Source organism: Mustela putorius, unplaced genomic scaffold (genome assembly GCF_011764305.1).
Source record: "Mustela putorius furo isolate JIRA1106 unplaced genomic scaffold, ASM1176430v1.1 tig00000430_pilon_pilon_pilon, whole genome shotgun sequence".
Lineage (NCBI taxonomy): Eukaryota > Metazoa > Chordata > Mammalia > Carnivora > Mustelidae > Mustela > Mustela putorius.
Genome location: NW_025421377.1, coordinates 8,642,878 through 8,765,919, shown reverse-complemented (window position 1 = coordinate 8,765,919; position 123,042 = coordinate 8,642,878). Strand labels below are relative to the sequence as shown.

Genomic DNA, 123,042 nt, shown 5'->3' with positions numbered 1-123,042 from the left:
CACCTTTGAAATAAGTATCCAGGAACTTATATATACCCCCAACTACCTTAGAAAATCTAAAGAAGAGATAGAATCAGAGTTCGGGGCTGGAAGTAATCTGCATTTGATTTAATCCTTTTCCGGAGTGAACACCAAGACACAATATAGTTAAAGGATTTGTCCAAAGGGCAGTATTTGGCAATCTTTAGGGCTGAGACTGAAATCCAGGGTTTCTGACAATCCTGAATCACTGGGCGATCCAGCTTCCATAGGACAGATAAAGGAAGGTCTGACTGACCTTAGAAACCCAAGTGGCTGTTGTGATGTAATACTATTCAACATTATTCTGCAACTCTGAAGGTGAGAAAGTCAGTAACCTTAAAGTATCACTCTAATGTCTCATCTCTCAGAGGGCAATTATATTTTACACATATATGCCTAAGTTCAAGTATGTTTTATTTCAATCCAATACTTGATAGTGGAGGTTATGTGCTAATATTCAAAGGGGTAATCATCTTCACTAAATTTGTTTTTTATTTTGCCACAAATCCCAAATTTTAAAAGGAAGCATTTGCAGAACAAATTCTTTTATCAGGGGCACCTGGGTACCTCAGTCAGTTAGGCATCTGAGGTCTGCTCAGGTCGTGATCCAGTAGTCCTGGGATCTATCCCGGTGTCGGGTTCCCTGCTCAGCAGGGAGTCTGCTTCTCTCTCTGCCCCTCCCCATCTCCATGCTCAATATCTTTCTCAAATAAATAAATATTTAAAAATAAAAAAGAAATAGGGGCACTGGATGGCTCAGTCAGTTAAGTGTCTGCCTTCGGCTCAGGTCACGATCCCAGAATCCTGGGATCAAGCCCCACATTGGGATCCCTGCTCAGCAGAGAGCCTGCTTCTGGCTCTCCCTCTGTCTGCCACTCCCCCTGCTTATGCTCTCTCTCTCTATGCCAAATACATAAATAAAATATTTTTAAAAAGAATTAAAAATAGAAGTTTTAATTTTACCTTCACTTATTTCTTTTCCAGTACTCTTCCTTTAATTAAGTAGATGTGAAATTCTGACCTCTATTGTTTTCCTTCTCTCTGAATAACTTCTTTTAAACATTTCTTACAAGGCAGGTCTATTGGCAACAAATTCCCTTGATTTTTTTTTCATTTGAGAAAGACTTCTTTAATTTTGAGGATAATTTCACAAAGTATAGAATTCTAGGTTGGTGGGCTTTCTCTCTCAACACATTAAATGTTTCACTCACTCTCTTCTTACTTGCATAGTTTCTGAGAAGAAGTACAATGTAATTCTTATCTTTATTTCTCTATAGATGGCGTTTTATCCTCTGACTTCTTTCATGATTATTTTTTCTTATCTTTAATTTTCTGCAGTTTAAAAATGATACGTCTATGTGTAATTTGGGGGCATTTATCCTGACTGGTGTTCTGGACCTTCTGGGATCTGTGGTTTGATGCATAACATTAATTTGGGGGAAATCTGCACACTCATTATTGCTTCAAATGTTTCTTCTATTTCTTTTTTTTCTTTTTGCTCCCTCTGGTATTCCCATTACATGCATTTTACATCTTTCGTAGTTGTCCTACATTTCCTGGTTATTCTGTTCTGAGTTGTTTTTTGTTTTTTCCCCCTGATGTTGCATATGGTTCTGTTGTCTCTTCTGTGTGGTTGTTTTTTGCTTTGTTTTGTTTTTTATTAAATAGGCTCCACCTCCAGCACAGAGCCCAATGCAAGGTTTGAGTTCATAACCCTGAGATCAAGACCCAAGCTGAGATCAAGAGTCAGACAGTCAACCAACCAACCCATTGGCTTTATGTGAGTTTTATAATTTTTCCTTGATAGCCAAGAATGATGTCCTAAGTAAAAGAAACTGCCATAAACAGACCTTCAGTAATGTGGTGGTGAGGTGTGGGAGGGAGAAGTGTTCTGCAGTCCTGTGATTGGTCTTAGTCTTTTAGTGAGCCTGTGCCTCTGGACTGTGAACTTCACATATCTGCCTTTGTCGTCTTCTTTGCTTATGTGGGACAAAATGCCTAGAATGGGCTGGAGTTGGGTATTTCTCTTCCTCAGGTTAGGGTTTGATAATACCTCAGGAAGTTAGGTTCTGGTTAACTAGTTTTCAGTGAAGACAGGCCTTGTTGATAAAGAAAGAGTGCTTTGGAATATTTTTCTTCCCTCTTCTGGAAGCACCAGGGGATTTTTCTCTGATATTTGCTGTGGGAACCTCATCAAGCTCCTGGAGCTGAGACTCACAAAATTGTAGGGACCCCACTATGCCTGGATCCCCTGGAGTTTTTACTCATAGTCATCCATCTGAACCTCCAGCAATTCGTCAATCACAGTTCTGGTTTTCCCACCCTGGCACCAGCACCGGTTCCCACAGTTGGTTTCCACTCATGAAGCTTTGCTTCAGTAAATTGTTACTCTCCGTATTCTCGTATTGGTTTCTTCAGTCTCAGGGGCAGGAGTTTGCCTTGTGTCCTCATCTCTCTTATGGATCTTAGAAGAGTTGTTGATTTTTAGTCTATTTAGCTTTTTACTTGTTAGAATGGAGGGGCAGCTTCCGAGCTTCTTACATACTGACTAGAAACTGAAGTCCTTTTGTTTGTTTTTTAAAGATATTTATTTATTTATTTGACAGAGACACAATGAGAGAGGGAACACAAGCAGGGCAAGTGGGAGAGGGAGAAGCAGGCTCCCCGCTGAGCAGAAAGCCTGATGTGGGACTCCACCCCAGGACACTGGGATCAAGACCGGAGCCAAAGACAGATGCTTAAACACCTGAGCCACCCAGGCGCTCTTTGTTTGTTTATTTTTTTAAATCAAAACAAGACACTAAATTTAAAAATTGGATTTATATCATGTTTGTAGATGAACAGAGTTATCATAAAATATTTCTAGTGAAGAAAGCTTATCTATGTATAAGAGCAAAATTCAAGTATTTAAAAATCAAATCCTCAGTGTTCCCTCCTATTCTACTTTATATCAGGCTCTTGAAAGAGAAGCCTTTTCTAAATCTTTCTAAATGCTATTAATTTCTATTTCTATGTATATCTGATAGTGCTTACTTTTCTCATTGCTTTATCCTGATATTTCTTTCCTTACAGTATTAAGTGAATCTACTTAAGGAAAGACACCTGGATTTTTACTTGAAAAGAGGTAGGTAGTTTATTAAAATATTTTACTATAAATCTCATGCCATCGAAAAACTACAAATGGTTTGAATGCTTACTAATGTTCACTTTAATTTTGTTGCTGAAAATCCAAATCCCCCCAAATATATTATTTTACTGATATTTTTAAAGTTTAAAATCTAAACACAGAGAGGCTCTTAATCAATTAACATTATCTTTGTATATATGTCATGCATTAAGAAAATAGGAAATGGCTTATTTTTTTATTTGACAGAGGAAACCTTCGGCTTCAAACCTGTCACTCAACAGTCCCCAGTGAGATTTAGATTGACAGCTGCACAGTGGGTCTGGGCGTGGTCACTGCATATCTGCAGCCAGGTGTGCAATCAAGTCTTTGGCATCTTGCATAACGGAGGGTATTTCTGAGCCGTTCTCAGTCACTTGGGTTCCAAACAAGAACATCTTCCTGTCATTTCCCACCTCAGACAATGCCAAAGCTTCATGGATATCTGTAATACGATAGGCTGCTTCAAGATCCTTCAACCCAGAATAGAAAAAGCATAGGAAAGAGCTGGTTATTTTGCAATCCTTTTGGATAGATACATTTATTATTCTCATTTATTGCTCTCAATGATCTCACCTTCATTTTAATGTAAAGGATATTGTTACCCCATTATTATGATCCCAGTGGTTGTCTGAATATAAATATTTTAATCAGAATTATACCAACAGTGGGGCATCTATCTGGCTTAGTTGGTAGAGCATGCAACTTCTGATCTTGGGGTTTTGAGTGTGAGCCCCCTATTGGGGGGTAAGATTACTTACCAAAAAAATGAGAGAGAGAAAAATAAAGGGCAGCAGAATTGTATCAGCAGTTATGAGCTATCATCAAGAAAGAATTTCTGGAATGAAGTTAAACCATTCTAATACTTTAATCAATTTTCCAAACACTGTAGTCAATATGCTCCTATTTTTTTCCATTTCTTTTTTATTTATCCAAATCATTTTCAATAGGATCAATTTTTTTATTGAAGTATAGTTGACACACAGTTACATTAGTTTTCGGTGTACAACATAATAATTTGACAACCCCGTATGTTATTCTACGTTCACCGTAATTGTAGTTACCATCCCTCACCATACAATGCTATTATGATTCCACTGACTATATTCAGCATATGCCATTGTATATGCTGTACCTTTCATCTCAGTGACCTATTTATTCCATAACTGGAAGCCTGTACCTCCCATTCTCTTTCACTCCTTTTTTTTTTTTTTTTAATTTTTATTTGTTTGACAGAGAGATCACAAGTAGGTAGAGAGACAGGCAGAGAGAGAGGGAGAACCAGGCTACCTGCTGAGCAGAGAGCTCAATGTGGGGCTCAATCCCAGGACCCCGAGATCATGACCTGAGCCAAGGGCAGAGGCCCAATCCACTGAGCCACCCACTTTCACTCCTTTTTGCCCATCCCCCTACCGCTTTTCCCCCGGCACCCACCAATTTGTTCTCTGTACTTATTGGTCTATTTCTCCTTCTTGTTTTGTTTGTTCCTTTGTTGTCTAGATTCCACAAATAAGTGAAAGCATATGGTATTTTTCTCATTTCACTTAGCATAATAATCTCTAGGTCCACCCCTATTCTCACAAATGGCAAGATCTCATTCTTTTTATGGTGAGTAATGCTCCAGTATGTGTATATATGCTACATCTTCTTTATCCATTTACCTGTTGATGGACACTTGAGTTACTTCCTTATCTTACCTACTGTAAATGATGCTCCAATAAACACAGAGATGCATATACCTTTTTGAAATGGTATTTAAGTTTTTGGGGGGGTAAATACTCAGTAGTGGAATTATTGGATCATAATGGTATTTCTGTTTTCAATTTTGTGAGGACCCATAATCCTGTTTTCCACAGTGCCTGTACCAATTTACTTTCTTGTCAACAATGGACAGAAGTCCTTTTTTCACATCCTTAACAACACTTGCTATTTCTTGTCTTTTTGATTCTAGCCATTCTGACAGGTATAAAGTGATATCTCATTGTGGTTTCAATTTACATTTTTCTGATGATTAATGGTGTTGGGCATCTTTCTCATGTGTCTGTTGAACATCTGTATATCTTCTTTGGAGAAATGTCTGTTCATTGTATCTCCTACATATTTTTTAATTGGGTTATTTGCTTTTTGAATATTGAGTTGGGTAAGTTCTCTACATATCTTGCATATTAAGTCCTTATCAGATACATCATTTGCAAATATTTATTCCCAGTTAGTATTTGCCTTCTTTATTATTTATTTTTTTTTAATTTTATTTATTTATTTGACAGAGGGAGAGGGAGGGAGAGAGTGAGAGACAGTGCACATGAGCAGGGGCAGAGGGAGAGGGAGAAGCAGGCTCCCCACTGAGCAAGGAGCCTGATGTGGGACTCAATCCCAGGACCCCAGGATTATGACCTGAGCTGAAGGTAGCCACTTTTAACTGACTGAACCACCCAGGTGTCCCAGTATTTCCCTTTTTAAAAAGATTTTACTTGTTTATTTGAGAGAGAGATAGAGAGACCACGAGCAAGGGGAAGCAGCAGAGGAGAAGAAGTAGGCTCCCCACTGAGCAGGAAGCCAACGTGGGGCTCCATTCCAAAACTGGACCTAGGATCAAGGCCTGAGCCAAAGGCAGCCACTTAACTGCTTAACCCACTGAACCACCCAGGTGCCCCTTGCCTTTTTGTTTTGTTGATGGATTCCTTTGGTGTGCAGAAGCTTTTTATTTTAATGTAGTCCCAACAGTTTATTTTTGCTTTTATTTCCCTTGCCTCAGGAGACATATCTAGAAAAATGTTTCTGGTGGCATCTGGTTGCAGTTGATTACATTTCTAGATATTGGTCATCCCAATATATTGCCTGTCTGAGATCAGAATTTACTTATTCTTAGAGCCTGTAGTGACATTTGAACAGTGTTAAAATAGATCCAGTAAACCTGTGTGCAATGTCTCAAGGTAGTAAATTAATGATGGAATTGGAGAGGAAGAAAATATGAGGAAAATGTTGGATTAAAAAGAGGGTTCCTTGTAGTCATAAAAGCACATTATGGATAGGGTGCCTGGGTAGGTCAGTCAGTAGAGCATGGAGCTCTTCATCACAGGGTCATAAGTTGGAGCCCCACATTGGATGTAAAGTTTACTTTAGAAGAAGAAGGAGAAGGAGGTGGAGGAGGAAGAGGAGAAGGAGAAGGAGGAGGAAGGGGTGCCTGTATGGCTCAGTCAGTTAAACATCAGCCTTTGGCTCAGGTCATGATCCTGGAGTCCCAGGGAGCCAGCCCCAAGCCTGGCTCCCTGCTCAGCAGGAGTCTGTTTCTCCCTCTGCCCCTCCCCCCAACTCACTGAATGCACTCTTTCTCTCTCTTTCACTCACTTACCATGCATTCTTTCCTGATCACAATGTTATGACACTAGTTATCAATCACAAGAAAAATCTGGAAAGAGCACAAATAGATGGAGGCTGAATAACATGCTCCTAAACAATGAGTGGGTCAACCAAGAAATCAAAAATTACATGAAGAAAGACGAAAATGGAAATACAAGGTACAAAATCTTTGGGACATAGCAAAGGCAGTTCTAAGAGGGAAGTTTATAGCAAAACAAGCCTACCTCAAAAAGCAAGAAAAATCTCAGATAAACAACCTACCCATACACATTCAGGTGCTACAAAAAGAAGAACAAACAAAACCACAAACTAGCAGAAGGAAGGAAATAATAAAGATTGGCGCAGAAGTAAATGACATGGATACTAAAAAAATAAATAAATAAATTCCTAGAAACATATGACCTGACAAAACTGAATTAGGAGGAAATAAAATTTGAACAGACCAATTACCAGCAACAAAGTTGAATTAGTAATCAAAAAATTCCCAACAAACATAAGTCCACACCACATGGCTTTACAAATGAATTCTACCAAATATTTAAAGAAGAGTTAATACCTATTCTTCTCAAAATATTTCAAAAAAGAGGAAGGAAATCTTCCAGATTCATTCTATGAGACCAGCATTACACTGATACCATAACCAGAGAAAGACACCACAAAAAAAGAGCACTACAAGCCAATACTTCTGATGAACGTAGATGCAAAGATTCTCAACAAAATATTAGCAAACCAAATCCAACAATACATTAAAAAAACATTCATCATGATCAAGTGGGATTTATTCCAGGGATGCTAGATTGGTTCAATAATTGCAAATCAAGCAACATGATACATCACATCGATAAAAGAAAGGATAAAAACCATATGATCATTTCAACAGTTGCAGAAAAATATTTGACAAGGTAATTAATCCTTTCATGATAAAAACCCTCCACAAAGTAGGTTTAGAGAGAGCATACTTCAGCATAATAAAAGCCATATATAAAAAACCCACAGCTAACATCATACTTAATGGGGGAAAACTGAGAGTTCTTCCCTAAGGTAAGGAACAACACAAGGATGTCCACTCTCACCACTTTTATTCAACATAGTACTGGACGTCCTAGCCACAGCAATCAGCCAAGAAAAAGAAATAAAGGCATCCAAATGAGTAAGCAAGAAGTCAAACTTCCAGTATTTGCAGATGTCATGACACTATAGAAAACCCTGAAGACTCCACCAAAAAACTATTACAACTGATAAATGAATTCAGCAAAGTTGCAAGATACAAAATCAATGTACAGAAATCTTTGCATTTCTATACATTAATAATGAAGGAGCAGAAAGAGAAATTAAGGGGGAAAATATCTCATTTATAACTGCACCAAAAATAATAAAATACCCAAGAATAAACCTAACCAAGGAGCCAAAAGACCTGTATTCTGAAAAGTATAAAACTTTGTTGAAAGAAACTGAAGACAATACAAAGAAATGGAAAGACATCACATGCTCATGGATTAGAAGAACAAATATTGTTAAAATATCTATACAACCCAAAGCGGTATACAGATTTAATGCGATAGCTACCAAATACCAACAGCATTTTCCACAGAACTAGAACAATTATAGAATTTGTATTGAACTACAAGACCCCCCAAAAGCCAAAGCAATCTTGAAAAAGATAAAACTGGAGGTAGCACAATTCTAGACTTGAAGTTATACTACAAAGCTGTAGTAATCAAAACAGTATGGTACTGGCACAAAAACAGACACAGATCAACAGAACAGAGTACAAAGCCCAGAAATAAACTCAAAATTACATGATCAATTAATCTAGGATAAAGGAGGCAAGAATATGCAATGGGAAAAACAAATAGTGTTGGGAAAACTAGAGAGCAACATGCAAAAGAATGAAACTGGACCATTTTCTTTTTTTTTTTTTTTTTTTTTCTTTTTAGGTTTTAATTTTTTTATTTTTATAAACATATATTTTTATCCCCAGGGGTACAGGTCTGTGAATCACCAGGTTTATACAATACACAAAAGCCAACTAAAAATGGATTAAGGACCTAAATGTGAGACCTGAAACCATAAAAATCCTAGAAGATAGCACAGGCAGCACTTACTCTGAAACTGGCCATAGCAATATCTTTCTAGATACATCTGCCAAGGTAAGGCAAACAAAAGCAAAAATAAATTATTGGAACTACACAAAAATAAAAAGCTCCTCCACAGCAAAAACAACACACAACAAAATTAAAAGATAACCTACTGAATGGAAGAAGATATTCACAAATGACATATCCCATAAAGAATTAGTATCCAAAATATATAAAGAACTTACACAACTTAAAACACAAAAAAACGAATAATCCAATTAAAAAATGGACAGAAGACATTAACGAATGTTTTCTAAAAAAGACATACAAATGGCCAAGAGACACATGAAAAGATGCTCTCAACACATTCACTCATCATCAGAGAAATGCAAATCAAAACCACAATGAGTTATCACCTCACACCTTTCAGAATGGCTAAAGTCAAAACCACAAGAAATAACAAGTATTGGCAAGAATGGGGAAAGAAAGAAGCCTCATGCACTGTTGGTGGGAATATAAACTGGTGCAGCCATTGTGGAAAATAGTATGGAGTTCCTCAAAAGAGTAAAAATAGGGACACCTGGGTGGCTCAGTGGGTTAAAACCTCTGCCTTTGGCTCGGGTCATGATCCCAGGGTCCTGGGATTGAGCTCCACATCGGACTCTTTGCTCAGCAGGGAGCCTGCTTCCTCCTTCTCTCTGCCTACTTGTGATCTTGTCAAATAAATAATTTAAAAACCTTTAAAAAAAAAAAGGAGTAAAAATAGAACTATCCTGGGATGCCTGGCTGGCTCAGTCAGTAGAGCAAATGACCCTTGAGCTCAAAGTCATGAGTTTGAGCCCCACACTGGGTATAGAGTTTACTTTAAATAAGAAAATAGAACTACCCTATAATCCAGTAATCACACTACTGGAATACCCAAAGAATAAGGAAACACTAATTCAAAGGGATATACGCACCCCTATGTATACTGAAGCATAATTTACAACTGTCAAAGTATGGAAGCAATCCAAGTATCCATCAATAGATGGCTAAACAAGATGTAACACACACACACACACATGTACACACACACAGAGGAATATTACTCAGCCATAAAAAAGAAGGAGATCTTGCCATTTGCAACAACATGGATGGATCTACAGAGTACAATGCTAAGTGAAATAAGCCAGTGAGAGAAAGAAAAATATCATATGAAATTTAAGATACAAGAGAAACAAAGGAAAGAAAAAGAGACACCCCAAAAAACATACTCTTAACTATAGAGAACAGTTTCCAGACAGGAGGTGAGTGGGGGGCTGGGTGAAATAGGTGAAGACAATTAAGATTATACCTACCTTGATGCACACTGAGTAATATTTGAAACTACTGAATTACCGCATCATACACCTGAAAGTAATATCTATTGCTCTATGTTCACTGGAATGAAAATACATTTTTTAAAATGTCATTTAAAAAAACAAATGGAAAGCTATGTATAAAGAAGATAACCATAAGCAAAGTAAAATAATAGTCAACAAGTTGCTGAGGAAGACACACAGAACGCCTACAAGTAATAAAGGATTATTTTTCTGAAAGATAGGAAAGATTTCTACAACTCAAATAAGAAAAGATAAACAACCTAATAGAAATTTGGGAAGAGATATTAAAAGAAAATTCACAGGGGTGCCTGGGTAGCTCAGTCAGTAGAGTGACCAACTCTTCACGTCCACTCAGGTCATGATCTTGGGGTCGTGGGATCAAGCCCCATGTTGGGTTCTGCACCGGGCATGGAGCTTGCTTGAGATTCTTTTTCTGCCTCTCCTTCTGCCCCTCCCCTCTCTCTCACTTGCTCTCTGTCTCTAAAAATAAATAAATAAAAGACAATCCACAGATGTGGAAATGAGTTTCAAAGAATGAAACAATTTTGAAACTAATAACCAATGTACATCTGAAAAGATGTTGAAGCTGAACTAGTAATTAGGGAAATGCAAATTAGAATAATAGGATAAAATTTCAGCTCCATCAGACTGGCAAAAATGAAAAAGGTTGACAATACCAAGTACTGAAATGGATGTGGAGCTGCTAAAATCTGTCATATTCTGCTCTCTAGAGAGTAAATTGGTGCAATATCTTTGGAAAGCAGCTTGGTAAGATCTAGTAAAGCTGATTATGTACAAATCTGAAAACCCAGCAATTTCTCTTTTAGATGTATGCACTAGAGAAATGTTGATACATATCTACAAGGAGACACATACATGAAGATTCACTGTAACACTGTTTATAATAATAAACCATTAGAAATAACCCAAACACCCAGAATGAAATGTGTAAAAATGTGGTATATTCATGCAATGGAATACTATAGAGCTCACTTGCATGTGCCATGGCCTTTGTAGTTTATGGTATGTAAGATGCTCCCGTTTAAAACAAAACAAAACAAAACAAAACAAAACAAAAGCTCCTCTTTTAAATAAAATCTGCAGGACTAGCTTCTGTGCTGGACTGGAACATAGATTCCTTTAGGTGGTCGTTTGTAATTACTTAGTTTACTGCCATTAAGACATTCACCCTCAGAAGTGGCGGGACAGTTAAGTTCCCTAATGACTGGCTATCTTAAAGCAATTGAAAGAGGGGCTTTACAAAAATAATGAATACTGTTATGCTGAAAATAAAACATAAAAAAAAGAAGAAAGAGGGGCTTTACTATTACAATGCTGTCGATGTTTAGTATTTTTAACTTTTTTTATTGTGGTAAAATACACATAACAAAATTTATTGTCTTAACCATGCATGAGAGCACAGTTCAGTACATTCACTGTGCAAAGGTCCACCTCCAGAAGTCTCTTCATCTTGCAAAACTGCAACTCTGTACCCACAAAGCAGTAACTCCCATTTCTCCCTCCCCAAACCCAAGGCAACCATCGTTAATATAAACCCTGTACCCGTTAAACAATGACTCTTCCTTCTCCTCTCCTCCCATTCCCTTGTAACCTCTCATTTATTTTCTGTCTCTATGAACTTGACTACTCCAGGTACCTCATGAAAGTGGGATCATATGATATTTGTTGTTTTCTTGCTGGGTTATTTCTCTTAGCATAAGGTCCTCAAGGTTTATCCATATCACAGCATGTGTCAGAATTTCCTTTTCTAAGGCTGAATTGTCTGTATGTATCATGTTTTATTTATCCATTCACCCACGGAGGGACACTTGGGTTGCTTCTACCTTTTGACTATTGTGAATAATTCTGTTGTGAATATGGATGGATGAGTATCTGTTCATGTTCCTGCTTTCAATTCTTTTGAGTATACACCCAGACGTGGAATTGCTGGATATGCAAATTCTATTTTTAATGTATTTTTTTTAAGGAACTGCCATACTGTTTTCTAAAGTGGCTGCACCATTTTACATTCCCAATGACACTGTAAGGGTTCCAGTTTCTCCAGGGTTGTTTGTTTAATATTTTTTATGTGTGTGTAATAAATTCAGGTCAGGCTAATTGATCTAAAGCAAACTATTCCTTTATGTATTGTAGATGCTCAAATATTTTGTTGAAATCAATTCAACCACCAGTAAATGTTTACTGAATTAAATTCAACGCATATTTGTTGCATTTCTACTATGCTTGTCCAGTATAAGGGAATAATGGTTTTTATTTTCAAGGAGTTTATAATCCAATAGATCTTATAAGTGTAAACTAAACTGCATATATAGCATATTGTTAAATATCTAGCTATTAAAAGTAGACATTTCTATTTCTTTAAGTAATAATAAAACTATTAAGTGAAACTTAGAGCTGCCCAGATTTTTACCTGTTTGTTTGCAAACACAACCAAAGGAAGGATTGGGTTTGTTTCAATTAATTGATGAAGGTGTTTCTTGGCTTCAGGTAATCTGTTGTGATCAGCTGAATCCACCACAAAGATCAGCAGCAATCCTCTGGATAGGTACATTTCCCAATAGGAACGGAAAGGTTCACTGCCACCAACTACAGAGAACAGCAGAGAAAAAAATATGACAAAAACATAGCAGAAGCAGCTGCTGAGAAGGCAGGAAAGACCCTCTTAGATAATTTCCAAACACTGGACAGGTGTTCTGATAAAATGCCACTGTGTCAGAGTGTATCCAATTCTGAGAATGACCAGAGGCATGTTACTAGGGAAGTGGCTGGTGGAAATATTTACCCTCCATAAGTGGTTCAATCATTCTGGGACACAAAGACTCAGCATAAAGACTAGATACTACCATGAATACAGTGGATGCCCCCTGCCCTGTAACACAGAGCGGCCATGGGGGCCACCGCCTAACAGTTGAGCTCAGAAAATGGGAGTACGTCACTAAAATAATTCAGGGTGGTAGGTTAAAACACACCTTTCTCCAAAATAAGTTTCAAATAGACGAATTCCCTGGCCAGACTCACTTGCACAGTCTTTTTCCTTTATCAAAATCCCAGAACTAATTTCTCCTCTTAACACTGCACTAAGATTTAATAGGATCCTGTGGGCATTAAAGAAAGAAAATGCCTTTGGATTATTTCATTCCACTGATTCTTCCCAGAAGAAAGTTTCTGGCAATTATAATAATATATACACAATGGATTTAGTTTTTATTTTTCTCCTAGAGCAGAGGCTGGCAAACTATGGCCCGCAGTCTAAATCTGGCCCACGGCCTATTTTTGGTAGCACAGGAACAGAGAATGGATTTTACATCTTTAAATGCTGCGGGGGGAGAGAAAGAATAACATTTCATGACATGTAAAAGTATCATATTTGGATTTCAGTGTCTACAAATAAAAGTTTATCGGAACACAATCGTGGACTTGCCACGTATTGTCTGTATTGTCTGTGGCTGCTTCCACAGTACAACAGAGTTTAGTGGCTGCCTAGAGACCATGTGGCCCCCAAAGCCTAAATTATTTACTACCTAGCCCTTTACAGAAAAAGTTTGAAGACCCTTGTTTTAGAAACTTAACAAAAACATTTAAAATACTTCTGGGAAAGGGCCTTGATTTGTCTGTTCTTTGTTTGAATTAGCTAGGCTAATTCCCTAAATAAAGCATTTTGTGTTACTAACTTTTAAAAAGAATATTGTGTAATCTTCTAAGTAATTCATATGGTTTCAACATATTTAGTTTAAGCATGAATGAACATTTGGGTTGTTCCTCATTTTTATGTGTCTGTGTGTGATACCATCACATTTCACCTATATTGGGATTTTCATCTTTTTGTTATTAACTTCTAACTTAATTGCAATGTATTCAAAGAACATGGTTTTTATGATGTCCCTTCTCTGAAAAATTTATTAACACCTGTTGTATGGTCTACCAGGTGGTCAATTTTGATAAATGTTACATGAATCTTTGAGAGGAATATGTATTTCAGCTTTGGGATGTAGCTAAAATTGTCTAATTGAACAATCTTATATTGTCCATTGGATGAAACTTGTTGGTTGTGTTCACATTCTCTGGATCCTTGTTGATTTTTTTCCTCCTTGATTTTAATAATTTGACAATACGTTGAAAATCCCTCACTCCAATGGTAGATATGTCCATTTCTTCCCCTAATTAGATTCTCCCTTTCTTTTCATTCCTTTGTTCCTTCCTTCCTTTCTTTTCACTTTTTGTATTTTGAGACTATTTTCCTAGCTATCTATTTGGTTAAAATTATTATCTCTTCTATAGCTTCTGAACGAATTAAAACTTGTATTCCAGATAATGTTGTTAGCTGAAGGATTTGCCTACACGTTGACCAGTTTCTCTGCCCATACTTTCTTTCTGTGACTGAAAGGAAAAATTAAAAGGTGATTACAGTAATCTAAGGGAGAGACGGTGTAGGTTCCAGCTGACATAAGTGCAGTAGGAAAAGATGTAACTGATGAACTGATGAATTCCAGCTTTGTTTAGAGGTAGAAAACTCATAGTGTTTTATTTGTGGACTAGAGTTGGGGGTACAAAAGGAGACATCAAGGGTGACTCCTATTGTTTCTGGCTGGTAACACGATAGCTAAGGAACCATTTACGGACCAGTAGATTATAGGGAAAGGAACAGTAATGGAGATAAAGCAAGCACTTTGTCTCGACCATTTTAGGCTGGATTGGATTTATGGTTGGGTTGGATAGATAAATCTGGGATAGATAAATCTGGGTGTCATTAACACAGAGATGGTATTTTTTAAGGCCAATAGGATGGATAAATCATCCAAGGAGAAAATGTAAAGAACTGAATATAATGCAACTTTGGGGAACAACACGATTTCGAGAGGGGGTGACCCCAGAATTACTTTAGCATAGAGACTTCTGGGCTGCCCTCTGGTTACAAAAAGAGATTTGGGGCTTTTTCAGAGAAGGAAGTATGTGTATTTGCTGTATTTACTTAGATTGAATGTTTCTTGGGGTAGTGAGGGAATTGAGAGCGTATTATCGGAGGGGGTGCTGTAGCCTTCCTTGCCACTCCCTCTCATACACCAGCACTGAAAAAAGGAGGAAACAAGGAAAGGAAGTGATTTCCTCCACAATTAACTATTAAACTACATACGCATTCTAAAACCGTAGGCAAACCTGACCCAGTGTGACTTTTCATAAGGGTACAATGATGCTAACAATAGGTCTGGCTTAAGGTATAACAAGATAAGCCTATCTTGTTACTAATGAGAAAGCAGGCTTACTCTCCAGAAACTCCATCTGGCTATCCTCGGTGTTGATGCATACTGCATTGAAACCTTGGGTGGGTGCCACGCTGTGCTGGACTCTGTTTAAAGCCAGAGAGTGCAGAACGCTGGTCTTTCCTGCTCCATCCAGGCCCAACACAAGGATCTGCTTATTTTTCTCCTGTGAAAACAAAAGACCAATCAATAAACTCATGCAACCAGGGGCTTGTTTCCTTGGCTCCTGGCAGTGTGCCTGCCTGTGGTAGGACCCAATAATAATTGTGGAATTGTAAACCAGAACAAAAATTCATGAAACATTAATATGTCTAGGAGCACCTGGCTGGCTCTGTTGGTAGAGCATGGGACTCTTGGTCTTGGGGTCGTGATTTCAAGCCCCATGTTGGGTATAGAGTTTACTTAAAAAAAAAATTAATAGAACTAGGACAAGCCGTACCAGTCTGTATTTTATAATCAGCCATTAGTTATGTGGTATTAATCACACCCCCCACCTAGAATGGTGGTGATCAATCTATTAAATATAGACTGCATAATATAACAGGATTTATAGGCGGTGCCATAGATCACAGGATGCGATCTTCACTTTGCTGTTTGAGTTCATGTCCACTGCGGATTGAAACAGAATTCAGTTTGTTGTTTGGGATCTTGGGATATCTGTGGTTCATGCACTCACTTACATGCCATTCAGCATGTAAGCACCCGAAGTCTCATAGTATTGATCTGTTTTCTTTTCCCAATTGGATCACTAACTAGATAAAAGACTAGGGGAAGTTTCCCCTCTTATACTTTTTAATAGAAGTATCATGATTAAATGAAAAGGCTAAGGTTATAGAAACTGTTAAACAGGTTCCAATCACAAATGAACATTTATTTTACAATCAGATGTTAAAACCTGTTGAACTTGACATAAACTTCAGAAAGAAGCAGACTTAGAAATTTTTATAACAAGTGATTGAGAGACAAGAAGGGCAGGTTGGTATGAAAAGTTCAGAGTGCTCAGAAAAGTGACTTTTAGGGTACAAAATTTAATGTGAACAGTAATAAATGACTAACAATACAAATTGCCCACAGGAACTCAATTCTATTTCCCAAACTGCCTACTGAAGAAGTTTCTCATGCACAAAAACACCAGTAATTGTCTTCAATTACATTGGTTTAGAAGTAACAATAATCTTTTGTATTTATACTTGAACACTAAATGTTGATGTTAGATTTAGACTGGTTTTCTAGTAAAAAGTGAATTTTTTTCACTATCCCACTTTTTCTTCTTTTGAAAATAAGATCTATGTGAAAGTGAGATGTTTGAAGATCTGGTCTAGTAGGGTCTTGTATAGACAGCATAATTTATTAAAACTGTCTTGTGAATAAAAGAATTAGAAAAAGTACATGTTTGTTTTGGAATTCTTTTTTTTTTTTTTTTAAGATTTTATCTATTTATTTGACAGAGAAAAATCACAAGTAGACAGAGAGGCAGGCAGGGGTGGAGGGAAGCAGGCTCCCCGCCGAGCAGAGAGCCTGACGCGGGGCTCTATCCCAGGACCCTGAGCTGAAGGCAGAGGCTTAACCCCCTGAACCACTCAGGCGCCCTGTTTTTGGAATTCTTGATGGCTCTTAAAGCAAATGGTATTTCCATAGTTATTTTCTATCTTCATCTCCATTTTCCTCTCATCTGCATCTAAGCATGAGAGTATCATTCTGGAAGTGTGGTGGTGAGGAAGAAGGACTTCATGGATAGAGAATATCTCACAGGATGATTTAAACTGCATGCTCTGAAGCAGATTTGGGCCCAAGAAATTGCTGTAGGGTGTGAATTGTGTCCCCCTTACTGTCTCCACCAACGGCCACTCAAGATGACCCCAACATACTTTATCAATTCCAACAAGCAATCCTCCCTCCATTTTTAACATCTCCAAAACGAGGGTTTTACAATTCATGGTGTGTCTTTTTTTTTTTTTTGAGAGAGAGAAATAGAGATGGGGGGGGGCTTGGGGGAAGGGGCAAAGGAAAAGGGAGAATCTTAAGACTCCTAGCTGAGCACGGAACCCCACGGCGGGCTTGATCTCAAGACACTGAGATCATGACCTGAGCTGACATCAAGAGTTGGATTCTTGGGATGCCTGGGTGGCTCAGTTGGTTAAGCAGCTGCCTTCGGCTCAGGTCATGATCCCAGCGTCCTGGGATCGGGTCCTGGGATCGAGTCCCACATCGGACTCCTTGCTCGGCAGGGAGCCTGCTTCTCCCTCTGTCTCTGCCTGCCGTTCTGTCTGCCTGTGCTTGCTCTCTCTCCCTCTCTCTTTCTCTGACAAATAAAAATAAAATCTTTAAAAAAAAAAAAAAAGAGTTGGATTCTTAATCAACTAAGCCACCCAAGTGTCTGGGTATGTCATATTTTGATTGGCAGCATTTTTTTTTTTCTTTCTCAGTGGTGCCAAAATAATGGTATCTGAGATCCTAGGAAATATTGTGAGTAAAAATGGTTCCCTACTCTCCTTCCAACCACATGGCTGTCCTACTCTATCCTGTCTAGAAATTCTGCAGTCACTGCTCACATTTTACTTTATTTATTTATTTTTTTGGCAAAACACATGCTAAAATACATGCTTTCTCATGTTGATCATCTCTTAAGGAAAGCTAGGATTATTGTTAAACCAAAAGTTCTGACATAATTTGTGATTTTGAGCGCCACTGTTCCCTGTCAATAGTCATTATTTTAACCATATATGGGTCTATAACAGTTTGTGTTTTACCAGAGATCAAATCGCCGTTAATAATTCAAATTGTTTAGAACCAGAAAGCACCTGTGAGCTCAGGAACTCCAGGAGCAAGAAGCTTATTAAGCTGATCCAAACAGTGCCAGTTTTTTCTTTCTTTTTATCCTACACCCCCTCAATTTTTTCACTGTGGTAAAATACACATAAATTTAATATAAATAAAATATAATATAAAACATACCGTCTTACCCATTATTAAGGATACGATTCGGTAGTATTAAAATACATTCAGAATGCTGAGACAGTCTCCCTCCCCTCAGAACCTCAGGCAACCACCAGTTCTACTCTACGACTTTGACTCCCCTAGGTACCTCATATAAGTAGTCATAGTATTTCTTTTTTTTTTTTTTTTTTAAGATTTTATTTATTTGACAGAGATCACAAGCGGGCAGAGCGGCAGGCGGATGGGGAGGGGGCGGAGGGGGGAAGCAGGCTCCGCGCTAAGCCGGGAGCCCGATGTGGGGCTCGATCCCAGGAACCTGGCACCATGACCCGAGCCGAAGGCAGAGGCCTCAACCCACTGAGCCACCCAGGCGCCCCCATAGCACTTCTTTTTGCGATTGCAGTGCCTGGGTCCTGGGACCTTTCCGTTAAAACTTTGCGACCACCCCCGTGGGCGCTGGTGGTGCGAAAACAATGGAAGCAGTAACCACGGAGAAGGTCCAGCCCTCGGACGCACGTGCACGAATTCGCGAACCCCGCACCACGGAGAGCAGCCGGACCGAGTCCGAGGGCCGCGAGGGCTCGGGGCTGGTGTCGGTGCGGGAGGCGGCCGGAGATGCGGCGCGAGAAGGGCCGCTTCCGCCCGGGGCGGACCAACCGCGCCCTCCTCTTCCTCACCGCGGCACCACCCGCGGGGGGTGGGCGGGGGGACGCAGGGGCGGGGTTAGGGCTGAGGGTAAGGCAGGTGACCGGGAGAAGCGGCCAGCGACGGGCTTGGGAAGCTTGGCACACCCGCTTCCATCCACAGAGTAAAATGCCCTCAAACCCAGACCCGATTCCCTCCCGCGCGGGTCGGGGCCTCGGACGTAACAGAGCCGGCGGCGCTCGGGCCTGACCGTCCACGATGGCCTTGGAGAGCCGGGCGAGGCCCCGGTCCCTTACCGGCGGCTCCAGCGGGGGCTTTGTCAAGGCGCTGTTGTCCTTCTCTTTCTCTTCTTTTCCCTTGAGCTGGTCCTTCTCTTTCTCGGTCTCGCGCTCTTTCCTCTTCTCCTCCTCCTTACAGTTACTCTTCTCCTCCTTTCCTTTCTCTTTCCCCTTAATTTTCTCCTTCTCCACCTCCGTCTTTTTCTCTTCTTTTCCCTTTTCCCGAATTTTCTCTTTCTCTGGCTCCTTCCCCTTCTTCATCACCTTCCCCTTATCATTCACCTTCGCCTTCTCTATCACCTTCGCCTTCTCTATCACCTTCCCCTTCTCTATCACCTTCCCCTTCTCCACCGCCTTCCCCTTCTCCATCACCTTCCCCTTCTCCATCACCTTTCCCTTCTCCATCCCCACCGCCCTAATTTCCTCTATCCGCGCGCCCGCGCGCTGGATCCTGTGTCCTGTGTCCTGGCAGGTGTGGCCCCCGTGGCGGACGCAAGGTGGAGACGTAGGTCCACGCGGCGTAGACAACACCCGCGGTCACCGCGCGGCCGAGGCCAGTACCCCGGCGCGCTGGCTGCCGCCGCGCATCTGACGCCCACTAGCGGGGGTCTGCGGCGCCGCGGATTCGCCGAACCCGGGGCGGGGGAGAGGATAGAGGGGGAGAGCCAGAGGGAGCGTTGAACATAGGGAGGTGGGGAGGCCCAGCTTCGAGAGTTGGGAGAGGCCCGTGGGACTTATCTTCAGGGTAGGAAAATCGCCCCAGGCGACCCAGGAGGTCGCACAATGCCCCCGATTCCCTAGTACTGAGCGCAGTGTCTCAGAAAGGCCTTCCAAGTCGGCCCAGTTCCTGGTGTGTCACCTCCCCCACATCATCCTAGGGCCGCCCGGCCCACGTGTCTCCCATCCGAAGAACGCTTTGGAAGCCAGAGCCCAAGAGCGTCCCGGAGGTTTCCCGGCCAGTTATCACAAGTCTGAAAGTGAAATCCGTTATCTTCCCGCCCTCCGACCCGTGTTAATTCCACAAGGAAGGTCTAGAGGCCGATATCCAGGATGCTTAAGAGAAACATGCACAGTTCCTTTATTTTAAATTCCGGCTACACGTCGCTTAAATAAAATTACCTGGAGATTAAATTAGTAAATCTGCCAGGAAATAGATACTAATAATGATGGGTAATAAAACTACAACTAAACAAAATGGTCATCCCCAGTGATCCTGTATGTGGCAAATTAGGTAACCACGGGACTTTTCAAAGGTGGTGTTAAGATTTCTTAAATTGTTTGAAGGGTGCCTGGGTGGTTCAGTGGGTTAAAGCCTCTGCCTTCGGCTCAGGTCATGATCCCAGGTCCCGAAATGGAGCCTTGCAATCGGGCTCTCTGCTCAACCGGGAGCCTGCTTCCCACGCTCTGTCTGCCTGCCTACTTGTGATCTCTGTCAAATAAATAAAACCTTAAAAAAAAAAGTATAAAAGTATACTTGAAAAGTATACAGATTTTTTTTGTTGTTGTTAAATTGCTCTCCATATACTTCACAATCTAAATTATCTTAACGCAATAAACTGGCTTTCTTTCATCAGGATCTACTGTTCAGATAGGCTTGTAAACAACAGTGAATGACAGGCTGTTTCCAGGTTTGAGTGAGTAATATGTTTTTAAGGTGAACAGTTTACAAGCAGCCTTGAAGATGCTGTGCTTAGTAACTTTAAAAATGTTTACTCCTCAGTTTGTTTATAAACACATATGAACATGAAGTTACATTGTAACACATATGAATCCAAAGTTGTCACTGAAGTTACAACTGGGTTCTCTCAGTTCCAGCAGATTAGTTTTGAAGCTTTCTGGGAAGGGCAAGAAAGAATTCTAGATAGTCAGCTCAAAATATTCTTAGATATACCAATCAGAAAGTCCTTTATAAAATGCCAAAACCCCAAACACCTTAATCTATACACACTGAGAGAATATTTTATTTTAAAATGTACCACAGTGAATCGATGTATCCATACTGGTTTTTATAAATGTACACACACACACACTTACACACAAAGTATATGTCCTTGATTAAAGACCTGTCCAAAAGAAATAATTACTAGAAAATTAATGTAGATGTTTATACTTCATTTGACAATTATGACTTATTTAAATTGAGGTTTCAGTTGCTTAGTAATGACTGGTAATAACAATGGCTAGTAATTCCAATGACTAACGAAATACAAATTTCACTGTTGGTGCCTTACTTGGGTCAAAATTTTTAACAATGGATAACTTTCACCAAAATTCTGGCTCAATTAACCTAAAAATGATTATCCTTCACCACAGAAATTTAATGGAATCCTAAATAACAGCTTACAAACAATTACTCCTGCGATGGGGTATATATTCAGAAGGAATAAGTCATCACTCTTACCAAAATATTCTTTAAGCTCAAAAAGTATTAGGTCATAATAAATCATTCATATATAAGAGGGTCTCTTGTTTAGATGTTACCTCAGATTCTGATTAGGCAGCACCACATTTCTTACTCTTGTAAAGGAGGAACGCCTTTTAAAAAACACCTCTGAAGAAGTTTCAATAGATATGTTCAGAGTCAAACACAGCAGCACTTTATTAACAAGGATGAAGTAATATCACAAGGAAATACTCAAAGTCTAAATTCAATGCTATCTTGGGCAGCACAAAATGAATACTAACAAGGGTGGCATCCCAGTGTGCCTGTCTCACAGCTGTTCAGTGGGAAAGTGGCCTATAAGCAAGGAAGACCAGAGCAACACCGACACCACACTGACTGTACAATACTTCATTACTTTGAGAAGGGTAATGAATACCTTACCCCAAATGACAAAGGCAAATCATTTTAGGATCTATTAACTGGGCCAAAAAGTTCTGTTAAGTTGCCTACTACGGAACTCTGGAAGATTTCCTCTCTACCTAGAAGTCACTGTTCATGCTCCTGACAGGACCATTAAATCTCTCTATCTGAGACACTCCAACCCATCTAACCTCAGAACGCTGGGTCTAGGGTTCAACTTCCTGCAACACTGATATATTTTCCTTGAGTTCTTTAATGGGGCTAATGTCAGCATAATATCATCATAATCTGGAAACAATATGGGGTGCAAAAGAGTCCTAATTTATATGTGTGTGTGTGTGTATGTACATACACACACATTTCATTACTATGTATTTAGTATGTATATATAGTTTCCCATACTCCAGGATCACATGACAGAGAATTTACTGTCAAAACTGATCACGACATTTACTTCAGTTTTTCAGTGGTCATTCATGTAATGAAGTGAAAAACACCAGTGTATTAGTAAGGTCCCTTTTTATCACATGATATTTCTAAGCAGATATATGGAATGCTCAGAAGATTCCACTTTCAGTCTCCTAAGGCCTCCTAAGACATAATTTAAAGTGGGATTTGATAGGAAAAAGTATCTTCAGGCTCCAGTTGAAACAGAAATAGGTTCTGTTTAAATCCTAGGAAACTCTGGATAACATGCCTTGTTTGTGAACCTGAAAAAACACCAGATCACAGCGCACAAAGAGAAAGAATGCAACAGAGATCAAGGTAGGAAAATGCCCAATTATTCTGAGTCCTTATCATCTGTGCAAAGCTAGGTGGTACAAGTAGGCCACGTCTGCCTAGGCAGAGTTTGAGCAAGGTATTTTTCTGTGTGATACCCAAGAAAATCATTTCATGAAAATGTGGGGATGGGAGAGGGAGTAGCTCTGTGCTTCTTGCTGTGTTACCTTTATTATGTTCCTAGTGTCAGTGAGACTAAAAATAGCCTGCAAAGAATGTTCTCATCACCAGCCACCTTTTCCACCTTTCTTCTTTTTCTGTTGCTGTTTCTTTTTTGTTGCTGGAGCCCCTGCAGGTTTCTGGTGTCTTGGGGGTATGATATTACTTGTAGATGCTGATGCTGTTGCTGCGCTGCCAGGTCTTGGGGAGGTTGGTGGGCTGCTCACAGTTTTACTGGCGTCCCTGAAATCATCAGATCAGGAGAGTGCTGGTCATTCATATATTCAACGAAGGAAAGGACTACAAAAACATATGTATGGGATTTCACTTTCTACTTCTAACAACCTCTCACACATATTCTATTTATTTTAAAGAGGGCTCCCAACTTCCCATCCATTTTTCTTTGGAATACAATATTTACTGCTTTAGAGTTACAGTAATATAAGGTACATGCCAATTTTTAGAAAGCATAGGAAAAAGAAAAAAAATTTAAATGACTTATAAACTTACAATGTAAGAATAACTTGTTTAGTAACATTTTTAATATTTCTAGTCATCTTATTTATAGTATCTGTTGTTCTTTATACTCAATTAGTTGAAGGATTCAGTGAAGTAAGCTTCCTTTTGAAGATACTGGAATCCTAACATTTACGATACAATTCTATAATCCTATATTCACTATATAATCAAACCAGAAACACCACCTTTTCTTTCCTTTACATACGCGTACTGGCAAAACACTTATTAAAGATAATTGATTGTATTCCTTATACTTAAAATATATCTTAAAAATTCTTACTAATGATACTGAGTCCATCTGAGAAAGAATCAACCTATGCTCTGAGTGACTTCAGCTGAGGAGCAATGACTTACAGTTCAGATGAAGCTCCTGCAGTTGCTCCCTGGGTCCCTTTTCCAATCTGATCCTTCTTTTTACCCTTCTTTCTTCCCCGGTAGTAAGAACGTTCTCGCATTGGTAGCCATCTTTCTGGGTCTGGGGTCACCTTTGGGTCATAATTCTTAGGCAATTTTCCTGTGTAATAAGTGATAAAGAAACAAGGTATGTCCACAATGTTTTCAAAATAGTTTGCTTAAAGAATGTGTCCAGGCCTGGGAATAAATAACATTAAAACTGAAATAAGTTCATCTGAGAAAGTTTTATTTGTATAATCTAGCCAGGGAAAAGACCTTATTAAGCATGACACAAAATTTTCCATCAAGGAAAAGACTTTACATATGTATCTATTAAAAAAATTTTTTTTAAGTTTCATTTATTTTTAAATAACTTCTATATCTAATGTGAGGCCCAAACTCACAACCCTAAGATCAAGAGTTCTGACTGAGCCAGACAAGTGCCCCTATATAAAAAATATTTAATTTCATTTGATAAGAGATACATTTTTAACGGAAATAACAAAAAAATTGCATATTATATAAGATAGTAGTCTGACATTCTTAATACAGAAAGAGGTCTTAATAATTAATAATTAATATTAATTAATAGAAAGAGTTATTAATAATTATTAATAATTAATTAATAATTAATTTCTTTTGCAAAGAAAAACGGGCACTGCTGTAATTTGGGTAAGCCAGGAGAAACTGAAATCCGTAATCATGTGAAAAACTACTACCTCACGGGGCGCCTGGGTGGCTCAGTGGATTAAAAGCCTCTGCCTTCAGCTCAGGTCATTATCTCAGAGTCCTGGAATCGAGCCCCACATCGGGCTCTCTGCTCAGCAGGGAGCCTGCTTCCCCCTCTCTCTCTGCCTGCCTCTCTGCCTACTTGTAATCTCTGTCTGTCAAATAAATAAATAAAATCTTAAAAAAAAATACTATCTCACTAATTATAAATGAAAAAGGTAGCAAAATTCTATCAAACTAACAAATATTAAAAGCAGTAACAATACCCAGTGTTGATGAGACAGTAAAAAATACTCAACACTACGGCAAAAGCATACAATGGTATAGCCTTTGTAGAGAGCAATTTAATTTGGCAGTACTAGTCAAAATTTATACTTCTAGAAATTTATCCTGCAGCTACCCATTAGACACAAAGTTATGTGCAAGAATATGGGGGCACCTTGGTGACTCAGTCAGTTGAGCATCCAACTCTTGATGTTGGCTCAGGTCATGATCTCAGGATCGTGGGACTGAACCTGTTGGGCTCCACGCAGAGTGGGGAGTCTCCTTTTCTCCTCCACCCCCGCTTGCACTCTCTCTAAAATAAATAAATCAATCTAAAAAAAGGAATATTCTCTATGGTATTCTTTAAAATAATAAACTAACTTGGGGCACCTGGGTGGCTCAGTTGTTAAGTATCTGCCCTTGGCTCAGGTCATTATTTCCAGGTCCTGGGATCAAGTTCCGTCTCTGGATCCTTGCTCAGCAGGGAGCCTGCTTCTCCCTCTCCCACTCCCCCTGCTTGTGTTCCCTCTCTCACTGTGTCTCTCTCTGTCAAATAAATAAATAAAATCTTAAAATAAATTAGTTAATTAAGTGTCTATCAATAGGAGAATTATTAAATAAACTGCAGTATGCCCATACTCAAAGCAGCTACAGCTATGGGGACACCTGGGTGGATCAGATGGTTAAGCATCTGCCTTCGGCTCAGGTCACTATCCCAGGGTCCTAGGACTGAATCCCACATCAGGCTCCTGGCTCTGATGGGGTCTTGCTTCTCCCTTTGCCTGCTGCTCCCACTGCTTGCGCATGCTCTCTCTCACCTTCCCTGTCCCCAACAAATAAAAAAATCTTAAAAAAAAAAAAATTAGAAGCTATAGCTATGGGTTAAAAAGTACATTTACATTTAATAATTTGGAGAAATGTCTGCACAATACACTCTAAAGTAGAAGATTAAAACAAATTATCCTGATGACATTGTTCATATCAATTTTGTAAAAACTTTTAGTGACTGAGCATGTAAATGTATAATAATATATGTTTCTATACACAAAAAAGTTAAATTGTAATTATCTCTGGCAGTATGAATTTTGGGGGAATTTTTCATGCTTTACTGCCATTGTTTGTTTGTTTTTAAGATTTTATTTATTTATTTGACAGAGAAAGAGATCAGAAGTAGTCAAAGAGGCAGGCAGAGAGAGGGGGAAGCAGGCTCCCTGCTGAGCAAACAGCCCGATGTGGGGCTCAGTCCCAGGACCCTGAGATCATGACCCGGGCCAAAGGCAGAGGCTTAACCACTGAGTCACCCAGGTGCCCCGCTTTATTGCCATTGTATAATGATGGAAGTTTTATTTGTTTTTAGAATGAGCATATATCGCTTTTAAGTTTTAAAAAATACCCAACTGGAAACCACAAAAATAGAAAAAACGTAAAATTGCAGGCTATTACTACCTGTAGTTATCAGTTGTTCCCTTGCAATATTACTAATACATAAAACAAATACTTAGCATTCGACTCAATCTCGGGTTTGTTGAGTTTAAGCCCCATATTGGGCATGGAGCCTAATTAAAAATAAGCTAAAGAAAGAAGGAAAGACAGAATGAATCTGATTTAGAGCAGAGATTTCCCAGACTCAGGAACAGGTAGATGGCTCCAGGCATAACTTCTGACTAGTTGAAGCCAAACATGATAATTCTACCTACTCTTGCCAGGAATTAAAAACACGGCCTAAACCAATCAATGCATGCCATTCCCCTGGTTAATGGTTCTGGCTTGGACACTGACCTATGTTGGCCCATGGCATTAATCAGAAAGACATGACAACTGCAGAAAGGCCCTCTCTGAACTGCTGGATGTAAGTGAAAAGCCCTGGGGGTGCCTGGGTGGCGCAGTCAGTTGAGCATCCAACTTTTGGTTTCGATCTTAGGGTCATGAGACTGAGCCTTGTGTTGCGCTCCACGCTCATCATGGAGTCTGCCTGTGACTCTCTTTCCCTCGCCCTCTGCCCCTGCCCTCTCCCACCCCCGCATCACTCTCTAAAATAAAAAAAAAAAAAAAAAGACAAGCCCCTACTGTTGCTAACAAATATATGACTCTAATGGGATTTGGTTTTGTATACAGACGAATAAAGAGATACAACTTCTAGATCAGTAAAGCTTTCCTATACACAGCAATTTTCATAAATATCCAGTCTGATGAGAGTTCAGTTTGTAGCTGAAAGCAGCCTAAAGAATAAAGGGCTTACTATGTACAAAGCATCATTCTGAGATCTTTACACATGTGGTATCTCATTTAATCCCATGAGGTATAAAATTGTCACATTCCATTTTATAGATGAAAAATTCGGGCAAGAACATTAAGTAATTCGTTTAGTCACAACAAAAGAGCAATGTTAACTACAGCAACAATCTGAATTCAGGCAATCAAACTCTCTAGAGCTGTAGTTTTTTTAAAAAATTAAATATTAGATATAGTCAAGATAAGCACCACTGTTCAAAGACAGTAGAGAGAATGGTATTTTTGTCCAAAGACTTTTATACTGGGCTAAACTCAAGCTTTTATCTTGTAAAAGCTAAAGATAAAAAAAGAAAAAATCCTTACCCTTCTTTTTTTTCTTCTTCTTTTTCAAATCTCCCTGTCTACAAAGAGAAGAAAAATCATTACCATCGTCATGATAAAATGTTTACACAGCATTAAACATGTGCAGAAGAGTGAGCTGGGTACTTTATCCTTAGGCATTTAAGATTTGGCTCTGTCTCACCAAAGTTAATGTTAACTAGCTGGGATACTAACACTGGTTAAGTTTATTTTATTTATTTATTTATAAAAAGATTTTATTTATTTGACAGAGACAGAGACAGTAAGAGAGGGAACACAAGCAGGGGGAGTAGGAGAGGCAAAAGCAGGCTTCCCACTGAGTAGGGAGCCCAATACCAGGCTCGATCCCAGGACCCTGAGATTATCACCTGAGTGGAAGGCAGATGCTTAACAACTAAGCCACTCAGACACCCCAATACTGGTTAAGTTTAATCAAGCTTCACACACTGTAGTTTTTGGGAAATGGTTTAGAGGAGTAGCAATGTTTTCAGAAAACAGGTATCATTTATACTGCCATACATTAAGTCTATATAAAAAAAGAAGAAATCTGCATAAGCATGAAAATCTATACTAATTTAAGTTACATGTTTGGCAAAACTAGAGAATAAATAACTAAACTCTTCGGCAAAAGAACATGTATGGTATCATACACGCAGAGACTATCCCTGGGAGGGTATGTAAGACAAGTAACATTGGTTGTGATCTTGGAGAGAGGAGAGCACACAGGGATGGGAAAAAGCTTTTACTTTCTGTTTTTATCTTCCAAATCTTAAACCTGGTGAGTTTGCTGAATCTTTAAAAATCTTTATTAGGGGAGCGCCTGGGTGGCTCAGTGGGTTAAAGCCTCTGCCTTCGGGTCAGGTCAGGATCCCAGAGTCTTTGGATCGAGCAGGAAGCCTGCTTCCCTCCCTTGACTCTCTCTCTGCCTACTTGTGATCTCTGTCTGTCAAATAAATAAAATCTTTAAAAAAAAAAACAAAAAACTTTATTAGGTACACTTAAAAAAGGGGGAGGCGCCTGGGTGGCTCAGTCATTAGGTGTCTGCCTTAGGCTCAGGTCATGATCTCATGGGATGGAGCCCATCAGACTCCCTGCTGGGCGGGAAGCCTGCTTCTCCCTCTCCCGCTCCCACTGCCTGTATTCCCTCTCTCGACGAGCTCTCTCTTTCTCTCTGTCAAATAATAAAATAAATAAAAATCTAAATAAAAAAAAAAAAAGGGAAGGCATGCTGAAAGGAGCATGAGAAATTTAAAAAAAAAACCAACCATTTCAGAAAAATTAAGTACTCTGACAGCTATAAGAGGAAGACATAAAAATATCTCTGTACATAATCATACGTGATATGCCTCTATGGTCTATGGGAACTATGAAACAGTGAACTAAAAAGATGAGACAGCAACGATTTCTGCCGAGAATTCATTCTAACAAGCCATTCAATTGTGGAAATTCTTTCAGGGTATCCTGAAGAATAAGAAATCGAACACACAGTGTTGCACTTTAAAAAGACCTTCATCTCTCACCCGGACTATGTAACAGCCTCCTAAACTGTCTCTCTACAAATCACTCTCCAGCCATACCTGCAATTTCCCAAAGGTTCTCTGCCATTTGTTACTTATTTGCCTTTGCTCACACTTGGCCTAATTCATCCTCCTCAAGAGTCAACACAATCATCTCTTCTATGAGATGATTTCCTAACCCCCAACCGTCCCCAGGAAGGACTATACCATCCCCTCCCCACGCCCCAGGGTACTCCTCTATGCCCTGCACAATCACAGAACATAAACCTTTATTGCAATTACTGCAATATTTTCTTCTGCTAGACTCAGGTTCTTTTAAGGGCAAGGACCATAACTTATTTTTTGTCAACAACATAATGTATCTTCAAAAGAAACTAAACCTCTGGGGTACCTGGCTGGCTCAATCAGTAGAGCACATAACACGATCTCAGGGTTGTGAGTTCAAGCCCCATGTGGGATATAGAGATTACTTAAAAATAAAATCCTAAAAAGAAAAACAAAACAAAACTAAACTCTTATATCGAAAAGTTAGCATAGAAGCCTTTAATAATACCTAATGAAAATAATGTGAAATAATGTGAAATTAAAAAGCCTTAATAATTATCTAAGGAAAAGGAGAGGATTAAAGGACTAGAAAAGAACTATATTCTAATTATTCAACTCTGAAAGAGGAAAAATAAATACTGAAATTAAATCGGGGCACCGGCTGGCTCAGTCAGTTAGGCAACCACCTGAGCACGGATGGATGGGGGGAGGGAGGGGGAGAGAGAGAGAAAGGGTGAAAGAGAGAGAGAGAGATAGAAGGAGGGAAGAGGAGGAGGGAGGAAGAAAACGTTTAAATAGGCATTATTTGAAAATTCCCTTAAGATTTGGCTTGAATTTTTCATTTTGGGGTTCTTTATAAAGTTTGAGATGGGACTCATATGATGAAATGGAATTTGGGAAAAGGTAGTATTTCTGAGCCAACAGTTCCTAATCTTAGTTTTAAAAATTAAGAGTAGGATGCCTGGGTGGCTCAGTAGTTAAGCATCTGCCTTCGCCTTGGGTTGTGATCCTGAGGTCCTGGGACCAAGTCCGGCTCCTTACTCAGCAGGAAGCCTGCTTCTCCCTCTGCCTGCAGCCACCCCTGCTTGTGCCTGCTAGTCCTCTCTCTGATTATAAAAAAAATTTTTTTGTTCTATTATGAGGATGAAAATGCTTTTTTACCAGAGTTCATAATGAAGTTACTCATATAGTGTTGCTGACATATTTTTAAGTTAGGAAAAAATTTACATTTCAAACGGCAGTCAGAAAAGGAGAAAACAGGGATGACTGAGTGGCTGTCATTAACCATCTGCCTTCAGCTCAGGTTAGGGTTAGATCTCAGTGTCCTGGGATCAAGCCCCACATCAGGCTCCCTGCTCAGCAGGGAGTCTGCTTCTCCCTCACACTCTGAGATCCTCCACCACCATTTGTGCTCTCTCTAGCTCCCTCTCTCTCAATAAATTAAAAAAAAAAAAAAAGTTTTTTTAAAACGGAGAAAACTGAAAAACCATGAAAGCCACAAATTTGGGGAAGGGTTAGATCTCTTCCATTCTCTATTCATTCCAAGTCTCTATTCATGGAATCTTAAACATTTCACTATAGGCCTCACTGTGTTTCTGAGATGGCCAGTGGAAGAATAAAAAGATTTGACTTCGTAAAAGTTAATGAAGCTAGCTAATCTTTCCTCCAAATCAGCAAAATAAACCTCATCTGAATTGAGTATAGAATGACTAAATGATGTGCTAAATATACATAAAAAATTTACAGGTAAATAAAGTAGGGGACAACCAGCTAATGGAATACTATGTATAAAAAAACGAAATATGTCTATATTAAGAATACAGAGAAGGGACACCTGTGTGGCTCAGTTAAATGTCTGACCTGGGCTCAGGTCATTATCTCAGGTCCAAGGACTGAGCCCCGCCTTGGGGCTCCCTGCTTCTCCCTCTGCTCCTCACCTCTGCTCATGCTCTCTTTTCTCTCAAGCAAATAAATAAAATCTTATAAAAAAAGAAAAAAAGAACATGGAGGAATCTCCACAACTTAGTAAATGAAAGCAAGGTAGAGAACATTATCCCCTTCTGTAAAAAAATGATAAGTAAATCAAAAAACCCAAGGAAAATATTTCTAAATCACCTTTGTGTGTAAACACAAAGAAGATCCTGAAGGATATACACTCAATACAAAAGGTTCATTTGGGGGTGTGATGGGGGGAAGTGGTAAACAGAACGAGGACTAAGAATTGGGTATAGCAAAAAAGAGGGTACAAAGAAACAAGAGGGACTTAACCTTTATTCGGGAGGAATTTCAGAGAATGCATTTTTCATTCCTTATGTAATTTAAAGTCCACATTAGTGAAGGTTACAACGAAAATATTACCCTTGCTCCTTTGGTTGACTATCTCCAGCAACTTTTCCACCCTTTTTCCGAATGTAAGTAGCACCAGGAGAATTTTCAAGAGCCTCCACATCTACTTTTAGAGACATGCTATCTGATGAGGGCAGGTGTTTACTAAGGCTGAAATCGAACAGGAGTTCAGGAACACAATGTATACACATATATATGTCTGCCAAAAGAAAAGTCTTTTTTTAAAATATCCTTTCTCAAAAGTGAAAAAAAAAAAGTTCTCAAATCTTCTATAGAATAACAAATTAGGGGCGCCTGGGCGGCTCAGTCCATTAAGAATCTGCCTTCGGTTCAGGTCATGGTCCCAAAGTTATGAACTGGAACCCTTAATTGGGCTCCCTGTTCAGCAGGGAGTCTGCTTCTCCCTGTCCCTCACCTCCGCTCATGCTGTCTCTCTCTCAAATAAAATTAAAAAAATAAATAACAAATCAGTTGATAAGTTCAATTATATATTACATACCCTGAAAAAATAAATCATAATCTAATCATCTATTCGTTAACTCAGTGCTGTACTTCAAGATGGGGTTTAATCTCTATTCCAAAACAACTACCAAACATAGATTTGCTCGCCACAAAGGTCTGACTTGTGGCTACTTCCATGACTCCACCTTGGGTTTGGGAGCACACCCTGATGAGGCTATGATCCAAACTCAGCCAATCAGGGCACTGAATCTCTTATCTTCAGTAACTGTTAGGCATGTGATTTAAGGCAGTTCAGTGAGAATGACATTTCAGAATCTTTCACAACTACCCAAATAAAATATGCTTTTTCTTTTTCTTTCTTTCTTTTTTTTTTTTTTGTGGCTGGACTTGAACCTGAAGAGATATAAACTGCATCTTGACTTCATTTTTGCTTCTGGATCAAACCGTACCCCAAGTTGGATCTATCACTGTATTTTTCAGTCATGTTGATCAATAAATTCTCATTTTTACTCTTACTAGTTAGAAGAGTGCTCCGTTTGTTTGCTGAAATTTACAACAGAAAAAGCCATGGTCAAAATAGGTATTGGAAGGGATCTAGCATGCTACTTGGGAACTGTCTGGAATAATAAAAAGCTCAAAAGGATACGCTTTTGCCTTCTCAGGATCTACAAGTGAGTAAGCAGAAATAAGTTGCGCCAGGGTGTGAATATCTTTTGGATTTTGTCTAAAAAAAAAAAGAAAGAAAGAAAGAAAGAAAGTTAGTGAACAGTTTATGAACCTGGAAAAAATAAACAAGCAAAATAACCTCCTTGTATCAAATAACAGCAATAAAATTTGCATTTTTACATCTTCAGCTTTCAGAACTTACTTCCATAGCTGTTCTAGGTCACTAATTGCCTCTTTCTTCCGCCCATATTTGAGTTTGAAGTTTGCAGCTTCTCTTATCAAGGACAAATGAGCAGAAGATTTGGGCTAAAGGTTCAATAAAAAAGGGAAAAAATTTTAACTTAGACATCTACCAAGCACATGAAGTTACTATATTCATTAGACCCTTAAGATGGACCTATCTATTAAATTCCTCAAAGTTTGATTGAATGAACTAAACAACAACAACAACAACAACAAAATCACACAAACATACAGGGAGGGAGGTAGACAAATTATACAAGTGATGGCCAATTTTTCAGTGTATGAATTTGGATCACAGCCTATCTTGTTTTAGATTGTTCACAATTAGAAATATTTCCTTATATGGGACGCCTGGGTGGCTCAATTGGTTAGGCAGCTGCCTTCGGCTCGGGTCATGATCCCAGCGTCCTGGGATCGAGTCCCGCATCAGGCTCCTTGCTCAGCAGGGAGCCTGCCTCTCCCTCAGCCTCTGCCTGCCATTCTGTCTGCCTGTGCTCGCTCTCTCTCCCTCTCTCTCTGAAGAATAAATAAAATCTTAAAAAAAAAAAAAAAAGAAATATTATAATCAAATCTTAAAGATATGTCACCACAGTTCTCAAGCATTAATGCAGTATTTCCCAGAACACTGCTATCCCTCTACTGTCAATAGCGCCAACAGTATAAATGCCACCTGTGTGCATGTGTATTTATAAGCTGGATACTGCCTATGCAGAGACTCATGCTGGAAAAAAATGAAGATGTTCCTGTTCCATGTAAATATGAGATACAATTATTTTTTCTTTTTTAAAAAGATTTTATTTATTTATTTGACAGAGAGATAGAGCACAAGAAGGCAGAATGGCAGGCAGAAGGAGAGGGAGAAGCAGGCTCCCCGCTGAGCATGGAGCCAGATGCGGGGCTCAATCTCAGGGCCCTGGGATCAGGAGCTGAGCCAAAGGGAGACGCTTAATGATTGAGCCACCCAGGCGCCCCATGAGATAGAATAATCGCACATATTGATGTTCCACCACTTACTACCATCCACAAGCTCTCTAGCCACTAAAGATGAGCACTCCCATATGTGCTCATGTATTATCTTTTGAGATTATACACAAATACACATAATGAACCAGAAAGGACTTCAAAACCGTAACTGAGCTTTTTTTTTCATTTTGAAATAATTCTTATTTCTAGTAGCTTTGTTTGGATCTGGTATACTTAAAAAAATTAATTTGACAATCTAACAGTATAGTGACTTGGAATATTTCAATTCTCGTAACTTGAGCTCACTCCTACACCTTTTTAGTTTTAGACAGAAACATGGCCTCAAAACAATTTACTTACCTGATGATTTTGATACCACTGGATAGCTTGCGTGAAGACCTCAATGGCACTATCAATATCCTCCTCGTGGCTGTACATAGTCACTAATGCAGATACCTACCCAGACAAAAGTATAAATTAATGAATAAAATTTCCCTTTCTCTCCCAGAATAAGCTTTTTGAGAATGAAAAAATTAGGAAAAAATAGCAAATAAAAGTTGTTAGGCTCCCTGCCTATACCAAATTCATCATAAAAATTATTATATTTCTGGGCCATAATAACTAGAAATATCATACACAACCATGGTTCCTAAATACAAAGGTAGTTATCTATAAAATATAACTTTTCTCTTAAACCAGTGTCAGTTCACACTTTGTTACTAGTGCATAGCAAGGTAAGTGTAACAGTTGAGAATAAGTGCTCAGAAAATTAGTTTATATAATAAAACACTGCTGGGACATCCAATGTGTGATCAGTGAGCTACACACCAGTGTGGCTAAATTTCCATGGTAAGTTCTATCTGGCCTGAGCTACAAAAGGCCAGTGAAAAGCTTGCCGGTGTGTTGGAGGGACAGCAAGGAGACCCATGTGGCTAGAGCAGAGCGAGAGTAGGAGGAGCAGCATGAGATGAGGACAGAAAGGAAACAGAAACAAGAAGCTGGATTGTTGAGAAAATCATTAAAACTGATGAATCCCCAGCTAAATTGATCAGAAAACAAAAAAGAAGCCCTGAATAGCCAGTACCAGGAATGGGAGAGGGTCTTTAGATATTAAAGGGATAAACAGGAAATACCTGAACAACTTTTATGCCAGTAAGTTCCCCAATGATGAAATGGACAAATTTCTTGAAAGGTAATAGAAGGCCGGATATGAAATTTTAGGAATTTGTATTTGATTCTAATATAGAATAATTATAGTCCAGTCTTGAAAATGTTAATCTTCAAAGGAGAAAACATTATCATAATAGTATTATATATTTAGAGTGCCAACTGTAAACGAGCTGTATTAGAGGATACAGACATGAATAAAAGTGTCTAATCAATAAATGTACATACCACCACCAACAGCGTTAGTCTCTATTTTGAAACAGATGCTTTCAAAGCTATATTGGTGATTTCAATCTGTGATGACTGAATCAACAGAACTAAAAACTACATTTATTAGCCACTATCACTAAATTTTTTAACTCAAAATATCACACTGAAGACATGATAAAATAATTTAGGCTAAGAAATTCCCTATACGGGTCTTAGGTTGTTTAAGGTTGGCTTTTAGTGATAATATAAGGCTTAAATAGTGCCTGGCATATTTGCCTGAATAATAAATCAATCCAAAGCAGAACACAAAATGACATTAAATGCAGACCAGATAAGTAACTTATTTTCACCACTACTCCTACGAATAAACTACTACTCCTATGAATAAACAGAAATTAAATACAAAGAAACACCAAACATACCAATAGACTATATAATCCCACTGCTTTTATGGTCTTATTTTAGTTATAAACTCACCATGCCTGGTTTATGCTTTAACTCTTCTATGCTTCTCAATATTAGACATGCTTTGGATATATTACCTTAAGAAATTAAAAACATCATCATCATTATCATACTGAAGTAAGCTTATTATTAAAAACAACAACAAATTTAAGTCCTATTTTGTAGAATCTCAAAAAAAAATTTTTTGCCCAATTTTTAAAACCACATAGTTCACAACTACTTCAGAAACAATTCAACCATGTTTCCATTAAAATATTTTAGTCATGATGAAATAATTATTAATACCTTGGGAAATTTTCAGCTGTGCCATGGTCAGCTTAATTTCAGCTGCATTTTCTGGATGCTGATCTGAAAACTCCTAAAACATTTTTAGTTGGAGAAAAAAACAAACAAACCACAATTTACACAACTAACAACACACAGTTCAATTATCACTTCTACACAGAACTTAAAATCCAATGTTTTGTTTTTTTTAAAGATTTTGTTTATTTATTTGACACTGAGAGAGATCACAAGTAGGCAGAGGCAGGCAGAGAGAGAGAGGGGGAAGCAGGCTCCCCATTCAGGAGAGGGCCCGATGTGGGGCTCGATCCCAGGACCCTCAGACAGGACATGAGCCGAAGGCTGAGGCACAACCGACTGAGCCACCCACCTTTAAAATATTAAAGTCTGGTTTCAGGTCAAAATTTTAATTCTGGAAAAATTTAAAATTATGCTCTGAAAGTGTAATAATACCAAGTTCCAGGAAATCACAATTAGAGAAATAATAAGATTACTACATAGTTTTGTTTTGTTTAATAAAGTAAAATACTCAAATAGATGCTGCCTCCTTACTGAGGATACCAGCTAGGTAATTTTGCCCTTCAGGATGGTCCTAATTTTACCCTGTTCAACTTTCCAGGATATTGAACCCTCAGGAATTTCAAACATGTAATCTAATAGCTGATTTAGGATGATGAAAACCAAGTTAGTATCTCTGTATTGTTTGAGGTTTTGGACTGGGACTCATTGGAAAATACATTACTGGAAAAAAGAGGTTAAGCAAATTCTGGCATCATAAACCTAAAACAAACCTTTAACTCATGCTAAATTGATCTTCAAATGAAAACCATTCTTCAGGTTTATGGTAAACAACCACTAATACAAATGTTTTAAAAAATTTTTTTTAAAGTAGGCTCCCGACCCAATGTGGAGCCCAGCACAGGGCCCGAACTTACCCACCCTGAGATCAAGACCTGAGCTGAGATCAAAAGTCCAACACTCAACCAACTGAGGCACCCTGGTGCCCCAAAATGTATATTAATGTACGTAAAATGTACGTTAAACATAAAACATAAAATGTACATAAAACAAAGCTGTAGCTCAAGAATTCACTACAGTGACACTTTGGAATTTGTCTAGTGGTATGTTACCTATTAGTTTTCCCACTACATTTGCAAGTTTGCAGACTACTATAATGAAAATGAAAGAATGATGCAACTACATGACAACTTATTAAAAATTCAAATAATTCCTTTACCTGAAGCAGCTCTATCGCTTTTGCATGTTGCTTTTCACGGCAGAGCTGGGCAGCTTGGATTAATACAGGCAGGAGATGCTCAGGACTTTGGGACTGTAAACTGGCAGATATTTTGCGGCACTGTTCTGCCTAAAAAACAGCATTTCCCCCCCAAAAATAAGCTGGTTAATGAAAAGTGACCAAAAAGAGAAAAGGAGGGATGGGGATGGAAGGGAAAGGAGCTCAGCTGAAAGACAATAGTGAAGAACTCTCTGGATAAAGAAGTGGTTTATAGTGTCTATTCTCAATTTTTTCCTGTAAGAAGATTTCCATTTATTGAATTTAAGCTATGAGTTGCAAAAGGATTTAGGAAAGGACTAGTTCTTTGGGTGGCGGTGGTGGGCAAAAGGAGAAAGAGAGAATCTTAAACAGGTTCCACGCCCAGCTTAGATCCCAACACCCAACAAGGGCTTGGTCTCACAACCCTGAGATCATGACCTGAACCAAAATCAAGAGCTGGATGTGTAACCCACTGAGGCACCCACGCATCCGAGAAAGGACTAGTTCTAAATATTAATTTGGATGCTTAAGTTCCAGAGTTTTGTTTAAAAAAAAAAATACAAGTATCACCCTTTACTTAAAGCAACAAAATGTATAGGTATTTCTTGCCGAAGTATTCAAGAATAATCTGGCTCAGTTCTACATAATAAAAATGTTACTGCCTCTCACTCTCCCACTGAAAACCTCTGCTATGGAAGAATATGAAATCTTTAGAATTAATTCGGATTAGAATTAAAATTGATCTCCTCAGCATTTGCAACTTGAATAATTATGCACAAACTATAATGAAAGACAGATCTTAAACCTATAATCAAAGTTGACATCTCTGATGATTTCTACTTTAATTCAGAGAAATCAGAAATAAGATGAGAACAGTACCTCACTTACAAGTGTGGAAAGTGCTCTCTTCCTTTTAAAAGGTAGCTATAGACCTTTGCAAATAATTGGGAAAATCACTTGTTTAACAAAATCTATGAAATATAACATTCTGAAACATACACTGGTGTAAGACAAAAAATATACACAGATTGGACTGTTACATCCATTATGCCTCATATGCCATACTCCAAAAGGGTTAGCTAGAGCAATGAGAGATTTGTTACTTACCTGATTTGTGTACATAGCAAGTAAAGCTTTGTTAAATTCTATAGCTTGCAGCTGTTTCTTAGAAAGCTTAAACTCTACTCCTTCTGCATTGGTTAATTTCACCTTCTTCTTGGAGTCAAAGACATTTTGGTCCTGACAAAGAAAAGTTCATCTGCCATTAACAGCAATCTCAGACTTTAACCCTTTAACACTTCAAGATTTTACTCCTCTTCCATTTAGTTATTTTATACACAAGAGAGCTTGAAAGATAATACATCTACCTGGTTAGGTTGTTTAAACCCCTAAAAAATCTGTCTTGGGTTCTTGGTTTTCTTTTGATTTATCCTTCCACTATTAACTGCTTGTTTTGAGCTTCTTGAAGAAAAGTGGACAGAACAAATCTGACACTGGAAATCAGGACTACAAAGGTACAAAGAAAGCTACAATCTACAAACTATGAATGAGGAAAGTAATTCTTTCCTCTTTGAAAGTCACTGTGTAAGCAAATCATTAAAATTCACAAATAGATTCACACCCCTTTTGAAACCATTTTTAGCAAAAAAAGCTAATGTAACATAGCTACTATTTTTCTTTTCCTTAAGGCCCTTCTCACCTAGGCAGTAGCTCAAAGAAGCTCAAATTCCCAAACTTCTATGTGCAGCACACACAGTGTAATCTGCCTTTTAAAAATCCTGTTAAGAATTACACAATGTCCGGGCGCCTGGATGGCTCAGTGGGTTAAAGCCTCTGCCTTTGGCTTAGGTCATGATCTCAGGGTTCTGGGATCAAGCCCTGCATCAGGCTCTCTGCTCTGCTCTCTGCTCTGTGGAGAGCCTGCTTCCCCCACACCTGCCTGCCTCTATGCCTACTTGTGATTTCTCTCTCTCTGTGTCAAATAAATAAATATCATCTTTTAAAAAATATATATTCACAAATAAGTGATAAACTATGTTTTTTTTCTTTTTTTTATTTTTTATTTTTTATAAACATATATTTTTATCCCCAGGGGTACAGGTCTGTGAATCACCAGGTTTACACACTTCACAGCACTCACCAAAGCACACACCCTCCCCAATGTCCATAATCCCACCCCCTTCCCCCAAACCCCCTCCCCCCAGCAACCCTCAGTTTGTTTTGTGAGATTAAGAGTCACTTATGGTTTGTCTCCCTCCCAATTCCATCTTTAAACTATGTTTTTCAAACCAGGTCTTCTACTAGTTTGAAGACTAAAAGGAGACAAAGAAGAAATCTAAAATAAATACCACTTATTCTGAGTTTGAAGCTTCAAACCACTGTAAAATTATTTTAACGTACAGCAAAAAACTTTCATATATATCAATTTTTTTTTTTTTAAAGATTTTATTTACTTGAGATAGAGAGAGAAAGCACAAGCTGGGAAGAAGGACAGAGGGAGAGGGAGAAGCAGACTCCCTGCTGAGCAGGGAGCCCAACGCAGAACTAGATTCCAGGACCCCAAGACCATGACCCAAGCCAAAGGCAGACAGTTAACCGACTGGGCCACCCCGCTGCCCCACACATAAATCAATTAAGAAACCAGATTTCTGGGCGCCTGGGTGGCTCAGTGGTTAAGCCACTGCCTTCGGCTCAGGTCATGATCTCAGGGTCCTGGGATCGAGTCCCGCATTGGGCTCTCTGCTCAGCAGGGAGCCTGCTTCCTCCTCTCTCTCTCTCTCTGCCTGCCTCTCTGCCTACTTGTGATTTCTCTCTGTCAAATAAATAAATAAAATCTTAAAAAAAAAAAAGAAAAGAAAAAAGAAACCAGATTTCTAGTTGGTTCTCCTCTGTACTCTTTTAATACTTCAATTCATCATGCATACCACTGCCAGACTTCTCTTAAACTTTGTTATCATGGCACTTACTAAAAAATTTGATTTTCAAGGCCTTCTATACCATACGGTTCAATCTAAACTTTTAAAAATTTTGGGGGCACCTGGGTGGCTCAGTGGGTTAAAAGCCTCTGCCTTCAGCTTGGGTCATGATCCCAGGGTCCTGAGATCAAGCCCCACATCGGGCTCTCTGCTGAGTAGGGAGCCTGCTTCCCCCCCTCTCTCTGCCTGCCTCTGCCTACTTGTGATCTCTGTCAAATAAATAAATAAAATCTTAAAAAAATTTTTTTTTAAATTTTAGCTAGCATGTATGTATCCTTTAATTTCTGTTTTCTCACTTTCTTCCCCTAACTCATAAGTATTTCTCCGTATTCATTTGCTTATGCTGTTGTTTAACCTTCAAACCATAACTCTCTTTATCAAGGGTCAGCTACAAATTTGCCAGCTCAGAGATCTTTTCTTTCACCAATACTGTAGTTAAAAGTAAAAAATTTAAACATGCACAATTTTTTTTCAATATCAGAATGAGACTTTTAAATGATGTAATGATTGAGACTGACTTTCATTATTTCTTTTGCATTATCTATTGAATTCAGCACTATTTTGAATAAAAAGTCTGTTGACTCAAGAAAGTTAGGGTGGTATATCCTTCTCCCTCTGTGATCTCTCTTGCTCTCACTCTCTCTCAAATAAATACATTTCTTAAAATCTTAAAAAAAAAAAAAAATAGAGATGGGTGCCTGGGTGGTTCAGTCTTTTTAAGCATCTGCCTTCAGCTCAGGTCACGATCTCAAGGTCCCAGGATCGAGCCTCCCATTGGGCTGCCTGTTCAGCATCGAGTCTGATTCTCCCTCTCTCTGTGATCTCTCTCTCACTCTCTCTCAAATAAAGTTTTAAAAAATATATTTTTAAAAAAGTTTGGTATATACTTAACAACAAGATTAAGATATCTAGTGTTTCACACACTCTCCTTCCCGTAATTATAACAGGTAAAATGAAATCATCCTCACAGCATTTCAAATAATTCACACACACAGGCAAGTATATAATGTTGCTAAGATTCAAATGCCAGAATCAATTTTTGAAAACCTAAACCATGCCAAAGGCCTGCAACATGTTCTCTCTACTACTCTCTCTAATGCCATCATCTCAGCTCTGGAGCCCTCTGAATTTCTGCTATTGGAGGAGGGAAGTACCATGAAGGACTTTGTGGAGTCGAGACACTAGAATGTGAATCCAAGTTCTACCTCTAACAGGCTGTGACCTTATACAAATTACTTAACTCCTTTTAGCCTCAGATTATATTCCTACAAATTGGAGGCAAGTACTGCCACCTAAAAATATAAGAAGATAGCACTTGAAAAATCACAATTTATCAAAAGAAATCAAATGTTACTTTTCTTTTTTAAGATTTATTTATTTATTTGACACAGAGAGAGGTCACAAGTAGGCAGAGAGGCAGGCATCGAGGCAGGTAGAGAGAGATGGGGAAGCAGGCTCCCTGATGAGCAGAGACACTGATGCAGGGTTTGATCCCAGGACCCTGAGACCATGACCCAAGCCAAAGGCAGAGGCTTAACCCAGTGAGCCACCCAGGTGCCCCAAACGTTACGTATTTTCTACAGACTTTAATTTCAACTCTGAAATGTTCTTCCATTAAAACAATGTTCTAGGGGTGCCTGGGTGGATCAGTGGGTTAAAGCCTCTGCCTTCGGCTCAGGTCATGATCCCAGGGTCCTGGGATCGAGCCCTGCATCGGGCTCTCTGCTCAGCGGGGAGCCTGCTTCCTCATCTCTCTCTGCCTGCCTCTCTGCCGACTTGTGTTCTCTGTCAAATAAATAAATAAAATCTTTTAAAAAAATGTTCTAAATGGTGGTTAATTTTACTAGTACAGTACTCTTTAGGATCATTTATATTCATAATTTTTTTTAATAATTTTTATTTTTTTATTTGACAGACAGAGATCACAAGTAGGCAGAGAGGCAGGCAGAGAGGAGGAAGCAGGCTCTCCGCCGAGCAGAGAGCCCGATGCGGGGCTCGATCCACGACCTGAGCCGAAGGCAGAGGCTTTAACCCACTGAGCCACCCAGGCGCCCCCATATTTGTAATATTTTATATGTGGCTTTGGGGTGGGCATGTCTCCCTTTCCCCAAGATAAAAACCACCAGAAAGAAAAAAATTGTATAACGAAAACTTGTCCTCAGACTCACTAGATGAAAATGACACATAAAATACACACATGCTTAGTTTAAAACTCCGAACAATTTATTTTTCAATATATAGATTCTCCACATTATTATAAACTGGGAAAAGGGTAAGACTGTCCAGAGATTGTAACTGCAAAAAAGTTTTATTAGCTGAATATAGCATGCAGAATCCTCATCATAAAAGTTAAGCTGTGATTGTGATTTTGCTACAACCAGACTGTGCTACAGAAAAAAGAAGTTAACCTAGGATGAAGCAGATAATATGTTTTCAATGTAAAATACAAGTTTAAGAAAGCCATGGATAAGCCATACCTTGTTAATAGTAATGATGTTGTTTGCAATCACAGCTAGCAATCCCACATCTGTTGGCCTGTGAACAATAAGCAACAGTCAAAAAGAAACAAACTTTTAAAAGAGGCTTCACCCCTATAAAAGGTACTTCATTTTAATAACTTACTTACTTTAGTTTTATTATCTGATTGTAAAGTTGCAACGCTTCCTCTGTACGACCCTGCAGCTGCAGAATATAGGCCATCTGCCCATGAATGATGGCCAGTTCTGCCTGTGGGTCTTCCTCAGTCCCATCCTAAGGAGAAAAAGAAATCCCCCCCACCCTGTAAATTCTCCAAATTCATCTCCATATTTACGAAGTATTCCAAACACTAAAAAGGTACACAATCTTAAAGAGAACTTATGATTTTCAGAAAACTTTCCTTAGAATCAGTTTGCTTAAATTTAGGAATTTGATAAAGGTGATTTCAAAGGCAAATTACTGTGTAAACAGGTGAGCACCAGAAAACAATAAAAGACTGGTGAAAAGGCTAACAACTGTTAAGGACCCTATAATGAAACTACTTCATGACTGTCTTTAAGACAACTGGAAATCATGACGGTTGGATTATTTGTGGTTCATTTAAGAAATATGCATGGGATCCCTATGAAAAGACCCACATGCAAAGATCTGAGCCTTACCTCTAAAACAAGAGAATGAATTTATATTAATATAAATTTAAAATAAAATGGATATGGCATATGAAAATTCTGGTATTGTAATTTCCCAGCCTAAGACTCCAATCAAATAATTGATCAAGAGGATTTTTTACTATGATTTATATTTAATAAATCACCACCTATTCTAACAAGTCAATAAATACTACAATGAAGCGCCCTACAAATTTATATTAGTCAGAAGTGTAAAATTTGGGTTTAATAACAGTGGAATACTTACAGAATCTTCTGATAATGAGCGGCGGCAAAGATCTATAGGAAAAAATGATTTTAAAATTAATATTGCAGGGTAACTCTCATTCCTTTCACCATTCTGAAGAGTAAGAATTAAATTCTTAGGCAGAAGATTTCAAGATAATTTTAATAACAAGCAAATTCGTAATTTATTATTAGCATCAACATAAATAATAATAAACATTACATAAATACTATCAGTCCTGGACTATTCTAGCTCTCTGGCATTTTTCTTTCATTTGTAATCTCTAGGTTAAAAAAAAAATTAAGGGCATTGAAAAAATATAAATGCAACAAATGTTCATCGCAAAAAAATCAATGACAAAAATGTAGTAAAGACAATAATCCCACCACCAAGAGACAACCACTATTAGCATTTTCATTACTATTTTTAAAATGAGGGCCCCTGGGTGGCTCAGTGGGTTAAGCTGCTGCCTTCGGCTCAGGTCATGATCTCAGGGTCCTGGGATCGAGTCCCACATCAGGCTCTCTGCTCGGCAGGGAGCCTGCTTCCTCCTCTCTCTCTCTCTGCCAGCCTCTCTGCCTACTTGTGATCTCTCTCTGTCAAATAAATAAAATCTTTAAAAAAAAAAAAATTTTTTTTTTAAATATTTAAAATGCAAAGGCACAGCTGCTTTTAAAATGAAAGTGTGATATTCCATATACTATTTTGAAACCTCCCTTTCCCATTTATTATATTCTGGACATCTTTATAATAAAGATCTACATTATTACTATTTTTTTAAATCAAGGCTTTTTTAAAAAAAGAGATTTATTTATTTATTTATTTTAGGGGGGGGGGAGAGGGAGGGATGGAGGGGAGAAGCAGACTCCCCGCTGGGCACGGAGCCTGATGTGGAGTTAGATCCCAGGACCCATGAGATCATGATCTGAGCCAAAAACCAGAGTAGGACCTTTAATGGACTAAGCCACCCAGGTACCCCTAGATTTACATTTTTATTTTAAATGACTGCACGATGTGTTTATGTCAGATGTTTATGTTATGTTTATGTTAGATGTTTACCTCAAAAATAAGGTCTGGTATGGATGAAAATGGACAAGTACTCTGGCTTAGGGATTAGACACAAATAGGGAAGATATGCTAAACTGCCAAGAGAAAGGCTAGATGAACTTTGAGAAATTCCCACTGCATCATATAATTTCCAATTATATAGTTTCCAATTATAAATCTCACAAAAATCAAATTCAATTTTTGGAAATAATGTTTTAAGTTATACGCACATTACAATTACACATAATTTTAATAAACTTCCAACCTTCAGCTTTTTGCAGGATTTTCATTGCTTGGCTCAGCTGGCCTTGTCCTATCAGAGCACATGCAGCATTGTAGCATAGTTCGTGTGTGCCTTCTTGGAGGCCCAAGTTCTCCTGTCAAGGAGCAAAATACCAGTCAAACACTAGACAGGAATCTCATTTCATAGCTGTGTGGGTACACGGGGATACTCACTGGAACCACTTTTTCCCAATTGCTTTGAGCTGCAACTACTGCTGAAAGGTTTGTTTTTCTCTCTTCATCATAATCATCTTGGGAGTTTCGGACGAGATCTCTATACACCACTAAGCATTCATCATAGCGTTCTAATCGGTATAACTACGGGGACAAATACCAAGTAAAAGATCAGAGGGGAAGACAGATGTAGTATTATGCCTCAAACATCATATAAACCCTTTTTTGAATCACTAAGTAGGAAAGCTTATTCAGCATGATACAGGCAGTCAACAGTCTTTCCTTTACAATTTTTCAATTAGTTCTGGGTGCTATTAACTCTTCCAAAAACTTGGAATGAATGACTCTCTACTATACTGTAGATCTACAGCCATGACTCAAATAGAAGTCATTGTATTACCTCCTTCCTGAGGTTAGGAAAGTGCCTAAGTAGGTTGTGAAACAAAACCTGTCCAAAGAAATCACCCTGCTATCTAAATCTAACTTATAATGAAAATATTTTCCCACCCACAAAACGATTGTTAAGCCCCAGTGAACAGGAACAAAATTAGATGTTAACAAAAGGACTTAACATTTCTTAGGAGTTCAGTATATTTAATCTTCATTTCCTTTTCCCAGATGGGGAAAAGCTAGGATAGGGTTAATATCAAGTACATAAAATATTATTCTTGTTTATTTCATTCAAGTTGTTCTCAAAGGGCAATAACAACTGCCACTCTGGGTAAATTAAGTCAACTATAAATGACCAGGACTCATGCCCTTCATCAAACTCAGAATGTTGGCATTTACCCTAAATTTGCCCAGCTTACCTTAAAAGTTCTTTATAAACCTACAATCCATGAACTTGTCCAAATCTTTCTCCAACCTGTATGTATTATTTAACTCTTACTATCTCTTGGAGACAATACATATATTACATCATTTGCCCTGACATTTTAAAAATCTTTAAGAGGCTTTAGTTACTTCTAAAACATTCCTGTCCTCTCATCATTAATAGCTCTTTTTTTACATTAAGCTTAATGAAGTCTCTCAAGCCCTTTCAGAATAAGATAGTTTTGAGGAATTCATAAACTAGTTAAATTCACCCAAATTCTTATCTATCATGATTCACTTTATTTTAACCTTAGAACAAAATGTGTTTAAAGCTAGAAAGAAATACATTTTCAAAACTGTATTAGTATATCCCTGGACTTCATCTTCCCAACTAAAAAAGTCAAAGTTTCATAGGATAGTTTTTAATTCTAATTTTCTAATTACCCTGGAGAAATAATTCATTCACAATTATAGATGCAACTGTTTGTGTGAAGATCAAGAGGAGAGAATATGTTCAAACCTCAAGAATTGGTTTGGTGGCAAGTTTTGTGGAGCATCAGGATGGGCTGATGTTCCTCATCCCTGCTCCTCCCTACAGGTACAGTCATGCCCACTCAGGAAGATTCTCTACATGTACTTTAAAGCAGTAATTACCACTTGTCCATAAAGCTCCTTTAATTTGTCTGTCTGCTGATTGGCACTCTCTATTGTCTTCAAGGCATTCTCAATTCTGTTCAGCCTATATTCACAATATGCCTTCTCAAAGGAAAGAGAGTTACTGAAAAAGAAAAACAAAACAAAACACAAAAAAGGATCTGATCATTAGTTAACACTGCAGAGCATCCACTATATGCCACACACTGCTGTAAGGACCTGATCTATAGTAAGTCATTTAATCTCCATTAACAATAGATGAGGAAGGGGCACCTGGGTGGCTCTGTCAGTTAAGTGTCTGCCTTCGGCTCAGATCATGATCCCAGGGTCCTGGGATTCAGTATCATATCAGACTCCCTGCCTAGCAGGGAGCCTACTTCTCCCTCTTTCTGCTGCTCCCCCTGCTTGTGCGCTCTCTTTCTCTCTCTGTCAAGTAAATAAAGAAAATCTCAAAAACAAACGAACAAACAAACAATAGATGAGGAAACCAACAAAGTTTAGTTACAGCCTGAAAATCAGTTCCCAAGTGGCAGAAAACATTACATCCATTTCCCTTGCCTCTCTGGCTTTCATGGACAATCTCAGAATTAACGGACCTTTGAAACAAACATTTAAGAATGAAATCATGAAATCAAGTAACTAAATACAACCTGAACACTATTTTATTTTTTCCAAGATTTTTTTTTCAGTAATCTTCACACCCAACATGGGACTAACTCACAACCCTGAGGTCAAGTGTCATGTGCTCCACCAACTGAGCCACCCAGGTGCCCCTGAACACTATTCTAAATGAGTTATTACAGAAGTATCTTAGCTCTACTTATCAAATAAGCTATATAAATGTGTTCAAAAGGCAAATAAATAGCAAATAAAAGGTAACTAGAATCTTAAAAGAACATAGTACTTGTAACCAAACAACTGATAAACACACAACAATAAAAACATTGCCTATCTACACTGACAACTCATCTACATTAATGTGACACTTGAAACTCATTTTGGAGTTTCACTTACTTATTTTTATTTTTTATTTTTAAAAATATTTTATTTATTTATTTGACAGAGGGAGACACAGCAAGAGAGGGAACACAAGTAGGGGGAGTGGGAGAAGCAGGCTTCCCGCCAAGAAGGGAGCCCAAGCAGGGAGCCTGATACGGGGCTCGATACCAGAACTCTGGAATCATGACCTGAGCTGAAGGCAGACGCTTAATGACTGAGCCACCCAGGCTCCCCTGTTTGCTTATTTTTAAAGATTTTATTCATTTATTTGACAGAGGGAGAGAGAGCACAAGTGCGGGGAGTAGCAGGGAGAGGGAGAAGCAGGCTCCTGGATGTGGTGCTCAATCCCAGGATCTGGGAACATGACCTGAGCTGAAGTCATTAAAAACTGAGGCACCCAGGCACCCCTATAAGTGACTTTTTTTTTTTTTAAGATTTTTTATTTATTTATTTGACAGAGAGAGATCACAAGTAGGCATAGAGGCAGGCAGAGAGAGAGAGGAGGAAGCAGACTCCCTGCTGAGCAGAGAGCCTGATGCGGGACTTGATCCCAGGACCCTGAGGTCATGACCTGAGCCGAAGGCAGCGGCTTAACCCACTGAGCCACCCAGGTGCCCCTATAAGTGACTTTTATTCACGGTTTCTCTATCTAGTGTTTGTTTCTGCAAGTAGAGGAAAATACATATATAAATTCTTATAACCTCCTTTTCTTATACAAAAAGTATACTATATAGTTGTTGCCATTTGAATATGGGTTTGAACTGCCTAAGTCCACTGATTTGTGGATTTTTTCGAATAAATATAGTATAGCACCTTAGATATATTTTCTCTTATGATTTTAATATCATTTTCTTTCCTCTAGCTTACTTTAACCTAAAAATATAGTATGTAATACATATAACATAAAAATACACGTTAATCAACTATTTATGTCATCTGTTAGGCCTCTAGTCAATAGTAGGCTATCAGTACAGTTTTTGGGGAGTCTAAAGTCATACAAAGATTTTCAACTGTGTAGAAGGTTGGTACCCCAATCCCTGAGATGCTCGTGTCAACTTTATAACCCAGTATTTCACTAAAGAGTAAATATGTTGCCAAAAACTTTATTTTTTTTAAGATTTTATTTATTTTTTTCTCCCAAAGATTTTATTTATTCACTTGACAGAGAGAGATCACAAGTAGGCAGAGAGGCATGCAGAGAGAGAGAGGGAGAAGCAGGCTCCCCACTGAGCAGAGCCCAACCTGGGACTCGATCCTAGGACCCTGGGATCATGACCTGAGAGGAAGGCAGAGGCCCAACCCACTGAGCCACCCAGGTGCCCAAGATTTTATTTATTTATTTGACAGAAACAGATCACAAGTAGGCAGAGACTCAGGCAGAACAGGGGAAGGGAAGCAGGCACCCCAGCGAGCAGAGAGCCTGATGCGGGGCTCAATCTCAGGACCCTGGGATCATGACCTGAGCTGAAGGTAGAGGCTTTAAACCACTGAGCCACCCAGGCACCCCCCAGAACTTTATTTTATACATATTTCTTTTGGGGAATTAGACATAACTGTAAATAAAAATCAAATTACAGTAAAAATTTAGAATATAAGTTTACATTTCATGAAATGAGAAATTAAATAAATAAAAAAGATTAACAACAGCAAATCTGAGATATTCTAAAGACTGCTAAAGAACCCTGACACATGGGGCGCCTGGGTGGCTCAGTGGGTTAAGCCGCTGCCTTTGGCTCAGGTCATGATCTCAGGGTCCTGGGATCGAGTCCCGCATCGGGTTCTCTGCTCAGCGGGGAGCCTGCTTCCCTCTCTCTCTGCCTGCCTCTATGCCTACTTGTGATCTCTCTCTGTCAAATAAATAAATGAAATCTTAAAAAAAAAAAAAAAAGAACTCTGACACCAAACGATTTTGACCTAAAATCATAGTCACCTCAATAATTCTCAAAGGAGGTAAGCACAAAGGTCAGGCTATACCTGACTTATATACTGATAAATGTATGTGTGTATGTATATATACATATATATATATATTATATACATATATAAGTGTATATGTGTATATGTATATATATATACACTTATATACTGCCATACCATTCTAAAGGCCTCTACTTACACATCCTACCCTACATGTTCCACCCTGACTTTTTTTTTTTTTTAAGATTTTATTTATTTATTTGTCAGAGAGAGAGAGGGAGAGAGAGTGAGTGAGCACGGGCAGACAGAGTGGCAGGCAGAGGCAGAGGGAGAAGCAGGCTCCCTGCCGAGCAAGGAGCCCTATGTGGGACTCGATCCCACGCCGCTGGGATCATGACCTGAGCTAAAGGCAGCTGCTTAACCAACTGAGCCACCCAGGCATCCCCCTTTCTGACTTTTTAATTAAACTTCTGAATTGTTCTCCTTATATCCTTCAAAAATTCATTACATTTCTGACCCATATCCTTCAGCAGTTTACTTGCTTCTTAGTGGTTCAAAGGGAAGACAGAGATAAAGAAAAAGGCTCCCTAAAGCAGAAAAGAAGATACTACTGCTCCTTCCAGATTCAGAAATACTTCTACCAAGCAAAAAAGGAATGAAAAATCACTGAATAGTGAGGAAAAAAGAAATAACATGGAAATGGTTATAGCTATGGTAACCATATTTCTAATAACTGCACAAACAACTAACTGAATCACTTACTTGGCTAACACTTTAGTGTGAGTATTGATGACATTCAAGGCTTCCTTGAAACTTCCATTTTGGATAAGGCATACCACTTTACAGTGTAGGGCAGTTACATCATCCTTGTTGATCTGCAGTACTAGAAAAAAATTTTAGGAAAACAATTTTAAAATCCATTTCCTTCTCACAGTTTTACTAAAATTTCCCACCCACTACCTCAAGAAGCTACATTTCTAATTGTATAGCAGCAACAACAATTAGTTGCAGCATTAAAGAAAATGACCCATCTTCATTTTTAACTTAGGAAGTGGCAAAAGGGCCGTTATAATTTAGTAAGATTTCCAATGAGATAGATTCCCAAGATGCATGTAGCAAAAAGAAAATTTTAAATAATGACATAAAGAACTAAGAACCTATTTTTCTCCAGTTTTTTCACCTTAGGACACATGCTACATCCCATACATTTCACCAATCGAAAGAAGTAAGTTCACCAAGAAAGAAAAAAGTTCATGTAGAATTTGGAAGCAAAAATGACTCAGTTTTGAATACAAGCTTGTTATTAGTGTCTTTAAGTCATGGGCAAATCATTTCACTGCCAAATGTTAGTTTTCTGTTCTACAAAACGAGTATGAAAGTTTATTAACAAGATTAAATGAAAATACTTTAGTAAAAATTTTTAAGTTGTAAAGTATACAAATGCCACTTATTTTGCTGGCAGTACTTCCAAAAACCTTTCAAAATTTCCCTTTTCACATAAGACGACAGACCAAAAGAAGACAAGGAAAGACTCAGGTTGCAAAGTTTCAAAGCTAAACAGCTGTTTAGTGTCAAAATGACCCCAATCACCCTCCTTGCCCCTGGACAATGTTAGAAACCCAATTCTGTGTAAGAATCATAAAAATTTTCACCGATTAAGAGAATTATTGATCAACAAACTGAAAAAACAAAACAAAACCGTGATTAAATAATTTCTGCAAAATACTCACTACACTGCTACTCAATAGTACTGGTTGCAGGTTTAGCCAAAGGCTAAAGCTAATTCAAAACAAGTTTAGGAATCAAATTAACTCTAATCAGTTCCTTAATCAGTTTCCTTACTGTCTGAAATCATCGAAAGTGCACTGTGGCACAATCACTTCTTTTTACATTAATAGGACACTGAAAATTATACAATCATGTATGCTACTGACATACTTTGTATGTTACTGCTTTAAAGAGCCAAACCCTGTCTTTGTAATCACTTTTTCAAATCTACCAAACACAGGCTGCATCTTCAGTAAAGAATTTACCATGGCAGAGAGCATTAAAAAGCACGGCCTTACTGCAATTACACAGTAAAGGATACATGAATATCATAAGTAAATCTCACATCAAAGGCAGCTGACTTAAGATTATTAGTTACAGGGCAAAAACAAACAATCAAAAAACAAAAACCCAAAACGGAAAAACAAACCAGAAAACAGGCCAAACTTTTCTTCCGACGTTACTTCGAATGTTAATGCTTTCACTCACACATCCTCTGACCTAATGACACCGGGGAGAGATTTTATCTAGGAGAGTGGCAGGCCCAACATCCATATCCAGCCCTCTCCCCTCTCCCCTCAATCTGTACAGCTCCCACCTTGTCAGCTCCAGCTTCAAAACTACGTGTCCCTAGCCGATTCCTCCCTGCGATGCGGCCCTAGAGAACAAGCTCCCTCAGCAATACTGTCTTGATCGCTCTTCTAAAAGGATGGAGAAAAGGTGGTGATGTGACATATTTGCGAATTAAGGAGTAAAAACGGAGGAGTCGAGTAAGAAAACAGTTTCAAAAAAGGCGCATGGAGTTGCGGTCTCTTTAAATTCCACCCTCGCTACCCCGCGAAGGGTGAAGAGGGAAGTACACGTGGCTCTAAGCAACCCTGGGTCCGGGGCTGATGAGGTGGAGCAGAGGGGCCGCAACCCGCGCCCGCCAGGTGTTCGGACCCCCGCGCCGCCGCCGACGGGATCTCCGATCCCCGCGTCTGCTCCGAGGTGGTCGCGTCCGCCGGAAGGAGGCCGCAACCTCCCTGCGGCCTGGGCCCGCCCCAGCACTTACTCTTGTTGACGGTCTTAAGAGCGCGCGTGAAGTCACCGTTCTGGCCATAACGGTTTACTTCACCCCAAAGCGCAGACACCGAAACCCCCCCGCCGCTGCCGCTCGCCATCTTGGAGGAGACGCGGGGAGGGGCGGGGCGGGGCGACCTCTGCCCCGGAAGAGGACCTCGGAGGCGGCCAAGCGGAGGAGGAAGCCGGTGGTTGCTAAGCGTCTTGGATTCGGAAGCGTTGCTATCCCTGAGTAAGTGTTGGAGATCGGAATCTTAGCCGTCTTCGCTAGAAATGTGCGTGGATAGAAAGAATTGAAACACCTTACCTGAAGCTGGTAGGAAGGAACGAGGTGTCGGACCCCGGAAGGGGTTGAGAGGGGGTTCACCAGACAGTTTTGGCTCAAAGCAGCCTGCGTTTCTGGGGCTACAGCAGCTGGCGAGGCAGCGTCCGTATCCCACGAGGCGGACGCAGCCGAATGACGATCTAGGGAAGAGAATAAGCGGTCTATCGGGTGGTACAAGTACTAGCTAGAAACCTTAGGGAGTCCTTTGAAGGAGAGTGGGGAGAGAAACGGCTTCTCTTTGCTGCTGGAGAAATTCCTTCAAAGAGGAATTATATTTGAAAAGGATCGTTAAAAGGCGGTTTAGGAAAACCTAGGGTAGGGTCTGAATAAAATTCTAGCAGAGAAGCGAATATGAGGAAAGGCACAGAAGAAGAAAAAGAACGAACAAGTGCAAAGCACCTTTGACGAAACCCCCTTGGCTGCGCTGTGAGCTCCAGTTCAGGAACAGTCGGCAGTAAGGCCAAAGGATGATGTGTAAGGGATGAGAATGCCAGGGCTCAGTTTCTGGCTCTGCGACTCTTGTGAGCAAGTTACTTATCCAAGAGTCCCAGTTTTCCCGACTGTAGAATAGGGAAAATATTATTATTGTTCTGGGCATAACATATACCTCATGCATCCTAGCATGTGCTGGCACTCAAGACAAAGACATAGGAGTTTTAGGGTTTTTGTAAGCGCTTAAATATCAAGATATATTTGAGTGTCGGAACCGAGTTTGTTCCGTTTGAGTTTGTTCTGTTGAGTGCTCTTAAAAACGAGAGGGCATTTTATTGAATGCCCCTGCGGACCCAAATACTGTCAAAATCCACTAACTCCTGCCACTTGCTCTCTCTTTCCCAGCATCCTATTCTTTTTATCCTTCAGTATTTCTGTACCTGCTTCCAGATTTTAAAAAGTACTTCTTTGATCTTGCAAACTAGGCAACATTCCCCGTCATTCTCTGATACAGCTCTGTACTTCTGAGCACTCATCGTTTGAAGCCTATATCTTTATATGGATATCATTTTCATGAGGACAGGAACCACATTTACCTTTACCACAGTATCTTTGGGATCTAGTACACTGCCTGGCACATAGTTGGTACTCAACTTTTTTTTTTTATACTTTATTTATTTATTTGTTAGAGAGAGCGCGCGAGCACAGGTAGACAGTGGTAGGCAGAGGCAGAGGGAGAAGCAGGCTCCCTGCAGGGCAAGGAGCCTGATGTGGGACTCCATCCCAGGACTCTGACATCATGACCTGAGCCGAAGGCAGCTGCTTAACCAGCTGAGCCACCCAGGCGTCCAGGTACTCAACTTTTTAACAGGAGTTTTTGCTTATTTCTTCCCTAATCTGAGTTCCTTCAGGGTAGAAAGTATGTCCAGCTCCTAGTTGTGTCCAGTGGTACCTGGTACGTTTCATGTCTAATCGATACAGTATAATGTAAAGCACTGCTGGTCTAATGAACTCTGTCTCAGGAGAAAATAATCTCTGTGAATTAGTAAAAATCATGGAAAGAGTTGTGAACTTTCATTGTGGAACTGTCAGAGATTTTAAGCTAATTATGCCCAGATTTCAGGAGGGCAAGGAAGTTCACAAAATGTGTAATTTTTTCTGAGGAACAGTTCTATAGTTTTCACTGGATTCTTCAAAGGTGTTTTTATGCAACAGCCCCACTCCACCCGAGATTAAAAACCACAACCTTAGTGGTTATCCTGTTCTCAGAAGACTGACTTTATAAAAGAATTCAGTTTTAGTTTCTGCTTCAGGCTTGATCCCATACTGTATGTAGCTTCCAAAAATTCCTCAGAATTCTGGTATGGACTCCTATGGTTGTATTGCTTATGTCATTTTCATCAGGTTTTGTTGCAAACAGGATATAAGTATATGGATTTTATCTCTCTCTTTTTTTTTAATCTGCCATTTTTGAGACGAGTCTTCCTGAGTGGTCTTTTAAAGAATTTATCTGGGGCACCTGGGTGGCTCAGTTGGTTAAGTGGCTGCCTTAGGCTCAGGTTATGATCCCAGGGTCCTGGGATTAAGTCCCACATCGGGCTCCCTGCTTAGTGAAAAGTCTGCTTCTCCCTCTCCCTCTTCCTGCTGCTCTGCCTACTTGTGCTTTATATCTCTGTCAAATAAATAAATAAAATCTTTAAAACAAATAGTTTATCTGATGCCATTCTTCTACCCTCAAGATATCTAAAAGCCTATCATGTAACATCCTTTGTGGCTTGGCCTCTACTTTTTTTTTTTTTTTTTTAAGATATTTATTTATTTATTTGACAGACAGATCACAAATAGGCAGAGAAACAGAGAGAGAGGAGGAAGTGGGCTCCCGGCTGAACAGAGAGCCCAACGCAGAGCTCGATCCCAGAACCCTGGGATCAATGACCTGAGCCGAAGGCTTTAACCCACTGAGCCAGCCTGGTGCCCCTGGCCTCTACTTTCTATCTCCCCAACCCACATAGGTCTTCTGTTACTCCCTAGTCCCCTTGCATGTAATACTCCTTTGACATTTAGTTATGTGTGGGTACCTATGGGAATTTGCACATTTATTCACTCAACAAATACTTACTAAATACTTCATATGTGTTGGCATCTGGAATATATTGGTGGCTAGGGATACAATTAAAAAGATAAGACAACTCTGTATACAAAGAGTACATTCATTCACAATATATATTTGTTTTTTATTTTTTTTTTTTAAGATTTTATTTATTTATTTGACAGAGAGAAATCACAAGTAGATGGATAGGCAGGCAGAGAGAGAGAGAGAGGGAAGCAGGCTCCCTGCTGAGCAGAGAGCCCGATGCGGGACTCGATCCCAGGACCCTGAGATCATGACCTGAGCCGAAGGCAGTGGCTTAACCCACTGAGCCACCCAGGCGCCCCTATATTTGTTTTTTAAATTCCTCCCTTCTTTGTGTACTCAGAATCCCTGACCATTACTCCATATTAAGACAATGTAGTGTTTTGAAATTGTCTGCCCCTGAAAGACTCCAAAATTGAGGGCAGAAATTGGATCTCGTTCATTGCTGCATCCCCAGGATCTTGCACATAACTGGTACTCAAATCCTTACTTTTTTGCACCATAGATTTAGCTACTTTTGATTTCTGAGAAGCTTCCGTGTACAGTATCTTGTCATTTTATCCACTCTGTGAAGCAGGCAGAAAACATATTTAGTTGTACCTTACAAATGAAGCTCACAGTAATGTGCCCAGTGGAATCTTTTCATTTCCATTCTACTGCTGTTTTCACTGTACCACAATGCTAAGTGAACAACTCCATGCCAAGTATTTTGAGGTCATGGAGTTGGTGGAAAAAGCACCATTAAGTATTTTCACTCCTGGGGCACCTGGGTGGCTCAGTTGGTTAAGCAACTGCCTTCAGCTCAGGTCATGATCCCAGGGTCCTGGGATTAGGCCCGTGTCAGGCTCCTTACTCAGCAGGGAGCCTTCTTCTTCCTCTCCCTCTGCCTGCTATTCCACCTTTGTGCTGTCAAATAAAAAAAAAAAAAAAAAAAATTCACTCTGACTTCCCAAGAACTGTTGGGCTGAAGATGTGTGGATAAGCCATATTATGCTGATTTTGTCCTTTTTTCCAGTTTAGAAATGAAATCAACTGAAGAGAATATTAAATTCAAGGTGATTTTCATGGCAAATCAGTTCCACTCATACCATCTTCTACAGTTTACCGAACAGGATATTACATAACATATTCATGTGTCAGGATATACTTTACATATGTTGACTCATTTAGTTCTCGTAACAGTATGAGGGAGGGAGTATTCTTAGTCTTATTTTACACTTGGAAGTAGAGGCATAAAAAAAAAAAAAAGTAATTTACTGAAGGTCACATCATCCTCCACCTGGACTTGTAATAGATCCTTAACCAATCTCCTTGCTTGTCCACACAATAGCCAGGAACTTTAAAAACATGTTAAATAGGGGCCCCTGGGTGGCTCAGTGGGTTGAGCCTCTGCCTTCGGCTCAGGTCCTGATCCCAGGGTCCTGGAATCGAGACCCGCATCAGGCTCTCTGCTCAGCGGGGAGCCTGCTTCCTTCTCTCTCTGCCTACTTGTGATCTCTGTCAGATAAATAAATAAAATCTTAAAAAATAAAAAATAAAAAAATAAAAACATGTTAAATAGGTCATGTCATACCCCTACTCAAACTTTCCAGTGGTTTTTCTTTCTTTCACGCTTCAGTGTGGCCTGTAGGTCCTAAGTGATCTAGCCTTTGCTTACATCCTCTTCCATTCTTACCTTTGCTCACCAGAGCTCCAGCAATAGTGGCATGTTGTGAGAACCTCAAAAAGGCAGAGCTGTTTTCCTTCCCGCACCTAGTCTGCGAACTTTGCCACATTTTTGCATGGCTTGCTTTTACATCATTGCTCTATTCTTTGCAAAAACCTTCCTCATCCCCATAACTCTTAATGACAGAGAAAAAACTGAGGGTTGATGGAGGACCTGGGTTAGGGATGGGCTAAATGGGTGATAGGTATTACGGAGGACACTTGTTATCTTGTGCACTGGGTGTCGTATTTAAGTAATGAATGACTGAATTCTGCTCCCAAAACCAATAGCGCACTCCATGTGAACTAACTAGAATTTATAAACTAAAACTAAAAATTAAGGAAAAGGAAAAAAAAAAGATTAAAAGTACAGATAAGTGATAGTCCAAAAATTATAAGGAAATCATGTTCGCTTGATGGGTTGCACCAATGGTTCTTTTTTATTTTTTTTTAAAGATTTTATTTATTTTATTTGACAGACACAAGTAGGCAGAGAGAGAGAAGAGAAGCAGGCTTCCCACTGAGCAGAAAGCCCGACACGGAACTCAATCCCAGGAGCCTGGGATCAAGACCTGAGCCGAAGGCAGAGGCTTTAACCCACTGAGCCACCCAGGTGCCCCTGCACCAATGATTCTTAAACTACAAACCATGGATAGGCTTCAAGGGAATGCAGAAACTAATGGAATCTGTTAGTAAATTTTGAGTGCAATTCTCTAGGGAGAGTGTCAAGGGCATTCATATCTCCAAAGCAGTCTGTGTTGCAAAAGAAATGTTAACAGTTTATGTTGTAGGTCCCTGGACAACTTCAAAATGTTGAAAATGCAGACCACCTAGATCGGTCCTATAATGTAGAATTTGACCCCCACTTGAGGCTTTTGTACAGAGGATGGGTAAACTGGATAAATTCAGAACTCTGTAGTAAGTGAGATGTGAGATGTCAGAGAGAAACATTAGGATGAAATAACACTTCTGGTTTGGGACAGAGTATATAGCCAGTTAACAGGCTGGATGGCAGATGAAGTAAGTTTGGAGCATTCAAACAGAGAGAGAAATGTACAGTTCAAAATACCAGTCTACAAACACAGACTCAGGAGTCAGTAATGCTAGTTTTAGCTGAAGGAGTTACTCCAACGATTACTTCCAAGTAATGTAGAGACTCAACAGAAGAAACATCAGTACTTAAAGGGAAAGGATAATATAAGAAAAATACCAGTATTAGGGCTGGAATATCTTGGTGTCTAGTCCAAGAAGCAAATGGTTTGAACAATCATACCCAGCCCCACGAGATGAGGTAAAAGAAGTAATAAAAGAGGTAGTAGCTTGTTAACAGTTCAGAGGAAGGTGAAAAGGTGTGGACAGTGTAAGACAGTGGCAAGGATCTTGTCAAAATTTCATCAGCAGAGTTTTTTTTTCACACAACCACAGTGTTTTGTTTTTTTTTTTTTTTAAAGATTTTATTTATTTGTCAGAGAAAAAGAGGCAGAGTGAGCACAAGCAGGGGGAGCAGCAGGCCGAGGGAGAAGCGGTTTCCCTGCTGAGCAAGGAGCCTGATACAGGACTCAATGCCAGGACGCTGGGATCACTGCCTGAGCTGAAGGCAGACACTTAACCAAATTAACCACCCAGGCATCCCTACAGCACAGATTCTTAACATTTTTAATCCCTTGGATAAAGACCATGATTGCCCCCTTTCCACAAAAGCAAACACATACATAAAATTCTACATGGTAGTTTAAGGGGTTCATAGACATTCAGATTAGAGTTTAGTGATCTATAAAAAAAGTCCTCAGTGATTTCCAAACATGATTTATAGATTGATGATGAACTATTAACACCTCTTGGTAACAATCGCTCTTTTAGAGGTGAATCTTACTGGGTACCCTGCCCACACTTACGCTGTTATAAGAAAGAAACTAGTATGGTTATCAACTAGGAGATTCCAATTTTGGAAAATTGTGGTAGGCTGAGGACTGTTAGTTTTGCTAAAACATGTATTATCAGAATTAAAAGAATTTTATGATCCACAGAGGTACCCATTATAGCTAAGTAAGATTTACCAATTCTTTCATCTGGAATGACAAAGATGACTGTACCTTTTTTTTTTCTCCGTGGGAAATTGCCCTGACATCCATCAGAGAAGCTCTCGGAAAAGGCTCCTATTTATCGTTTCCACAGTATCCCTTCATCTTATTTCATGTGTCTTCTCTACTCCCAATACCCATATCAACTCTAAACAAACAAATAAATGCAGAACAAAACAGCATCTTGGTCTATAGGTGGGGATAAATACACATCTATTTTGAGATACTGACTGCAAATAAAACACCACACCCTTAGGATTTTGTAAAGATCATAATGTAAAAGAGGACTATATTGCTCTTATCTCTCTAAGATACAAACATTTTAACTTTTTAGAACTTACGGGTTGAGATACAGATGGTCAAATAGTAGTTTAGAGCTCTATAATAGGACATTATTAGCAATTAAGAAATGTATTGGTTAACTACTTGTGACCATACAGTAGCTAAGAGATTTTAAAAGTGTCCTTATAGTAATTTCACTTCCTATAAAGAAATATTAATATGTCCATAGAGTCTACTGATCCATCAATCTAGAGAAGCACTTATTCACTAGTAAATTTTATTGTTTTGATTTAAAAACTTTCACCTTGATCTTTTTCTGAAACTAAACAAGAAATGTAAAGTTTTTCTTAAAAAAAAAAAAAAATAAAAAAAGAAGCAATGTTTTACAAATTGCCCTCTCGGATTTTCTTGTCAGCCTGCTTCAAGGAAATCCATGTGTTCAATATACTTGCTCGCAGCTTAGCCCATACCAAATGGTTGTTTAATCCAAATATCTGAGCAGCAAACTGAGCTGATCCTTCTGGAGAAAGTATGGTTGAACAGCCAAGACCTATTGGTTCAGAAAGGAAAAGACAGAATATTAACCTGTTAATTAATAATGAAAAGAGCACTTAGTAAACTTTTTTAAGTAAACTTAAAAAAAAAAATCTCTACACCCAACATGGGGCCCTCAGATCAACGGTCCCATACTCTACCACCTGAGCCAGCCAGGGGCCCCAGTAAACTATTTTATGCTCAGAAAAGTCCTGCTGATCAAAAACAATAAAAAGCTACTGTATCATCCTTGTCTAAAGTAGGATCTGCAAAAGGAGTTCCATCTCTACTACTGGAGTGGTAAAGTGATTATTAAGAGCATTAAGTAATATTTCTCTACCACGAACCCGTATCTTATATACAGCTATCACTATTTTTTTTAAAAAGTTTTTATTTATTTATTTGACAGAGAGCTCACGCGAGCAAGCACGCATAGCAGGGGGAGCAGCATGCAGAGGGAGAGAGAGGAGCAGATTTGCCAAGCAGGGAGCCCTATGTGGGGCCCGATGCCAGGACCCTGGGATCATAACCGGAGCCAAAGGCAGACGCTTAATGACTGAGCCACCCAGGCACCCCATCTATCACTTTTTTGCACTGAATTGATCTGCAAAGAAATTCAGCTTTTTTGAAGTTCTTTTCATATACTGTAATCCTTTAAATCATTAATGAAAGGCAATAGAAATAAAACAAGGATCAAGTAGACAGAAGCACCTATTCTTGGATAAACTTGAGGTATGTATTTTTTTTTTTTATAATTTTCTAGCCACTACTTTTGTCTTTGCACTTTAACTATTCTAACATCTTTAAGCAGTAAAAAAGTTAAAAGCAAAGAGTAATTTTACAAAATATCAGGTTCTAAGTAAATTCAATATTAATAGCACCTAAGAAAGTAACTTCCTTGGGGGCCACACGTTTACTCAGGCAGACTTTCTATTATAGCCTGGTACTATTATACCTGTGTCACTTGAGTGAAGTACTCCTAGCTTACAGATCCAAAAGCTCCATTTCCCCAATGTTCTTGGAATTCACCAGGCTCTTTGATTCCCACTACCTCCAGTAAGAATCAAGTATATATCACAAGGCAAATTTACTACTTTATATTAATAAATTTATGTAGCTCCCTCACATACTGTGTGATATTGGTCAAGGTACTTAATGTTAACTTAGTGTCCTTATCTATTAAGATGGGAGTATTCAACAAGTTAATATAGATAAAGAACTTGGAGCAGTGCCTTATGCATAGTAAGTACTTGATGAATGAAACAGCTGATGTCAACTGTTAGCAGTAATATTCTAGGTACACGGTTCTATCTAGTAACTGAAATACCTGTGCCTACACTGCTCAGGATTCCCCTTCTAACATCAGGAAAGCTTAATTAGCAAAAAATTAGGTTATCTAGTGAGCATGCCATAAAAAAAAGAGTTTTCAGGACTTTATAAAGGCCACTATAAAACTTTTCCTTAAAAGATTATCCCCAATTCTAGTGATTGGAATGTACAAATCTCCCAGGTTCCCTCTCTCTCCTTGGACAGTACTAGATAAAAACTGCCAAATTTTTCCTCATCACATTCTCCCTTTTCTAAACTCCACTGAGAATACCTATACTATTCCTGTGGCATAAATTTATACTTTCGTTTATAGCCATAATAAATTTTTAACTAGAGAAGTTGATATAATCAGATGTCCAGCTAAAGATCCAGTTAAAGATGGATTAATCACAAGGTATATCCCTGAAACTATATAAAGATAGCATTAAGTAGCTGAATGTTACGTTTGTTCAGGACGTATACTGAGTACAAATCAAATATGCTCAGCTGTAAAATACATTTTTATTAATGGTATCCTATTTTTTTCTATACTTGAGTTAAAGATATCTGCCAAAGCTTTAAAAAATAAAAATAAAAACAGGAGTAAAGGGAATAAAGAAAATAGACACAAACACGTAAGAACAAAGAGAGAACAGTGATTACTTTTTGTCAGCTGAAAAGGAAATGGAGTGGTAACTAAGTAGACCAAGAAAATTTTATCCTAAACTGGAAGCAGGAGAAGCAATGTGACCAATGTTAAAAAATCCATGTAAATGGACACCCTGGGTGGCTCAGTTAGTTAAGCAGCTGCCTTCGGCTCAGGTCATGATCCCAGTGACCTGGGATCTAGTCCCACATTGGGCTCCTAGCTTGGGAGGAAGCCTGCTTCTCCCTCTGCCTGCCGCTCTGTCTGCCTGTTGCTCTCTCTCTCTCTCCCTCTCTCTCTCCCTCTCTCTCTCTCTCTGACAAATAAATAAATAAAATCTTAAAAAAAAAAATCCATGTAAAGGTTTGGGCAATCCGTGGCCCTTATACTTTCTTTTTAAAGATTTTATTTATTTATTTGAACAGACAGAGATCACAAGTAGGCAGAGGCAGGCAGAGAGAGAGGAGGAAGCAGGCTCCCCGCTGAGCAGAGAGCCCGATGTGGGGCTCGATCCCAGGACCCTGAGATCATGACCTGAGCCAAAGGCAGAGGCTTTAACCCACTGAGCCACCCAGGCACCCCTCCCCTATACTTTTGAAGGGAGACACGGGGGTGAAAATGCAGCTAAAAAAGGAGGAACTGGTTTTAAAGTCAAGAAGCAGTTAGGCTATCAAATCTCCTGCTCCACTCTCTGTACCTGAGGAATTGCCCCTTCTGCACCATAGCAGAGTCATAAATTCTGATGAAGGGAAAAACAGGTTTTAGTCCAGACTTCTCTGGACTGGAGGGCATAGCTGAGACAAGCAATGCCACAATGAAAACAGGAGGTGAAGTTTACACAAGTATTAAGATTACCAGATTCCAGAATGCTGGCAGTCAGGTTTATTTCTCAGTCAGGAGGCTGAGACTAGAAAGATTCTCTGGATAATTCTAGTCACACATGAGAAAAGATCAAATGACATTCATGTAAGGGGTTATTCAAAGATCGACTCTACCAGATCACCCAACAGTGGAGCTTTTTTTATGGGGGGGGGGGTAAAGATTCATTTTTTTTAGAGAGAGAGGGGCATATTAGAGAGGAAGGGGTCAGAGAGAGAGAATCTCAAGCAGACTCCCTGCTGGGCACAGAACCTGACAAGGGACTCAAACCCACCATCCTGAGATCTTGACCCAGGCCAAAACCAAGAGTCTAATACTTAGGCAACTGAGTCACCCAGGCGCCATGGAGCCCCCTTCTGACAAGTCCCATCCCCTTGCACAGACCTTGCAACTGGTTTTTTATAGTGCCTCACTCTTTTTTTTTTTTTTTTTTTTTTTTAAAGATTTATTTATTTGACAGAGAGAAATCACAAGTAGACAGAGAGGCAGCCAGAGAGAGAGAGGGAAGCAGGCTCCCTGCTGAGCAGAGAGCCCGATGCGGGACTCGATCCCAGGATCCTGAGATCATGACCTGAGCCGAAGGCAGCGGCTTAATCCACTGAGCCACCCAGGCGCCCCATAGTGCCTCACTCTTAAGAACAGACAGCCAAGGATTACCAGACACCAGACAGGTGAGAAAAGGAGCTAATATGAAAGAAAAACTATAATAATTTCAGAGAGATAAAAGATATTATTGCAAAGATTAAACAAGAAAAGGATGGGGGGTGGTGGGAAGACCATAGAAGAAAAAAAAGAGCTCTTAAAAGTTCAATATGCCATAACTGGAATGAAAAACTCAATAGAAGGGTTGGAGAGGGTGCCTGGGTGGCTCAGTGGGTTAAGCCGCTGCCTTCGGCTCAGGTCATGATCTCAGAGTTCTGGGATCGAGTCCCGCATCGGGCTCTCTGCTCAGCAGAGAGCCTGCTTCCCTCTCTCTCTCTCTCTGGCTGCCTCTCCATCTACTTGTGATTTCTCTCTGTCAAATTAATAAATAAAATCTTAAAAAAAAAAAAAAAAAAAAAAAAAGAAGGGTTGGAGAAATGTTCCAGAGTATAGCAATGATGAGAAAGAGAAAAGAGAAACACAAAGCTCCTATTTTTATTTTTTTTAAGATTTTATTTATTTATTTGACAGAGAGAGATCACAAGTAGGCAGAGAGAGAGGGAAGCAGGCACCCTGCCGAGCAGAGAGCCTGATGTGGGGCTGGATCCCAGGATCCTGAGATCATGATCTGAGCTGAAGGCAGAGGCTTAACCCACTGAGCCACCGAGGTGCCTCAAAGCTCCTATTTTTAATAGTAAATCCAAAAAATGAGAAAAGAAAGTGGAGGAGGAAGGAAAGTATTAAGTAACTGAAGAAAATTTCTCAGGACTAAAGAATCAGAGTTCCAGGTTTAACCAGCCCACCGAAAGCCCAAGGTGAAAATAATCATCAAGACACATTTCTGTGAAATTTAAGAAACACGGGTAGAGAAAGATCCTAGAAGTTTCCAGAAAAAAACAAAATTCACAAATGACCTAGGATCAGAATGGTAAAAAGGCACTGCAGTTTTCAGTAACTCTGGAAGTTGGAAGACAATAGAGTAATGCCTTCAAGATGCATTTCTGAAGGAAAGTAATTTTCAATCTAGAATTCCATTCCCAAATTATTGAGTGTGAGGCTACGATGGAAACGTTTTAGACGTATGAGGTCTCAAAAAGTTTACCATCTGTAGCCCTTCCTCAGGAAGTTCACTAAGAATGCTCTCCAACAAATTAAGGAGTAAACAAGGAAAGGTGAAGACATGGGACCTAGGAAACAGGAGATCTAAGACTAGAGAAGGGCAAAATGGATGTCCAGGATGATGGTTAGGAGAAATTCTGAGATAATGACAGTACAGCAGGCCTAGAGAGAAGCCAGTCCATACTTGAACAGACGGGAAGGCTCAAGTTCTTAACATTTTTGACACATCCCAAGAGCAGATTTACAATAAAATAAAAAAGCTTGGCATTTAAGAAGCAATCAAGTCTAACTGAAACAACATGGATTTTCAGGACTGGATGATCAGATAATTATCTTGGACTACGATGCGCCTACCACAATATTGTTATTCTATGAGATAATGCTCAATTGAGAAGATTTCTTTGTATGTTATTTATTCTGTCCCCTGATTTATAGAAATAAAATTTCATTTCCTTTACAGAAATAACATAATAACATTTATTTTAAAAAACTCAAAACCATGAATGATGTATTCTTGGGAGGGGAGCCCCAAATCTGGACTTGATTTATCTACAGATTTCACCAGCAGTTTATAAAAAATATAGAAGACCATGTTAAACATCATCCAGGAATGTAATTAGCCAAATCCAAAAAGGGGAAAATTCTACAGGACAAATGAAAGTGAAAAAAGGAGGATTAAAAGAGACTTAGGAGAGAGAGCGCAACTAAATGCAATGTAAGGACTGTGTTACATTTTGATTTGAACAAATCAACTGTAAAAACAAATGAGATGATCAGGAAAGCTTGAACACGGACTGAAAATTAGATGATTTAAAAAAAATTACCATTAATTTTTCTTAAGTGTGAGTATGCTATCCTGATTATGATTTCTTTTTACAGAGTTTATTTGAGAGACAATGAACGAGAGCATAAGTGAGAGAACACAAGTCGGAACAGCAGAGTGAGAGGGAGAAGCAGGCGGGGGGGGGGGGGGCGCAGCAATCCCAGGACCCAGGGATCATGACCTGAGCCATGAGCCAAAGGCAGCCGCTTAACCGACTGAGCCACCCAGGTGCCCCCATGATTATGATTTAAAAACTAGAGTTATGGCACTCCTGGGTGGTTCAGTCTGTTAAGTGTCTGCCTTGGGCTGAGGTCATGATCCAGGGATCCTGGGATCAAGCCCCATATAGGGCTCCTTATTCAGCAGGGAGCCTGCTTCTCCCTCTGCCTGCTCTGCCTGCCGCTCTACCTCCTTGTGTGCTCTCTCTCGAAAAATAAATAAAATCTTTAAAAAATAATATAAAATAATAAAACCTAGAGTTCTTATTGCTTAGAGAAGCATATTTAAGTGTAAAATGCTGTGTGCTTGAAAATAATCCAGCAAAAAGGGCTACAGATATAATAAGATATTAAATGTTGAAGCTGAATAACAGGTACATAAGATTTCATGCTACTCTCTCTACTATTGTATGTTTGAAATTTTTCAATAAACAAGCTTTTTTTTTTTGGAAGAGAGAAAGCCAGCCTGTGTGTGGGTGGGGGGTGCGGGAGGAGAAGCAAGGGAGAAAGAGAATCCCAAGCAGGCTCTACGTTCTTCACGGAGCCCAATATGGAGTCTGATCTCACAACCTTGAGATCATGACTTTAGCCGAAATCAAGAGTTGGATGTTAAACCAACTGAGCCACTCAGGTGCCCCTTTAATAAACAATTTTTAAAAATTCATGTATCCTGGGGCACCTGGGTGGCTCGCTGGTTAAGGGTCTGCGTTTGGCTCAGGTCACGATCTCAGGGTCCTGGGATTGAGCCCTGCATCGGGCTTCCTGCTCAGTAGGGAGTCTGCTTCTCCCTCTCCCTCTGACCCTCCCCGGCCCCAGCTTATATGCTCTCTCTCTCAAATAAATAAAAATCTTTAAAAAAATAGAATAAAATAAAATTCATGTATCTTACCACTGGGTAGTCGAAGAGAAGACCACACATCCTGAGCTCCCCAGTCTGGAGTGAGTGGAGGGCAGCTGATAACTGGGTATGCGGTATTACCGGACATCACTGGTCCTAAACCATTGCTTCTGCCTGCCACTGCCACAAATACAGTAGGAATGCCATCCCCTAGGGAAATAACACATTTATAATAGAATTGAAGGTAGATTTTAAGATAGGTTAAAACAAAATGCCTATGTGTCTTAACTCCTTCAGTTCCTTTATTAGTAGTCTCCAGAAAAAGCATAAATAAGACACAATTATTGCATATATATTCAATATATATTTCACTTCACCACTTATTGTATCTTAAGTAACAAAGTAGCAAAAATAAGTTTGGCCATGTTTGAGACCTATAGTATAAAGAGGACACAAGAGTATTAGTGAGGGAATGGCTCAAAGGCCCTACTTAAAAGGATGTGCTTAGGCTCACTGAAACAAAGAATGACACTACTTGAACCAGTGTCTGTCCTGGGGTCCTTCAACCCACAGGGTATAGGGAGACCTTGTTAATGGAGACTAGAGGTTCAGGGGCACATTATCAATGAAGAAAGGTCAATTCAATAATATAGTACCTAAATATTTAAGACCCTTCAATATGTTTTCTAACACATCTCTTAAACATTTCATTCTTTGGTAAATTTTTAAGTTATTCCTTTGTTTCTTACCATAGAGATTTCTAACCTGGAATCTAGTATTTTATGTATTTGCACTTTTCTGGATATTTTATGTATTTGCACTTTTCAGGCTTTCATAACTTTAACAAACAGGTCTAGGAACTTATCCCAGTTCCCTAGCCCCTCAACACCCCACCTAAAGCCTTAATAATTATGCTCCTATTAACAATTACCTTTAGAAAGAAAACTCAGATAACATTTTCCCCAGTTGAGAAACATTTGGTTGTTCCCAGGACTCTGTTATTTTAGATCAATACTATCCCAGCAAGACATTTCTTTTAAATACCCAATTCTAAAATTATTCCTTAATTTCACATTCAACTACCCACCTCTTAGAAAAGGCTGACCACTAAAAATACTTGAAAGGATCTCTGCTTCAACCTCAGACCTCCCAAATTGATGTGGGGCCTATCTTCTGTTGGAGCATATTAGAAACAATACTCCAGGGGCTTCTTATTAGATAAAAACTCATTCTAGCCTTTATTTCCCTTCCCTGTTTCACTTTCTTTTGGTGGGTGGGGGCCTCTACTCTTTTGTTTATTCATTCTTAACATTTTTTTAAAAAACTTCAATGCCATCAACACACAACACTGCATTATTTTCATGTGTACCCATGCTGCATTTTCAATTCTTTTTCCCTGAGGCATTCTAAGTGCCTAGAGCATCTTACACTCTTTGGAAGCAAGTATAATAAACTTTGGAACTTTGGAACTGTGGCAAATTCTTTTTCAGCATTATTAGTCCAAACATAAAATTTTTTGGCAAATCCTGAAATACTCTAGTTATGTGATATTTACCTTCATATTCTGCTTTAATCCTCAGAGTTTCATCTGGCCCTTTATGGGCAGACGTTACCCGAAGTTCACATGGAATGCCAAAATTTCCACAAGCCTTCTTTATTTTTTCACAGTGACTGAGATCAGAAGTTGAGCCCATCAATACTACAACTCTGCACTGGCTTTCTGATTTCAGAAGCAACTAGAAAAGAAAAACATGGATATGCAAAAGAAAACAGGAAAAATCGTCAAATACAGAATTGAGTACCATAAGAATAATTAGTTTACAGAGCTATAATAGAGTAAAATTATAACTGGACAGAATATTTTCTTTCTTAAAGTCCAAAGTCAAGACAGAGACAAAAAGGACAAAATGATAATTCATTTTTCAAAATAACCTCTTTACGGAAAGGGAAGCAGTCTTCATAATTAAGACCTAAAGAGTAATAAGAATTTTAATCAGGTAAGTTATACTTATTATTATGATATAAAGGAAAGATAAATGCACAACCCTTCTAATTAATACTCATGAAGCTATAATATAAAATATTTCATCCTAAGATTTTAGTCCATTGTGTTTAATGGAGGTTTTAAGGCATAATCCGCCAAAATAAAGAGATCATATTATAAACCTTCTTTAAGTTAGTTGCTTAGAATTGAAAATACATGTTTCCAAGGAAATGAGGTCTTGAAAACTGGCTATGACCCTTGCATAACCATAAATCCCATTCAATTTTCATGGAATTATAGTAATAATACTATAAATCTAAAAGATTTATTTGAGGGGGAGGGAGAACACGCAGGGGAGCAGGCGGAAGGGCAGAGGGAAAGGGAATCTCAAGCATAATCGCCGCTGAGTGCAGAGCCCGAACAGGGCTTGATCCCAGGACCATGACCTCATGACCTGAGCAAAAATCGAGTTGGATGCTTTACGTCATGACTGAGCCACCCGGGCACCCTGACAATACCATACCATAAATCTTAAAAGTGACATTTAAATGGCACATGGAGTTCTAATTCTGAACTCTACTTATGGAGCCCATGCTAGTACAACTCTGAGTAGCGGAGCAGCAGTGGAGAGGTGGGTAGGAAATGTAAGGGGCAGGGAGGAGACAGGACTCTAGGTCTCCCCATAGAATCTGGGAGTGTACTGGCCAGTTTAACAACAGGGGGTTTCAGTATGTCACTGAGGATAGTTCAGGTGGTACATTTCTTAAGGGTGTTCTTTTTTTTAAACCACTGGGGAAAAGGACACCTGGGTCTCTTCACTGGTTGAGTGGATGACTCCATTTTAGCTCAAGTCATGATCTTACAGTCCCTATGTCAGGCCCTCTGCTCAGGGGGGCGTCTGCTTCACGATTAGCTCTCTCCCTCTTGCTCTCCCTCCACGCACATGGACGCATGTGTGCACACACACACTCTCTGAAATAACTGGGGAAAAAAAAACTGCGCCTTCTCATTTTTATTTTTTTTAAACATTTTATTTATTTATTTAGAGGGCACATGCAAGCAGGGGGAGGGAGAAAGAATCGGAAGCAGACCCTGCGCTGAATAGAGAGCCTGATGTAGGTTTTGACTCCATGACCCTGAGATCCTGAGATCATGACTCGGGCTGAAATCAAGAGTCAGATGCTCAACTGACTGAGCCACCCAGATGCCCCTATTGTCCTTTTTAAAGCAGATTTTCTTGGAGAAAAACACAAAACAGCATGGGTTTACTACAAAAGTTTTACCTCCACTCTTTCTGCAACCCACTCAAAGTTTTTCTTCACCATCTGGAGCCCTTCGGGAGTTACTTCCTTTAGGTCACGATATGACTAGAAAATAAGATAGAAAGTTTAGAATACAAATATCCTACTAGTAATACTCTTGCTAAATGAACTTATTTGATTTCTGAGTTTTGGTTAGACTACAAAAAGCCTGCATAGCAAGGAATATGTCTGAAAATGGATCTGAACCTATAAATTCATTTCCTGAATTAGAGTACAGGAAGTTCTGACAGTGAAGTACACCTGCATTTTCATTTAAGGTTAAGTGTTTTCTACACTAGTAACTAGGACTAACTGCCCTGACAATTCTTGTGTATTTAGAGAGCAACTGTCTTAATTGTATTTTTCATAGGACAGAGCAGAAATGGAACCTGGTAATATCCAGAACACTTGGATCCAGATTGGCCCTTATTCTTGTAATTATGAAGACCCATCCTCTAGCACCTTAATTTTCAATTGTCCAAATAAGGATGACACTTGTTCTGTGTGACAGTCATAATAAATGAGTTATCTGTTCTGTAAATGCAAAGTATTATTCCTATTTTTTTTTCAGGATATAGGAAATGTAAGAGATATTTATCTTTAGAAGTAAATAGCAATCAACTTGGTTCTTATCGTATGGAATAACAGTTGCCTTTTCTTTTCCTCCCATCTTCCTAGTCACCCCTTCTTGCCTGATCAGGCAAAGGATAAAAAAAAATCCTGAAGGATTACCTGTTTATCTTTCTGTTGGCTTCGATCTCCTGATGGCCAGAGTCTCCAGGAATCATTATCAATAACATCAGCAAGAACAATCTCTTTGGTGGTTATATCAACACCAAATTCAATCTAGAAATAGTGTATCACCAAAGAAAAGTTTTCAAAACTCTACAACTGAAGACATTTTTCAGTTATAATATTTACTCTCAAATCTGTATTTTATTTGTACCTTCATATCAACCAATGTACAGTTCTGCGGCAACCAGGCTTTCTCCAATATTTCAAAAATAGCCTGTGTAGCATGACTCATGATATCCACTTCAGTCTGGCCTATAACAAGTCCAGCAAAGCAAAATTTTGCAGCAATTAGCTGTTCCTCAGACCACTGTGGATCATTGTTGGCATCATCCTGAAAATCAAGTATAGGAGTACAATTAATTTAAATATAAAAATTTTGAACTTCTTAAAATTTTTTTTTATTTTATTTATTTTTTTTTTTTTTAAGATTTTATTTATTTATTTATTTGACAGAGAGAAATCACAAGTAGATGGAGAGGCAGGCAGAGAGAGAGAGAGAGAGAGAGGGAAGCAGGCTCCCTGCCGAGCAGAGAGCCCGTTGCGGGACTTGATCCCAGGACCCTGAGATCATGACCCGAGCCGAAGGCAGCGGCTTAATCCACTGAGCCACCCAGGCGCCCCTGAACTTTTTTTAAAAAGATTTTTTTTATTTAACAGAGAGAGACACAGCAAAGAGAGCGAACACACGCAGAGGGAGTGGGAGAGGCAGAAGCAGGCTTCTCATGGAATAGGGAGCCCAATGCGGGGCTCGATCCCAGGACCCCGGGATCATGACCTGAGCCAAAGGCAGATACTTAACAACTGCGCCACCCAGGAGCCCCCCAAATTTTGTATTTTTGAGATAAAATGAAGTTCTTTTTTTCTTTGACCGTGAATTTCTCAGAAATATTTATTTTCTCTAAGGACTTAATTTCTGACATGCCCTTTAATTCACAATTAAATTCACAATTTAATTATTTTTAATTTGTCTAGTTTTCTTTTAAGTTTGTCTAGTTTTAATAGCTACTTTAAAATTTAAGATATTTGGTAACTTATTCCAGCTGATAAAGTATTTGAAAGAATTTGCTCTCTCTCTCTAAACTAATTTAAAGAGAAGTTTGTGATCTTTTTCTTTATCTGAGTCAACAAAGATAGTAAGAAGGCCAATGCACACTTTAGTCCACTAAATCTCTCCAGGATGCAGTTTTCATAATCTCCTGAACTTTCTTTTAAGATTTTATTTGATAGAGTGCGCACACAAGTAGGCAGAGTGGCAGACAGAGCGGCAGGCAGAGGGAGGGAAGCAGGCTCCCCGCTGAGCAGAGAGCCTGATGCACACAGCTCGATCCCAGGACCCTGAGATCACGACCTGAGCTGAAGGCAGAGGCTTAACCCACTGAGCCACCCAGGCGCCACCCCCCCTTTTTAAAAGATTTTAAATCTCCACACCCAATGTGGGGTATAGAGGGTAAGATCACAATCCTGAGATCAGGAGTTGCACACTCTGCTGACTGAGCCAGCCAGTCACTGCTCTTCACCTCATTTTTAATAAAAGTTTATGTAAGACTATAAGTTTTGAGGATATTATTTAATTAATATTATTTAATAATTTAAGAGACTTTATATAAAGATATTAGTGAAAAAAATAATTCCATTTTATTCTAAGTAGTGTTACAATTTCACACTCACTGCATCCTGGAGAGATTTAGTGGACTAAAGTGTGCATTGGCCTTCTTACTATCTTTGTTGACTCAGATAAAGAAAAAGATCACAAACTTCTCTTTAAATTAGTTTAGAGAGAGAGAGAAATTTTTCTTTTATGAATTCTGGATTTGTATTATAAGAATAAAATAAACATTTTAAGGTACACAGTTCACTGATTATACTTGATCTGGGCCAGAAGAGGGAGAGGCAATTTTAGTTCCCTTTTTAAAAATGCTACACAAGGAACTTCTGGGTGGCTCAGTTGATTGAGCATCTGACTTTAGCTCAGTCATGGTCCCAGGCTGCTGGCACTGAGCCCTGCATAGGGCTCCCTGCTCAGCAGGAGTCTGCTTCTCCCTCTCCCTCTGCCTGCCACTCCTCCTGTTTGTGCACTCTGTCAAATAAATAAAGTCTTAAAAGAAAAAAGTGCTACACAAGGTGCACCTCAGTGGCTTGGTCATTTGAACATTCAGACTTGACTCCAGCTCAGGTCCTGAACTCAGGGTCGTGTGATAGAGCCCCATGTCAGGCTCTCTGCTCAGTATGGAGTCTGCTTAGGATTCTTTCTCCCTTACTCTCCCTCCTTCTTTGTTCCTCTCACCATGTGCTTACTCACCATCTCCCTCTTTCTCTCTCAATAAATAAATAAAATCTTAAAAAAAAAAAAAAAAAAGAAACAATAAAAATACTATATAGACATTACTCCTGACATTGGAACTATTCTTAACAGCATGAACAAAGAGGGAAAGAAAAAGGCAGTTTTATTTTTTGTTGTTGTTGTTTTTAAAGAGTTTGGTTATTGATTTGTCCAACAGAGAGAGACAGCACAAGTGGGCGCAGCAGGTAGAAGGCAAATCAGGTTCCCCGCCGACCAAGGAGTACTGGATGTGGGATGCGGGACTTGATCCCAGGACTAGGGATCATGACCTGAGCTGAAGGCACACACTTAACCGACTGAGCCACCCAAGCCATCCCGAAAAGCAGTTTCAATAAAGAAAACCAATACAAATTTATAATCACTGATTCCTACAACTTCATTACGTTTTTGCTTGTAAGAGATATGGGTAATAGTTTTTCTGTATCTGAATATAAAAAGATCCCTTGTATTTGCCTTTATTTCAAACTCTTTAAAAATTTAAAAAGTTTCTGAATTGTTACTTTTCTTCCTAATAACTAATATTTTTAAAAAAATATTTATTTCATTTAAATAATTTAAGATAATTTAAAAGATTTTATTTAGTTTTAACAACATTTAAATCTTTTGGCTTTGAAATTATGTTTGTTGCTATATTATAGTAAGACACACAAGCACAGAATAATTACCTTGAAAAACAGCTCCACTTTAGGTGGGTAGAACTTATATCCCTCCTTGACACCAGGATTTCTTTTGAGAAAAGAACCAGTTGCTATTCTTCTACAGACCCATTCAATTGGAATCATTTCACACTTAGGTGCAATGAAAGCTGTCTCCCCACATTTTCTGGTGAAAGCAGTTTTGATACCTACATATTGACAAAAAGTTTTTAAAAAAGCATTAAAGTTGTATTAAAAAAGGTAGATCTGAGGCTTAATAAAACAGCTGTTTACAAAAAACAAAATGAAACAAAACCCTACCTAGCCAAATGTGTTATCCCGAAATGGTACTATCAAAAATAAATTAACTTTTATTAAAAGTAGTAGAAGAAAATTATTAGTATGGCTTTCTTACTGCTCTTCAAAATATTAAAGAATATTTCATTTTAATGTTGCATGGGAAAGTATATAGTGGATCAGAAGGTCTGGGTCCCAGTGTCTTTACCATTCATTCATTCATACATTCAAAAATGCATTTGAGAAATTTCTCTGCCACCCAACTTTGTATAAAGCATGTAACTCACCTAAGTGATACTAAATTACCTTTAAATCAGATTTGGTTATACGATTCTCATAATTGACAGTCCAGTATTAAATGGGCCTTATTTATAAAAAATATATATATTTATATATAATATATAACATATATTATATATAAATATTAAAATATAATATAATATATATAATATATATATTATATATAAATATTTAAATATATATTATATTATATACTTTTAATATATTATATAATATATATGTATAAATATATGTATAAATAAATATATTATATATATATTTTAAATATATATGTTAAATATATATATTTTAAATATATATATAAATATACAATTAAATTATATATTTAAATATTTTATATATATGGCCTTATTTATAAAATATCAATCTACTTGGGGCACCTGGGTGGCTCAGTGAGTTAAAGCCTCTGCCTTTGGCTCAGGTCATGATCCCAGGACCCTGGGATCGAGCCCTGCATTGGGCTCTCTGCTTGGCGGGGAGCCTGCTTCCTCCTCTCTTTCTGCCTGCCTCTCTGCCTACTTGTGATTTCTCTTTGATCTTCACAAATAAATAAATAAAATCTTAAAAAAAATCAATCTATTTAATCACAATCTATTTAATCAATCTATTTAATCACAATCAGGTACAGCCCTGCATTTTGGATCACACTTTTTCTTAATATTTGAAGAAAATAATCCCTGGAAAAAAGTACTCAACAGCTAGCAACGAGAACATAGTGGCCAATTTAGATAAAAAGCTAGCTTGTGATGGGAGCTATTTTACTTGGGGATGTTGGAAAATAACCTCTAAGGATAGCTATATCATGAACCACACAATCCAGCAATCCTACTCCTGGGTATTCCAGGTCCTAACACTGCAGCTTAAGATGAGCATTATTAATGTCAACCCATAACGGTTTCCAAGAGATGCTACAGGATTACTCTGTGCTACCATATAACAACATACATATGTATTTCCCTACATGAAGGGAATCTACATTTATGTAAGACCTGCACTATTGGGGCACCTGGGTGGCTCAGTGGGTTAAGCCACTGCCTTTGGCTCAGGTCATGATCTCAGGATCCTGGGATCCTGCTCAGCAGGGAGCCTGTTTCCTCCTCTCTCTCTCTCTCTGCCTGCCTCTCTGCCTACTTGTGATCTCTCTCTGTCAAATAAATAAATAAAATCTTAAAAAAAAAAAAAAAGACCTGCACTATTCTAAGTGTTTTATGTTATCGCATTTAACCATAAAATTTTTCAGATAGCTATCACTACATTTTACAGTGATAGAAACAGGGGCTCAAAGTAGTTAAGTAATCTGACATGTTGCCAATCAGTAATGGTGCCTGGACCAGTTTCAAAACCTGCATTTTGTCTGTACTCTCTCTGGGTTTCATCAGTAAGATTCAATTGAAACAGGGAATTGTAATATGCTGCATGAACAGGAACTCTGGAAAAGAGTAAGAATGTAAGTAAATGGTCATTTTAACTCTTAAAGAACGACTGAGCTCATGTTAATGGATAGGCAAATGATTTATATCAGTCCTCAACTACAGGTGTTAACTACATGCCTGACTTTAAGAGTTCTTCCTTTTAAGATCTGTGAATCTTTAGATATACATGCTCATTTCTCTAGCTTGAAAGACTACTATCCAAATCTACTGTTCAAATAGAAAGAATAGTTACTTTTACTCAGAGGAAAACTCCTCCTCACATCTGAGAGAACCAAAAGCACAGAAGCAATCTACAGTAATGATTTAGTACAGGAAAAAAAAATTGCTACCCCCCCACCAAAAGATTCAGTTTAGATGATACAATGATTGTTTCTAATATACATGCTAATCATCTTAACAAATTTCATGACTGGGTGGGAGGCATGAGCAAAAGAACCCTCCCCCATGTCTCACTGTTTGCAGAATGTAAGACTCTAAGAAAGGGGCGCCTGGGTGGCTCAATCGTTAAGCATCTGCCTTCGGCTCAGGTCATGATCCCAGGGTCCTGGGATCAAGCCCCACATCGGGCACCCTGCTCTGTGGGAAGCCTGCTTCTTTCTCTCCCACTCCCCGGCTTGTGTTCCTTCTCTCGCTGTGTCTCTCTGTGTCAAATAAATAAAATCTTAAAAAAAAAATTATTAAGAAAATGTCACTTCATACTCTGAATTACAATGGCAGTGTCTGACAGGAAATCAGCCCACATATCCTTAGGGCCACCCACCCATGTATTAAGCTTGCCTGGTTTAACAACTGCAGGACTTACACCCATTATCATTACTAACACCTAAACATAATTATGGTAGGTTTCTGTGGGGGAACTGAGACTTTATAAGGTTAAGTATTGAGACTAAATCCAATCACAAGTAGGCGGAGAGGCAGGCGGGGGTGGGAGGAAGCAGGCTCCCTGCTGACAATGCGGGGGCTTGATCCCAGAACCCTGAGATCATGACCTGAGCTGAAGGCAGAGGCTTTAACCCAATGAGCCACCCAGGCGCCCCAAAACCTGAAGAACATCTTTCAACATTTCTGTGAACCAAGAAGTTTTAGTTATGTTAACGGTGCCAATACAGTAGTTTAAAGATAATTGTTGGTAGGGCGCCTGGGTGGCTCAGTGGGTTAAGCCTCTGCCTTCAGCTCAGGTCATGATCTCAGGGTCCTGGGATCGAGTCCCGAATCGGGCTCTCTGCTTAGCAGGGAGCCTGCTTCCTCCTCTCTCTCTGCCTGCCTCTCTGCCTACTATGATCTGTCAAATAAATAAATAAAATCTTAAAAAAAAATAATGATTATAAAGATAATTGTTGGGAGTACTTCATTTAGGATTACAAACTTTCCCAACTTTCTCAGACACAGGATTTTCAGAGTCAAAACTGGGAAAGTCCTGGACAGAGACAATTTGGGTCACCTTAATTCACTTTCTGTTAAGGCCACAAAGTGCAGCGAATACTCCCTTACTGAATAAGCAAATACAAACTTGGGCCTGTACTTATCTTCTGTTATTTAGAAATATATATATACCTATATATATATATCTATATATATATCTCTCTCCATAACTATGTATAACCACCATGGAAACACAGGAGCTAATTTTTTTTTTTATTAACAATTATAGTATTAAGCAACTTTTTAAAATTTTAACATGTATGGGGAGAATGAGATAGCTTGGCAAGTTAAAAATGGACCACTTATCCGTACTGCAAAAGGAACCTAAAATTAGTTTGATGCTCTCTGTAGCAATCAACTCAAGACACTGAGAAAACACCTATCAAGGAAGCCTTTAAATAAAAATCCTAAAATCATATTATTTAGGAACTTTGTGTGGTCCTTTAAATTTATACAACATACACACTTTCCATGTATAGAGGGATTTATGATGTAGATGACAAATTAGGCTGGCAAACATTTTTCTCCCCACACTACATTAAAAATGTTCCACAGAAAACAAGGAAAGAAGAAAACTATTCAAGAACCCATTCTGGGGCGCCTGGGTGGCTCAGTGGTTTAAGCCGCTGCCTTCGGCTCAGGTCACGATCTCAGGGTCCTGGGATCGAGTCCCATATCGGGCTCTCTGCTCAGCACAGAGCCTGCTTCCGTCTCTCTCTCTCTGCCTGCCTCTCTCTCCATCTACTTGTCATCTCTCTCTGTCAAGTAAATAAATAAAATCTTTAAAAAAAAAAAAAAAAAAAGAACCCATTCTGTATGGAAAGAACAGATTTAATCTGAACTACCTTGTTATTTTGCGGAAGGCAGGTACCTCTATGCTATCTGGAAATAAAGGTATTAAATTCCCCTTTGGATTTAGAAGATTAATTTAAGAGATTATGGACATACATTGAAGATCTTGCACGTTTGGCTCCATGCCACCACAATAAAGCAAATCAAATGAATTTTTTGGTTTCCCAGTGCATATACAAGTTATATTTATACAATAGTGTGGCCTATTAAGTGTTTGATAGCATGTTATCTAAAAAACGTATATGTTAGTTAAAAAATACTTCATTGCTAAAAAACGCTATCATCTGAGCTTTTTTAGCAAGTTGTGATCACTGATCACAGTTCACCATAACAAAATACTGAGAAAGTTGGAAATATTGAGAGATTTGCCAAAATGTAGCAGCAACATGAAGAGAACAAATGCTGTTGGAAAAATGGCGCCAACAGACTTGCTCAATGCAGGGGCAGGGTTGCCACAAATCTTCCATTTGTAAAAACAAACAAATAAACAAACCCCAACAATATCCAGGAAACAAAATAAAGCAAAGTGCAATACAACAGGGTTCGCCTGTTAACAGTTACTGGAAGCTCTAAGAACTGAAAGGGATAGTAAAAGACAAAATTATTAAATTATAAAAATTAGAACTGGGAAAGTAAAAAACAAAGCTTTTTTTTATTACATAGATAAGGAATCAGAGGCTTCAAAGGTTGAGCAGTCCAAAGCAATGAGGCCTCTTACACTGGAAGAAAAGAGCTCAAATCTTTTATTAGCGAGATTTCATATACTACAGACAAATCAGCATTGACTGAACCCCTGAAGAAAAGCCCATTATCTTAATTCCCCTTTCTTTACTCCAAGTGCCCTCCACAGAATGTTTTGATCTAGTCTTTTTGAATAGATGTCTCTATAGGAAATGGTTTTCTTTCAGTTTTAGAGTAGGAGGTAACCCTGGAGATCTTTCATTGAGCTCAAATCCCTCGCTTGGGGCAGAATGAGAAGGTGTGGTAGCAATCTTCAAATACTTTTCAGGGCTTTCAAGTGGAAAAGGGATTTGAAATTCTGTCTTATCTCCAAGGATAAGAGCAAAGAATAACTGTATAGAATTGCAAGTACCAAATTTCAACTCCTCAATTGGAGTTGCCTAATACCAGAACAGGCCTCCTTCATAGATCAGTCTCTCCCAGGATGTCTTCCTAGGAGAGAAAAGTTAAAGAGACGATATGCATGCCAGACAAAGACTGTAGCAAACTGTTAAGATTCCTTAACTAAAGGATACTGCTTACTAATTCCAAATTACATATTGTAGTGAAATTTAAGACTTCCTGGTTTGATTCAAGTAACTTTTTGAGACATCGCCAAACAACATGTTCTTAATCCAAATAATGTCATCTCCCCATGAAAGAGATCGGGGGTGTGTGTGGGGGGGGCAACATTCAAAAGGGAGGAGATTCTGCGGGGAGCCACTTACTTGTTTTCCTGTAACAACTGAAAAATATAACTGGTAGTCAACATGTTGTTAACCCAAATAATACCATTTCCCCATGAAAGGACCAACATGTGCGTGTGAGAGAGAATGTGAAAGCAGAGGCTATCAGGAGAGCCACTTACCTGCTTCCTTTAACAACTGAAAAATACAACTGGTAGTTTTATTTGAGATTGCAGCTTTTCCTTCCAGATGATTCTTTCTGGCTGCATTTCCTGCTGTTATCTGGTCCTTGGACTGCAGGAGGACTTTTCCTGGACTATCTGGCAATTCATAAACTTCTTTTGTTTTACCCTCATAGAGTTTCTTACCAATATTCAGTACTGTGGAGATAAAATGGAGACATCAGATTCAGAAAAAAATTTCCTAATTGAAGACTAAGTTATCTAGAATGATCAGAGAACACAGAATGGTTAAGGAATAATTTTAACAAAAAATTCATTCATCTGCATAGAACCTTATACCCTACAAAGTATTTTCATAGGTATCATCTTTGATTCACGTAACTGTGTGACAAGCCATAGTTATGCATGTAACTGAATTATGTGGGGCTTCGGGTTGAAAATCTAAACAGAACTTTTACTCCCCCCAAAACTTAAAGCCTACCATTGATCAGAAGCCCTGCTGATAACATTAAATGGCTGATTAACACATATTTTCTAAGTTCTATGTATTTTATGCTATATTCTTACAATAAAGTAAACTAGAGAAAAGAAAAAAATCTTAAAGAAAATGTATTTGCAGTACTGTGTGGTAGTAATCGGAGGAAAAAAGTCCATAGGTAAGTGAACCCGTGCAGTTCAAATCTGTGTTGTTCAAGGGTCAGCTGTATACAGATTAGAAAACTAAGTATCAAAATGCTAGAGGTCATGCCCTTAGGAAATCCTATGTCTTCTGATAACACATTCTTTGCTCTTCCCACTATCAACCCTGCCTCTCTCATAGCAGAACTGAAGTAGAACTACTTTACATTAACATAACAGTATTTTCACATATGTATTTACAATACAATTAACTAGCTTGCAGTGGGAAAAAAAATGCTTATTTTCTGAGCCTTCCTCTTGGCATGACAGGCAAAATCGTTAAGTTGAGCCAAAAGGGTTTCTTGATTTTTAGTTAAAGTGCAAGGGAGGCACTCTCATCCACTGAAGTTAGCCCATTTCTAAGCACCTCTATTAATCTTTCTTCCTTACTCCCAGTGTTAATACTTTCTCCACACCAACAAATGTGGGAAATGGTGAGGAAGTAAGGACAAGGGAATCCAATTTATTGCAGGTCACAGACCTAAAAAAGTAGAGTTTGGTCATTAGAAAGAATGATTTAGATGAAGGTCAAAGATAAATGTTAAGTCCTTAAACTTAACATTTCCAAGGGGAGAAATCACTCCTCACGCTCCTAGAACAGACTCAATCTCAGCATTGGCATTTTTTAGTGCCCATGTACCAGGTACACTAGGGCTATACCAATACACAAGACAGAGTTCCTACTCTCAAGCAACCAAGTCTAAAGGAAGCTGAAATTAAACAGGACATCATATTAATTATGATGTGAGAAATACACAGTTTGTGGGATCACAGGCTCACAGCAGGCCCACCTAACCTAGTCTAGACACTAGAGCAGGAAGTCTGGAACAAAGTAAGGTTGAGTTTGAGATCTAAGGCAAGGATAAACATTTAGTCGGGAAAGGGGTTAGTAGTGGTGCTGAAAAAAAGACCATGGGGTAACCATTCATGGCAGGACGTCAGTAGGGTTGGAGCTGTGTGTGTGTGTGTCTGCACACGCACGCTCATAGTGAGGGAGAGCAGCAGCTACAGAGTAGGAAAGAATGGCAGAACTCAGCAGTGGTCAGATCACCAGTTAGTGGAGGTGACCATTAAACAAACCAGTTATAATTCAGTTTAATAGTTACTGCTGCAGGGTACCTAGAGGATGAATTCCCATCCTATTGTAATGTCCTGATTCACTGACAAGGTTTAAAAGGCTCCTCAATTTAGGGCCTCAGCTTAGTGCACCAACTTCAGATTTCTCTATTCCAGAACTCTAATTTCTATAACTGAATTTCTAGATCCCACTCCCAGACTTTTGAATATGCTCTCCCTAGACCCAAACAGTGTTTCCTTTCCTTGCATTTCACTATTCATCCCTCAGGCCTCATACATCATGTTGACTGTGTTTCGATTTTATCCTAACAACCACCATGTGGCTTTTAAGCACTTTAGCAAAATGACAGATTTCTATATTAGATTAAGTCGATGATTTTTTCCCCTAAATTCAATTTTTCTGTGTGGAAGACAATGTACTGACCAGCCAGCACAACCAATTTGGTTCACCATAAATTTAGAAACTGGGTGTGTGGGGGGGCAAAAGTTTTATCAGCATAAACGTCACATACAAGAGATCTTTTCTGAGGACCTAATCACTCGTAGATAAAAAGATTATGTAAACAGGATAACTGTAAAGTGAATCAGGGCAAGTTTTGGCCTGGTGCTTTTGGAGCTCTTCTGAATCATCGTGGCATCAACAGACTAAAAAACACACACAAAATCGGGACCACAAAAAGTAAATTTTTCAGTAGATTCAAATATTAACTTTGGAAAGAGCAGGCTATTGACTTCACAGGAAAAGCAAGATTTTGAATAATCACTACATACGTTCCTGTGGTTGTTTTGCAGCGACTATTGATTACCAGTATGATTTCCAGGCACCTCTCCAACCCCCGTCCATTTCTTTGTAATCCCTCTCTTCCCCTACTTTGTTCTTTTCCCCAACCCGGAGCCAGTTCCGAGTATTTCAGAAAGTTCGGCGAGGTCGGGGAGCGCTGGGTTTCCTACGCCTCGGTTGGCGGGGCCCGGGCCACGTGTTCGCCCGCTCAGCGGCCTAGAGGGGCGGCTGCGCGACCAGGCACGACTCAGGAGGACAGGAGGGCCGCTGGGCACTCAGGTGGCGGCGAGTGCGCGCCAACTCCAGCCCGGGGTGGGGGGAAGGGGGACGGGAAGCCCGCGGAGGGCAGGGAGTCCCCGGCAGATTGCCAGGGATGCCTGTTACTCACCCTCAGCTGTCGCCATTATTCTGCGTGGGCTGGGGGCAGCCGCCGCGCCGGGAAGAGAGGAAAGACTCTGGAAAAGAGGAGTGGTCACAGAGGTTCACGGGGCGGGGAAGGGAAGGCGGCCCACAGACACACCCCCGGCCAGGCCTAGTACTGCCGGGCGCCCACACGCGCTCTCCGCTCGCAACACAGCCTGCAGCCACCGAACCCCCGAGGTCTCTGCCACGCAAGAGCAACTTCGACTCCCGGCGCTGGCTACACCCCCCGAGACTTCCCGCCGCGCAGGCGCAGAGACACAGGCCGTCCCCCCCCTCACCCCAGTGCGCGGGCGCTGTTCCAAAAGAGGCGAAAAGTGGCGCGCGTTGGAGGCCCCTCCCGATTCTACAGAGGCTCGCTGACCTGCTCCCTTCTCCGCGGCGAGAGCCGATCATAGGTTGGAGCGTACCAAGTAGTGACGGCCGGGGGAAAGCATGTGAGGAGGGCCATACAAAGTTTACATCCTCTGGGACAGAAGTGACGTTAACCCTACTACTCTCATCACCCCAGTCTTGGGTGTTAGAAAATAACGGAGATTTCCACGTGCAGAGAAAGTACGTCCCCGCAGGGAGCCGGAGGAGGACTAGCTCCACCCCCAGCAGTCTTGGCTCCTCCTCTCCGCCGCGGAGCCTCTCCCTCCCTCCTCACTCATTGGTGCAGCCTGAGGGGGCGGGGCAGGGTGTGCAGGAGGGGAGCGCTAATCACGCTTACTTTGGGAAAGCGCGCGCCGCCGCAGTAGCGAGGGTCGAGCGGCTGGGGAGGAAGCGAGCCTCTGAGGCGTCCGGGCCGAGCGGGCAGCTGGTTGGTGCTCAGGCCCCTGCTGCGGCGGCAGGTCCCTCCACGTGCTTTCGACGGCGACATGGAGCTGGAGGAGTTGGGAATCCGAGAGGAATGTGGCGTATTCGGGTGCATCGCCTCAGGAGAGTGGCCCACGCAGCTAGATGTGCCGCATGTGATCACTCTGGGACTCGTGGGGCTGCAACACCGGTGAGCAACCGGCTGAGGGGTGGGGGTGGCGGCGCGTCTGCTTCTCCTTCAGCCCAAGCCGTTTCCCGCGGCACGGGTTAGCGACCTCGTGTGCGCCTGAGGGCCTGGAGACCGACCTCTGTTGCCTGGATTGATATCTGCCTGTGGCATCAGCTAGGTTGCCAAGGCGTGCGCGGGCACCACCTTGCATCCCTGGACTCGCTGCTCTCCCCCAAACCCTTAATGCTCTTTAGGGCTTCCCCCCCCTTCCCCGGTGTGTGCACCCCTCATGAGTCCGGCCAGTTTGTAAGTGTCCGGTTCTCTAGGGTTGGCGGAATCGGGACTTCCCCCACTACTTGCCGGTTTTAATCTTGCAGAGCCTGGAGCTGCTTTTGTGAAGGTCTGTGTGGGGTGGCTGCTGGTTGAGGTCCTGCAACACGTTGAGGTGTTCTCGCGGAACCTTCGACACTTTTGTTTGCAAGGGCAAACAAAACAAGCCTTCGACAGCTTTTGTTTGCAAGGGCAGAGCTTTTGAACAACTTGTGGATGTGAACGTAGTCATAGCTGTGAGAATTTAGGGATTCTAAGGTTCAGACCCTGGGAAACAGAGCTACCTGCTATTCAGAACGAAGTACCGGTTGCAGATCTCCTATGAACAAACTAAGGGAAAATAAACCAGTCACAGGAAATAGTGCATCCGCAAAAGAGTCACGGGTTTCAGATAATGAAGGAGAAGTTTGTAGTAAGAGGACGCCAAAGAAACAACTCCCTTCTTTAAAAGAGGGGAAGGGGAGCAGTTCCTGTATGACTAGATACATACTGGTTTTTGAAAAACTGGTAGATCCCTTTGAGTTAAAAAATAACTTAAGTGATCCTTCCGTTTCTTACTACCTGGCATTTGATCTAAACGTAGGTTTGACATTCTCGCCGAAAGTATTACAAAGTTTTCTTAAGGTAATACTGCAGCAATAACTCTTAAGGAATTTGGCAGTAACATTTATCAGCAATATGGAAGCCACAAGTATAAATGCATTCCAAATGATTTGCTTTCCCTAAACAAACTTGGATTGCAAGTAGTCTTTCTGATCTTTGTAGAGTTGCAGATATGTTAGTTTATCTTACGTACTCCCTTTGCTAAGAGCTGTTAGTAATTTAGAGTCAGGGTTGAATCAAAAATATTTTTAACTTGAATGACTCTAATCCTGGATAATTGTGGGTTGACCCTAGTATAGATCTTGTTTTAAAATACTGTACATTTTTTGAGAAGATTAGATAAATAATCCAAGGATAAACTAAAATCTGCTTATGTGGTAGTTCAGCACAACATTAGTTTAAAACATTCTTAGGATAAGTTATTTTAGATATTCTGTGAAGGGAAGAGGATCTTCAGTCTCTCCTTTAAATATGTGCCAGAAGAAAAAGGGTTTGTTTTATTTGTTTGTTTGCTTAATGAATACAACTTGATTTCTGGCTACATGCACTTTTCTGTAGTTGCTTTCATATGAAAGAATAGGGATTAGACAGTACAAGATAAAAGCAATAAAAATGTAATTATATGATAATAGCACAGTAATAAATGGATTCTCTGAGGCTGCTCATCTAGCCAAATAAGTCTTTGTTAAACTCGTTTTGAAAATTGACCTTGTCATGTTTTCAGTAGCAGCAGCGAGGAACGTAGTAATTTCTGGGGAACAAATGTATTAATGGAAAACTATTTAAAATTCTCCTTGTGTAGACATTGAATCATTAAGGTACACTGAGAAGACTGGTTCTCTCCCATAAATTCATCCAGTTAAAAATTTTGAATTAGCAAAAGTCCTCACCCTTTAGAGAAAGTGATCTGATTGGAAGAATGATGAAATTCCCTAATGTCTTGAAGATAAAAATCTTCTGCTACTCTGAATTAATCTGTAGGATTAAATTAGTCTGTAGAATTAGTCTGTAGAAATTAAAAACTAATGTTTTTCTATGACATTGAATCAAGGAATGTTAAAACTGGACACCTAGATAGGTTGTCATAACTTAATATACAGTAGAATTAGTTAAATACACTATTCCCTGGTAAGTGGTGGTCTGTTGCAGTCTCTACCTCCTCACTTCCTTACACTCAATACTTAGTTGTTTTAAAACAACAGTAACAGGATTCTGTTGGATTTTTTTTTCCTTTTTGTAAAGGAATTTATCTCTTACACATTATCTTCCTAAATCACGGAATCCAGAAGGTGAGATTGCTATCACTTTTGCATTGTATTTGGTTCTGTTTTTGTCTTAAGTATAATCTGATCTAAAAAAATTTAGTCTCAGGGATTACAGAGTACCTGAAAGTTATATTATGCGTTTCATGTAAATGCAACTAGAACACCAATTACTAGATAGTCATGCACTGGATACTTAATTCAGATGGGTTCATTCAGAAGCACTTCTTTCTAGTAGTTCTGGCAATTTGGAGATTTATTCCATAGCTCTACTTTCTTTTGGGGAATTTTCGTTTAACATTTTCAGTGAGCTCTTTAGATACAAACTGTGTGTGTATGTGTGTTCACGACAGGTACATATAATTACCACATGCTTTTTCAGTCCTAAAAACTTTGGTTCAGTGGTTCGCAGAATTCTGAACAAACCACACCTTTTTAGATCAGAAATCTTCACGTTTCTACCACAGGCATGTCTTTTGAAGACTAGAATGATGTGGACATACTTTGAGGATTCCATAAAAGGAATTATTAAAATTTCATAGATTTATCCCATCAATCAGCTGATGAAAATGCCCACCCTCAAAGTGAATTGTCGTTTTCCTGGGTTAGGAATTGAATCTTAACTACTGATAAACATGTTTGTACTTCTAAAAATTTAAGATTTACCTGATGAAATTGGATCGCGTATGGGGTTTCCTGTCTGTAGAAACATTCTGTAGAATCTTTCCGTTCTGTTACACATTGAGGAAACCCATTTGCAGTGATCTCAGGAGCGGTTTTCTTAAGAGATACAGACACTGGTCCTGTAAATAGAGTATATGATATTATCAGTAGAAAGGTACTTGGGAGAAAGAAATGCACTCAGACAACTTATATAGAATTAGTTTCCAGTTGTCTTCATTTAGTTTGTTGGAGTATACAGGAATAGCTTGTCAGAGAACTTGCATTGAGTTGCAAAATTTAAGGCTGGGGATAACTTTATTTTGATTTTCATCTCTTAGTAAAAATGACCAAAATGTCCCATTTCTATAGTGTTTTACAACCCTTGGCTAGGGAAGTGACTTATGTTAAAACTGTCCTTGCTGATTGTTCCAGTCTTTGGCTTTGAAAGACTTTCTAATTCAATTACTTTTGTAATTTAATGATCTCACTTTTAAATCATTAGTATTTTAGGGGCGCCTGGGTGGCTCAGTGGGTTAAGCCTCTGCCTTCAGCTCAGGTCATGATCCCAGGGTCCTGGGATCGAGCCCCGCATCCGGCTCTCTGCTCAGCGGGGAGCCTGCTTCCTCCTCTCTCTTCGCCTGCCTCTCTGCCTACTTGTGATCTCTGTCAAATAAATAAATAAAATCTTTAAAAAAAAAAAATAAATCATTAGTGTTTTAAATTCTTCCAGTTATAACTATTATTTCCAACTTTGCTTTTTACATCAGTTTGAAGCAGGACTGACCCATTCGCAAAAGAGTTTCAAAGTACTACTGCTTTGTCATTCTGGTCAATATTAGAAATAGTTCTTTAACATAAGACTTGAAATCTACTTTCAGGTTTCCAACATCAGTTTGATCTTGGGCAAGTCTCCTAACTTCTGAGTCTCTTTTTTCATCTGTTGGGCTAGACTTATGTATTAAAAGTTTAATGGGCAAAATCCAGGGGGTTGGGAATGGTACTTTTGTGTGGTTAGCCCCTAGCAATTTTCCTTTTCACTAGCATATACACTGTAGGGCATTAAGAGATGGCAAAGGTCAGGGCAACTCATCTGACATGCACTTTAGGTCTAAAAATGGAGAATAAAATTTTCAGCTCACTTGAGATACAATAAGGGTCGTTGGGGATAGGGATGTTCCTATTGTTATCTAATACTTCATTCAAAAAATATTTGTTTAGGGGGCACCTGGGTGGCTCAGTGAATTAAAGTCTCTGCCTTCAGCTCCGGTCATGATCCCAGGGTCCTGGGATCTAGTCCCCAATCAAATCCGGGCTCTCTGCTCAGCAGAGAGCCTCCTTCCCTCCCCCACCCCCACCCCCACCACCTCTGCCTGCCTCTCTGTCTACTTGTGATCTCTGTCAAATAAATAAATAAAATCTTTAAAAAAATATTTGTTTAGCTCCTATTGTATATACATAAGGCACTGTGGTCAGTACTAGGGATACTCTTTTATTTACAGAGCAGATACCTGGACCTCACAGAGAGGCAGTGTTAGCCAGCAGGCTCAAGAGCACAGACTTCTCTATGCCTCCATTTCCTTCTCTGTAAATTGGGTGTAATGATAGCACCTATATCATAGAGTTGTGCTAGGAAGTAAACGCATTAGTATATGTAAAGTACTTAGAACTGTACCAGGATAGATGCTGATCCCATGACCCTCCACCCCACTCTTGGGTATATACTCTGCTGCAATGCATATATATATTTAGTAGCAGACATGCCCAAGAATTTTTATAGTATTATTTGTAATAACCTCCATTTGGAAATAATGGAAATGTCCCAACAGTGGAATGGATAAGGAAGGCAGTGGTGTGTGTGTGTGTGTGTGTGTGTGTGTGCGCGCGCACGCGCACATGTGTATTTTTTATATAATAAAAATATTCTACACATTGAAAAAGAGCAAGTGCCTACTACAAGTAAAATCATGGTTGAATCTCACAGTGTTGAGTGAAAGAAGCTTGACATTAAAGAACACATACTAAAAAAGTAAGAACATCTTGTATGATTCCAAATTTATGGTGATAGAAGTCAGAATAATCATAAGCTTTATAGAAAGATGATTATGACTGGGAGGCCTGCAGGGTGCTGGTGTAATTTTTGTTTTGTTTTTTTAAAGATTTTATTTATTTGACAGAGAGAGAGATCACAACTGGGCAGAGAGGCAGGCAGAAAAGGGGGGCGAAGCAGGCTCTCCACTGAGCAGAGAGCCCGATATGGGGCTCGATCCCAGGACCCTGAGATCATGACCTGAGCCGAAGGCAGAGGCTTAACCCACTGAGCCACCCAGATGCCCTGGTGTAATGTTTTATGTTTTGATTTGAGTGGTAGTCTCACAGGTATGTCCACTTGGTAAAAATTAAGCTCTTCAACTATTTGTGTATACTCAAAATAATTTGATAGATTTTAAATCATAAGATGCTTAAATTTAATTATCCTAAAGAGAGATGTAGTGATTTGCTCTGCGTTAAGTTATTGGGATCAGAGAGAGACTGATCAGAGATTTTCTGAGTTTCAGTTCACTGCTTTTTCTTCTGTATTTTTTTTCTTTTTTTTTTTCTTCTGTATTTTTATTCTTCTGTTTGCTCCACTATTTTGTATTACCTTTTCTGATACCTATAATAAGTCATTTTGGAACTACAGCTCACATAATTAGGTTGACTTATTTGTAGGATTGCTAAAATGTTATACTCATTACTAACTACCTTTAGAGAAAACTAAAACTGAGAACTTAGTACTTTGTGGGGTTTTTTCCTTTTCCATCCCAGTCTTCTGATAGCAGCCACTGTAAATTGTAATTTTTTTTTTATTTTTTTTTATTTTAAAAGATTTTATTTATTTATTTGTCAGAGAGAGAGCGAGAGCGAGCACAGGCAGAGTGGAAGGCAGAGTCAGAGGGAGAAGCAGGCTCCCTGCGGAGCAAGGAGCCCGATGTGGGACTTGATCCCAGGACGCTGGGATCATGACCTGAGCCGAAGGCAACTGCTTAACCAACTGAGCCACCCAGGCGTCCCTGTAAATTGTAATTTAAAGACTCATGATGAATGGACAGTTGTGCAGAAATTTCTGACTCTGGGAAAGTTTCCATTTATTCTGTTACTTTTAATGAGCTATGACAGAAATCATTGCTTAGCATTTTTCCTCTCACACAGCTTATAAACAATATATTTAGTCTAATTTGTCAAGGACAGGAATAAACATCTCTTATCAGGAAAAAAGCTACAAGTTTTTTTCAGTGCCAAAACTTGGCATTTCTCAGCTCTTACCATCTTCGTGTGCTTTTCTTTTGACGCTCAAAGTTCTTGGGTTTTTGGTATGACCTTCAAATAATTCTTAAAACAAAACAACACAGGAAAACAATCATTGTATAATTGACACCATTTAAAATCTATTCATCTTCAAGCATTCAAGTAAACTAAAGTAAAAACATTAAAGTGGTTGGGGAAATAAAGAGGAATGAGTTTAAAAATTAAGAATGCTTTAGTACAAGGTTTGGAAAGATTGAAATTCTTAAGTTAGGTATGTGCTTCAAAATAATTTTTGGGGTCATTTGAACATTTAGTAGTGTAAGGATTTTATTTTTGAGAAATCTCTTGCACATTACAATGCAAAGAAAAAAGTTAATAGAATTTTTATTTTAAAAACTCAATTTCAAGGTTACCATGTTTCCATTTGGCAGTTCTGAGAGTTGGTCCTCTTAGAATGCAGTCAACTTCTTCATAAAATCTCATTTTTCTTTGAGGGTTGCCATTTTTCTTTTGTAAAACTCTGTATTCATATTTTAAATTTTTGTATTTGGTACGACATTGTTTCCAGTCTCTGTCTATTCCAAACTGCATTAGTCTTCTGGCAATTTCCTCAAATATTTCTTTGTTTCGTGTGGCCCTTTCAAGCATTTGTTTAATTTTTTCATCAGACCATATATGTATAAGCGCCTGACCTCATTGTCACATCAGTGTTTTCTAGCCTCTTTGTCGCTCACTGTTACAATCTATAAATGATTTTTAGCATCTTCTAAAGGTATATGATTACTTATAAATCAATGTGATTTACAATTATACAAACTTACAGATAAATCTTGTATTTGAATATCATTTACTTAAAACAACCTGGGTTGACATAAAGCACTGATAATAATTTCAATATGAGGGTCAAAATTTCTACATATGTTCATATTCAAATAAAATATTTAAAAAATTAAAGCAGACTTATCTCCAGTATTGGTGAGATAATTTAGCTGCTTTTCATCAATAGGTAATCTTCACTGGATATTTGTAAATGTGGAGAGTCTTGGTATAACTACTTAAACTGGTATATATTAGCCTAAATTATTTTTTTCTTTTTTAAGTAGGCTCCATGCCCAGTGTGGAGCCCTATGGAGGGTTTGAACTCAGCACCCTGAGATCAAGACCTGAGCTGAGATCAAGATTCCAATCAGTGCTCAACTGACTGAGCCACCCAGTTGCCCCTAAAAAATTTTTTTAAACAATTAGACCCTGTACCTGACACAGTGATACTTTGTGGTGCTTTGGGGCCGCCCACGTATTCTGAGACTGTACTTATGGTATCTTCCTCTGTCAGAAAACAAAGAGAATAGCAGTTTAAATTTGCTGTTTACAGAACTCGAATTTACTTTTGCAAGTGAAGGTTATACTGAAAAACTAGTAATACTGGATTCCAGCATCAAAACTAGCCTAGGGGCACCTGAGTGGCACAGTTAGTTAAGCATTTGACTCTTGGTTTCAGCTCAGGTCTTGACCTCAGGATGGTAAGATCAAATCCCACATGGGGCTCTGTGCTCAGTATGGAGTAGGCTTGAGACTTTCCTTCCCTTTCCCTCTGCCCTTCCTCCCCCTCTTTCAAGTAAATAAAAAATCTTTAGGGAAAAAAAGAACCAAACTATAACCTCATAGCCAAGAACATTTGTCATCTCTAACCAAATTTTAAAATGCCTTTGTAGGATTCACCACCTTCAAAATCTTGGAAATAGTCTGTCTTAAAAGACCCAAAGCACATTCTCTATTTGGGAATATGAATATGATAGCACTTTTATTTTTTTTTTAAATTTTATTTATTTAACAGAGAGAGAGAGAGAGATCACAAGTAGTCAGGCATGCAGAGAGAGAGGGGGAAGCAGGCTTCCCGCAGAGCAGAGAGCCCGATTTGGGGCTCAATCCCAGGACCCAGACCATGACCTGAGCTGAAGGCAGAGGCTTGACCCACTGAGCCATCCCGGTGCCCCTGATAGCACTTTAGACTCAATTTTGTAATGTCTTCATTGTTACATTTTAACACTTGACAAAGAGCTCTTACATCTCTTTTTCATTGGATCCTCATTGTAACTGAGAATGATCCTTATTGCAATACACATAAATAGGTAAAAGACCTTAAGATTAAGTGGTCTTGGGGGTGCTTGAATGGCTTAGTCCTTAAGTGTCTGTGTTTGCCTCGGGTTGTGATCCCAGGGTCCTGGGCATCAAGCCCCACACTGGGCTCCCTGCTGGGCGGAAAGCCTGGTTCCTCCTCTCCCACTCCCCTGCTTGTATTCCCTCTCTTGCTGATTCTGTCTCTGTGTCAAATAAATAAATAAAACCTTTAAAAAAAAAGATTAAGTGGTCTTAGCAGTTCTCATGTTGTGTTGTTAATAGCAGAAAATTAAGAAACTAATAGTGCTTAGTGTGGTAAATATAACATGCATTTATCGTAGTGTAGTATTGTGTGTATAGGAAGTTTACAAGTGAGCTGTTTGTAGTTTGGGGAAAGCTCTTCCTCAATCATATGTTGGATTGTCGTGTTGAAGTATCACAATGCTATGATAATATTCCTTTACTCCTACTGTACTTTGCTGTATACACTGGGACTTTTTTTTTTTTTTTTTAAGATTTATTTATATATTTGAGAGAGAGATGGAGGGGCAGAGGGAGAGGGAGAAACTCAAGCCGACTCCACACTGAGCATGGAGCTCTGTGTGGGGCTTGATCTCACGACCCTGAGATCAGACCCAAGCTGAAACTAACAGTCAGATACAACCGACTGTGCCATGGAGTGCCCTGGGACATTATTTTCTTAAAAAACAGTTTGTGTTACTTTTGTCTGTGAAGTTACTTGTAATGGTTATTGTAAAACTGATACAATAATAGACCAGTGAGGCAAAAGGTGAGGTGGTTAGGGAGCCCAAAGCCTATGCAGCAATAGGTATGTGAGATTTATATTAGAACAGGACTAGATCTTATTTTAAGGACATGTTTGCACAGTAAGACTAGAATGAAGTCTAGCTTTTAGCAGTATCATTACATTAAATGATGGGTTGTACTTTGGAGCCACATAAGGCTGCCTAATAAGTTACTTTTTTTTAAAGTTGAAATTTTTTATTGAGATAAACATGCAGTTTTTAGAAATACCAGAGATCCATTTCATACTTGGTCCAGTTTTCTCCAATGATAACATTTTATTAAAGTAATATACTGTTAAATCAAGGATATTGACATTGTTACAGTTCACTACTCTGATTCAGAGTTCCTGTTCTACTTGTGCTCACTGTGTGTATGTGTGCATATTATGTTCTATAATAATTTTATCACCTTGTAGACTCATGTCTCCACCATCAAAGTCAGGATACTCGACAGTTCCAACACCATAAGGATCCCTCTCATTGCCCTTTTATAACTAAAGTTACCTCCTTCCATGCCCAAGCCCTTTCCCCACCCTCACCCCAGGGGAGAGCACAAGTTGAAGGTAAACTTTGGCAAACCTTATTTCAGCAGAATTGGAATTTATGACATTTTATCTAAGTAACTAAAATCATCACTTCTGGGCTCAAGCACATGCCCTACTTCTGGGAAATAGAAACATTTAGAGATTAGGTGTTTGGTGGAAATTTTGAGTAGTTAGTGCTAGAAAATAAGATATGTTGGAGGGTGGCGGTGTGGAAGTCCCTAAATTTAGCATATTTTAAGGAAAGAGAAGCATTTAGTTTCTGTTACATTTCTATCCCAACTGGTATACTGCAGTTCATTTCTGACACTCAGTACCTGGAGTCTAGCATTAGACTCCGAAGCTTTAAGGGATCAATCTTCCATAACACTGCCCTTACTGCTCTCTGCTCAGTAGGGAGCCTGCTTCCTCCTCTCTCTCTGCCTGCCTCTATGCCTGCTTGTGATCTCTGTCTGTCAAATAAATAAATAAAATCTTAAAAAAAAAAAAAAACAAAAAAAAACCACTGCCCTTACTTCAGAGGTTAGCCACCCTTCCAGCTGACTGACTACAACTTCAGGGGATGCTATGACCCCCTCAGGTTTGATCATTTTGATCATCTAGAACAACTCATCGAAATTAGGAAAGCCCTATACTTTAAAAAATAAGGGCACCTGGGTGTCTCATTGGGTTAAGCCTCTGCCTTCGGCTCAGGTCATGATCATCAGGGTCCTGGGATCAAGTCCAGCATTGGGCTCTCTGCTCAGTGGGGAGCCTGCTTCCTCTCTCTCTCTGCCTGCCTCTCTGCCTACTTGTGATCTTTCTCTGTCAAATAAATTTTTAAAAATCTTAAAAAAAAAAATAGGACTCAGAAACAACCAAGTGAGGATTTACAGTGGGTAAGGTCTGAGAGGGTCCTAGACACAGAACCTCCGCGACACCTCCCTATGGCATCAGGGCCTGTCATTCTTCCAGCACATCACTGTGTTCATTAACTAGGAAGCACTTCTGAGCTAAAGTTTTTTATTGACATGATTGATTATGGCACAATTAAATCACTGGCCATACGACTGAATTCAGTCTCCACACTTACTTTCCTGCTAGAGGTCAGGCTGGCCTAAAATTCCAGGCCTCTTAATCACAAGTTTTGTCTTATTGGTGACCAGTCCTATCTTGAAGCTATCTAGAAACCCACTTTGGAAATTCCAAAGGTTTTTGAACCTTTATTCTTTATTTTTTTTTATTTTAAATTTTTTTGATTTTTTTTTTTTTAAGATTTTATTTATTTATTTGACAGAGAGAGATCACAAGTAGGCAGAGAGGCAGGCAGAGAGAGAGGAAGGGAAGCAGGCCCCCTGCTGAGCAGAGAGCCCAACGGGACTCGATCACAGGACCCTAAGATCATGACCTGAGCCAAAGGCAGCAGCTTAACCCACTGAGCCACCCAGGCGCCCCTTGAGATTTTATTTTTAAGCAATCTCTGTACCCAATGTGAGGCTCAAACTTAGAACCCTGAATCAAGAGCCACATGCTCTACTGATTTAAGTCAGCCAGGCGGGTCTGTATTCTTTATTATGTCACAGCTCCTTAAAGAGTTTGTGAAAATATAAAAAGGAATAATTAGAAAATTCATACCTTTAAAGTTGCCTGTATTTAAATTTATCACCTTACCTAAGTGTCAACTTTTTTTGTACATTTAAAATTTTGGGGTTTTCCGAAATTTTAACAATCAAGTCTTTGTTTGGATCTTCTATTGGATTAAAAATTTAAAGTTTCTCAGGGCACCTGGGTGGCTGAGTCATTAGCATTTGCCTTCAGCTCAGGTCATGATCCCAGGGTCCTGGGATTGAGCCCTGCGTCAGGCTCTCTGCTCATCAGCAAGCTTGCTTCTCCTTCTCCCACTCCCCCTGCTTGTGTTCCCTCTCTTGCTGTATCTCTCTCCCTCTCTCTGTCAAATAAATAAATAAATAATTTAAAGGGTCTTAATATTATGGTTCATGTGATAAAAATGCATGCATTATAGTTTATAATTTACCGCTAAGATTATCCAAATTGTATTGAAAATGTACATAAGTGTTTTAAATATTTCATTTTAAAGAAAATTATTTCCAATTTTTGTTCTATTATAAATAGTAAATGAACTGGAGAAAACAAAAAAACTTGGCATAGCCTCTGACGTCATCTAACAATATTATCTAACAATAGATAATTTAGTGCCCTCTGCTGGCCATCACATTGTTAATTTTTGTGAAATTGTGGGGATAGTGAGCCTTTTAATTTTGTAAATACATTTTACCACAGCCAAAAAAGAAAATAGATAATTTTAAGATCATTCTTTAAAGAACAGTGTAGTCTTTCACTTGTGATTTTTTAGGCTGATAAGAGTAACCTCCAATAGGATGTGTATATGTCGGTCTGCACCACTCACCCAAAATTGATCTACTTTTGACTGCCTATACTTGAAAGTGGTGACTTACGAGAATACAAAGATATTGAAGAATTCCACCTCATATATAAATAGCAACTGATACTGGAGATGAATTAAGTCAGTTTTAGGTTTACTCAGAAGAGACAAGTAACTGACAAGACTGTCAAACACAGTCCTTTTTCTGCTAACTTTCTGATTCCTTTTATCATCTCTTGCCTATGCCTCAGGCGGGGAGAAAATAAATTTATTTTAGATCCAAAGAAGTAGGTATTCAATTTTCATGGGCCATTTCTTTTTACTTATTGTAATAGGTAGGCATAGCCCAGGAGTTCTGTGATTCTTCCCAGTGATTAACTTCTTTCATATTGCATTACTCATGCATTTTTTAAAGTGATCATTGGAATTGGATAATTTTTCTACCCTAAATGGAATCAAATTGGATTTTATGTTTTACTTTCTTCAGCCCTCTGCTGGCCTTACTCTCTAAATATAACAACCTAGTTATGGTTTTCAACCCAGGCTGTGCTTGACGATCTTCTATAAAAATATAGATGTGTGAACACATCCTATAACACCCTAGGCCAGAATCTCCGTGAGTTCTAAATTGGGAACTAATTAGTTGTCTAGAATCCAGGAGTTCCACAGCTCTAGTTAGATATTTATTTGAAGTAAGAATCTTATAGCATATATTTAAGATGGTTAACATTAAGTGTCAATGTTAACAATATGGGGCAATAGCAATTCAATTATGAAGTCAAAATGAAGTAACTTCTACTTATTTTTACATGAATGTTCATCACTTTATTGTGTTGTTGCTTTTATGTATATATGTGTGTATTTATTTTTTATGTGTGTATTTTTTAAGTAGGCTCCATGCATGGAGCCAAGTGCGGGGCTTGAACTCATCACCCTGAGATCAAGACCTAAGCTGAGATCAAGAATTGGACCTACTGAGCTTACCCTGCTGCCCCATGTTTTGTTTTGAGGTTTGTTTTTTTTTTTTAAGATTTTATTTATTTATTTGACAGAGAGAGACACAGCGAGAGATGGAACACAAGCAGGGGAGCACCTGAGGGAGAGGGAGAAGTGGGCTTCCCACCAAACAGGGAGCCCAATGTGGGGCTTGATCCCAGTCATGACCTGAGCGGAAGGCAGACGCTTTACGACTGAGCTACCCAGGCACCCCTTTTAAACATATTCCAAATTAACATATGAACATACCAGACAATTTTAAAAAATACTTTCAGTTTATATTTGACTTAATGTTTTCCTTTCACATATAAAAAAATTATCTTGAGATTTGTACTTAAGTGAGTCCAGGGGACTAACAAGCTAAAATCTTCTGAATGCTAAAGTTCTTAATTTTTTCCGTGGAAATCTTTGTCTTATTAAACACAGTCTCATTTGAGCTTTTTTACTTTTAGTGACAAGGGTCATTGCTGTGATGCCCTGAGAACCTTAGGAGCCCAGAGTTTTGCTCACCTTTGTTATCATACCCCTAGTCAGCTGCATGTTCCTATCTAATTAGTCTCCTTAATTTCTCCCTGTTTTCACCTTCATCATTCTTCACCATTAAAAGCCCACTGAGCTTTTAATCTATCGTATCTGATAAGTCAGAGAAAGAAGTTTGCCAAGAGTGTGGGGAATTTGATTACCTGGTTTGTTAATCAGTATGATTTTGTCCAAGCCTATATGAAGCTTTGAACTAAAAGACTATGTATGAGGTGTGTGATGGCTAGTTAAGCTTTTGCTTGGGGCATGATGATTCCCCCCATTACTCATTTTGGTTTGTGTAAAAGACAAACCATCATATAGAAAGCACTTACTTTCCTTCACCGCTTTAGTACCCTGTACCGTAGGACAGTGTTTCTCGAACTTGAGCATGCCTGAGCTCCCAGATGATGGTGAGGCTGCTACACTTTGAAAATCACAGTTATAGGGAACATTACTAACAGTTTTCACCTTGCATTTCTGTATTTTGTAAATATGAGTATTACTCTTCATATAATGTTAATAAGCTTGTATATATGTTCTTATGATATCTTAGTTATTATAGAATCTCATTATATATTACACATCAAATGTAATTAAACCATAAAACCCTTCATTAGGTCCCCACCCTCATGATCTCTAAACCTAATTACCTCCCGAAGTCCCCAGGCCCCATCTCCAAATGCTCTTACATATGTTGGTATGACTTTAGGGGTGACATAGTTCAGTCGATAGCAACATCATATCATAACATGTTATATATTTTTTCACACACAAAAACAAAAAAATACTGTTTTACCTGTAGCAGGACTTTGTTTTACATCTCCCTCTCTTAGGTCTTCTGACATATGACCAACAAAGTCATCTTCAGCCGCATCTCCAGCAATGACTGTGGGAATATAGTGGGATATATGGTGGTTTGGTTTTATTTACTTTCAGGAAGTGTTTTTTAACTCTAATATGTTATTTTTACTTTTAAAATGAACGTGATGGGGGTGTCTGTGTGGCTCAGGCAGTGAAAAGTCTGCTTTCAGCTCAGGTCATGATCCCAGAGTCCTGGGATCAAATCCACCTCAGGCTCCCTGCTCAGTAGGGAGTCTGCTTGCTTCTCTGTTGCTTCTGCCCCTCCCCCACTAGTGTTTTTTCTCTCTCAAATAAATAAAATCTTTTTTAAAAACCTGATGCTAGATACTGTGCTTGTTTGCTTTTCTCTAGTTTACATTCCCCACCCATAAGTATCTTTAGTCTTAGGTCCCTATAGATACCTGGTATTCTAAGTCTTTAATGAGGTTTTCTGACATGACTGATGGAATCACCATCAGCCGTATCTCTGGCATTTACTCTCTGAACATAACCATGCTGCTGCTGTTGGGCGACTTTATCACTAGTCATTTTAATTTTAACAGGACAGATGTGTGGTTCTCTAACAGACCAGTTTCTTCTCCACCAGCGAAAGATTTCAGGTCTTCTCGCCACCATTTCTCAATCCTAACTCTGTCATTGCCTCTCTTTCCGCTAGATACGCATTCATACTCTGAGAATTAGGACTGCATTGTTTAAGGCAGATATTAAATGATCTAGAAACTATATGGTTAGTAGAGGTCTTTAAGAACATCTTGTCAACTCAAGAGGAGACACGTGGTTCAGGATTCCACAAAGACTGAGCTAGAACCTCAATTTCCTGACTCTTGGTCTAGAATTCATCAAGTTTATTTCATGCTGTTATATCTCTGTGTGTATTCTTTCTCAGTCCTTTGGGTTAAACTCATTTTAAAGAACTTTATGATGTATCCCAGGAAAACTTATACTTCAAAGACATTCTCATGGATTTTGTGGTTTTCTAAGTTCTTTAATGTTCTTTTTCTGCTAACTCAATTTTACAGCAGTTACTATGAAAAACCTGCTTTTTTAAAAAAAAATATTTCATTTATTTATTTGACAGAAGTCACAAGCAGGCAGAGAGAGGGGGGAAGCAGGCTCCCTGCTGAGCAGAGAGCTGTGATATAGGGCTCAATCCAGGGACCCTGGGATCATGACCTGAGCCGAAGGCAGAGGCTTAAACCCATTGAGCCACCCAGGCACCGCGGAAAAATTTGCTTTAACTTCTGCCATTTAGAATGGCAGTTTTACCTTAGTAAAATTGGTCTACTTTTTTTTTAAGGTCTTATTTATTTATTTGACAAAGAAAGATCGCAAGTAAGCAGAGAGACTGGCAGAGAGAGAGGGGGAAGCAGGCACCCTGCTGAGTAGAGAGCCCCGATGTAGGACTTGATCCCAGGACCCTGAGATCATGACCTGAGACGAAGGCAGAGGCTTAGCCCACTGAGCCACCCAGGCACCCCAAAATTGGCCTGTTTTTAAACTTGTGGAAATCAATTTTATTTCATCGATAACTTCATACTACTTTCTGTGTTTTGGAGGAGATTGCATATACATTAAATCTGTTTCATTAAGTGTGTAAGCCTGATGATTCACAGACCTGTACCCCTGGGGCTAATAATACATTATATGTTAATAAAATAAAAAATAAAATGACAAAAATATGTTTCATGATAAATTCAACCTTTAGCTTGTGAAACCTGTTTAACTTAGATTATATTCACGTTATTATGCTACTGAAAATTTCATATAATGTGACCTGATGTTTAGATTACTTTTCTTTGCCTTCCTACCTGTCCGATTCTCTTCTGTTTTTACATTGGCACATCCGTTGGCTTGTTTTTCATCTTGGAATTCCTGTTGTTGTGATTTCTCTGTTTTATTGTGTCCCAAAATAGCATCCAACTCCGTAAAAAATTTCATACTCTTAGTTATGCCTTGGTCTTGAGCCATTCTTACAATCTTATATTCATGTTTTAAGTTTTTATACTTTGTTCTGCACTGTTTCCAGTCTCTTTCTATTCCAAATTTCTGAAGCTTCGCAGCAATTTGTTCAAATATCCTTTTATTTCTCACTGTTCCTTCTAGTTGTTGTTGTATACTTATATCAGACCAGATGCCAATTAGAGCCCTGACTTCTGGTACAGTCCAGTGTTTTCCTCCTTCATTTGCTATAGTTGGAATAAAAGGTGAATTAATACAGGGTTCCATAAATGATGTAGAGTTACCTGTATCAGATGGGGAGGGAAAGAGATATGTACATAGGTTACATACATAATGATAAGTAATCAGATGTAACCTTAGTAAACAAAGAAATTTTCTCCTTAGGCAATCATAGCTTAGCTTTTTTCTGAAACTAATGGGGAGATGAAATACAGAACCTGAATCTATTTCTTACCATGACAGTGACTGGCTTTTAAAAAGTTGTGTTTTTAATTGGTCACATTTTTTTAAAAGATTTATTTATTTATTTGACAGACAGAGATCACAAGTAGGCAGAGAGGCAGGCAGAGAGGGGTGGGGGGAAGCAGGCAGAGAGCTCGATGTGGGGCTCGATCCTAGGACCCCAGGATCACGACCCGAGCTGAAGGCAGAGGTTGTAACACTGAGCCACCCAGGTGCCCCTAATTGGTCACATTTTGATCATCTTTTTTTCCCCTGTCATTTCTTATTCTTCTATCCTGCTCCTTTGGTATGTGGTGTGTATATCACTATATACTGAATGTTGAATATATAATTTTGTATTATTTACTTGCAGAAAGCAATACTTTTAGAAAATGGCTCATTGAGGGCAGCTCTTACTTGTTTTTTGTTCTGTGATAGGATAGGTGGAAGCAATTAATCTTCTCCTTTAATCCAGTGATTAAAGGAGGATGGCTACACCCATTGGCTACTATCAGTATCTCCTGGGGAGCCTTTGTAAATGATTACTTTGCTGTTACTCCTACCCCTAATCCCCATATTGTGATTCTAGTGCGCAGTCAGGACTAAGAACCAAGACGATGCACGAATAAAGGTTTGGAAAGAATCACATTATAACAACTGGTGCCCCTTAACTCCTTATGAAAATAAAAGATGTCCCATTGGCCAAAGACCAAATGTCATTTTATGTAAAGTATTAGATTTTTTTTTTTAAAGATTTTATATTTATTTGACAGACAGAGATCACTAGTAGACAGAGAGGCAGGCAGAGAGAGAGAGAGGAGGAAGCAGGCTCCCCGCTGAGCAGAGATCCTAGCCGAAGGCAGAGGCTTTAACCCACTGAGCCACTCAGGCGCCCCAGTATTAGATTTTTTTAATGCAAGATAGTGTGTCAGAAATTCCATAATGCCTTCGGTAGAATGTCCCCACTTAGAAATCCTAGCATAGTACCTTCTGGTTATATCTCTTGCACAGTTTTGCCACTCATTTTATGGTAATGACATTACTTGAGGTTATACTGGTTATTTAAACAACCACATCTGTGTTTGTCTCAGATTTATGTTTATGTTTAATAAAAAAGGTAGTTCAAACCTCACTATCTATAATGTAAGTCATTAAAAAACACTTTTTAGCATTTTCCTGAAGTATATAGGGAACTGTTTCTATTTTGTGGTGTGTTTAATGTTTTTGTTTTGAAATGCTTTCCAGTATTTTTCCTTGCTTGAATTAACAACCTTCAGTAAGAATTTAGAAGCAGAATGGGGATTTATGTTGACTTGAATTGGGTGAATAAAACTGTCCTTGACCTCATTGATTTGATACTATTTACTTTAAAATGTAGAGTTCTGTTTGTCTTGGACCTCAGAAGTGCAAAAGTGACATGTTCATTAAATATTAAGCACCTACGATGTATAATTTTCAACATTATATTCTTTATTATGCTTAAAGAATAAAGGTTGTGAATTTGAAGGCTAACATTACTAGGCAATTTACATTTTGTTAAAGAAATAATTTATTTTATAAATGTGACTATGGAATTTTAAAAATCACTTATTTTAGAAATGATTTTTTTTTAAGTATACATAGGGGGAAACACAAGATAATCCTATAAATGTTTCTATCAGAAAAAGTCATGAAGTTTCTCAGAAACCAATCAATTTGGAATTTGATCAGTTTCATTGTATTTTTAACCCACGATACTATACCTAGTTCCATTGGTCTGATATGAGAAACCAAAAGTAAAGGATTTCCTGAGAGGTCTTCTTTATCTTCTAATGTAACTGACATGTTGCCTGGAAAGAGAATAGAATTCCTGTTAGAGTAAGTTCTAAGGAAGGTAAAAATTGAATTAATAATTGCTGGGAATGCTAGTAGCTTGAGCTGAATTTGACCATATTCATGAAGGATTGAAGATTTGTAATGGACACTTTTTTTTTTTTTTTTAAGATTTTTTATTTATTTATTTGACAGATCACAAGTAGGCAGAGAGGCGGGCAGAGAGAACGGAAGGGAAGCAGGCTCCCTGCCAAGCAGAGAGCCTGATGCGGGGCTCGATCCCATTACCTTGGGATCATGACCTGAGCTGAAGGCAGAGGCTTTAACCCACTGAGCCACCCAGGCGCCCCATGTAATAGACAGTGGTATAATATGGTTTAAATACTTACCTATATAAAGAAAAATTTAATTTCTTCTGTCCACTGACATGGTTTATTTTGAACTTCCACTAGATTTGTTTGCTAATTTTATGTTTCTAGAGATGATTATGGTTTGTTTTCAAATTAAATTACATTTTTTAAAGTGAGATGTTTTCTTGGGGTGCCTGGATGGCCCAGTCAGTTAAGTATCTGACTTGATTTCGGCTCAAGTTACAATGTCAGGGTGGTGAGATCCTCAAGTCCTGGGTCAGGCACTGCACTGAGCAGTGCAGTGGAGCCTCAGCCGGCTTATAATTCTCTCTCTCTCTTCTCTCTCTACTACCCCCCTCCTTATGCTTGTGCTTTTTCAGGGGGAAAAAAATGAAGTGTTTTCTTTATTTTTGTAATTTAGGTACTTTAACATAATAGACACTTGATAAATGATAGTAGCAATATAAAACAGAGGTCCTATAATGAGATAATCAGAAAACCTTGTTTAATTGGCATATTTGGTCAAATAGCTAAAATTTATTGGTAAATACTAACTTTTCAGAAATTAATCTATGTTTAAGTAGACCAAAGAATATGTCACTTAAAAGAGCCATGCCAACCTTGAAAAATGAAAATGATCCCCTCTTGATCTCCTGGTTTTATGGCTTGGATGTTTTCATAAAATCAGGCAGAGACCACTTTTTAAAGTAATCAAATGAGGAAGGTGAGGGAAAACTAAAATACGTCATTCAAAGGAACCCAACATAGAATTTTGGATTCTGTTGGCACATAAGATAAATCATAATTACAGTGAGGCTGAAGGTTGATCAAGAGGTAGTTAAGTACATTTTGATTGCCCTTTGTAACTTTCTGAATCAAAGATTTATTATTCATCATTTCCTTATTTCTTTTCAGTTTTGTTTTACCAGTAACAAATAGCATTCTAAAGTGTGTAAACCTGGCGATTCACAGACCTGTACCCCTGGGGATAAAAATATATGTTTATAAAAAATTAAAAATAAAAAAAATAGCATTCTATTTTACTTCATTATTAGGAGAACAAATATTAGGCATGATTTTAATCACATGAACATTTAAAATCAGTTCATTATTTAGATATATTCTGTTAAAGAATAAAAAAAGGAATGTTTGTCGTCTTGAAGATAATATTCGGGATTCCTATTTTAAAATAGAATAACAAATGAAAAATAAGGGAAGCACTTTTGTTTTCAAATGGTATACAGCTGGTGATACGAAAACTAAAAATCTGTAGTTACATAAGAATTCTCTCTAAGAGAAGTGTGGAAGATGATGTACCTAGTTAATGTAACGTGTGAGGTTTGTTGAGAAAACAGTAAGGGAAGATAAGGGTTTGATACTCTGATTTAGGGCCTAGTTTTATGTTTGTTGAAAACAGCCCAGAGCTAAACATTGAGTCCAGAGTGCAAAAGAAAAGCTTTCTTCCCAACTTCTTCAGGAGTATTTTTTTCTTAGGTTGATCATTCTTAGCATCAGTCCCAAAATTGTATGCAAGGGTCCCATGCTCTGGAGGTGGTTTTTTTTTTTTTTTTTTTTTTTTTTTTTTTTTTTTTTTTTTTTTTTGCTCTGGAGGTTTTAAATTGAAACCCTTAAGTCATTACTCCTGATGCATTTGTATCAAGTAAGAGGAGGGAAATAGAATGGAAATTTGGTCACTGAAGGAATGTGATCCAGGAGCAACAGTAGGTCAAAGGTATTCTGAGCTTGAGGATGATTAGAATTTCCAGAACACGAAGCCTTTTAAGAGTTTGTATTTGAGTCCTTTGCCAAGGCTCAGTCAGGCTACCTGCTGGCTAACAAAGGGAACCAGATCCTCTGTCCTTTACCGCTCACATGAGGTTGATCCCAACAGTGGAAAAGGCACATTCATTTTCTTTCCTTCTTAAGTTTTCCATATACCAATAAAAATTCTCCTGGTTCCACCATAGAAAAACCGGAAGACATTATAAATGAATCAGACCTGGAGAAAGGGCTTTCTAAGCCTTAAAAAAGACTGTTTGCATTAGCAATTTTAATTAAAAACTTTTGAAAAAATCCAGCCAAATCTGTAAGGCCAAAGAGATCATGCAATTTCTAAGACCTCAGTTGACATGAACAGTTAATTTGTAAAAATAAACATATAGAAAACTGTTACATATCACTAGCAATTAAACAAATGCAAAATAAGTTATTTATTGCATATACCATCATAGATAGTTATTTGTTATTAAATTAGCATACTTCATTATTTGTTAAATTAGCAAAGTCTCTCTGCCACTTCCACCAGATTCTGTGATCTGATATGATCATAGAATGGGTTCTCTATAAAAAGGGACAGTCTTAAAAAAAAAGGGACAGTCTAATTGTCACTAAAGTACAATTCTTTTAGAAAGCAGTTCTTTTGAAACACTATTTCAAAGTAATGATACCCTTCCTGACCAACAATTGAACTTCTAATAGTCTCTCCTAAAGTAATAATGTTAATTATGGACAAAAGGTATTAATTATAAAGGGGGCAAATATAAACTCTGCTTTATGCACTCAGATATTATGGAACCATTAAGTAACATTTAATCCTGAATTATAATTAGTTCTGGGTATAATTTAAAGATTATTATTAAAGTAAACAAACTGCTAATGCGCTTGTAATTTTATAATTTAAAAAGTTTAAAGAACAAACCTTGGCATCATTGTGGATATGTGGGAAGGGACTGCAAAGTAGGGAGACCAGTTAAGAGGTTAACTTAATACACCATGTGATAGATGAAGTTCTGCATGGTGGCAAAGAGAATGGAACAGAAAAAATAATGAAACATGTCAGTAGATTTTTTTTTAAGGACTTAGTGATTGACCAAAGGTCAAGGGCACCTCAAATGTTTCTATTTAAGTGATTGGACATACAGTAATATTAAGGTGGAAGCAATTTATAGGGGCACCAGTTCTAAATGAGGGAAAAGAGTGTAGTTTTAGGATTTGGGTTTTGAGATACCTTAAACATAACAAGGTTAAGTTGTTAATTATTGGCCCTCTGCTTGTAAGTGAAAGTGGAGATTTTGGAGCTGTAGGGGCACCTAAATGGGTTAGAAGGAGATCCTGTTCAGTGGAGATTAAACACACACACACACACACACACACACACACGAGTAAGAGAGAGGGTGGGCAAGGAGACTCAGTGACATAAGAGAGGGGCAAAAAAATTGCAGTTTTAGAACCCACATCTTTATTACACCAAGACCGAACTCTGGTTAAATTCAAAGCTTTTCAGAATCTGAGTGGTTTACTTATCATTAATCAATATTTATATAGCATTTAAATTTATATAGCATTTAAATGATGAAGAGTGCAGGATGATTAATTGAATAAAATAATGTTATTGCTGTTTAACTTGACGATGACTGTAAAGCTTTCTCAGAATATGGTATAGTACCAGAAACGTAAAGGAGTATGTTAAGTGGAGTGAATTTTTTTACCAAATGATTATTGAGCTTTAAACACAAAGTTCAGATTAACCTAATTAACCAAATTAACCTAACTTCAGCTTCTGTCATTTTACCCTACCCCCCTTTCTCACCTGGTATTTTTTTCTACTACTTAAACCATTTTCTTTTGGGTGTTGCATTTATTCACCCGTGCCCTGTTTTCTGAGGTGTTACACATCATTGAATGTGTGTGCACGTAGCTCACTGCTTTGCAGACAGTAGGTATTCGAAATTTTGAATTGAACAACTCTGCTCTTAAAAATAGCATCTGTAAGACTTTGGCTATGGGAGGTATCTCATTACTGCCACTGATTTCCCCACTTTCCCTAGTCCTACATTCAGCTTCCACAGACCGAGCAAATTCTACGTAATTACGATGGGGCTTAACAACACAGCAGGTCAAGAACCTTGTTTTAATATCTAAATCATTTAATATCGTAAATCATTTATCAAATCTGTTTTTGTTTCACTGATGGTTTAAATGGAACTGTTCTTCCAAACGAATAATGAAATTGTTTATTAGTTCCTAGTATTTTAGTGCTTTTATTGATAAATTTAGGAAGTGGGAATATAAATATAGAGCAGAAAGTTCTATCTTGTTTGGAGCTGTGGAGAAACAACAGCGGAGCATATATTAGATTTTTTTTTTCCTTTTGCCACTCTTAAAAAATTAAAACCTGAAATACTCTCAAAACCTAATCTATTTTCAAAAAAACATATCAGGTATTGCTTAAGGAGAGTTGGCATTAGTGGTTAGTGTTGTTAATTATTTTAAGCATTTAATGTTGTTTCAGTGTTTTTTTTTTTTAAGTATTTCACAGATTTAAAAAGTGGAGGTATTTAATCTTTAAAATTTTTACCTTGTGCAAAATAGCATAACAGGTCAGTTGTTTTTCTCAACTATGATATTCCAGGCTATGTTTATCATATGGACTCGGAAGTCCCTACTTCTTATAGTTTGTTAGGTAAAAACAAAAGAATGCTACTTTTTCTTTTTACCTTCAGTGGTCCCTGGAGCTGCACTTTGGCTCAGCGTTGCCAGGCACCTGTCATTTGCATCTTCCTCTCTTAATTGTGTGGCAGGTTCATACTGCAGGATCGCATCCAGATCATGGAAGAACTTCATAGTTTTAGAGCTGTCTCCAGAGTTATGGGCATATTTAACTGTTCTGTATTCATATTTGAGATTTTTGTACTTTGCCCGGCACTGTTTCCAATCTCTGTATACTCCTAGTGCTTGCAGCCTTTTAGCAATGTAAATAAATATTCCTTTATTTCTCAGGGTTCCATAAAGTTGTTTTCGTATATTTTTTTCTGCCCAGACACTTAGCAAAGCTTTAACCTCTTCTTCAGTCCAGTGCTTTCCTGCTCCACTCTCCATGTTGAAAGTGACCTGGAAATGATTCACTATTTCTAGCCAAGGTTTTGTTTCCTAGGAAACCAGACGGCCGGTTGTCAATAAGCTCCAAAGAGCTGAAAAGATCTAGTTTAACTGGTTCAAGCTGCCTGAGGGGAGTAACTTGAGAAACTGCCAAATAAGCAGGCTATGTGATTAAAGAAGCCTGGACCTAAATGATTCCTAACGTTTTTTCCATTTCAGCCTTAAGGGGAAATTACCCTTGAGATGAAAGGGAAGGAAAACCATTTTCTAAATTTCTTTTCTTACATAATGTACTCTGGCTTACTAAAGGATTGTTGATTTTTTAAAAAAATTAATAAAAAAGGGTTGGCAGAGGTTCATTCTGCCCTAAGATTTATGGCTAACATTAATTTTTCCCCCTCTGGTATGAATCATTTAGTCTTCTAGCACAGGTTAATATTAAAGACCACATCATTTCACTAAAGAAATCCTGTGTCACAAATGGACCAGTCTTACAGGGTGTATAGTATTATGCATGTCTATTTGATGTATTGATAATTTAGTAAAATTTCAATTTTAATTATTTTAGATTTTTACTTTGTAGGCATACTTAATGTTGTAGTTTTTCTTGTTATTAAAATGCCAAAATAACTGTAGCATGTAGTTTAGAAAAAGATCTATTTTACCAAATAAGTCAATGTATTAATTAATGTGTACATTCATATATTAAAGATTTACTTTTTATTTCCACCCTGATGTATATTCTTTGGGACAAAAATTTGTTAATAAACATCTGATATTTTTATCATTTGTTCAGAACTATTAAAAATTGTGTAGCATTTAGAACCTTTATTTTATCATTTGATACTCCACAGTAGTACAGATCCTCTTAAGTCTTATATGTTATATGCTACCTCTGGCCTAGCCTTTGGCTTTCTTCTCTAATCTATATCATCACCTAAAAATACGAACACAGGAAATGAAATGCAAAGTACCCAATCAGCTTAGGATTTTTAGAAGCAATATTTGCCTTTTTTGTGGTAACTAAAGTGATAGATACTTGTTGGGAAAAAAGTGGAAAGCGCAGCAAAGCAAAGCAAAAACCTCAAAAATAAATGAATTTTGTTCATGATTGTATTACCCACCACTAGGCATTTTACCTGCTAGTTTATTTGGAGATTTCCATTTACATCTACGTACTCAACTTTATTTAGAGGTCACGTAGTACAGAGATTAGAAGCACAAGTTCTGTAGTCAGACTGTATTCTCATCCTGGCTGTGCCACCACTCTCTGTGTGACATTGGGCAAGTTACTTCACTTCTGTTTCTTTAGTGTCCTTATCTGTAAAATGGGAATTATAGTATCTATTTCAAAGGAGTGTTGTGAGAGCCTAGTCAATCAGATCATTCATGTAAATGCTTAGGACAGTGCCTGGCATGTTAGAACTCAGACAATATCACTTGCGGCTGGCTGGTCATATCATCACGAGTGGAAGTAGCACTAGCATGCAATGTGTCGTCAGTTCCTGGATGCTCTTGAGAAAAGTATGCTTCATAGAGAAGCTTACCAATGAGGTAAATTTATATTTAACAGTTGATGCCTTTTTATATTCACAGGGGTCAGGAGAGTGCTGGTATTGTGACCAGCGATGGGAATTCAGTACCAACATTCAAAACACACAAGGTATATTTGAACATAATGAAATGTTGATGATAAAAATAACAATAGCCAGGTGATACCTAGTATGTTGGTGGGGGAAGGAAATTTGAACAGATGATTTGCATATAGAAGTCATACTCTGGATCAGCCCTTTCCATTTGTCAAATGAGAGTGCGTTTCTTTCCGCGTTTCTTTTCCTACATGGTTTGCTAGACTAACTCATTGAAGCAGGTCATTTACTTAAACGTGCTTTGAATTTTTAAAATGCAATTGATTTAGTGTATTGTATTTAACAAATTTTATTGTTTAGTACATTTGTTCTTCAATGTTTTAATGAAAAGTATCTCATAAAACACAAACTTCAACATCGTGACTATATTAAATGCCATTGAATTGTTTACCCTTAAAATGGTTAGTTTTATGTTATGTGAATTTCACCTCAAATTTTTTTCTAAAGAGATGTCTTATTGTTCTTACAATTAGATTAGTCCTTATTTAAAATGAGAATTTGTAGCATAGAGGTATTAAGTGAAGTGAATTGTCTAATTTGGGATTGCCTGAGCAGAAACTTATAAGTCTTTATTGACTAGGGCCACAAGTCTACTTTTTTTTTTTGTCTAAGATGAGCTTTTACTTTGACTTTGCAAGGGAATGGGTCTTGTAAATCATGTCTTTACTGAAGACAATTTGAAGAAATTATATATTTCAAACCTTGGAATTGGACACACAAGATACGCCACTACAGGAAACTGTGAATTAGAAAATTGTCAGCCCTTTGTTGTTGAAACACTTCATGGGAAAATAGCTGTGGCACATAATGGCGAATTGGTAAATGCTGCTCAATTAAGAAAAAAGGTAAGTTTTTTTTTAATGCTTTTTTTCATGATTGGGATAAATGCATGAAATGAAAGTATTGGGGAACCTTGGTGCAGGATATTTTCTAATTGTTGCCACCTGTTACCTAACTGCAAAGGACAACTGTATTTGAATTACCTGGGCTACTTGTTATAATTGCAGATTCTAAGATATCTCCCCAGACTCCGGGGTGGGAGGGTGGTCAGTTTACATTTTAATATGCTTCCAAGGTGATTCTGATGTGCTGCTTTAGAACAGAGATTTGGAAAAGTTAATAAATGGTTGTTGTTAGAAACAGAAATTAGGGTTTATGGACTCCTGTCCCTTTTAGCTTTGTCTTTATGTCCAAAGCATAAGAAGAAAATGGAATATAAACTTGAAGATAACAAATACAAGAAAAAGTGATTTAGAAACACTTATAGGAAACCGGTTGGGGAAAGGGCAAAGAGAGTTTCCTTATGTTCTGTTTTTGTTCATAGCATGTTATTTGGAGCATTCTGTGTTAATTTGTGCTTATACCTTTATTCGTCAATTCATCTTACTTTTTTAAAAATTAGTTAGTATGGGGCGCCTGGGTGGCTCAGTGGGTTGAGCGTCTGCCTTCAGGTCAGATCATGATCCTGGGGTCCTGGGATCGAGTCCTGCTTGGTCTCCTTGCTTTAGTGGAGAGCCTGCTTCTCCCTTGGGTGCTCCCTGTGCTTCTGCTTTCTCTCACTCTCTCCAGCATTCTTGTCAAATAAATAGAATCTTTACAGTAATAATAATAAAAAATAAAGTTATTTGGTATATTTATATTCCTGATAGCTTAATTATCCATTTTTGCCATTCATTTATGGATACCAAGTTTTTTTATTAATAATACCAAGATTATTATCCTAATAATCTTGATCTGGTCACATTGCAAATAAAACCTCAGGTGGCATTTATTAACAGGATGGTTCTACACACGCAGTTGTCTCCTTAGCATTCGAGAACCAGGCATTTTTACATGGGTTAAGTAGTGAGAGAAGTCAAACGATGGTGAATTTTGGTGGGTGGAAAATACCTAGACCCATGCTTCCATACCAATCATTGTCCTTTTATTTTTAATTCTAGCTTTAGTTATTTCCCAGAGCTTTCTTCTGCCCTCTTCTTAGGCTCTAGTATTATAGTGATAATAAAATGTTTTTCTGCCCCCAAATGAAAAATCTTTTTAATTCATACCAAAAAAAAAAAAAACAATATTGAAGTATAACTTACTTAAAAAAAAAAAAGCCCATCGCTTAGAGATAACCACCAAAAGTTCGATTCTGAACAGTATCTAGCTCATTCTTTGTAGACATAACCCCTTACCCACATGCTGGATTTCACTTCTACACATTTAGCTGACTACTGAAAATGTTGTAGAGTATGAGTTTAAACTCAGCCTGTACATGTCAATGGTGACGTTCTAGTCCTGGTCAGTCTTGCTCAGAACCTCGCAATCATCATGAAAGCACTCAACCAACTTTTATTACATCTTCTACACTTAATTGTTCAGTATGCTTAATTCCTTTCTTCTCGTCTGTCAGTGATAATCCGTGAGGAGTGGGTAGCCACTGGCACTGCAACCAGCAAACCTGGCTTGAGAGGCCCCACTGTAGTATGCCACTCTTAAGGGAATGTGGTGTATTGGCCAGGATTGTCAAGGGCTGAAAATGTTAGAATCACAATTCCAAATCCTTGTGCCTTCTCTGCTCTCCCCCACCTTTATGGCGGGTCTACGTTCCTTCAAACTCAGTTTTCAAAAGCTATTCTTTATGCCTCCTAGCACACTTTTTTTTTTCTTGCTTAAAAACCTTCAGAGACTTCCTGGGGCACCTGGGTGTATCAGTCGTTAAGCGTCTGCCTTCGGCTCAGGTCATGATCCCAGAGTCCTGGGATCCGGCTCCCTGCTCAATGAAAAGCCCGCTTCTCCCTCTCCTGTTCCCCCTGCTTGTGTTCCCTCCTTGCCTGTCTCTCTCTCTCTGTCAATCAATTAATCAATACATAGATACATACATACATAAATAAAGCTTCAGAGACTTCCCATTGCCTCCAGCAGTGCTTCCGCATTACTGTATACATGTCATTAGTAGAATGCAGGATTTTCATAACTGAAATTTCACATGATGCCTGATCTCTTGTGTAATTGTGGACTATTGGTTGAAGAAGGGTCGGGTGGAGCTCTCCCTCTAATGATTACACTTTTCTCCATTCTAAATAGCTTCTGCGGCATGGTATTGGTTTGTCAACAAGTTCTGATAGCGAAATGATTACCCAGTTACTGGCGTATACACCTCCTCAGGAACAAGATGGCACCCCAGATTGGGTAGCAAGGTAAAACTAGACTAAGCTCATAGCTCTGGTAATGAGAGCTCTGTCTTACATGTGTTTATAACTGGAATTATTCATTCAATTATTTAATTCCAGGATTAAAAACCTAATGAAGGAAGCACCCACAGCATACTCCCTGCTTATAATGCACAGAGATGTTATTTATGCAGTAAGAGATCCTTACGGAAATCGTCCTCTATGCATTGGACGTCTTATGCCTGTATCTGATATAAATGATAAAGGTAATGCATTTCAGAAGAAATAAAATTTCATAGTGCTTTCCCAGGTCGTCGTCCTACTGTTGGCACACCCTCAAATCTTTAGGCATTGGAAGTCTAAGAGTGAGAAGGAACCAAGTGAAAAGATAGGTTTTAAAATACATTTCCTTGAGGATTTCTGAGGATGAGCCATTTTTAAAGAATTTAATAGACATTTCCTGTTTTGTCTTGTCTGAATTGCCTTGGCTCAGCTTTTTCATTGATTGTGCTATGATTTCAGTGATTTTCTTTTTGACTTGTTAGATGTCTATTTGAGACATTGAAATCGGTTTTTGAAAGAATTTTGGTATCATTAGTTTTATCCTTGGCTCAAGTTGAATGACGATCAATTTTTTTTCTTTTCAAATTTTTATTTAAGTTCTAGTTAGATTCGTGTACTCCTAAAGTTGTAGAAATGGACTAAAAAGTTGTGGAAATGGATAGTTTTTAAATTTATCTATTTGGTGTTTAACTGTTCACTTGAAGTAGGTAGCCTCTTGTAAAATTTCTTAAATCTATTAACTAAATTGCCTTGTGATTTACAGAGAAAAAATCTTCAGAAACAGAAGGATGGGTGGTATCTTCAGAATCTTGTAGCTTTTTATCAATTGGTGCAAGGTAAGTTTTGTTTCACTCAGCATATTCACTTTTTCCATATCAATAAAAAATTTTTAAATGAAAGTTTTCTCTCTGATGTCTGTAAGAAGACATATCTATAAATGCAGTTTCTTTTGTACATTGTATTTAGCAGTTACGCTGACTTTAGTGTTCCTCTAATACCTTCTAATTCTGAAATTGCCATCTTGTATTCACAATACCATGAGACCTGTTTTTAGAAAGGAAGACTCAAGAATCTCCTCAAGGAATAGTTACAATCAAAAAATTTAAGCCAGAATAAAATGTTCTCTTTAGCCTCTGTTCTTCCAAAACTCAGTAAAACTTAGGGCTTTTATTTTTCAAAATTCAAAATTAGACTTCAGAGGTAAAAGATAAACATATTAGATTTACTGCTGGAGGAATATTACTTTTTAATTTTTAAACCATCTCTTAAATGGAACCACTTTTCCTTTATAAGGGCAGGGACTTGGTGTATACTTTACAATAGATTTTATTATCAGTCCTAAGGTCTGGTTTATTTAAAGTCTTCTTTCTTTAACATTGTTTCCCAAGATATTACCGTGAAGTCTTGCCTGGAGAAATCGTGGAAATAACCAAACGTAGTGTCCAAACTCTTGCTGTTATACCAAGGTCTGAAGGAAACCCAGTGGCCTTTTGTATCTTTGAATATGTTTATTTTGCAAGACCAGATAGTATATTTGAAGGTAAATAAAATATCTTTAACTTTTTATATAAGTGTCACATTTACCTCATCAAAATTTGGCAGTTCTTGGTTTGAAGGCTTACCTGGCTCTTCAGAGTCACACTGCTCTCTGTTGTGGATATGGGACTGAACCTACAAGTCATATGATGGCTATTTTTCTCTTTCATTTGACTCTTGGTTTTGTTTTCCTTTTTAGAAGGAAGGATTATGATGTTCAGTGTGTATTAAGGCTAGGTTTTTTTGAATAGTGAATTCCCCAGTTTAACTATTTCCACTTTAGTTGTTTTATATGTTTTACTTTACTTCTTATACTCCATGTACAACATTCTAACAAGCTAATTTTCTTAGAAAAATAATACCATGTTAAGAAAAAAATAATCCGTTTCCTTTCCCGAACATTCCAGACCAGATGGTTTACACAGTAAGATATCGTTGTGGTCAGCAGCTGGCAATTGAAGCACCTGTGGATGCAGATTTGGTTAGCACTGTTCCGGAATCTGCTACCCCTGCTGCTCTTGGTTATGCAGCAAAGGTATGTTCTTTGGACATGTAGTGAAATGCTTTTGTAGTTCTGAAATTGGAAATCCTTGTTTATAAAGAGAAACCAATATAGTGTAAAGAAAAAGAAAATGTTGGGTCCTTTATAGAGTTACTTTCCAGCCTTTTCATTCAATGGCCCTGTTTTAGTGAAGTCTGCCCAAAGATTTGCAGAATGATCCCCTTCATTTAAAAAGATAACATCCTGGGGCGCCTGGGTGGCTCAGTGGGTTAAAGCCTCTGCCTTTGGCTAAGGTCATGGTCCCAGGGTCCTGGGATCGAGCCCCACATCGGGCCCTCTGCTCAGCAGGGAGCCTGCTTCCTCCTCTCTCTCTGCCTGCTTCTCTGTGATCTCCGTCTGTCAAATAAATAAATAAAATCTTAAAAAAAAAAAAAGATATCATCCTGAATATATATAGAATTTAGTGGTAATATTTACTTATTATTAAGACCCATTTCTTGAAGTAGCCTGGTATATTTGTTTCCTGTTTAGTATGGGTGATAATAAAGCCATTTATGTTCATTTTGCTTAAGGTTTTTAAAATTTAATGATTTTAAGTAGGCTCCATGTCAAGTGCGGAGCCCCATGCAGGGCTTAAAGTCATGACCCTGAGATCAAGACCCGAGCTGAGATCAAGGGCTGATCTCTTAACTGACTGAGCCACCCAGGCACTCCTTTTTTCTAAAACTTTTTTTTTTTTTTCTAAAACTTTTTAAAATTTTATTTTATGTAATGTTTTTAGTACTATGCTTAATTTCATTTTTCATAACTAGGTTGATTATGTAACTATAGCGATCCTGGGGTGTCCTGCTCAACATTCACTACACTGAAAAGTTTAGGTTATTTGTTTTTAAAAGAAATAATATGCATACATTTTAGATTGGTATTACCTTGAAAGAAGGATAAATCCCCATCTGCCTCCTCAGAAAGCATATCCTTTGTATACTGGTTTTAATTCATTTCTTGCTGATAATTTTTAATTGCTATGAATTTTTTTGACAGTGATTTATCCTTTGTCATGTCTTCACATACTTAGTGTTCCCTTCCAAAACAGAGAAATATTTGTTTAAAAGCATTGAAACTCTTGGCAAATGAATTGGTTTTCCCACGAATTGGTGGAAAATATAATGAGTATATTACTTTGAATGATTCTTCTTTTTGCCTTTTTTCTGTGTAGTTTAAATAGTGAAGGAAAATTGTAATCTGTTGATGGAGAGTTCAGAATACCAATTTAAAATGTTTGTGTACATGGGGCACCTGGGTGGCTCAGTGGGTTAAAGCCTCTGCGTTCAGCTCAGGTCATGGTCCCAGGGTCCTGGGATTGAGCCCCAGATCAGGCTCTCTGCTCAGCAGGGAGCCTGCTTCCCTCTCTCTATGCCTGCTTGTGATCTCTGTCTGTCAAATGAATAAAAAATTTTAAAAAAATGTTTGTATACATATCATAATGGAAGCATGACCTAGAGAAAATAGGAACCTACAGTTCTCTATTGGGTCTCATGTCCTTTTATTTCTTATCAGTGTGGGCTTCCATACGTGGAAGTGCTGTGTAAAAACCGGTATGTAGGAAGAACCTTCATTCAACCAAACATGAGGTTAAGACAACTTGGTGTTGCAAAAAAATTTGGAGTATTGTCGGACAACTTTAAAGGCAAAAGAATTGTTCTTATAGATGATTCAATTGTAAGAGGCAATACCATCTCACCCATAATCAAATTGCTCAAAGAATCTGGCGCAAAAGAGGTAAGTGATATTAAAATTATCCTAAAGTGTCGATAATTAACCATAGGATACTGGCATAAAAATTGCAGTGTAGTACAGTGAATGAAAATGGATAGTTCAATAAAATTAATTGTCATCTTGCAAATAAGTTGTTTTAGTAATAACTATATGCAACTTGGAAAACATATATGTAGTTTCAAAACTAAAGCCACAAAATAGAATGCTTTTTAAATTTTTAGAGTATTTGTCTTTTTGAAGATGCAGAACAAATCCTCTTGTAATAAATTTGCCACATTGGGTTATATTTTTAAATCTCAGAGCTTATTCTAACTCACTGTCTCAGTAATTCTAATTACTGATTTTTAAAAATAAACTACAATTACAGAAATGTCCTTTATAACTAATAGTTGAATGAATTCAAAACTAAAGTCTGTTTTAGGAGGAAGTGGCATGGAAAGCAATGGCAGTCTTTCTACAAAGCTTTTAAAGATAATTGTGATTATGAGGGACGCCTGGGAGGCGCAGTCAGTTGGGAATCCGACTCTTGGTTTCTACTAGGGTTACTATCCGGGGATCGTGAGATCAAGCCCAGCATGAGGCTCTGCGCTCAGTGTAGAGTCCCTTCTCCTTTTGCCCTTCCCGCTCATGCACGCTTTCTCTCTAAAAAGTAAATAAGTTTGATTGGTGTTTTTTTTAAAAGGTAATTGTGGTTGTGAGTTTCTACCTTTTTTATGACTGTTATTATGATTAACTCTTCAGAATTTTTTTCTTTTTTTTTTAAGAATGCAAGAGAGAGCTTGAGAGCATGTGAGGGAGGTAAGGGGCAGAGCGGGAGAGAGAATCTCAAGCAGGCTCCAATCGAAGCTCTGTCTCATGATGCTGAGATCATGACCTGAGCCAAATCAAGAATCAAATTGCTTACTGACTGGGCCACCCAGGCGCCCCTTGCATGATTATTCTTAAAACGAATGTTAAAATAATGTGTGAAAATGATTTCTTTCCAAGGTACACATTAGAGTAGCTTCACCACCAATTAGATATCCATGCTTTATGGGAATAAACATACCAACAAAAGAAGAGCTTATTGCCAATAAACCTGAATTTGAACATCTTGCAAAATATCTGGGTAGGTAGTAAAATTTCTCTAAGCTTTTTTTCACAGAGAAAATCCAAAGCTTATCAGTTTTTACCCTTGTAGGAAAAAGCAGTGTCCAGTATTTGTTAAAAATACATGTTGTATGACATGTTGAGCAGATATTGAACACTCTTCCGAATAATAAGAGTACCTGGTATGTATAGACCCCATGGTAAGTCTATACTGGAGACCTAGGCCAAGGTGAGATCCAGTGAAAAGGAAGAAAAGCTTTCCAGGTAGAGGGAACAGCAGGCATTTTAGTTAAAGCTTTCCAGAGATCAGATCCCAAGAAAAACAAAAACAATTTTACCACAGATTCTAATGGAATAATTTGGATGTGGGTACAAATCAGAAAGTGAAAAGGTACTATAGGGTTATGTTTGATAATGAAGTCAGCAGACTTGGAGATCTAGGTTATCCTGGAGAAGACATTTGCTTTTCAAATTAGGTGAGATTAACTATTTAAATGTTACACGGATGTTTAGCCGGTGTACCTTGGTACCTCCACACTGCTTGATTACGGCTGGTGTTTCTTTTAACATGGCTGTGCCTTACCAGTTAAAATATTTTGAATATCACGCAGTTGATACCTTATTGTGAACATTTACCCTTTGCCGGGAACATATCTATATTATTATAATAATATCGTGGCTACTCTACAGTTAGGCAATGTTTCCCTAATCTTATAGATTAAAAAATAGACTTAGGAAAAGTAAGTGACCTTGAGCTTAAAATTGAACCCAGATTTTCCTGACTTCAGAGTCCATTTTGTAATCAAGAAAATTACTCCTGAAGCTTTCTGAATGCATTCTAGACTTGAAGCTTCTACTGTTATTTTAAATTATATTCTTCCTTGAATTCAAATTTCATGTTTTAAAAAATAATGAAGGCCCAGAGTTTTATTACTTACTCCTTCCCTCCTCCTCCTCCTTTTAAAGAAGCTAAAGGAGGAATTTTTATCCTGGCTTGAGTTTTTCTGTTTATAACTGTTGTCTTTTGAGGCAGATCATCTTTTCCAAAGGAAGTGTAATGACCTTTTCCTTTTTCTCTCTTTCCCCTATAGGAGCAAACAGTGTTATATATCTGTCAGTGGGAGGACTGGTTTCATCTGTACAAGAAGGGGTAAAGTTTAAAAAACAGAAAGTGGAAAAGCAGGATATTATGATTCAAGAGAATGGGAATGGTCTGGAATGCTTTGAAAAGAATGGTCATTGTACAGCTTGTCTCACTGGAAAATACCCTGTGGAATTGGAATGGTAGCTGGTAGGGACAGATACAATTTTCTAAGATACAAAGTTGGTCAAGAAGTTTTAGTGGTGGTTAACACCCTATCCATTTACTGTTACTCCCTTGAAATGATGTAAAATGCCACATGCTTATGTTTACCTTTATAAGTTTTGAGATTTCTGAGAAAAGTACCAAAGTGCTTTCTTTCACAATCCTAGATAAATATTTTGGTGTTATCTAGGAATTTGGATGATCCTTTCAGTTTTTATTTCGTAGTTTAGTACTTTGAGGCTACCACTTCTGAGATCATATACATTTAATTTTGCATCAGCAACAATAATGCAAAGAATAGGTAAATTTCTGTTTTAGTGAGTATTGCCAGGCACTATACCTTCCCACAGATTCTTAGAGAATTTTGTGGACTGTTTCTTGAAAGTTATTGAAATTCAGTTGTGGAATATTTTCATAATTGAACCTTGCTAATTGTGTAAAATACTACAACATTGGTGTTTCTTTTGTTTTTTGTTATTTCTTTGAAACGCACAAACATTGGCTAGCCTTTTTTACCTGGTCAGAGAAGGCGGAGGTAAGTGGCATTTGGTAGGTCCATGCTTTAAAGAGTTAGAAGGAGTTTAGACTAAGGTGGTATGATGCAAACAGGACATGAGTTAAATAGAACATTTCATGCAAACCTTGAATCCTTTATATCCCCAAAGTGGCAGGTTCCTGGAGTTCTCAGTGTGGTTCTGACCTTGGCTTCCCTGTCTTACAAATATATGCCTTTTTGTGCCTCGCTTTTCCCGCCTGTGCAACGGGGTACTTATATTGCAAGATTAAAAATTATAGAAATATGAAAAAGTGTCATACTTTTGGAGGTTAGAATCATTTCACGCCTCAATTTTAAGATAGTGCATGATTATTAGGTTTTGAAATGTTGGCTGTTATTCTGAAATTGAGATTTCGTTCTGATAAAGGGAGACATACAGTTTAGCAGTGCTTTGCCATCTGTCTTTGAGATGTCTTAAAAATGATTCTAAAAACAGGTCGATGGAAGGAGTTTTCCTACATTTGACTATAAAGTATGATTCATACTACTTAGTGCCCTTATAGTATAAGCAAGCCCAGCAAGTAACCTAGTACATTTGAAGTAAAAAATAAATTTTTAGATTCTAACAACCTTTTTATCCTTATTAATTATATTCTTTTAATAAAGTGCTTGATCATTTGCAAACATATACACATATATCACACATATATGTATAAATATATATACATAGTTGAAATGATCAAGTAGAACCATGGTAGGGGCCAATTAAAAGTGTTTTCTTATAACATCTGAGATTGAAAATTTTAAGTTGTCCTGCCCCCAACTCCTGTTTATGTGAGATTTTTTAAAACATAAAGGTGTTTGTTTCTGTGTTATTAAGTTACCTTAATTTGATGTATATAGTGTCCAAATCCATTTAGAAATTTAATATTTATTAATAACTGAAATATTCTGTCTTCATTTGGTATATAGTCTCATATGTTATATTATGTGTGGCAGGCCAAGATAAAATCTTGACAGTTCTTTAAGCCCATATGCAGCGGGCGGTAGCGGGTCACATAACCCTGTGGCAGTGACATAAGCAAATTGGCATTTGAATAAAGCCCTGGGACCATTTGAGTGTATAGCCTCTTGTCTTAAATGTATTCTTCACATCAGCATGGAGGAGACAAGACCTGTGGGTCAATTTTGAATTGGCCTCACTTACATTTGATTTTTAAAAACAAGAGACTCAGGGAAAGTACTAAACCAAAATCTCTGATTTGACTTTTGTGTTTTCCATAGTTTTTTGTCTCCCATTGTTTTTATTTTGTTTTACTGAGATGCTTTTATAAAGGAATATGGTACTGTGAGAGTTTGGTAATTCTACAAATTTCTTAATGTTTCTCCATCATGACCTTTTATTTCCCAAGTTTCAGAAGTCAGTTAAATTACAGTTTTTTACATATACTCTCAAATGTTGTTTAACTGCTTTAAATTAAAATAAGCAGAGTATTGAAAATCACAAAACAGATAAAAAATGTGTTTTCACAGGATCTTTGTTGTGAATTAAACTAAGCCTACTTTTTTGTGACTTCATTGTGATGCGTTGGTGATAAATACATGTAATAAGTAATAAGTGTGTTTAAATATGCGTGTGTGCTTTTTTTTTAATAGTGACCTTTATTTACTGCATTATAATGAATAGCACAGTAGTAGTGACATCCACGCTTCATTCTTGACACCAGCTAGTCAGATCTTATTTCTCTGATCCAGACATTTCAATAAATAGGCCATTGCTTATGAACAGGAAAAAACTCCTGGCTGAGTAGAAAGGACACATAACGTTATTTCAAATGTAATGCTAATAAGTAAGCACTATAATATTAGCAAGCTCTGCAGAAGGACTAGTGGGAATGGGGAGTGTAACAGAAGAGGTATCACAGATTTCCAAAATGTGTGCGTGCATGTGTTTGTGTGTTGGGGGAATTTTTTTTTTAAATCAAAGTAGGTAAATCAATAAACTGTGGTACATCCAGGCAATAGAATATTATTCAGTCCTAAAAAGAAAAGAGCTAGCAGACCACAGAAAGACACGGAGGGAACTTAAATGCATATTACCAAGGGAAAGAAGCCAGTCTGTGAAAGCTGTATACTGTGCGACTCCCAACTATATGCCATTTTGGAAAAGGCAAAACTGTGGAGACATGAGGGGTTGGTGGGGAGGAACATATGATAGGAAGGGCACAGAGAATTTTTAGGACCATGAAACTGCTCTCTGTGATACTGTGATGGTGGATACATGCCATTATATATTTGTTCCAGCCCATGGTGTACAAAACCAAGAGTAAACCCTAATGTAAACTATAGACTTTGGATGATAATGACATGTCCATGTAGGCTTATCAGTTGAAAGATCATGGGGGGGGGTTGTGCATGTTTGGGGTTGGGAGGGTTTGTGAGAACTTCGATTTTTGCTGTGAACTAAAAGTACTCTAGAAAATAGTCTTGCTCTCTCTCTCTCTTTTTTTTTTTTTTTAGATTTTATTTATTTGACAGAGACACAGTGAGAGAGGGAACATAAGCAGGAGGAGGAGAAGCAGGCTTCTCACCAAACAGTGAGCCTGATGTGGGACTTGATCCCAGGATGCTGGGATCACAACCCAAGCCGAAGGCAGACACTTAATGACTGAGGCACCCAGGCACCCCAATATAGTCTATTTTTAAAATAAACATACCAGGGCACCTGGGTGGCTCAGTGGGTTGAAGCCTCTGCCTTCAGCTCGGGTCATGATCTCAGGGTCCTGGGACTGAGCCCCGAGTCAGGCTCTCTGCTCAGTGGAGAGCCTGCTTCCTCCTCCTCTCTCTCTCTCTCTCTGCCTGCCTCTCTGCCTACTTGTGATCTCTGTCAAATAAAACAAATAAAATCTTTAAATATATATATATATATATAATAAACATACCAAGACCCACCTTTAAACAAAAAGTAATATATGCATATATGCTGTTGTCTCTGAAAATCTTGCCCCAGGGCGTCACTTCTCATGCCTTCTTTCTTTGGATTTCAAATAGAGCCTTGTCAACTCCTAAGGAAAATTGCTTTCTTGTTTATAAGTCAAAATGAAAATCCAAGCCTCTCAGGAAAAACTGCATGTCCCTTAGACATTTTAGACTAAGCTATAGTACGCAATGTAAACTCATTTTTGAGTGTGCATAAATTTTTTCTGTAGCTGAGAAGTTGTTAAACGATGGCAGGAACCAATACTTTTTTTTTTAAAGATTTTATTTATTTATTTGACAGACACAGAGATCACAAGTAGGCAGAGAGGCAGGCAGAGAGAGAGGGAGAAGCAGGCTCCCATGCTGAGCAGAGATCCTGATGTGGGGCTCGATCCCAGGACCCTGAGATCATGACCTGAGCTGAAGGCAGAGGCTTAACCCACTGAGCCACCCAGGTGCCCCAGAACCAATGCTTTTAACTGTTTTGGAAGTTCTTAGGATCTACCATAATAACTGAACTCCTTGCCCTGTGACAAAATGGAAAATGATTGCACAAAAGGGGCCCACGGCCATTGAATTTGCTTTACTGAAAATTAATTTGTTTGACATACTGATTGAGGAGATAATTTTGTGTTAACTTGGCTAGGCTGTGGTGCCCAGTTTGTTCAAACACCAATCTAGATTAGTGGTTATTTTTTAGATTTGATTAGCATTTAAATCAGTAGACTTAAAAAAAAAAAAAAAAAGATTGATTTTAGAAAGAGCCTGAGTAGAGGGAGTGGCAGAAGGAGAGAGACTCTCAAGTGAACTCCCTGCTGAGCACAGAGCCCCACTCAATGCAGGGCTCAATGCATGTCAGTGCTCAATTCCATGACCCGAACCTAAATAAGAGTTGGACACCTAACAGACTAAGCCACCAAGGTGCCCCAGCAGTAGACTGAAGAAAGCAGATTACTGTCCAGAATGTGAATGGGCCTCATCCAGTAAGTTGTAGGTCTTTAAGAATAAAGATGGAGGTTTCTTGAAGGTAGAATTTTCAAAATTGCAACACAGAAACCCTGCCAGAGTTTCCAGCCTACTGGCCTGCTCTGTAGACTTCAAACTTGTTGGCTCTCACAATTTTATGAGCCAGTTTCTTTCTTTTTTTTTTTTTTAAGATTTTATTTTATATTTTTGAAGACTTTATTTATTTACTTGAGAGAGAGAGAGAGAGCATGAGAGAAGAGAGGGTCCAGAGGGAGAAGCAGACTCCCCGCTGAGCAGGGAGCCCGATGTGGAACTCGATTCTGGGACTCCAGGATCATGACCTGAGCTGAAAGCAGTTGCTCAACCAACTGAGCCACCCAGGCGCCCCCTATGAGCCAGTTTCTTAAAAATACATGTATCTCTGTCTCTCTCTTTCAAACATATACATATATATATATATATATATATATATATATATGTATATATATATATATTTTTTAAGATGTTATTTATTTGACAGAGTGAGAGATCGCAGAGAGGCAGGTAGAGAGAGGGGGAAGCAGGCTCCCTGCTGAGCAGAGAGCCTGGATGTGGGGCTCAATCCCAGGACCCTGAGACCATGACCTGAGCTGAAGGTAGGGGCTTAACCCACTGAGCCACCCAGGCACCCCTTTTATATATTTTATGTAGTATTTGTATGTATATAAGGTTATTGGGTCTCCTGCAGAACTTTAATAAAATAGACTCCCTCTTGCGAACAATGGGACCTCCCTCATCACTTCGTTCTTTCCTAGCCATCTGACAAAGCAAGCC

General features: G+C 38.6%; 4 protein-coding genes and 1 long non-coding RNA gene across 9 annotated transcripts; 2 read left to right on the top strand and 3 right to left on the bottom strand.

Moving 5' to 3' along the window:
• Nucleotides 1-2,777: 2,777 nt before the first annotated feature.
• Nucleotides 2,778-19,932, bottom strand: ARL9 (ADP ribosylation factor like GTPase 9). Its single transcript, XM_045079796.1, has 4 exons — nucleotides 19,141-19,932; nucleotides 15,266-15,428; nucleotides 12,415-12,590; nucleotides 2,778-3,657 (listed from the first exon to the last, which is right to left on the bottom strand). Exons 1-4 carry the CDS (start codon nucleotides 19,525-19,527, stop codon nucleotides 3,478-3,480), a joined length of 906 nt encoding a protein of 301 aa, XP_044935731.1. The 5' UTR covers nucleotides 19,528-19,932; the 3' UTR covers nucleotides 2,778-3,477.
• Nucleotides 19,933-21,696: 1,764 nt separating this feature from the next.
• On the bottom strand, nucleotides 21,697-52,208 carry SRP72 (signal recognition particle 72). Its single transcript, XM_004775485.3, has 19 exons — nucleotides 52,058-52,208; nucleotides 49,999-50,119; nucleotides 46,321-46,444; nucleotides 44,854-44,997; nucleotides 44,663-44,774; nucleotides 43,372-43,403; nucleotides 42,605-42,729; nucleotides 42,456-42,513; nucleotides 38,111-38,242; nucleotides 36,965-37,093; nucleotides 35,731-35,803; nucleotides 35,458-35,522; nucleotides 33,964-34,059; nucleotides 32,600-32,703; nucleotides 32,378-32,455; nucleotides 31,282-31,419; nucleotides 27,365-27,402; nucleotides 23,738-23,897; nucleotides 21,697-23,107 (listed from the first exon to the last, which is right to left on the bottom strand). Exons 1-19 carry the CDS (start codon nucleotides 52,164-52,166, stop codon nucleotides 22,930-22,932), a joined length of 2,016 nt encoding a protein of 671 aa, XP_004775542.1. The 5' UTR covers nucleotides 52,167-52,208; the 3' UTR covers nucleotides 21,697-22,929.
• Nucleotides 52,209-59,286: 7,078 nt separating this feature from the next.
• Nucleotides 59,287-106,727, bottom strand: PAICS (phosphoribosylaminoimidazole carboxylase and phosphoribosylaminoimidazolesuccinocarboxamide synthase). 5 transcript variants are annotated; one of them, XM_045079794.1, is made up of 16 exons: nucleotides 106,331-106,727; nucleotides 101,415-101,501; nucleotides 99,081-99,515; nucleotides 97,208-97,297; nucleotides 90,299-90,370; nucleotides 89,063-89,128; nucleotides 85,763-85,899; nucleotides 81,903-81,969; nucleotides 78,979-79,176; nucleotides 73,117-73,295; nucleotides 70,262-70,441; nucleotides 70,048-70,161; nucleotides 69,298-69,381; nucleotides 67,586-67,766; nucleotides 66,082-66,240; nucleotides 59,287-59,573 (listed from the first exon to the last, which is right to left on the bottom strand). In XM_045079794.1, the coding sequence occupies exons 1-16, from the start codon at nucleotides 106,710-106,712 to the stop codon at nucleotides 59,407-59,409; spliced, it is 2,598 nt and encodes an 865-aa protein (XP_044935729.1). In that variant the 5' UTR covers nucleotides 106,713-106,727; the 3' UTR covers nucleotides 59,287-59,406. The 5 variants fall into 5 exon arrangements, with proteins under 5 accessions (XP_044935729.1, XP_044935730.1, XP_004775548.1 ...); XM_045079795.1 differs by lacking the exon at nucleotides 90,299-90,370; XM_004775491.3 differs by lacking the exons at nucleotides 85,763-85,899; nucleotides 89,063-89,128; nucleotides 90,299-90,370; ... (2 more) ...; nucleotides 101,415-101,501; nucleotides 106,331-106,727 and adding an exon at nucleotides 82,345-82,474.
• Nucleotides 67,763-69,856, top strand: LOC123392033. Its single transcript, XR_006606716.1, has 2 exons — nucleotides 67,763-68,027; nucleotides 69,686-69,856. It is a non-coding gene; the product is annotated as an uncharacterized LOC123392033 (long non-coding RNA).
• On the top strand, nucleotides 82,666-119,913 carry PPAT (phosphoribosyl pyrophosphate amidotransferase). The gene is made up of 11 exons (XM_004775487.3): nucleotides 82,666-82,922; nucleotides 108,309-108,375; nucleotides 109,000-109,206; nucleotides 111,431-111,543; nucleotides 111,637-111,782; nucleotides 112,343-112,415; nucleotides 112,968-113,119; nucleotides 113,523-113,650; nucleotides 115,175-115,396; nucleotides 116,381-116,501; nucleotides 117,574-119,913. The coding sequence occupies exons 1-11, from the start codon at nucleotides 82,795-82,797 to the stop codon at nucleotides 117,768-117,770; spliced, it is 1,554 nt and encodes a 517-aa protein (XP_004775544.1). The 5' UTR covers nucleotides 82,666-82,794; the 3' UTR covers nucleotides 117,771-119,913.
• The last annotated feature ends 3,129 nt before the right edge of the window (nucleotides 119,914-123,042 follow it).

Bases quoted from the DNA above. Each gene is read 5' to 3' on its own strand.
- SRP72 (XM_004775485.3), bottom strand. From the start codon at position 52,166: ATGGCGAGCGGCAGCGGCGGGGGGGTTTCGGTGTCTGCGCTTTGGGGT. The intron at 42,730-43,371 runs GTAAGTATTCCA...TTTTCTCCTTAG, and splicing joins GCTCATTATCAGAAGATTCT to GATGGGACTGAGGAAGACCC. The intron at 35,804-36,964 runs GTAAAGGAATTA...AAAATGTTTTAG, and splicing joins AAGCGATAGAGCTGCTTCAG to GAGTTTTCAGATCAGCATCC.
- PPAT (XM_004775487.3), top strand. From the start codon at position 82,795: ATGGAGCTGGAGGAGTTGGGAATCCGAGAGGAATGTGGCGTATTCGGG. The intron at 112,416-112,967 runs GTAAGTTTTGTT...TTGTTTCCCAAG, and splicing joins TTTTTATCAATTGGTGCAAG to ATATTACCGTGAAGTCTTGC. The intron at 116,502-117,573 runs GTAGGTAGTAAA...TTTCCCCTATAG, and splicing joins ACATCTTGCAAAATATCTGG to GAGCAAACAGTGTTATATAT.
- ARL9 (XM_045079796.1), bottom strand. From the start codon at position 19,527: ATGGAGAAGGGAAAGGTGATGGAGAAGGGGAAGGTGATGGAGAAGGGG. The intron at 15,429-19,140 runs GTAAGGGACCGG...TTGTTTTCACAG, and splicing joins AGCCCCCGCTGGAGCCGCCG to GAGAAAAATAAGCAGATCCT. The intron at 3,658-12,414 runs GTAAAAATCTGG...TCTGGGTTGAAG, and splicing joins TTGTGTTTGCAAACAAACAG to GATCTTGAAGCAGCCTATCG.
- PAICS (XM_045079794.1), bottom strand. From the start codon at position 106,712: ATGGAGAGTGGAGCAGGAAAGCACTGGACTGAAGAAGAGGTTAAAGCT. The intron at 97,298-99,080 runs GTAGGAAGGCAA...ATATTCCCACAG, and splicing joins AACAGAAGAGAATCGGACAG to TCATTGCTGGAGATGCGGCT. The intron at 70,162-70,261 runs GTACAAATAAAA...CACTATTTCTAG, and splicing joins GTACATTGGTTGATATGAAG to ATTGAATTTGGTGTTGATAT.